This window comes from Hibiscus syriacus, unplaced genomic scaffold (assembly GCF_006381635.1).
Source record: "Hibiscus syriacus cultivar Baekdansim isolate YM2019G1 unplaced genomic scaffold, ASM638163v2 tig00111088_pilon, whole genome shotgun sequence".
Classification (NCBI taxonomy): domain Eukaryota; kingdom Viridiplantae; phylum Streptophyta; class Magnoliopsida; order Malvales; family Malvaceae; genus Hibiscus; species Hibiscus syriacus.
Genome location: NW_024062978.1, coordinates 2,408,086 through 2,552,264, shown reverse-complemented (window position 1 = coordinate 2,552,264; position 144,179 = coordinate 2,408,086). Strand labels below are relative to the sequence as shown.

General features: G+C 35.2%; 11 protein-coding genes, 2 non-coding genes and 3 pseudogenes across 16 annotated transcripts; 6 read left to right on the top strand and 10 right to left on the bottom strand.

Annotated features, from left to right (window-relative positions):
• Positions 1 to 8,475: 8,475 nt before the first annotated feature.
• On the bottom strand, positions 8,476 to 10,333 carry LOC120152395 (annotated as a pseudogene).
• Positions 10,334 to 10,828: 495 nt separating this feature from the next.
• On the bottom strand, positions 10,829 to 12,329 carry LOC120152254 (annotated as a pseudogene).
• Positions 12,330 to 13,501: 1,172 nt separating this feature from the next.
• LOC120152478 lies at positions 13,502 to 13,597 on the bottom strand. Its single transcript, XR_005518675.1, has one exon. It is a non-coding gene; the product is annotated as a small nucleolar RNA snoR8a (small nucleolar RNA).
• Positions 13,598 to 13,658: 61 nt separating this feature from the next.
• Positions 13,659 to 13,777, bottom strand: LOC120152481. The gene has a single exon (XR_005518678.1). It is a non-coding gene; the product is annotated as a small nucleolar RNA snoR126 (small nucleolar RNA).
• A 9,894-nt stretch (positions 13,778 to 23,671) lies between these two features.
• LOC120152194 lies at positions 23,672 to 25,919 on the top strand (annotated as a pseudogene).
• An 18,547-nt stretch (positions 25,920 to 44,466) lies between these two features.
• On the bottom strand, positions 44,467 to 47,608 carry LOC120152394 (VQ motif-containing protein 9-like). Its single transcript, XM_039164616.1, has 2 exons — positions 47,569 to 47,608; positions 44,467 to 45,017 (listed from the first exon to the last, which is right to left on the bottom strand). The coding sequence occupies exons 1-2, from the start codon at positions 47,606 to 47,608 to the stop codon at positions 44,467 to 44,469; spliced, it is 591 nt and encodes a 196-aa protein (XP_039020547.1).
• A 10,366-nt stretch (positions 47,609 to 57,974) lies between these two features.
• On the bottom strand, positions 57,975 to 60,568 carry LOC120152472 (U-box domain-containing protein 30-like). Its single transcript, XM_039164691.1, has 2 exons — positions 60,472 to 60,568; positions 57,975 to 60,179 (listed from the first exon to the last, which is right to left on the bottom strand). Exon 2 carries the CDS (start codon positions 59,759 to 59,761, stop codon positions 58,403 to 58,405), a length of 1,359 nt encoding a protein of 452 aa, XP_039020622.1. The 5' UTR covers positions 59,762 to 60,179; positions 60,472 to 60,568; the 3' UTR covers positions 57,975 to 58,402.
• Positions 60,569 to 72,160: 11,592 nt separating this feature from the next.
• LOC120152393 (serine carboxypeptidase-like 7) lies at positions 72,161 to 74,799 on the top strand. Its single transcript, XM_039164615.1, has 14 exons — positions 72,161 to 72,371; positions 72,529 to 72,665; positions 72,741 to 72,817; positions 72,922 to 73,044; positions 73,162 to 73,264; positions 73,352 to 73,389; positions 73,469 to 73,570; positions 73,643 to 73,723; positions 73,837 to 73,947; positions 74,038 to 74,109; positions 74,190 to 74,308; positions 74,393 to 74,506; positions 74,588 to 74,633; positions 74,716 to 74,799. The coding sequence occupies exons 1-14, from the start codon at positions 72,232 to 72,234 to the stop codon at positions 74,797 to 74,799; spliced, it is 1,347 nt and encodes a 448-aa protein (XP_039020546.1). The 5' UTR covers positions 72,161 to 72,231.
• A 152-nt stretch (positions 74,800 to 74,951) lies between these two features.
• Positions 74,952 to 76,666, bottom strand: LOC120152471 (putative glycosyltransferase 7). 2 transcript variants are annotated; one of them, XM_039164689.1, is made up of 2 exons: positions 75,251 to 76,666; positions 74,952 to 75,163 (listed from the first exon to the last, which is right to left on the bottom strand). In XM_039164689.1, the coding sequence occupies exon 1, from the start codon at positions 76,637 to 76,639 to the stop codon at positions 75,272 to 75,274; it is 1,368 nt and encodes a 455-aa protein (XP_039020620.1). In that variant the 5' UTR covers positions 76,640 to 76,666; the 3' UTR covers positions 74,952 to 75,163; positions 75,251 to 75,271. The 2 variants fall into 2 exon arrangements, with proteins under 2 accessions (XP_039020620.1, XP_039020621.1); XM_039164690.1 differs by having other exon boundaries at positions 74,952 to 75,145; positions 75,252 to 76,666.
• Positions 76,667 to 93,061: 16,395 nt separating this feature from the next.
• LOC120152220 lies at positions 93,062 to 96,567 on the top strand. 3 transcript variants are annotated; one of them, XM_039164488.1, is made up of 10 exons: positions 93,062 to 93,201; positions 93,471 to 93,690; positions 93,834 to 93,991; positions 94,120 to 94,265; positions 94,371 to 94,433; positions 94,522 to 94,614; positions 95,246 to 95,407; positions 95,522 to 95,628; positions 95,773 to 95,942; positions 96,053 to 96,567. In XM_039164488.1, the coding sequence occupies exons 1-10, from the start codon at positions 93,096 to 93,098 to the stop codon at positions 96,316 to 96,318; spliced, it is 1,491 nt and encodes a 496-aa protein (XP_039020419.1). In that variant the 5' UTR covers positions 93,062 to 93,095; the 3' UTR covers positions 96,319 to 96,567. The 3 variants fall into 3 exon arrangements, with proteins under 3 accessions (XP_039020419.1, XP_039020418.1, XP_039020417.1); XM_039164487.1 differs by having other exon boundaries at positions 95,246 to 95,628; positions 95,773 to 95,929; positions 96,043 to 96,567; XM_039164486.1 differs by having other exon boundaries at positions 95,246 to 95,628.
• A 283-nt stretch (positions 96,568 to 96,850) lies between these two features.
• On the top strand, positions 96,851 to 97,774 carry LOC120152251 (cysteine-rich and transmembrane domain-containing protein WIH1-like). The gene is made up of 3 exons (XM_039164513.1): positions 96,851 to 97,139; positions 97,213 to 97,345; positions 97,607 to 97,774. The coding sequence occupies exons 1-3, from the start codon at positions 97,088 to 97,090 to the stop codon at positions 97,650 to 97,652; spliced, it is 231 nt and encodes a 76-aa protein (XP_039020444.1). The 5' UTR covers positions 96,851 to 97,087; the 3' UTR covers positions 97,653 to 97,774.
• Positions 97,775 to 101,130: 3,356 nt separating this feature from the next.
• LOC120152175 lies at positions 101,131 to 105,449 on the top strand. The gene is made up of 3 exons (XM_039164445.1): positions 101,131 to 101,515; positions 102,060 to 102,645; positions 104,391 to 105,449. Exons 2-3 carry the CDS (start codon positions 102,091 to 102,093, stop codon positions 105,234 to 105,236), a joined length of 1,401 nt encoding a protein of 466 aa, XP_039020376.1. The 5' UTR covers positions 101,131 to 101,515; positions 102,060 to 102,090; the 3' UTR covers positions 105,237 to 105,449.
• Positions 105,450 to 108,862: 3,413 nt separating this feature from the next.
• Positions 108,863 to 109,675, bottom strand: LOC120152392 (F-box protein At1g47056-like). The gene has a single exon (XM_039164614.1). It carries the CDS (start codon positions 109,673 to 109,675, stop codon positions 108,863 to 108,865), a length of 813 nt encoding a protein of 270 aa, XP_039020545.1.
• A 7,571-nt stretch (positions 109,676 to 117,246) lies between these two features.
• LOC120152391 lies at positions 117,247 to 117,651 on the top strand. Its single transcript, XM_039164613.1, has one exon. It carries the CDS (start codon positions 117,247 to 117,249, stop codon positions 117,649 to 117,651), a length of 405 nt encoding a protein of 134 aa, XP_039020544.1.
• A 1,369-nt stretch (positions 117,652 to 119,020) lies between these two features.
• LOC120152400 (protein SHORT-ROOT-like) lies at positions 119,021 to 120,588 on the bottom strand. The gene has a single exon (XM_039164620.1). The coding sequence runs from the start codon at positions 120,533 to 120,535 to the stop codon at positions 119,165 to 119,167; it is 1,371 nt and encodes a 456-aa protein (XP_039020551.1). The 5' UTR covers positions 120,536 to 120,588; the 3' UTR covers positions 119,021 to 119,164.
• A 9,929-nt stretch (positions 120,589 to 130,517) lies between these two features.
• On the bottom strand, positions 130,518 to 135,874 carry LOC120152452 (peptidyl-prolyl cis-trans isomerase CYP65). Its single transcript, XM_039164671.1, has 11 exons — positions 135,679 to 135,874; positions 135,512 to 135,574; positions 135,310 to 135,413; positions 133,421 to 133,512; positions 133,253 to 133,342; positions 133,052 to 133,127; positions 132,581 to 132,954; positions 131,912 to 132,168; positions 131,523 to 131,811; positions 130,993 to 131,112; positions 130,518 to 130,882 (listed from the first exon to the last, which is right to left on the bottom strand). Exons 1-11 carry the CDS (start codon positions 135,804 to 135,806, stop codon positions 130,679 to 130,681), a joined length of 1,797 nt encoding a protein of 598 aa, XP_039020602.1. The 5' UTR covers positions 135,807 to 135,874; the 3' UTR covers positions 130,518 to 130,678.
• Between the last annotated feature and the right edge of the window lie 8,305 nt (positions 135,875 to 144,179).

Sequence of the window (144,179 nt, the reverse complement as noted above, 5' to 3'; positions counted from 1 at the left end):
GAACATTTTTTAAGTTGATTCCATAAGTTAAAGTTTGAATAGTACAACAATACTTATTAAAACTAACAATTTTTTTTTTAAAATTTGACTCGATAAAATACTAACACCAAATCATAAATGATAAAAAGAGTTCCAACAATCAAGATATATAGTCTCTTTCCATGTTTGAATTTATTCTCATTTCTTGCCTTAGGTTGTTGTTCTGACATGAACACGTCTCTCCTACAACAAATGATAGATATTAATTACAGATGATATAAATAAGAGAACAGACTCCTGGGCTTTTACCTATTTCGCATGTAAAATGCATAAGATACGATAAAGAAGAAGAAGATTTATCAAAGTTTCATCTACATTAGATTGTTTTTACAATGAGGATGCTGACAATTAGAAGGATCGATGCAAGGAAATAGATAATCAACATACATTGGCTGCTGATGATAATAATCTCCTCCATAGAAATAATACGTTGGCTGCTGATAATAATTGCCTCCGTAGAAATCATACCAAGGCTGGTAGTAGTCAGGCCCGTAGGAAGTATCTGAATATGGCTGAGAATTTATATCATAAATGCTGACAATCTCATAACTTCGAATATTCAAAACTCCATTCCCTTACATCATAAATGTTGAAAATCACATCATTATGATTATGTTTAAATCCACCTGGCTCCGCACTCTTTCGTTGTTTGGGGATAACCTTCTTAACTTCAACCATCTTGCCTTGTAATCGGTGAAATTTATTCTGAAAAACTCGTGTCACCGCTTCCTTTGAATCATAAGTCACGAAGCCGAACCCTTTGTTTACTCCGGTTATATTATTGTACATGTCGCAACCGTCTTTCGGTTGGGCCCCGGAATTGGGCTTCGACTTGGATTAAAACGAATTGGAGTCGCCACCGACCATTTTAAAACGAATTTAGGTAGGTCGGACACCATCTTACCTGATCTGCGTTTTACCAGAAATGTGTCGGGTTCGGGAGTCGGTTATGGTTAAGGAAGGATTAGCACCCTTGAACCGCCCTTTCGGTACCAATTAATTTGTCGGTTGTCTTTAATTGCAAAAATTAAGAATTTAAATTGAAATTTAAAAATTCGATTCGAATTACTTACCTTTGATCGATTGGAATTACCCCTAAAAAGGTCAAAAATGTTAGATTGAAAAATAAATACTAAATAAATCGGAGAGAGAAAAATAAATAAATAGATAAATTGAGAAAATAACAATAAATATATTAAGAAAAAATAAGAAAATATCAAACAATACATATACTAAAAGAGAAAATAACCCCTATTACTATCACAAACCTACAAACCCTTTTAAGGTTTCATTCGCACTCCCACGGCTCTTCAGCAGCCACCCGTAGTCCTCCATCCATGATGAAGGCACATCAGCGCCCAAGCCACCCCCTAACAGTCGAGTCACACGCCGAATGATCCCCAACGCTCATCCACGCCAGCAGCTGCTACCAACAAGCCCCAGAAGCTCCCTTCCACGCGAGCAGTATCTACCAACAAGCCCCAGAAGCTCCCTTCCACGCGAGCAGTAGCCCCAAGCCAAGGTCCTAGCATCTTTAATTTTGTGCTAACAGTCCCAGACACCCTCCTCCACGTCATTTGCCAGCATGGTGGCCCCAAATTCTCCTTGGATTTTTGGTTAAATGGCTTGGTCTTCTCATTTTCCATTTCCCTTTGTCGTTGTGTTAGCTGAGTGCTGCGAGAAAGAAGCAGTGGCACAGGTTCATTCTTGTACAGTCCCTCAGCTCCTTATGCCCGAGTGGAAGAAGAATTTTGGACTTGCAATCTATTTCAAAAATCTGGTGTACCACTTGATCTAGAGGAATACTCGGTTACTAACTTTAGGAACATTGATGACTTATCCTCCAAGAGACGTGCCGGAGTATCAAACTCTGTAACTCGACCATCACTCAACACCAAAACAAGATCATTGTCGATTACGGTGGAATACGATGTGCAATAGTGCAAACAGTGCAATTCATGAACTCTGTTCTGATGATCTTCTGTGTGAGATTATTGGTGGCAGTATCAACCGATGCTTTTGCCTCATCGAGCACGATTATTCTTGCATGTTTGAGTAAAGCCCTGTCGAGGGTAACAAGTTGCCACTGCCCATGAAATCGTGCATGTTCTTGGTCAGTGATGAAGAAGAAGATATGAGAGCGGTGAGAGCCAAATTTTAGGATGGGTTTTGAGGTAAAGCTACTTTGACAAAGTTGAAAAAGAAAGGTATTGGATTCGTTGTCGGCGCCAGTGGTTCTTTTAAAGATAAGCGTCTTTTCCAGTTTGCAGAGGGAAATAATTAATTCCCCCACCAGGTTAGACTTTGGGGAAATGGAAAGAGTGGGGCTGTCCCCAGAAATCCACCCACCTTCTTGTATAGAAAAGTGGTATATAAATGTGTGGAGGTGGAGGAGTTCGCGAAGTGGCAGAGAGTGGTAAGGTAGTGGTGATAGTGGTAGGTTATTAGGTGGGTAGTTTGTTGGTAATATTGGTACCGAGAAATCCGGTGCATGGGTTGTTGGATGCGTGAGAAGCGGTGCTGGTGGAGGGCTGAAACGGTTGTTGACTGGTTCGGGTCCTGGAATCTGTAAAATAAAGAAAAAATATATTATTTAAGTAATATATATATGTGATATATATATGATATTATATATGGATGAAAATTGGTGTCCACAGCTGCCCCTCTTGTCCTTTTTCGTGGAATGAAAATAGGACAAAGACAAAAAGACACAAATTTCGTTCGGTGGAGTTGAAAATTGATTCTAATATTTCAATTAAGAATAACTCCCTGTCGATTTGAGTTGCGGATGACTCCTTAGTTGCGAAGTCAGGTCCATCTTGAAATGAAATTGAAGCCATAATTCTGAATTTGAATCAGAATGTGGCTTATCGTTGTCAAATTGTAGTCAACGTTGGTCTTCTTCTCGGTTTGAAGACTTCGGTGAAAAATTCGACTGGACAATAATTCATTGACTCCACCCTATGGTTGATAGGCCCTCGAGTTGAATGAAATCGAACTCAGAAGGTCTTCGTTGGCAGATAGCCCTTCCCGACTTAAGCTATGCTGCAAATGACATGCCTTGGAGCCGAGCGTGGTCGATCTCAAAGGTCTTTGGTTGGCACGATTCCCTTCACCGTGAAATTGAAACCATGGATGGCCTATCGTTGTGAAGTTGAGCCTCGAATTGGATATCCTTCGTCGTGAAGTTGAAATCCAATGAAAGTTATGTTGTCTCGAGTCCAATATCCTTCGCTGTGAAGTTAAAATTGGCTCTGAAATTGGGAAATTGTTTGTTGACAACCAGTCGTCCCTTCGTTGTGAAGTTGAACTTGTGTTGTCTCGAGTCCAATATCCTTGTTGTGAAGTTGAAATTGGCTCTGAAATTGGGAAATTGTTTGTTGACAACCAGCGGTCCCTTCGTCGTGAAGTTGAACTTGCGTTGTCTTGAGTCCAATATCCTTCGCTGTGAAGTTGAAATTGGCTCTGAAATTGGGAAGTTGTTGTTGACAACCAGTGGTCCCTTCGTCGTGAAGTTGAACTTGCGTTGTCTTGAGTCCAATATCCTTCGCTGTGAAGTTGAAATTGGCTCTGAAATTGAGAAATGTTTGTTGACAACCAGCGGTCCCTTCGTCGTGAAGTTGAACTTGCATTGTCTGGAGTCCAATATCCTTCGTTGTGAAGTTGAAATTGGCTCTGAAATTGAAAAATGTTTGTTGACAACCACGGTCCCTTCGTCGTGAAGTTGAACTTGCGTTGTCTGGAGTCCAATATCCTTCGCTGTGAAGTTGAAATTGGCTCTGAAATTGAGAAATATTTGTTGACAACCAGCGGTCCCTTCGTCGTGAAGTTGAACTTGCGTTGTCTTGAGTCCAATATCCTTTGCTGTGAAGTTGAAATTGGCTCTGAAATTGAGAAATGTTTGTTGACAACCAGCGGTCCCTTCGTCGTGAAGTTGAACTTGCGCTGTCTGGAGTCCAATATCCTTCGTTGTGAAGTTAAAATTGGCTCTGAAATTAGGAAGTTGTTTGTTGACAACCAACGGTCCCTTCGTCGTGAGGTTGAACTTGCGTTGTCTGGAGTCCAATATCCTTCGTTGTGAAGTTGAAATTGGCTCTGAAATTGAAAAGTTGTTTATTGACAACCAGCGGTCCCTTCGTCGTGAAGTTGAACTTGCGTTGTCTGGAGTCCAATATCCTTCGTTGTGAAGTTGAAATTGGCTCTGAAATTGAGAAGTTGTTTGTTGACAACCAGCGGTCCCTTCGTCGTGAAGTTGAACTTGCGTTGTCTGGAGTCCAATATCCTTCGTTGTGAAGTTGAAATTGGCTCTAAAATTGAGAAGTTGTTTGTTGACAACCAGCGGTCCCTTCGTCGTGAAGTTGAACATGCGTTGTCTGGAGTCCAATATCCTTCACTGTGAAGTTGAAATTGGCTCTGAAATTGAGAAGTTGTTTATTGACAACCAACTTTTCTTGACTTAAGCTGTGCTGTAAATTTCCTTTAAATGAATGATGGCCCTTCTCGCCAAATTTTGAGTCGGATATCTTCCGTCGTGGAATTGAAATCTGGCTTGAAAGTTTTAACTGGAAACATGATGCTCATGGATGAGTTTGAGTCGAACTGGATTTGTTTTGAACTGGTTCTCGAACCTATCTGAAATTGGTTCTGAGATATCAAGTCGGTTGAGGTGTAGCTCCTTACTGCCGAGTTAAGCAACCACCATCCTTCTTTGAAGGCACTTGAGAATCGAGTATCCTTCATCCTGAAGTCAAAACTTGACTCTAAAAGCTGCAAAAACGTGTATGTTAAAATGATGAATGTGACGCACCTAAGTATGTCTAAGATGCATGCAACATGAATGAATTATGTGTTATCTCTTCGTGCTTTGTCTGCCAATCTGGTCCATGGAATCGATCGTGCCCCATTTGCTTCTCGAGCTTGGGCTTTACAGACATTTCATATCTGAGATTGTTCTGTTTGAAAATGTTTTTCTCATTTTTCTTGTTTCAGGAGAGAAAACGATAAAAATATTGTACAATATTATTCGCAATTGAATCAAATTATAAACGTGAGTTCAAAGAATATCAAAGGAATCAATAGCTCTTTTAACGTTTTCAGAGTTACAGCTCTTTGACCAGTGTCAAATGGATGGGTTGGCTTTAGCTTGGCCTCCTTTATAAGGTTTTGGAAAAAAAATGTCATTTTTTTTGAAATATCGCAACATGCTTTGGCACTTCAATTGGGTGCGGACAAAATGACACAACTAGCATGATGACTTACTGGACCTTTTATTTCAGTCCTCTGAAATCTTCTATTTGTTCAAGCTTTGTAGGCTCCTCTAACAAAGGCAGTGCAAAAACATCGGTCTAAAAATGAAATTCTTGAGTGCTCGTGTGTAGTTGACTATAACAGGTGTTCCTTAACTCCCTTAGTCCATTTTACCGAAAATTTCTTGCTTAGATAAATTTGATTTAATTTGTCGTTATCTGACTAGCTGAATCCATAAAGCCGGGGTGTTTAACCAATTGCTTTAGAGGGACAGCTTAATATTATAATCACAGTTATCAAGTTAACTGAATGGTTCATCTCATCACAGAGTCTTCAGCCTGACAAGAGCAGTGGAGCAAACACCGAATTGCCAAGTGTCCGAGCAATGTCATGGTTTGAACGTAATCTACTCATAAGGCCAGGGCTTTCAAGTTTCCTCTATAACCAATTGCCTTAGCGGAATAGCTCAGTTTTTACGGATTTAATTTCCTAAGATTGTCAAGAAGAACCTGTTATAGCCTAGGTGTTTTTTGAAAGTCAAGGAATCTCATCTTTAGAGTTCAATTTTCAAGCAACTGACCTAAACTGGATTCACCTACTCGACTCTTTCATTTGTAAAGATCATCATCGTCATTGAACGTCTTAAATAAAAAACTTAGTAATTGTCATATGAAAATGATGCCCCGTGTTGTCCGCACCTTATGAAAGGAAAAGGGTATATTGGTTAATTACAAGAGCAGGGTATGGTGTTTGAGGGTATATTTTGGATAAGGTCAAAGTCCTTTTTTTTAAATCATGTTACTTTGTCAAAGATCCGTAACTTTGAACCATTAACAGAGTTTCTTAATTCAAATGATATTCAAAGAATTGCAAGTTTGCAAATGTGATTTATTGCTCGCCATCATTAAAGCAACATAAATTTATTTAAAAGTCCTTGCAAAAACTTGAGAAAAGAATGAAAAAACAAATCCAAACAGAATGGCTCAAATGATGAGATGATATGCCTCACTTGGATGCCCCCAAGTTGTTGAAGTCGATCCGATTGTTACGTATTTTCTGTATGATTCTCTTGATGGTGGAGTAATTCTCGATAGTGCACCCTGGGACTCCGCTATGATTTTCGCAATGAGCGTTCTCATCATACTACCTGGGGTACGGGTCTTCATGGACACCACGTGTGCATCAAACAACTGTTGGTAAAGCTCCTTATATGTCATAGGATCGGAATGTTCTCATTTTTGATGAGACATGTGAATGTAATGAAAAAAGGGAATCATAATGCGAATGTAAAGAAAAAATAACAAAATGCACAATATGTCTGAATGTATGATGCATGAAATGTTCGAGGCATTGATCCGAAAAATGTGCCTATTATTCTGAATAATCCTTATTGGGGACAAAAATGTTACGTCTGAAGAGACAAAAAACTTTTTTGATGGTATAGATCCTGCACAGCCTCTGGAAAGTTGATTCGTCTTCCGCTTTTTCACCGGTTGAATATCTTGTTGAACCATTCCAGTTCCTTTGGCTAAACTTGTGCGGGTAACGAGTTGCTTACCCCAAAAAAGGTCTCGAATGACTGCATCTCCGGCCTTCACTCTATGCCGAGCTCGTTCCAAACGAAAGTGCCATTGGAGCCCTCAATCCGAAGTTTGTCGACCTGTTCTTGGAATTAACCAATAATGGTCTCCGGCTTAGCTAGGGTTTCACCATCTTGTTCTCGTAATTTTCGAAAGGACTCTGCGGGTCAGTAACCATTTCCTCGTCTTGCCCCTACAACTTTTGCCTCTGAGTATTCTTTGATCACGGTTGGACTTCTGAGCTTTTTATCTCTTTGTATTATAACCCCTTTGTCCATTAATGCAGATTATTTACGTTTAACAAACACATTTTTGGTGGATCAATACCTCGTTTTAATGATGCGAATGATAAAAAAAATGCCAAAGAAAAAAAATGAAAGGAGGAAAAAAAAAGTTAGTGAGATAATGATGATAAAAAAATGATAAAAATGAAAAGCCTTACCCCACATGATATCTACCCCACATGCTTATTATTCCTACCCGGACATGATCTCTATCCCGCAAGTTGATTTTGAACAAGTCCTAACCGCATAAATTTCTAGTTCACATGCTTTGAACAGAAAGTAAAGCAGGAAATAATTCCGGCATCCTAGGGTTTGAAATGAGGTTTTGGGGTGGGCTCTAACTCCTTCAAAGTCTCCAGGTTTAGGTTCTAAAAAACGGTACTCGAGTTCTCCTTGCCGGTGTCCCCTTGGGCTTACCAGACCCTTAGTCCTAAACCCATCACAGGCTTGTGTGGACTAAGTTAAACTCGAGGGGACACATTCCCTTATGCCCGCACGGTGAATAAATTCACACGAAGACATAAGGTATATGAATCCCGAAGGCTACTTGCTAGGCATATGCGGTGAATAAATTCACACGAATGCGTCGCTTTCACCCCCACTTAAAAGGGTTCGGAGCTCGGGTATAGAGCCTGAGATGAAACTTTTCGAAAATCTGAAATCATTGAAAAAAATGTTAGTACAACTAATTACTTGGAAAAATAATCAAAGGTAAATAATTGGAATCGAATAAATAAATTAAAATTTAAATTTACAATCTTCGCATAAAAAGACAACCGAAAATTAATTCTGGCCTGACTCACTTACCTTTCCCCAGCGGAGTCGCCAAGCTGTCGCAACCGTCTTTCGGTTGGGCCCCGGAATTGGGCTTCGACTTGGATTAAACGAATTGGAGTCGCCACCGACCATTTTAAAACGAATTTAGGTAGGTCGGACACCATCTTACCTGATCTGCGTTTTACCAGAAATGTGTCGGGTTCGGGAGTCGGTTATGGTTAAGGAAGGATTAGCACCCTTGAACCGCCCTTTCGGTACCAATTAATTTGTCGGTTGTCTTTAATTGCAAAAATTAAGAATTTAAATTGAAATTTAAAAATTCGATTCGAATTACTTACCTTTGATCGATTGGAATTACCCCTAAAAAGGTCAAAAATGTTAGATTGAAAAATAAATACTAAATAAATCGGAGAGAAAAATAAATAAATAGATAAATTGAGAAAATAACAATAAATATATTAAGAAAAAATAAGAAAATATCAAACAATACATATACTAAAAGAGAAAATAACCCCTATTACTATCACAAACCTACAAACCCTTTTAAGGTTTCATTCGCACTCCCACGGCTCTTCAGCAGCCACCCGTAGTCCTCCATCCATGATGAAGGCACATCAGCGCCCAAGCCACCCCCTAACAGTCGAGTCACACGCCGAATGATCCCCAACGCTCATCCACGCCAGCAGCTGCTACCAACAAGCCCCAGAAGCTCCCTTCCACGCGAGCAGTATCTACCAACAAGCCCCAGAAGCTCCCTTCCACGCGAGCAGTAGCCCCAAGCCAAGGTCCTAGCATCTTTAATTTTGTGCTAACAGTCCCAGACACCCTCCTCCACGTCATTTGCCAGCATGGTGGCCCCAAATTCTCCTTGGATTTTTGGTTAAATGGCTTGGTCTTCTCATTTTCCATTTCCCTTTGTCGTTGTGTTAGCTGAGTGCTGCGAGAAAGAAGCAGTGGCACAGGTTCATTCTTGTACAGTCCCTCAGCTCCTTATGCCCGAGTGGAAGAAGAATTTTGGACTTGCAATCTATTTCAAAAATCTGGTGTACCACTTGATCTAGAGGAATACTCGGTTATTAACTTTAGGAACATTGATGACTTATCCTCCAAGAGACGTGCCGGAGTATCAAACTCTGTAACTCGACCATCACTCAACACCAAAACAAGATCATTGTCGATTACGGTGGAATACGATGTGCAATAGTGTAAACAGTGCAATTCATGAACTCTGTTCTGATGATCTTCTGTGTGAGATTATTGGTGGCAGTATCAACCGATGCTTTTGCCTCATCGAGCACGATTATTCTTGCATGTTTGAGTAAAGCCCTGTCGAGGGTAACAAGTTGCCACTGCCCATGAAATCGTGCGTGTTCTTGGTCAGTGATGAAGAAGAAGATATGAGAGCGGTGAGAGCCAAATTTTAGGATGGGTTTTGAGGTAAAGCTACTTTGACAAAGTTGAAAAAGAAAGGTATTGGATTCGTTGTCGGCGCCAGTGGTTCTTTTAAAGATAAGCGTCTTTTCCAGTTTGCAGAGGGAAATAATTAATTCCCCCACCAGGTTAGACTTTGGGGAAATGGAAAGAGTGGGGCTGTCCCCAGAAATCCACCCACCTTCTTGTATAGAAAAGTGGTATATAAATGTGTGGAGGTGGAGGAGTTCGCGAAGTGGCAGAGAGTGGTAAGGTAGTGGTGATAGTGGTAGGTTATTAGGTGGGTAGTTTGTTGGTAATATTGGTACCGAGAAATCCGGTGCATGGGTTGTTGGATGCGTGAGAAGCGGTGCTGGTGGAGGGCTGAAACGGTTGTTGACTGGTTCGGGTCCTGGAATCTGTAAAATAAAGAAAAAATATATTATTTAAGTAATATATATATGTGATATATATATGATATTATATATGGATGAAAATTGGTGTCCACAGTACATTACGATCGAATCAGTGATGTTACCGTACCCATTGAAATATCGACTAAATTCTTCATCGGTTATTGCACGAGGTAACCTCCTACGAATATTTTCCTATCGTCCGGTGATACTTTTAGTTTTACTGGTTTCACCTCAACCTGATTTAAAAAAATATATTAAATCACATTCTAGATTCTAGAATCAAATATGTTAAACCTTCTAATCATCAATAAAAAAATAATAAGACGTTAAACCCTACAAACTTGATCTTTCTCGATATTTTTATCACTTCTATAGATTCTATACTTTTCTACACACACCAAATTAAACATGTTTCTAGTTTTCCAATGAGAAAACTAATCTTGCTACAATAAATTTACATACCAAATATTAACATGTTCTGTTCTATCAACAAAAAAATATTAATAAGTGTAAAAAAACAAGAGAAACTTACCTTTTGACCAAGAATGACATGTTCTTGTTTAAGAGCATTTTGAGCCATGGAAGGATCAGAAAAAGTAATGAAAGCGATGTTCTTTTGAGCAATGATAAGAATATTTTTAATTTCACCATGTTCATTGAAGTGTTCTTTTAACGTTTTTTTCCTGTAATAACCGAAAAATTTCCCCTGATGAACAGTTTAGGATTATTGGATTCCATGACTAAAATCAATTGAAAAGAACTTGAGACTGTGTAAACAGTTGAAGAGAACTTGAAACTCCCGAAAACAATTATTGAGAGGTTTGATAGCGAAAACTATTTATAAGATAAAAGGAATATTAGTTTTTAAGTTTATGTCTGTAACAAATTAGAGATTTGACTTCAATTGTATCTCTTTTTGTAGTTGTACGATTCCTTACTAATTGCTTAATTAATAATCAATTATTTTTATATTTTGATTTGGCGTTATCTTTTACAAATTAATAATATTGATTTGGCCTTATTCGGTTTCATATTGTTCTAAATACAATAAAACAATAAGCGTGCACACATTATATCGAGAACTTATACAAATATTGACCCTTGTTACCCTTAAAATTTTGAAATTTTGAATTAAGTTTCTGAAACCGGGAGTCCGATATTGTGTAAATTAGCAACACCATAATTTGGTGGTACAGATTGAAAATTCATGGAGCTGGAACTTTGCAACATATGTCAAAAACTTCATGTAGAGGTGCATGATCGCCGGTCCCTTCATCTTTTCGAGCATATAACAGTTGTTTACCTTAGAACACAAACATCCCTCCCTGATACAATACAACCAAAAAGGAAAACTTACAAAGTATGGATTCTTATGTTAAAGCGCCATTGAAGTTTACACAGCTAAAATGAATTTAGTGTCTTAATACAGTTGCAGGACACCACTTGTTTCGTCTGAACTCTGGAGTGGCCTCAATTGTGTAGTTTTTTTACAGCTTTTCGCAAGGATTCAAACCTTGAAAACACCGTAGTCTGCACATCACCCCCTTTCAATTATACACTACCCTACAGATCGTAGACCCAACAACTTGTTGTATGGCAGAGAGTGAAAAAGAGATTTACATTTGCTGGATTGAAGAATGTTGGACCAAAACCATAATACAAGCCCAACATATCATATGCCTGAGAAGGGGGATGTTTAAAAGCTATTAAAGGAGAGAAAAACTAGAGTTCATTAATGGTGTGATATTATTACCTTGCGTTCTGGATCAGCGTAAAGGCAGTCCATTGGAAATGGTAGCTGAATCAATTGCAATCAGTTTAACAGCAGCGGCTTCAAATCTTGCTTTTGCTTCTTTCAATTCTGAAGCAAGTTCCCAGCTTACAATAAATGAAAGAAGAAGAAATGTGTTTAGTAATTAATCATATAAATTTACGCATACAGAAAAAGGTAGATACTAAAAACTCCCAAAGCCGGTGGGTGCTTATGTGTTTACCAACAAGGGCATCCGAAATGACGTAGGAGTGCAACAACTGCAATTCACTGGGGAAAGAAAAACAAAACCAGAAGAAATTAAAGAGTCTGAATTGAGATTGGAGCAAGTTTTTAGCAACAACAATAGAGTAAAGTTTACTTGGTTTTGGTTCCAAAGATCTTTTAGGACAGGCTGACCAGCAGCAGTGAAAATGCTAATATCCCAAGGTTCTCACTCATATCTGCGTTGAATTCAGAGGCAGAGGCTCTTCCCACGAGCCGAGAGTTGCTGATGCCATTGCTGCAGGTGAAAAGCTTGACTGGTTTTAGTTTTATAGGAGAAAAAATGGGGAATTTCAACGAAGAAACTTGAGATTGAAATTTAGGAGAATTCAATGAAGTAAAACATAGGGCCCGCCCAGATTGCAGGTTTAGTGAAGGTAACGTGGCCATTGCACTTTCAACCAATACAGGGAGGGGGAAACTGGAGACTTCCGAGAAAAAAATGGTTGATTGTTGATATCTATGGACCTATTTATTTCATGAAATTTGTGGAGGGTGGAATTTCAAGCTGCTAACTTGGTGGTTGAGAGAACATCAACATTCGGATTGCGTGGGCTATGAATTGTTTACGTTTCTCTTTGCAATCGGCTGGGCTCTACCCCAATTATGATACTAAGCTCTATTTTATTCAATCAAGTGCCTAAACTTGTCCTTCAAATTCAATTTGGTACCTAAATTTTTTTCTAAGTACATACCTGTATCCATATATGTATCTTGTAGGGATGGTGGTACAGAGAATTTCCATTATTTAGTAAAAGTGACTATAAAACCACTTGTACCTTTCCTCTAACCAATTCATGTAAGATGCGAGAATTGCGAAAGCTACCTAATAGGATGCTGAATTTTAGTTAGCCAAACATCTCTGGACTTTGTATTTTCTGTCAGAACTTCAACTCAAATTTCTGAGAGGGGTTGAAACTCACAAATCACTCTCTTGGCTGTATGTAGAAACTTCAGAGCATACTTGTTTTTCCAAACCCTGAATTTAATCTTAGTACTAAAAAGAATATTGTAGGAGAAGAAATAAGAATGACACTAGTGGATCTAAATATCATAACCTAAAAAAATGAGAAAATAATATTAAATTATAAATAAGAATCAAATAAAATTATTCTAAATGTAAATTTAAATAAAGAATAAAATTTAAGTAATAAATATCAATGAATTGTAAAATATAAATTCATTTATATGTATATTTATTTCATGTTGAGTAATTAAAAATTAACATTTATACGTTACAAGTTGTCTAAATTAATATTTAAAATAATTTATGAAATGTTTTTAGCATACGTGGTAAAAAATAACAATTTGATAAATAATCGAATATTAAGCGCTAATATGAAAAACAGCTATTAATTTATTTATGTAAAGTATTAAAACATTCATAACAAGCTTTTAATATATTTATGTATTCCATATTCAATTGAATTATTTACCGAGATTAACAAAATAATGTCAAAACTAATAAATATAGTCAATATAATTATTTAAAAGAGTAATAATATAAAATTATGATGTTAACAGACAAAGTAAACCAGAAAAAGAAAAACGTATTGAAGCAAGAGTTTGGAAGCAGAACCCGAAAATTGAAGTGTAACAAGCAATTAAAATGAACAATCTAAAGCTTGAAGCGATTCTATTAGTAAAAATAAGAAACTAGATTCGGTAAAAAATGATTCTATAAATAAAAAAATGAAGAAAATAAAAGGAGGGGAGAGCTCAGATTCTATGGGTGTAATAAGAAGTCTGTCATGCCCGATTTGAGCAAATATCAGAACGAGGAATTATTTTTATAATCATCGCCATCTCCGTATTCCCCCAGCCTCAGCAAAATGTAAAAAAAAAAAAAAAAGCGAACAAAAAAGAAAGAAAGGCTCAGACACGCACAAACGCTGTCATCAGAGAACTGTTTGGCCCTTAAATTAAAACAAATTTAAGAAATTGAAAATCAATTCAGAATCGAGAAACGTAAATGTGTCATCACTGCCATAACTTAATAAAAAATAAACCAATAACCTAGCAAGTTAAAAAAGAAGAAGACGGAAGGATACGCGGCCGAGAGTTGAAGAGTTTATTTGCATTTTATAGGAGCGAAACCCTAAATCTATGTGCTTTTAGGGTTTTGGTTCAATGACTATCTTGTCCTTCGTCTTAAAGAGTTGGGAAAGGCCCAATATACCTAATCCAGTCTGATTGATCAACGATCCGACTTTATTCAAATGGATTATACGTATTTCCTTTTTCTTATATTAACCCAACTCCCTATTAAGTATTAGCTCAAAAATAAATAAATAAACAATAATTATTTTTTTAAAGGTTAACTATACGAATGATCACGTTGGTAGAGCACAAGATTCTTAACCTTGAGGTCGTGGGATCGAGTCTCATGGAGGGCATTTCATAATTTAGAGGTCTCTTACGGAAGCTGCTCTCAACCTAGTGTTGGGGGCAGCCTACTATCTTACCTCCCCCTTACCCCATTACATATGGGAACAAAGGACAACCATTTTTATACGAATGATCACGTATACTTGTGTTTTGTTCATTTTTTGTCACTGATTTCTAAAAATATAAGATATAATCATTTTCGTTTTTATTTAATTAAGATGTGGTTACCCCGAGTTAATTGTCATTAACAATAGTTAAATATTTTGATATAATCATACATTTGGTTGCTATTATTTATATATTCTTTTAATTTAGTCATATTTTTACAAACTAAAATAAACTTAATCCTCCAATGAGACCACATGTTATGTCATGTGTCACCACTCGATTGGAGGGTTAACTTTATTTTAATTTAATATATTACTTTATTTTAATTTAATATATTTATTTTCACCAATCAAAGAGTGACACGTGTCACCCTCTGGTTGAAAGAAAATAAAGGAAAACAAATTGAGGCAAAGAAATTTCAAACAATTAATTCTAAACTTGATATCCGCCTTCAATATATATATAAGCAACGCCTGCAAATGATTCATTGATCAGTGTTGGATAAAAAAAATGAGTCATAAAAAGGTTCATTCATAAGGAAATGTACCCTTTTCTTGGGAGGACAAACCAGGGGTGTCAAAGTCGCCCAAGGTCATCCACGGTGACAATCACTACTGCCCTATTGATGTAGGGTCGTATGCCCTTACCGGTGCTGCCCCGTCCAAGATTTTGGTTCATGAGAAGAAAGTTCTGCCTCCGCCTCCGTTCCCGAAGAGGAGCACAGTGAAGGGCTTGAGGTGGTGGGTGCAGGATCCTTTCCTTGCTGCTTATAAAGAATGTACCAAAAGTGGGGAAAATGGCAAGCTGTCAAGTGAAGATGGTGGCTCCAAATTTGCAAGGAAGAAGAAGATTGATTTTTCTTGCAAGGAATCATGTGATGTTAGAGATGATAACTTGGTGAGAATATCCAATCTCCCACCTCTTCCAAAAGATGGAATTCGTTTATCCATTGAGCGTCTTGCTGAAATAATAGAGCCTTATTTGATGATAACATGGAAGTATATATGGGTATGTAGATATAGAGGCATTACGTCGACGAATAATTCACAATATATAATCAATGTAAGGATGCTTAAACAGTGTGAAGTTCAGCTTATTTTATTGACTCATTTTTATTGTGCTTAAATAAATTCATAAACTAGTAAGTTTTTAATAATTCGTTAATATAATTGGCCATGCGGCCAATATCTACTTTGGCATAGAAAGCCAACTTATAGGATGTTAATAACTAGCAAGTGAAGAAAGGAATAGACAAGCTTAGGGTTGGACAACTTGATGAATGATGCCCTACACGTGTTTTTTTAACCTTTTCTTATATATTATTAATTCTCAATATTTTCTCTCTCGTTAAATTAAATTATAGCTAAAAGCCTAAAAACTATATAAAAAAAAATAAACAAATAAAACATGTACCTAACATCGGTTATGATATGGCAAAATAACGACCTAATCCATATCGATATACCAAACAAAAGTTAACGACCCCATAGATTCTTTTAAATGCTTTTGATGTCAATAATATTAATTTAAAAAATAATTTTTAACGACGTTTTTTAGTTATATAACGGTATTTTTAAGCGTTGTTAAAAACCCTTGTGGCACATAAACAAACGCAACAAAAGTTTGCGGCGTTTGTGAATGTCAAATGCCTCAAAAGGTTATGCTCTTTAGCAACGATTTTTTTACAAACACGACTAGAGGTTATGATCTTTAGCGGCGTTTAAGAAAACGACGCTTTTATATTTTTTTGGTGGCGTTTGATCCCAAAAATGACGCAAATTTTATGACATATAGTAGTTTTTGTGAATGTAAAATGACACTATCGACTACATATATAGTATCGTTTTCTATATAAGCGCCACAAAATATCTTGAATTTTAGTGGCGTTTGTTTTAGAAACGCCGCTAATTAAAACAAATTTTTATCTTAAAACACCACTAAACTAACCTGATTTGCAAATGTTATTTTATGCTATTTATTACCCAAATTTAATATCATGTAGCAATATCCAATAACAACCACCTTAAAATTTAATTACAACTCGGATTAAGTAAAAATAGCTAACATAAATAAATCAAAGTTTACAAACATTCAAGTGAAATGTAATGTACTTCAACGTCATTAACTAGAAAGTAGTCTGAGAAAATAAAAAAATAATCATATTTACAAGATTAATTGCAGTGCTCTCTTTTCAACTCCTCCTCGATAAAGCTATATCATAGATAATAGTACGCATGAGATCAAAAGTTTCAGGCTGCATCAAAATTTTAGATTTGTATGTTTCACTGCAAGAAATCTTTAGCATCGCCAGGAACTCCAATATCAAGGAAGAATTTAGCTAATCCGAGTATTTTGTCCCCTGGAATCTGCAGATATAAACCAAAAGTTTTAAACCAAAAGAATTTAATTATATAACTCTAATACCATGACAGAAGTTGTAACTCCGGTGAACGGAATAGTAATAATGAGCCATCAAAGATGGAAATAAGGGAGGAAGACGGTTATGGCTAAATATTTTAGTAAATTCATAAAAGAGAGTAAAATTGAAATTCAAGAATCAATTGTATTAATCAGCCATAATTACATAACAATGCCATATTTATAGTCCAACTCAGACTTAGCCCAACAGACTAACAAACCCAACTTACTAATTAACCCAACTTACTAATTAACCCCATGACCGTTAGTTTACATCAACCTTATTATACTCTATTACTCGTTACTCAAATGTCATAACTTGTCAAAAATAGTAGTATATAAGCTGCGTTGCTGTTTTTAATGTTAAATGTAGGAATCGTCTTGATGTGTAGTTTCGATTAGATCCAGCAAATTTACGGTTGATCTGTGGTAGGGGCAGCCATTAATGCTTCATTGCTTCTACTGGTTGTAGAAGCAAACTCAAAGCATTAGTCTTATTGCGAAAGGATCAGCAGTATAGTTAAATGCTGTAGGGCAAGGCTTGAAACGTTCGAATTAGATATTGTCCAAAAGTATGGCATTTGTGTAATATCTCAAACATCGGATCAGTGACTAAAATGTAAGAATTTAAAAGTTAGTGGTTTAAATTTAATAAATTGAAAAGTTCAAGGATTGACTTGAAAATTATTGTTTAGGACTTATTATAAAAAAAGTGAAGAATGGAAGGACATTATGATCTTTTAGTAGGAAAATAATTTAAAATTCATTTTTTTAAAGATATTTAATATGTGAGGAATAGAGAAAGGAAATGAAAAATCTGGAAGCTATTCTCTTCATCTTCTCTTCTTCCTTTCTCCACCGAGACTCTCCATGCTAAGGTAAGAGATTTCAAAGTTGATTGTTTCTTTCATTTCTGATTTGGTCTTGAGTTCTTGGTGATATAGAAGCTTAAGGAAGCTTAAAGATGAGTAAAAACTAAGGGATTAAGGATTTAAGAGTGATTTAGTCAAATAAGGGTCTGTTTGTTTCCCGTAATTGGAATTACGGAATTAGTTTTTTCCCGAATTCCCGTGTTTGTTTCACGTAATTCGTTTTCCGGAAAATGTTTTCCCGTGTTTGTTTCACGTAATTCGTTTTCCGGAAAACGTTTTCCCGTGTTTGTTTCACGTAATTCGTTTTTCGGAATGTAATTCATTTTCTTAGTAACAGAATTTCATTTGTGTTCTCTGTAAAATGACTTACGGATTCATTTTCCGTAAGTCATTTTCCGAACTTTTCACTTCAAAGCAAAAATACTCAAAATAATTTTATTTTATGAATTTAATATTAATAAAATATTTTAATATCATTTTCATCAAAATAATAATTATTAAAATATTTAAAATATATTTATTAATATTTATAATAATATAATATAATATTTTTAATATTATATAAAATAATCAATTATATTATAATAATATAAGATATTATATTTTTATTTTAATAATATATAATAATTTTTTTTATATATTTAATAATGAATAATATTATTTATATATTTCAATAATATTTTAGTAAAGATATTAAAATATACTAATTAATATTTTTAAAATATAATATAGTACTATTACTTTAATAAATAATTAATATAATTTATAAAATTTTATTTCACTAAAATATACCGAAAAAATGTTTAAATAACATCTTCCAAACATCATAAAACGTTTTCCAGATGTTTTCCAGAAATGTAATTCATTTTCTAGAAATGTAATTCATTTTACAGAAATGTAATTCATTTTCCAGAATTCAAATTCCAGTAATTCATTTTCCAGTAATTCAAATTCCAGTAATTCATTTTCTGAAAAACCAATTACAGCTAAACAAACAGACCCTAAGTTTTTAAGAGAATTGATTGAAATTGATTGTATTTGGATTGTTAAAGATATACTTGACTTTTCAGGGGTTAGAAGTGTTAGAAAAGATTGAGAACATGTATGAATATTTGGTATGATTTTTAGTTTTAAGTGTTCCATAGATAATTTGGAAGGTAAAAGGTAATTAAAGGATATAAGTTAGTTGTGATAAATGTTAGTAAGTTTAAGGGTTAGATTGGAGCTAAAAGTATACGATTTAGGTGAAGTGTGGGTAAAATTCGAAGTAAAAGAGGTGAATTCTAGGCAATGGTATAAGTACTAGAAGAATACTGCCAATACTATAAGGTTAAATTGAAGGAAAATAGTATAAATCCGATGAACAATATCGATATTGATTGGAGTAGTATCGATATTGATGTGGAGGTATCGATACCAATAGTAAGGTATCGATGTTGTAATTGAAAAATGAATTCCATAATGCCAAAATGGTAAGTAGGTATCAGTACCATAGAAGAGAAGTATCGGTACTGTGGGTAGAGTACCGATACTATTCAGTCTGAAATGTTAAATTAGGTGTTTCATTTTGTTTATGTAAAGGTTATCTGGTTAGATGTTAATTGAGCTCCGATATTCATATTGGTCATGTTAATGTGTAGATTCAATCGAAAGCAAATGTTGAACGAAGTGATGTATAAAGTTGGGGAGTTAAAGTGAAAAAGAGTTGCTTAGGACTTAAGTGAGGCAAAGGTGAGTGCATTTTTCTATACTTATATATATAATAGGAGGAAGACTCGCGATCAGTCAACCTCGAAGGTTTTGAAATAAAAGGTTTTGAATTTTATTATGAAATATTTTTATCATGTTTTTGTAAATAAATAATTTGGCTTGTGAGGAGACAATTCTTGAAAGCTTGATAATGAAAATGATTTGATTATGTTATGATATTTTCCAAATGGTTTAATAAATATTCGTATTTATGAACTATGAGTATATGATATATGTGATTAAATGAAAATGTTGAATAAGTGCTATGTGAAATGAAATACTATGAGAATACGTTCTATGTGAATAAATGATAAACTTGGATAATGTTACGTGAAATTTGTCTATGTGAATATGTGCTAAGTGACCGTAGTCTATGTGAATAAATGATACTTGAATAATAAATGTGAAATAATTATATAGAATAAGCTCAAAATATATTTTATGAGAATTAGGGGTATAGTTGTCATGCCAAGAGACGAGGGTTCTACGCGGTCCTTCGGGACAAATTCTACGTGGTCCTTCGGGACAAATTCTACGCGGTCCTTTGGGACAAATCTACGTGGCACTTCGGTGCATATTTTACGTGGCACTTCGGTGCATATTCTACGTGGCACTTCGGTGCATATTCTACGTGGCACTTCGGTGCAAATTATATGAGCAGTGGTGACTGCAATTATAGTGCACAAGCTTAATGTACTCACATACCTTGAGTTCTCAGTGATATACGTTGGGCTAATAAAACAAAACAATATAATTTGAACAAAGTGTAACAGTATATGATGTTTGCATGAAGTGTCTATTGGTTTTTATACAAAATGTTTCAAGAAAATGTATAAGCAAGTGTCAAATGAATATAAATTAATCAATGATTTATAGTATATGTTAAAAGTTATGAAGAGTATGGTGTTTTAATATTTAATGATTCTTTTGAAAAAATTATATAAAGGTTTTATCGTTTTATTATACTCATTATGTCTCACTAAGTCATAGACTTAGCTTGTGATTGTTTTCACACGTAGGTTCAAAGAGATTTGAGGAGTAAGTCGAACAAGCAAGGGCAGGACAACATACATGTGAAGATTATGAGATCAATGAAATTTGGATTGTATATGTTTTTGTTATTTGAAATGTTGTTGGTGTGTACTAATAATGCTTTAAATTGTAGATGCTCTTATATGTTATTAAGTATTCGTTTTTCTTTGTCAAATAAAAGTAAAATGTCAAAGTTTTAGCTAGATTTTCAAAGTTTTCAAGTGTTAAAAAGTCAACGTGACATCTCAGATTACGGGTCAGGGTGTTACAATTTGAATGATGAAAACTAAACTGAATATGCTACTAAAATGTTTGTAATAATAAGCACTTTCTAAGAAAAGGTGTGATAACTTTAATTATATTGAAAAAGTGGAATATAAAAATAAATAAAATAAATGCAAAAGAAAGAAAACGTTTCTTTTTCTCTACTAAATCTACTTTATTTATTTTTCGGAGTTTGATGCTCGATTAGAAGCTGGGACCAAAAATGAAAAAAATTGAAACCAAAACGATGAAAAAGTGAAAAAGAAACTACCAATAAAAATTGTAAAAATGAAAAAGTGCTGCAATTACCATTTTATGTATTGAATCATAAGTTCGTTTTAGTTTTGATTTGGGAAATGAAAACAGACAGAATATTTTGAATGTGTAAATATGAAGGATTAGAAATATTATTATCCCAATTAAAATGAAGTTAGCTCTGCTCACTGTTACTTTCAAACCGTTGCGGTAGTGATGTTATTAGTTATATTATCGACAAGTAGGTAATAGGTATTATAATATTTTTTTTAAAATAATTACAAGATAATATTTATTTAAAATATTTCTTAATTATTTACAATGTATACATCATTGTAAACATAACTGCTTTGAAAATGGCGGAACTCTAAGGCCGGGAAAGCGAAGAGTTCAAAGAAGTTGCCATAACTAAAGAGTTCCAAGGCCACTGCCTTTTAAGTTAAGTCATTTCCTAAAACGGCTCCTCTTATTCTACGATAATCCAAGCAGCAGCTCCACGAGTCCGCTCGGAACCAGTCAACTCCTAAGCCATTAGCTCTCCCCTCTCGGTTGGCGTTTGCCAGCCACTAGAGCAAGTAAGAGAACCTACATACAGTGAATGAACTTAAAAAACCGCCGATTTTGGCCGGATTGTACACCTTTGTGTCTGGCTATGTATATGGATGCGCATAAAGAAGGGACGGGACATCTCTCTCCTTTTTTTTTGGGGGGAAGAGAGGGGGAATAAGCTGTAGCGGCACCTCACGAACTTCTTACTGGGGCAGCACAGTAATCCCACCCTTGAGCTAACACTCCTACAGATCCTGCGGTACGGTCACTTTTCCTGACTTAGAATTAGAACGGGATTTCCTTTCGCTAACTACCTCGGGGTTGAGAACACTAACGTTATCTAAAGCATTAATTAAATTACCTACGCGCTCGTTTTCCGATCCCTCTGGTCGAGTGCCTTCGGGACCTCGAGCTAAGGCGAGAGTAAAGGTAAAGGCAGTTTGTTTCCACCCTCGTGCATCCGATGATTCTAAATCTCACGCATCCGTTTAGTCAGCCATAGAGTCTTAGTCTGCCATAGAGTCCGATTGTACGAGGAAACCGAAAAGAGAAAGAACGGAGTGAGGCAACGTGCGAGATACTTCTTTCTAGATGCCAAATGAGAAGGGACCTGCTAAACTCAATTGTTGGTGGGGCATCGTATGAGGAAAGCTCAAGTGCGTCGCCAGCAGGTATGGATTGAATGTCGTCGAACTAAGATTCAGTAAGCGCTCTGTCCGAGTAACGGTTAAGTTGATAGCTAGCGGAAAGCTCAAGGGAGACTGATTTGAGAGGATACGAAGGAACCGCACCCTTACGCTAGGGAGCTCCGAAGGGGCTTGGAGTTGAACTACCTTGGTCCTACGGGTTTGATCCAGGTTCCGTAAGTACTGGTTTGATTAAATAAAACCAGGGAACACAAAAAAAAGATCTCGGAGGATACATGTCCACGTGGAAAGATTTTTCATTTAAAACATCCGATTTATTTATCATTTAAAACATCCGCTGCGGGGCGTAGAGCGAGCTAAAGCGTTCAAGCCGTTCGGAGACAAGCAACAGAAGAGATGGAATCGAGTCCCTATAGCTCGAGGTACGTCATAGCTGGTGCTGAGTCAACCATGTTTGCAAGGGTAGAACGATCCATCGCATTTACCTTCCCTTACCCCATGAATAGAATCAAACCTTATTCCATGGTATTTACATGAGATTCCTCTTTCTTATTCTTAAGCAAGTTCTCGAGAGGGCTTAGTTGATCCATGATTTATGTTTCATCTTTCATTTCCTTTTCATTTGTTTCGAGAAATATATCGATCACTTCCGATTCTTTCTTTTTCTATTGATTCTTTTCCGATCGAGATATATGGATCCATGAATCTATGTGTCTATATCGATCCTGTTCATGGATTAACAAAAATGTGCAAAAACTCTATTTGCCTCTGCCATTCTATGAGTCTCTTCCTTTTTGCGTATGGCAGCGCCACTCCCTTTGGCAGCATCTACTAATTCAAAACTTAATTTGAAAGTCATATTTCGACCCGGACACTTTCGGGATGCCCCTAATAACCAACGAATGGCAAGCGTTTTTCCTTGTGTGGATCCTATTTCAATGGGAACTTGATGAGTCGATTCGCCTACATGTCTTGCTTTTAGTGCTATGGGAGTTACTCCACGTATTGCTTGACGTAAAACAGATAGTGGATTTGTTTATGTCTTTTGCTGAATCTTTTTCAAGGCTCAAAAGATAATTTGATAAGCCAATGATTTTTTTCCGTATTTCAGAATACGGTGAACCAACATGTTAACTAATCGATTACGATAAATTGGATCGGATTTTGCAGTTTACTAAAAAGTCGCACTTTTGGAACCGCATGTGAGAATTTGATTTCTCTCTGTTTCTTTACCTAGATAGAAAGACACACCTTTGGGGTCTTTTTCATGTTTGGTAAAGTTTACTAAGATAAACAGCGTACCTTTTATTTGATATAAGGATTGAATGTAAAGAGATGGAAAAACAAAATATGGGTTCTTAAAGAAAAATACTTTTTCTTGTTTATTGGTTTTATCAAAGATTGGCAGTATGGAAAGGCTAAAATTTGAAATAAATTTAATACTTTTTTGTTGTTCTAATCACGTGATTATTAGAATTATGCCTTTTTTTTATGATTTCATTGCTGCTTTTGATATTCTTACTGATATTTGTTGGTTTTTTAGATTTTGTTTTGAGTAAGTGTGCAACAGGGAAAGTCTTAGATCATTGCATTCCTGGCTTTTTGTTTTTTGACTGTTGCTACTGCTATGGCTGCGGCCAAGATTCGGACGAGTGGCTTCTCTCGAAACATTTCCACTGCATCCCCATCTCTAGGCCCTGGACTTAAGTATGGGCCTAATGGCACGGTCTTTCTATCTTCTGGGATACCTGACCTTGACAGTAATGCATACACATAACTGCCTAACAGTCTCTTATCACTGACTTGAGTTATGTATTCTCTTATTTGATGGTTTTTACTTGTTATGCAGAGGTACTGGGTGGTGGTTTCCCTTTGGGAAGCCTGGTTATGGTGATGGAAGATGCAGAAGCACCTCATCACGTGCTTTTGTTGAGGAATTTCATGGCTCAGGGACTTGTTCACGGTCAACCTCTTCTCTATGCTAGCCCATCCAGAGATCCAAGGGGATTTTTGGGTACTTTGCCCAGTCCTGCTGCATCCAAAGATGACAAATCCCGGGAACCTGATCCAAATCAGGTCCCTTTATCTTTGACTCGTGTTTTCTTTGGTTTTTTAAGTTTGTTTGAATTATCTTGTGTTTAAATGCTCAGATTGTGAATGTTTTATTCAAAAAATTTGCAGGAGAAAGGTCTGAGAATTGCTTGGCAGTATAAGAAGTATTTTGGTGAAAATCAGCTCAATTTTGATGGCCAGAGAGGTAGTTTATCCCTCATCACACTTATCACTTTTCAATTGTAGTTTGAAAGTGTAATGTTCTTAACCAATGTTCATGCTACCGTCACTTTTGTGTTGTTTGTTTGAAACTGCCCCGTTCTTAACCAATTTTCATGCTATCATTACCCTTCAGTTACTTATCTGAAAAATGCCCTGTTCTTATTCACTGCCCATGCTATTTTCTTTTTCAAAGTACAAGCGTATCTCTTTATGTGAACATGGTGCAGATGGAAAACGTGAGTACTCTAATGAATTTGACTTGCGGAAGCCCCTAGAGAGGCACTTAATCAATGTGCATCGCATAGATTGTGTTAGCATCCAAGATTTTTCTGACCCTTCCATTTTTATCTCAGTTCCCACGGTATCTTTCTTTGCCTTCTTGTTCATATATTAATGATGATGGAAATATTTGATCATGCTGCCATATTTTCCAATGTTTGATTTTATTATTACCTGTTATGTCATCTCCCTTATAGCTGCTTGAAGAATCCTGTATGAAGTTCCAAAATCTTAATTTTAGTGTCTTGACTAACTTGCCAGTACCTTTCTTTTCCTTCTTTCCATTTGGTATACTTGTCGGTCATTCCTCTTTTTTGGCAATCTTGTAGAAACGATGGCAGCATTTCTTGTGCTGGTCGTATCGCTATCCAATCATTTTGTGCTCTACAGTGTGCGTATTCCAACATGGTTAGTGGAAGATTCTTTAGATTTATTGAGCTATTATAATTTTTTGTTTCTTTTCCTTTTAAGTGATTAAATTTAAAATGTTTTTGGACCATTCAAATTGTAGAAATCGTAGTTTTAGAACTCACTTTGATGGTATGCCATTTTAAAGGGTCATAATATGAACTATTGCAGGAGCGGGAGATGCTTTCATTTATTAGATCTCTCAAAAGCATGGTACAATCTTCGAATTCAGTCGCCATAATAACCTTTCCTCCTTCCCTGCTTTCATCATCCCTCGGTAAAAGATGGCAGCACATTGCAGACACGTTGCTTTCAGTCAAAGCAATTCAAGGTTTCTTGTCAGTCTACCTCGTGCTCATCGTTTGAACTTATTGATTTCAAGTTTGTACCGACTTATTAATCTCTTGGATTCTTCCTTCAGATGAAGACAAGGAGTTGGCACAACTCCTCACTGGTTACCAGGATATGGTTGGCTTTCTGAATGTGCACAAAGTGTCTCACATCAACGCACAGGTTTGTAGCATTAATCTTCATCCTAGTCTTGTACAGCTAGATCAAATTCCTTGAGAGATACTAACAACGTAACCGTCAGTTTTACTCGTATCTTGCACAATTAACCTTATACCTTATTTTTCCTAAATGTTATCAGGTTCCTGTGATTCTTGAGGCAACAACCTTCTCAATCAAGTGCAGAAGAGTCGGTATTTGGTTTTAGAATGCATAAATCAGGCCCCTGTCGATGGTTCGAGTGGAACTTCGTATGGCACATTAGGTAGTTGCTCTAGTTCCTCCAAAACAGGGAACCTCGATTTTTGACTGCATAGTTCAGAATAATCGAACACACGATAGCAAGAAAAGACAAACAGTCAGAAATCAAGAATACAATTTGTTGCTGCTAAAGATTTTCCAAAAGTAAGCAAGCCCAGGAGCAGTTGAGAACCAAGTCAACCAACCAGCGATGCCAACACAGAACACCACTGAGTATTGCTTAGCTGAACTTGCTGGAATAGTAGATTGACATTTTTCCATACAAGAATTTATGGTCATTTACAACACAACAGCTTAAATGTTTATGCAAAACATGTTTATTAATTAAGGTTTGAGTATTATTGATGCTTTTTTTCATGTGATACGTAGTAGTTTACTACAAATGGACAATATCTCATCTGAGATTTATAATAATATTTTTTTATTAAAAAAAAACTTGCATGAAATTATTCAAGGCTTGTTATACGGGCTAGAAATTCAAATGGAAGAATAGTGAATTGGACATCAATATGGCATGCTGAATCGATTACATACCATATGCATGCATTATTTTATATGAATTAAAATAAAATAGAATTGCAATAACTTTTTAGATGAATACAACTCAGCCCATTTAAGATATTCTTCAAAACAAACTCATCGTAGTAAAGTCTTCCATGTTTGATTTGGTCTTTAGTATAGCTGTTCATTATCTTCCATGTCGGCAGGTGGCAGTGTCTGCTAAACGCCGAGAAAATAATAAGATCAAATCAACCCTGAATTTTCTTTTCTTTATATATTAATCATTTAACTTAGCTTCTGATGGTTGTCGAATCCAACAAATAATAATATTTGCTTTGAGAAATATAAATTGTAGTAGCGATAAGCAATGTCGAATCCACAGGGATTGGGTAGACTTATTTTAATGAAAATTAAAGCAAATAAAGGGGTTTTGAAATTGAGAAAAAAAAGAAGAAAAAAGCAATTATAATCAATCAAGAATTTAGAGAAATCAATATCAAGCAAATATCCAATTAAAGGTATAATTTCAGGATTGGTTCAGAGAATTGATCATAGATGCAATGATAAAATCTTCTACTTTTCACTAAATTGGTTATAGTTATTGAGAAGCTCTAACAACCTGTCTCTCATTAGTTTCTCGATAATCAAGAGAATCTCTTTGATTATTTCCCTAGTTAATGAACAACCCTAGACAAACTCTTAAGATTTAATCCACCAACAGCATTAATCACTAGAGGGATCACCAATTCTAGCCAACGAATGCACAAGCTCGATTCATTTAGACTAGGTTACATACCTTCGTAACATAATCAACCATGTTACTTTACCACTAATATTAGAACGTTTACAATTACGGATTTAAAGTTCTAAATGGCAATTTATCTACCTGATAATTGAACAACAGATCTTTTGCACAATCAATCAAGACAATAATTCTTAATAAAAACAGAAGATATATAAATAGCAAAGAAGTAAAAGAACAATGAAAATTATTTAGATCTCACAATCCTTGAAGAACCAAAACTTTAATTATCCTTCAGTTGGAACAAAGGTATTTAGCCACTCATAATTGAAAGAACCAAAAGAAAATAAAGAAAACTTAATGAAAACTTGGTGTCAAACTTGATGCCCTATCTCCCATTTTATAAGGATTTTCCTACTCTAGATAAGGAAGTTTTACTTAAATAAAATCCCACAAAAATGGGAGTTTTAAATGCCCTCATCCCTTTCTAAAGATAAGAATAATTCAAAAGAGTCTTCCAGCCGTCATTAAACTTTTTTTCCTTGTAAATTTGTAACCTTAATTTAGGGTTGTACGAACTGGTAAGGCGCACCCACGCCTTAACTGAAGACTTCTTTTGCGATAGCTCAAGATGAATAAACCGTGCCCACGCCTTATGCGAAAACCTCTTCTAGTCTTGCCAACTTCTTGAATTCTGATTTTTCTTCCTTAATTTGGGGATTTTGTGGAGATCATGCTAATCATTAGATTTTGAACTTGTTTTATCCAAATCTTCAACCTAATCCATAAAATACGAAATATAATCAAAATCTGTGATTTAAGCAATTTTAGTTATTCAAATATGAGGAAAATATCATAGAATATATATCTAATATGCATCTTATCAAATTCCCCCACACTTAAACCAATGCTTGTCCTCAAGCATACAATAGTTCAAATTCATAACTCTTCTCAACATCAATCCTTCTTCCTCCTTTGCTCATCCCTCTATGATCAAAATAATCATGCCTTAAAGACTCAAATCTAGACACAAGTAAGGAACGAGCAATTCGTAGAAGAAATTATCATAAACCAACACACATGAATAATCACTCCATCAATCTTTTTGAAATCAAAATACTGTGGAATCTTGACAAATGTCGTTTCGATGTCAAAATAATTTCCTTCTTCTCGGATAATAAATAAAGGAAAATTCGTAGCGTAGAGAAGTAGGGTCGAATCCACAGGGACTTGGAAAATTCTTAATTTATGTTTTATTGGTCTATGTCAGGCGTGAAAGATAGTAAAATGGGGGGTTTTGGTAGAATGAGATTTAAGTAGTAATAAAAACGATTAAATAAATAAAAGCAATTAAAGTAAAAAAATAAGAAAATAAAGGTTGTGAATAAATACGGTAAAAATAGCCTCAAGCCTTGCTTTGACTCAATTTCCTTTAGATCATCGAATAAGATTTTCTCTTCGGGATTCACGTCGGTTACTTTGTCTACGAGGGCTATCCCCATGACTCTATCCTGTATACCGAATACCCAAGGCAATCTTTGATTCCGGCTTCGATAATTGATTCTATCAACATCTATTGTCGTATACCAATTACCGTTTAAGTTCGTGGCGACCGACTCGGATTGTTGCTTCTATAACCATCAATTCCGATCTCAAATCCCTCTTGGTGAAGCTATCTCGCCAAATGTGTTCCCAGAAAGTCGAATTGTTTTCTATAAGCCGAATCTTCCTCCCACACATTTAATTGCAACAACCTCTTGACCAAAGTCAATCTTTGATTTTGAAAACTGTTTTGATTTTGAAAAAGAATAAGCACAGAGATTGAGAGAGATTTCTGAAGATATTAGGGACCTGTTTCAATTCTCCCGTTGGAATTGAGTCATCGCGACAACTCTCGGCTTATGAAAAGTTTAGCTAAGCATGACAAAATTCATACTTAGCATATTAAAAACAAGTTTGAAAATAAGGAAAAATAAAAGAACTTGAAAAGGAAAAAGAGAAAACGTTTATAAAAACTAGAGAGAAAATAAGAATGTATTCTGAATTATGAGTTTAGGCTTACCCCAAGTGGGTATTTATAGCCTCTCAAAGCCTAAAGGATAAGCAAAGAAAATAATTAAATAATACAAAAGATAATTGTTTTTAAATTTAAATTCAAACTTAAACTAGTCTCCTAATGCAACTCTACTCGTCAATCTTCCAGAAGGCGTACGAATGAAGTCTTCTAGAAACTGCCGCTGATTGAACCTTCTAGAAACTGCCACGCCAGACCGCGTCGTGCCCATGTCTCCAGCCGTGACCAAATAATAAAAAAAATGCAGAATTCGCTCGTTTTATCACTAATTCTGGAAAGTAAGGACCTGCATGAAAATAGGTATAACACAACCAAATCAGTAGCAATAACTCCACAAAATCGAAGAAATAACGAACAAAGATTAACGATCCTGAACACTCATCAAATTCCCCCTCACTTATCTCATGCTTGTCCTCAAGTATGATTAACCAAATTAGTCAAACACTTCATTAAATGTTCTTTGTCAAGTTTCACATTCAAGGAAGCAAGGTAGAGACCATAATAACTATTCAAGTCAAGAAATCAATCAATTGGAACAAGTCAAGTGCAATTATAATATCCATTCAATCATTAATCTAAATGCTCATAACTCAACACCTTACCGGGATTCACTCAAATCACTCAATGTGTTTGAGGTAAAGAAACGCTCAATATCAGAATTTACACGGTATTACCATAATCCTGCAAGTAAATCAAATCTCCACTACTAATAAGAACAAGATGCATAAATCAAAGATTCTTTTATTGGTTGTAACGGGGCTTAGGTAAAGGTAGGGAAAAGGCTAAATAAAAGGCAAAAAATTCAAGGCAAGTAACTAACAAATAATAATTTCAACTCCATCAAAACAAATATTAAGCACAACAAGATAAAAAGACTACATATATCAAACAACAAAATGCATTTTTTTGTTTCGTTTTTCATTTCACATCTTTTTTTTTCGAACAACCTTTTTTTCGTCCGAACTGCTATTTTTTCGCATTCAACCCTTTTTTTTCGATGGAGCATACAATGGTAAAATTATTCACTTGCCCTGAAGAAGCTAGAAAAGAGGGATAAAATAAAAAGGCTCGGGTTTATAAATATGGTGAAAACAAAGAAACGAGAAAAGGCTCAAAAGTGTTTAACTAAGGGGAAAATGCATGAGTATGCTATTTAGTGGGGAAACAAAATGATTAATCCTAAGGTGCCCAAATCATCTTTAAGCATCACGTTCATGTGTAATCTCGATAGTATTTAACATGCAGGTTCTAGAATACCAATGTCAAATTCGACACACTCAATCAAACAAAATGAGAGCAAAAATGATATGCTCTTAAAGGCTTAAATCTCACCAAATTGTTTCATGCATTGAGCTAATCACATTTCAACCAACAAAGTCATGGAATATCACAAAAACACCAACTTATCACAATTCATGCTATTCGATATCAAGAACATCCTAACCTAAACAATTATGTGTTCCCAAACAAGCATAGCATTCCAAAAAAAAATTCAACAAGACAAATAAATTCAGTGAAGTTTCCGCAAATTCAACCAACACATACTTGAATCGAAACATAAAGATAAGCAAAGGGAAATTCAATCCTACACTCTACTCTACTCCCCCTCACTTAAAGCGTTTTACCTCAAAACGAAAAAATTAAAGTACAAGAGAAGGAACAGAGTACTCCCCGGATTTAATGTCGATCACGGCCACGTCCTCGGCCACGATGAGAGGCGCTAGGACGTAGGTAGGAGAGGATCTCTGTGATGTTCGTCTCGATGGAGTGGAGGCGGTTGTGGACATCATCCATTTGGGATTTCATATCCGGGTGGGGTGCCGCAGGAGGTGGCACAGGTGCGTTTCGACGAGTGAAGACTCGCTCGCTACGAGGAGTAAGGACACCTGGTGGAATGAAGTAAGGTGCGCACGGGGTTTCGGTAAGTAGGCCCATTGAATCCAAACATCGCTCATCTAAAGCATCAGTTTGTCATTGGAGAATTGTAAATAACCGTGCATCGTTTGGTCTCTCTGACATGGGGTAGTATAGTTGGAAGGGAATGGGAATTTTGTTTTATTGTGTAGATAAATATGAGTTTAATATTGAGAAGTGGATGGATAAAGGGTGGGGTTTTGTTATTATAATAGAAAAGGTGTTTGAAAATTGAGAAAGGGAGATGAAAAGTGATAGGTGGGGTTCACGAAATATCAAAGGAGGGAAGGGGATAAGATGGGCGGCTGAAGAAAAAGAAAGGGAAGAAAAAAAAATTATTTTTGGGGTTTGTTAACGTACGCCGACTCCTCATGGGTTTTGCTAACGTGCGCAGTTAATGAAACAACGAGCACAACTGGAATTGTTTTTTGCTATGTTCGATCGTGTACTGCTCTGTTCGAAATTTCTGTAATTTTTCGTCATTTAAGTTCAAAGAAAAATATTCAGTCCCTGCAAAATAAGAATAAAAATTAAATATGCTTGACCGAATAAAAATAAAAAGTAAAAATAAAATATAACGAAATTGAAAACAATATGTTGCCTCCCATGAAGCGCTTTTGTTTAATGTAGTTAGCACGACGACCTGACTCAGACTATATGTTCTTCTAAGTCGAGATCTTCAACTAAGAAAACTCCACTATTCACATAATACGGTTTAATCATGTGTCTATTTACTTTAAATCAAGTGCCCGAATTGTCCTTAATTTCAACTGTGCCGTGAGAGAATATTTCAGTTACCGTATAAGGTTCGTTCCACTTTGATCGAAGTTTACCTGCAAAAAGTTTTAATTTTGAGTTAAAAAGAAGAACTTTTTGTCCGATAGAAAAAGATTTAGAAACAATTTTTCGATCATGGAATTCTTTTGTATGCAGTCCGATAAGCCCACAAAGCGTCAATTAATTTCAAGCTCAAATCCTTGAGATTTGGCTTAACTATTTTCTCAAGAATCATCTTTATTTCTCGGTTTGAAATTTTTGCTTGTTTGTTTGTTTGTGGATGATAAGCCGTGGCAATTCTGTGATTCACTCCATATTTTTTCATAAGAACATCAATTACTCGATTGATGAAGTGTGTGCCGCGGTCGCTTATTATTGCTCTCGGTGTACCAAACCTGTAAAAAATACAATTATTTAGAAATTGAACAGTAGTTTTAGCATCGTTGTTTCGAGTGGCTATAGCCTCTACCCACTTCGATACATAATCAACCACAAGAATTATATAACAATTGCCAAAAGAAGAAACAAATGGACCCATATAGTCATGTCCCCAAATATCAAATATTTCACATATATGTATAGGATTAAGGGGCATTTCGTTTCTTTGACTCAAATTACCTGCACGTTGACAATTTTCACACAACTTGCAAAACAAGTAAGCATCACGAAAAATATGAGGCCAAAAAAATCCGCATTCCAAAATTTTATGAGCAGTTCGCTTCGGTCCAAAGTGTCCGCCACACAAATAGGAATGACAAAATTTTAAAATTGAGCTTACCTCGCTTTCAGGAACACACCGTCGAATTACCTGGTCTAAACAATGCTTCCAGAGATATGGATCATCCCAAATGAAGAAACGAGATTATCTCTTGATGCGGTTTACTTCAGCTCTCGTTAAATCAGATGGCAATTTACCTGTAGCTACATAATTAACTATATCTGCGAACCAAGGTGTTGACTTCTACGCCATCATCAAGCTTTCCTCCGAGAATTCTTTACGAATGGGAGGATCAACTGTAGTGATTGGAAGCCGGCTTAAGTGATCGACCACTAAGTTCTCACATCCTTTATTGTCCTTGATTTCCAAATCAAACTCTTGGAGGAGTAAGATCCAAAGGATTAGTTGGGGTTTCACATCTTTTTTGCTGAGCAAGTACTTCAAGGATGCATGATCAGAGAAAACAATAACTTTAGTGCCAAGAAGATATGATCTAAATTTATCTAATGCAAAAATAATAGCAAATAATTCTTTTTCGGTTGTTAAATAATTCCGTTGTGCGGAATCCAAGGTACGAGATGCATAAGCGATAACGTGAGGTTCTTTCCCGATCTTTTGTCCGAGTACAACCCCAACAGTTCCATCTGAAGCATCACACATAACTTCGAAGGGAAAGTCCCAATTTGGCGGTTGGACTATGGGTGCCGAAACTAACTTTTCCTTCAATACGTCAAATGATTGTTGGCATTTTTGGTCAAAATCGAAGATTTTATCCTTCTGTAATAGCTCGCACAATGGTTGCACCACTTTAGAGAAGTCTTTAATGAATCTACGGTAAAAGCCTGCATGACCAAGGAAAGAATGAATTTCCCTCACCGAAGTGGGGTAAGGAAGTGAACGTATTATATCAGTTTTCGCCTTATCTACCGTAATTCCTTTAGATGAAACAATATGTCCTATAATCAAACCTTTATCAACCATAAAGTGACACTTTTCATAATTCAAAACAATGTTAAATTCTAGGCACCGACGTAATACATTTTCAAATTTAATAGACATTCCTTGAATGAATTACCGTAAACAGTGAAGTCGTCCATGAAGACTTCAATACCTTTCTCAATAAAATCAGAAAAAATACTAATCATACACCTTTGGAATGTGGCAGGTGCATTGAAAAGTCTGAAAGGCATACGTCGGTAAGCGAAGGTGCCAAAGGGGCATTTGAATATCATATTTTCTTGATCTTCAGGTGCTACTGGAATCTGGAAGAAACCTGAAAATCCATCAAGACAACAATTGTGAGATTTGACGGCTAATCGTTCTATCATCTGATCTATGAATGAAAGAGGAAAATGGTCTTTTCGAGTTAAAGAATTTAACTTCCTGTAATCGATGCAGACTCTTCATCCATTCTGAACTCGTGTTGGTACAAGTTCCCCTTCAGAATTTTCGATCACAATAACTCCTGTTTTTTTAGGAACTACATGTATCGGACTTACCCATTTGCTATCCGAAATTGGATATATAATATCTGCATCTAGGAGTTTTTGTATCTCCTTTTTTACCACTTCCATCATTGGTGGATTTAGCCGGCGTTGACCCTCACGTGTTGGTTTTGCGCCTTTTTCGTTTTAATTTTATGCATACAAGTAGATGGACTCAATCCTTTTCTGTCAGCGATGGTCCATCCTATAGCCTTCTTGTATTGGAGCAAAACCGAGATCAAGTCTTTTTCCTCCTCCTCGGATAACCCTTTTGATATGATTACTAGCATAGTGTTGTTTGATCTGAGGAAGGCGTATTTCAAGTGATCAAGCAGCTGTTTAAGTTTAACTTCGGGTGCCTGCAGAATAGAAGGTAAGACTTTAGTCTTAGAAGAAATCAAATTCAATTCTGTATGATCATAATTCACGTTTTCATCATGACCCTCCAGCTTCCTGCATATATCAAAGGAAAAATTTGTCTTTAAAAATTCATCACCCAAAGGATCAATTAAATCGATAGAATTTAAACTTTCCATTTTATCAGGATATCTCATTGCCTTATATACGTCAAATTTAACGATCTCACCGTCGAATTCCATAGTTAAAATTTCGCTCCTCACGTCAATTTTTGAGTGTGCAGTGCTCAGAAAAGGGCGCCCCAAAAGAATATCAGACAATGTGCTCGTGCGATCATTATCCATGTCGATTATATAAAAATCGACGGGAAATATCAAGTTGTTTACCTCCACCAATACATTCTCTAAGAGTCATTCAGGATAGATCACTGACCTGTCGGCAAGCTGTATCGAAATCTTTGTGTCCTTCAAAGGATCGTTAGTGACCATTTTATAGACAGATAGAGGCATTACATTAATTGATGCACCAAGATCACACATAGCTCGTTTAATCTCAACCTTACTAATTTTACAAGGGATTGCGAACATACCTTGGTCCTTCAGTTTAGGTGGTAACTTTCGTTGGAAAACGGCTGAGACTTTGCTCCTAGGCTTACTTTCTCGACTCCAGTAAGCTTTCTTTTTGTTGTACAGAGATCCTTTAAAAACCGAGCATACCTTGGAACCTTCCAGATAACCTCGAGGAGAGATATGTTAACTTTCACCTTCCGAAGCACGTCTAATATTTCCTTTTCCTTAGTTTTTTTTATCCTTTTTAACTAACCTTGATGGAAAAGGCGGTGGCACGTCGTAGGGAGATGGTGTCGGATTGTCCATTTGTTCTTCATCATTCTTTTTCTGGGGTCCTGCGTCATTGATCTCCTTCTCTTTTTGGACTGCCTGCTCTGATGGGACAGGTGAAGCCACTACTGTACTACTCCGAAGAGTGCTGGCATTGACGTTTTCCCTCGGGTTTACTTCAGTTTGAGATGGAAGTTTATCTTGTGATTCCATGCAGCTTACGGTTTGAGCTAGTTGGCTCATCTGCTTGTCTAACTCTTGTAAGTGGGCTTCGGTGTGATTCTGAAATTTTTCCTGGGAAAGTGCTAACCTCTCGACAATCGATTCTAGTGATGTCTTCTGCGGTTGTTGTTGTGGTGGAGGTGGTCTTGATTGATAGCTTTGATTTGGTCTTGGGTTCTGAGCATAGCTGAAATTTGGATGATATCTCTATCCTGGGTTGTATGTATTGCCGTAGGGATTATAAACTCTTTAGGGAGGTCCCGGGAAATTCCCTATTGTGTTGAGTTGAGCTGCTGCGTCGTCTTGAATCAGTGGACAACTGTCTGTTGGATGATCAGGTAATGCACATATTCCACATAATCGGTTTTGTCCTATCTTTCCTGTAACAAGAGAGTTTATGACTTCAGTTAACTTGCCAATTTTATTTTCTAAGGAAAATGAACTTATCTCATGAACCCTTCAAGAAGGTTCATTGTTTGTGCGAAATTGTTGGGAATTTGCGGCCATCGTGGATATTAAGTCCCTAGCTTCTGTAGGAGTCATATTCACCAAGGCTCAACCGCTGGCTGCATCGATCATCTTTATTTCCAGGAGAGATAGTCCTTCGTAAAAGTATTGAAAGAGTGTTTGTTCGGTTAACCCATGTTGCGGGCAACTAGAACATAACTTCTTAAACCGCTCCCAGTAGTCGTAAAGTGACTCTCCATCAAGTTGTTTGATTCCGAGTATTCTTCTTTATAGTTCACTTACTTTTGCTGCAGGAAAAAACCTGTCAAGAAAAAGACGAGTCATTTAAGCTCACGTAGTAATAGAATTAGGAGGAAGATAAAATAACCACTCCTTAGCCGATCGGCTAAGGAAAAAAGAAAAGCTCTAAGTTTGATTTGGTCATCGGTTACTCTCTGTGGTGTCATGCTGGAGCAGACCATATGAAATTCCTTGAGATGTTTGTGTGGATCCTCGTTCGGCAATCCGCGGAATGTAGGGAGGAGATGAATAAGACCGGTCTTCAACTGGTATGGAGTTTCACCTTGGGGAAAATCAATGCACATAGGTCCTTCTTCAGTGGGTGTCGCGGCTAACTCCCGAATAGTAGGTTCGGCCATCGGAATTGTATTAGCAAATTCACCTGAGTTTGATTCTTCTTCTGGATTTGTTTGTTGTCTCATTCTTTCCCGAAGTGTCTGTGTGTAGAGTCTCCTAGCTTTAGCTTCTATCTCCGGGTCGTACTCCACTAATGCTCCCGAATTAGACCTGGTTATAAATAAAAAACAAACAAAAATTAGTAACTTTGAGGAAGTCCCCGACAACGATGCCAATTTGACAACTGTCGTTTCGATGTCAAAATAATTTCCTTCTTCTCGGATAATAAATAAAGGAAAATTCGTAGCGTAGAGAAGTAGGGTCGAATCCACAGGGACTTGGAAAATTCTTAATTTATGTTTGATTGGTCTATGTCAGGCGTGAAAGATAGTAAAATGGGGGGTTTTGTAGAATGATATTTAAGTAGTAATAAAAACGATTAAATAAATAAAAGCAATTAAAGTAAAAAAAATAAGAGAATAAAGGTTGTGAATAAATACGGTAAAATAGCCTCAAGCCTTGCTTTGACTCAATTTCCTTTAGATCATCGAATAAGATTTTCTTTTCGGGATTCACGTCGGTTACTTTGTCTACGAGGGCTATCCCAGTGACTCTATCTTGTATACCAAATACCCAATGCAATCTTTGATTCTGGCTTCGGGAATTGATTCCGGCTTCGGGAATTGATTCCGGCTTCGGGAATTGATTCCGGCTTCGGGAATTGATTCTATCAACATCTATTGTCGTAGACCAATTATTGTTTAAGTTCGTGGAGACCGACTCGGATTGTTGCTTCTATAACCGTCAATTCCGATCTCAAATCCCTCTTGGCAAAGCTATCTCGCCAAGTGTGTTCCCAGGAAGTCGAATTACTTTCTATAAGCCGAATCTTCCTCCCACACGTTTAATTGCAACAACCTCTTGACCAAAGTCAATCTTTGATTTTGAAAACTGTTTGATTTTGAAAAAGAATAAGCACAGAGATTGAGAGATATTTTCGAAGATATTAGGGACCTGTTTCAATTATCCCGTTGGAATTGAGTCATCGCGACAGCTCTCGACTTATGAAAAGTTTAGCTAAGCATGACAAAAGTCATACTTAGCATATTAAAAACAAGTTTGAAAATAAAGAAAAATAAAAGAACTTGAAAAGGAAAAAGAGAAAACTTTTATAAAAACTAGAGAGAAAAGAAGAATGTATTCCGAATGATGAGTTTAGGCTTACCCCAAGTGGGTATTTATAGCCTCTCAAAGCCTAAAGGATAAGTAAAGAAAATAATTAAATAATACAAAAGATAATTGTTTTTAAATTTAAATTCAAACTTAAACTAGTCTCCTAATGCAACTCTACTCGTCAATCTTCCAGAAGGCGTACGGATGAAGTCTTCTAGAAACTGTCGCTGACTAGACCTTCTAGAAACTGCCACGTCAGACCGCGTCATGCCCAGAGTCGTGCCCATGTCTCCAGCCGTGACCAAATAATAAAAAAATACAGAATTCGCCCTTTTTATCACTAATTCTGGAAAGTAAGGACCTGCATGAAAATAGGCATAACACAACCAAATCAGCAGCAATAACTCCACAAAATCAAAGAAATAACGAACAAAGATTAACGATTCTGAACACTCATCAGATCTAATACCCTCACATTGGATTCACTCAATACACTCGAAGTGTTTACGGTATTAATAAGCTCTCAAGCCAAAACATAGAAAATTTTTACCATAAGCTTGCTAACCTATTACATCCCCACCACTAATGAATGAATTGAATGCATAAAAACCTCAGGGTATTAAGCATGGTGTAATAGGGCTTAGGTGAGGTTTGGTAGGAAATGAATTTGAGCTATTTTATTGAAGGAGTCAAACAAACTTATCCACATGGAACTCAATCTCAAATGTTCTCTTCAAGCCACATAACATTTTTTTCTTTTCTTTTGCACAATATCTTTTTATTTCTTTCCATTGCACGATTGTTTTCTTTTTTTTTTGTTTTTTTTATGAATGAGATTGCAACTCGAATCACTGTATTCCAACATCTTCCGATCTTCTCAAGATAATTTAAATTCTCATATGAAGAAGCTCATTCAATCCTCCAATTCAAGGTTTAAAAGAGGGGAAATTAACAAAAAAGATTTGATATTTTCTTGTACCATGGTTAATTTCAAACGATAAGGCTCAGGCTCAAAATTGGATTTCTAAGGATGATAATCAGGGTAGGCTCTTTACGAAAGCTAAAAGTGGTTTCACCTAAATGCCCTTATCGTTCTTGATGCATCCAACTCTAAAATATGGTCTTCGACATATATAGCAAAGCAAGTTCTAGAAAAAATAACTATGCATGGTAATCACTCAATAAAGAAATAGAGCATGCTGAAAAATGAGTTCTCATTGACCCAAAAGCTCGTAAAAAAGAGTAAACATATATCAAATCCCACACATTTTTCATTCAATCAGTTATCAAGAGTAATCAACCAATGTGTAGCAAATAAGAATTCAACTACTCAAGCTAATCCCCTATTATGCTTTAACTTAATTCGATAATTCACAACAATCCAAATCATGTAAGGACAAACATCGAAAGAATCTGGAATTTCGAAGAGAAAAATCACAAACAAGAACTAAAACATAATTGTTTTTTTTTTATTTTTTTCCAAAAAATATTGAAGCAAAATTATGTTCAAAGCAAAACCATGTATGAAATACTCTCCCCCACACTTAATTCATACATTGTCCTCAATGTATCAAAAGTAGATGCTCAAAAACCATAAAAAAATAAGAGTATAAAACTCCCCTGAAAATGTTGAGCATCAACCGTAATATATGTCACGGGTTGGGGGTAAAGCTGATGTGGTCGGCTAGGTTGATTCTCGGATTGAGTGGAGACGTGGGTCGGGTAGAGCAGAGAGGACGACTGGTGGCGCATATTCTTCTGAAAGAGCACAAAAAATAAAGAAAAGATAAGACACATTTATATTTAAAAATTTTATTTGAATCTTGTTTCCTGAACCAGAAGTGGTGTTGAGTTTAAACGTGTACACGTCTTATACAAAAACATCTTCTGGATAGTGAGAGACTTTAGGAATAATTCTTCTTTTGTAAGGCGTGCCCACGGGTTACAAAAATTCATCTTCTGACCTAAAGAGGAAAACAAGATTAATTGCACTCCGAAAAATTAAGGAAAAAATAAAAATAAAAATAAAAAAGAACGAAAGTAGAAATTGAGAAAAGAAAAATTGGATTGTTTCCCAAGAGCGTTTTTCTTTAACGTCTTTGGCTAGACGTTGTAGCTTCTCAATCATCCTAAGTTGGGTACTCCAAAATGGTTTAACCAACAGTATGCACCTGAGAACCTTCATAAAAAGGTTTCAAACGATGATCATTGACCTTAAATATTTGACCTGTATCCAAACTTTGTGTTTCAACAATAGAGAAATTTTTTTCTCCACCCAATAGCTTTCTTGTACTCTCTAAGCATTCGAATCAACTTTTCTTCTTTTAAGCGAGAGAGTTTGTTAGGAATGATCACTGGAATAATTTTCTCTTCTCCTAAATTTACATGCTTCAGATGATTTGGCAAAGGCTTCATTTCCAATTTTGGTGTATGCACAAGAGAAGGAAGAAGCTTGGTGTGAGAAAGAGGTGACTCAATATAAGATACATCATCCCTCATGAGTTTGAGTGATTCTAGTTCTTGGATTATATCTTGCAAATCAAGATCCAACATATATATTTTTTCATGATTCCCTGCAATCCTTCAGAAGTGAAATTCATGTTGAGTGTATCTTTCAACTTGTCATCTTCATTTTGATCAAAAGTTTCCTGTGCTAAAGGGTCAATAACATCCATGAAAAAAATAGAGGACACATCACTAGGACATCTCATGGCATCATAAATATTGAATTTAATAATATCACCATCAAATTCCATGGTAAGTGTACCATCATCTACATCAATTTTTGTTCTAGATGTTTTCAAAAATGGTCTTCCTAACAAAATTGATGTTGATTTAGAATAATCATCTTCTTGCATATCAAGCACATAAAAATCTGCAGGAAAAAACAATTCATTAACTTGCACCAAAACATCCTCTAAAACTCCCTCAGGATATACATTAGATCTATCAGCAAGTTGAATAATCACTCATGTTTCTTTCAAATGACCAACATTCAGAGATGAGTAAATAGAAAGAGGCATGATATTTATTGAGGCTCCTAGATCTAACATTGCTCTCTCAATCCTAACATTATCGAGTTTACAAGGGATAGTAAACATATCTGGATCTTTGCACTTGGGGGGTAGTTTTTTCTGGAGGACAGCTGAAACAATCTCCCCCATGCTTACCTTTTCATTACCTTTGAGCTTTATCTTATTGGTGCACAATTCTTTAAGAACTTTAGCATATCGAGGTACTTGTTTAATTGCATCAAGTAAAGAAATATTTACCTCGATCTTGCGAAATGTCTCCAGAATTTCTTTCTCTTCTGCTTCTTTCTTGGACTTAGAGAATCTAGAGGGAAAAGGAGGATTTATGACAAATTCCTTCGATTTTTCGCTTTTGAGTCCTTTGGGTTGGTATTTCTGAGTTTGGGGAGCAACAACTTCCTTTTCAGTTTCTTCCTCTAAGGCTCTCCCATGTGCCAATGGACTAGGTTCCTTCAACTCCTTCTCACTTCTCAATGTGATTGCACTAGCATTTTGCTTTAGATTAACAATGGTTTGTGAAGGTAACTTACCTTGGGATTCTAACCGACTCATGAAGGATGCCAATTCACTCACTTGATTCTCCAAAGTTTGTATGCTTGTTCTTGTCTCTTGCTGAAATTGTTGTGTATTAGTTGTAAGTGATTTGACAATTTCTTCTAGAGACATACTTGGCTTTGAAGAAGACTACTCAGGTGGAAAACGTTGGAACTGCGATGGTCTTGGTCCATAGCTAAGGTTAGGATGATCCCTCCATCATGGGTTATAGGTATTTGAGTAAGGATCATACTTCCTTTGTGGCTGATCAGGAAACCTTCCAAGTGCATTGGAATACTCATGAGAATCATCTTGAAATGTAAGGCACTTGTCAGTTGGGTGACCGATCGCAGCACATATCCCACAAGCTTTTACTTGCTGCGTTTTTCCTACTACTAGTTGTTGAACAAGGGAGGTGAGATGCAATAATTGATGTCCAATGGAGGACGAACTTACCTCATTCACCCTTCTTGAAGATGTGTCTTGCCTAAAGCCAAATTGTTATGAATTAGCGGCCATGATGAAGATCAATTCCCTAGCATCGCGAGGAGTCTTATTCACTATGGCACCTCCACTAGCTGCATTCATTATCTTCCTTTCCATGGATAGAAGTCCCTCATAAAAATATTGGATGAGAAGTTGCTTAGAAATCCCATATTGAGGGCAACTGGCACACAGTCGTTTGAATCGTTCCCAATACTCATGAAGGGTCTCAGTATCTTTTTGTTTTATTCCACATATCTCCCTTCGAATGCCAGCGGCTCTTGAAGCAGGGAAAACTTTATCAAGAATCATCCTCACCATCTCGGCCCAAGTAGTTACAGAACCAGAGGGTAAATAGAAGAGCCAATCTTTAGCTCTATTGGTTAGCGAGAATGGAAAAACACGTAATTTGATCTATTCTTCAGTCACTCCTTATGGTCTCATACTTGAACATACCACATGTAATTCCTTCAAATGCTTACGAGGATCTTCATTATCAAGTCCATGAAAAGTAGGCAACATTTGAATCAAACCAAATTTTAATTCAAAAGCTACCTCTAAAGCTGGGTAGTTAATGCAGAGCGGTTGTTGATTCTCATTTGGTGCATCCAATTCTCTTAGAGTTCTTTCTTCATTGGCCATTGTTCCTTCTATTTCAAAATTGTTGGATGAATCAACCAAGTTGAGTGCAGATTCTGATTCAGTGGATGAAGAATAAGAAGCTTGTTTGTTGTGCAAGTTAGTTTCTTTTCTTAACCTGCGAGCGGTTTTCTCGATTTCAGGATCGTATTGGAGTTCACTTGCACAAGAAGAACGGAGCATCAAAATACGTCTAAATGACACCAATCCCCGGCAACGGCGCCAAAACTTTGATGGGTGTCGAATCCAACAAATAATAATACTTGTTTTGAGAAATATAAATTGTAGTAGTGATAAGCAAGGTCGAATCCACAGGGATTGGGTAGACTTATTTTAATGAAAATTAAAGCAAATAAAGGGGGTTTTGAAATTGAGAAAAAGAAGAAAAGAAATTATAATCAACTAAGAATTTAGAGAAATCAATATCAAGCAAATATTAAACTAAAGGTATAATTTCAGGATTGGTTCAGAGAATTGATCATAGATGCAATGATAAAATCTTTTACTTTTCGCTAAATTAGCTATGGTTATTGAGAAGCTCTAACAACCTGTCTCTCCTTAGTTTCTCGATAATCAAGAGAAGCTCTTTGATTATTTCCCTAGTTAATGAACAACCCTAGACAAGCTCTTAAGATTTAATCCACCAACAACATTAATCACTAGAGGGACCACCAATTCTACCCAACGAATACACAAGCTCGATTCATTTAGACTAGGTTACATACCTTCGTAACATAATCAACCATGTTACTTTACCACTAATATTAGAACATTTAAACAATTACAGATTTAAAGTTCTAAATGACAATTTATCAACCTGATAAATGAACAACGGATCCTTTGCGCAATCAATCAAGACAATAATTCTTAATAAAAACAGAAGATATATAAATAGCAAAGAAGTAAAAGAACAATGAAAATTATTTATATCTCACAATCCTTAAAGAACCAAAACTTCAATTATCCTTCAGTTGGAACAAAAGTATTTAGCCACTCATAATTGAAAGAAAACCAAAAGAAAATAATGAAAACTTGATGTCAAACTTAATGCCCTAGCTCCCCTTTTATAAGGATTTGTCTACTCTAGATAAGGAAGTTTCACTTAAAGAAAATCCCACAAAAATAGGAGTTTTAAATGCCCTCATCATTTTCTAAAGATAAGAATAATTCAAAAGAGTCTTCCAGTCGTCATTAAACTCTTTTTTCCTTGTAAATTTGTAACCCTAATTTAGGGTTGTACGGACTGGTAAGGCGCGCCCACGCCTTAACCGAAGACTTCTTCTGCGATAGCTCAAGATGAATAAGCCGTGCCCACACCTTATGCGAAAACCTCTTCTGGTCTTGCCAACTTCTTGAATTCCGATTTTTCTTCCTTAATTTGGGGATTTTGTGAAGATCATGCTAACCATTAGATTTTGAACTTGTTTTATCCAAATCTTCAACCTAATCCACAAAATATGAAATATAATCAAAATCCGTGATTTAAGCAATTTTAATTATTCAAATATGAGGAAAATATCATAGAATATATGTCTAATATGCATCTTATCAGCTTCCTTCACTTACACTGTAAAATTAATAAATTTTATATCTATTTATAGTCATTAACAGCAGTTAGATGGATTGTCAACATAAAAATAGAAAATGTTGCATTTTGCACCATATTTCCCATGTGCAGCCTGCACGTTGTTGAGGAGAAAATGCATGCAGGATTGCACTTTTACACCATATAATTTCCCACCCGAATGACCCCAGAAATTCTTCGATGTTCACAATATATTTGGTGTTAACAACGTTAGCAAACTGATTAACGAAGTAGCACACCATCAAAGACAAGATGCGATAAACTATATTCTTGGGAGACTGTTTTTGAAGGCAATATAAGCAAGTATATAGCTTTATTTATCACGATCAAGAGATGATGACTTTTTCTACGACATATACGTAAACCACAATAACAAGACAATGTAGTTCTAATCTTACAGGCATTCAGCATTCTCTTTAAGCATGAATTAAACTATCAGCATATATATATATATATATATATATAATAAAGTAATCAAGTGTTTATGCTAGCTAGCTTCATGTATATAATCTAAGGAACAGTGCTTTGTTCCAAGCTGGCCAGTGTACCGGGACTGAGAATGGGGAAAGTGAACCAATTATAAGAAGATGGCGACAAGTTTAATCCAAGACCGAGTGAATTTGATGTAAAGGTGTTCATCGAACTATTGGAGTAATTGTGGTTGCTGTGATCTAATCCCGAGAACATATTCAATGGTGCAGAAACTTCAGCTCTGGACAACGGCGGTGCTGCAACGTGAAGAGGGGGAGGTGCCACTCTTTGGAGACGCTGATGATGAGGCACCTCAAACTGAGTTGTGGACGTTGGGTTATGAGATGGGGACATGAACTCAGGTGAACCGGTTAGCCTTTGAACCAAGTCCCGGAAGTTTAAAGAGTCGACCGTGTAGACCTTAGGTGGAGTTGGAGGAAATGGTGCAATTGGCTTCTTCCAGGGCTTTGACAATGGCTTACGCACGGAATGGAGTGATCCAGCCTGAGGTGCCTTCAACCCTCTTGCTTCTTCCAAACCCGAAACAGAAGCAGCAGTAGAAGAAGAGTAAACTTCCAAAGCGATAGTTTCTTAATAGAAAAAACTACGGAGTGCAAATTGCAGAGCTTTCTGAATAACGCTGATGATATAATAGAGCTGAAATGTTAGAACGTGGAGACACGGATATATATAGAAAAATGATATTATTAGTAATGGGGACAAGAAATAAATGAAGGAATTAAAAGCAAACAAAGGTGAGATGAATCCACTGGGGGCTGAGCTGATGATAAGAGAAATTCAAACGGTGTTTTGTCAACTGTCGACTAATGCTTCCATATTACAGAGGCTGCCTGGTCAAACTGCCTGACTTTAGACCAAAGTTCTCTTCATTTTAAAAAGGAAATGAGTTTTAAATAATCCTCTGTTTCGGGTCCATTCGTGCGTGCATTATTGTCCCTTTGAAAAGGAAGACAAGCTTTGAAAATGATAAACATGCAATAGTACAAATGAAGTCTCAGATTAATTAAAAAAAGTAATAATTTCATAAATCTCTCATTCTTTTCATTTTTGCAATATTAATTACTTTTCATTTAAATAAGCATTATTCCTTATTTTAAATCAATAGACAGTAAAGTTTGATTATCTTGCTACTTTTTACACATATATTTATGTATCTTTTAATTAATTCAAACATTTATTAGGGTTTAAGTTTAAATAACATCATACGTGAGATTTATTCCTATTTATTCAGTCGCTTCCTTTGATAAACAGGTGGTAATATCAATCTTAATGTTTTTATTAATTATCTGTAATTATTATTATTTTTATTTTTTATATCAGATCACATCCTTGCTTTTCTTTTATTTTTTTTTATTAATTTTATTTTTATGGTATATATTTCTCTACCTTTGGTACGTTATTGGTCGTTTGATTGTTATTTTATTAATATTTTTTGCAAGATTGGATTTTATGTCAATGTCGCTTATTTGTTATTTTGTTGATTTCCCTATTTTGGACCCATAGATAAGATTATGATATGCAGTTTACGTTTTTTAATAGTTTTTTTACGTTAGTCGACATTTATATGTTCGTATATATCTTTTGTTCGAGTTTTTTTATTTAATTTTTAAGCTTTTTCTTGTATAGTCCTTGTATAATCTCAAGTGACTAATTTCTTGTATCAATAATTATAAAAAATATCCTAATTATGTATTTAATTTATAATTATAATTGTAAACTTTAATAATAATTCTAAATGTTTTTTTAATAAAACTAGCGGCTTCTATCGATATATATATATATATATATATATATAATGATTAATTATTAACTTAATCTTACCTTTATATGTATAAAGATTAATTGTATGTTAAGCCTTTTCTTATAAGTTTTGAAAATTATATGTTTGAATTTATTTTAATATAATTATATTTTATTTTAAAAAAATTAAATTATAAATAATTTAGATATAATATATACAGAGTATTTTAAATTTATTTCTATTGTAATTATCCTTAAATTATAAAGATTTAATTTAAAAACATTATTCAATATTATTGGTATGAGAAATGGAGATGTTATGGTCTATAGTAGTTCACTCCTAGTTTGGATGAAGAGTCGTAGGCAATTACTCTATAGATGTTAATAGGAGAATAAAGAATCTGAAAAAGATGATGAACAGTTGTCTGAGAGAAGAGAGTAAAAAAAAGGTCTTTTTTTTAACTTTATGCGGTGATTTATATACAAACTCTTAATATTAATACCAAAGTTAGAATGATAATATATTATAATTTAAAATTTATTTATATCTAAATCTATGTGACCATTCGATAGAATATGTAAAATTATTAATGCGACTGTGAGAGTTTAATCATTGATAATTCAACAATAAAAATAAAAGTTTCTCTGCATAAAAAAATATAAGGGAATAATTTTTTATTTAGTAGTGAAAAATAAAATAATTTTATAAAAATGAAGATACTGTAGGGTGTTATTAGGAATTTGTGATAACTTGCGAAATGTATAGCCAACCGGGAGAAGGAATCGAAGTAAATAATGAGAGGAGGTGTTATCTCGTTCAGGTGGAGCAGCCGCCTCTTGTTTGACTTATTTACATCGCACTATCATCCGAACCTATCACACGTGAGACCTCGACTTCTCCTTTTATCTTTTTTTCTTCTTCTTTAGATTTATTATTTAGTTCATAATAAATAATTAGTTATATAGTATTTAAAATTTCAAAAGATTGTTATTTTCGAGCAAATAAACCCATCTATTACATTAATTTTATTTTTTTATGTATGAATCAACTTACTTAAATAGTTAAAAGAATCGTTGTTACTTAAGTGGCTAAAAGAAAAAAAGGTGAAATAAAGAAGGTTGATTATAGCACTAGTTTAATAATGTTAACTAATATGTCAGTTAGTTAAATCGGTTAGTTTGTTATTCAAGATCAGTACAATTCATTCACATTACTTCACCTTTTCTTCTTGGTTCAAGCTCCACGCAAGGGTTTTCTTGCTGTTATATGGTATCAGAAGATTTTTTGTTCAACTTCCAACTTTGTCATGCATGATTCTTTGAATGATCGCCACGACAATGGGGGTAATTCGTCCTATTTGCATCAATCGGATAACCCACGATTCTTGTCACGCAACCACTTTCCAACGACAATTTTCATAGTTGGAAACGCTCCATGATGCTTGCGTTGTTTGCCAGAAACAAACTCGGCTTTGTTGATGGTTTCATTCCTGCACCTGATTCATCCTTGATAGAGTCTAATGCATGGACGAGAGCTAATAATCTTGTGTATTCTTGGATCTTGAATTCTGTCTCCAAGGATATAGCTACGAGTCTCTTGTATCATTCTACTACAGCTGATATTTATCGAGATCTGTGTGATCATTTTCAGCAATCAAATGGACCTCGAGTGTTTTAGTTGAAGAAAAAGTTGAATGACTTGGTGCAAGGCCATATGAACATAAGCGCCTATTATACTCAACTCAAGATTCTTTGGGATGAGCTCTTCTCCACTAAGCAGGTGTGTACCTGTATAGGTTGCAATTGTGGAGTAGTAAAATGAATAATGGATGAGAAAAAACAAGAAAAGGCTATACAATTTTTGATGGGATTGAATGAACCTTATGCTCACATCAAAGGTCAAATTCTTTTGATGGATCCTTTGCCCTTGATAGTTAAGGTTTTTTCCTTGCTTATTCAAGAAGAAAATCAGCGTAGCGTTAAAATGGCTAATCTTGTTGCTGAAACTTCTTTTGCTGTCAAAACCAGCCATGACAATCGCAAGAATAGATTCAGTGCAGCCATTGTAACGTTCTTGGGCACACAAAGGACATGTTTTACGAATTACATTGATATCCTCTGGGTTACTCTTCCAAGAATTGGTCTTGGAACTCCAAGAACTCTCAATCAGTTCATACAAATTCGGTAACCATTTCTCAGTCATCGAGTGGTGTTTCCTCACAGGGATCTCCTTCTCAGTCTGTTAATGAAGCATTGACTCCTCAGAAGTGTCATCAACTGATTGTAATGCTTACTTCTCAGCAGCAGCATCAACTTCAGAGAATTTGTCAAATTCCGTTAATGCCTCCATGTAAGGAGAGATTTTATCGCACATCAATAACTTTTCCCTTATCGAAGTGCTGGATTCTTGATTAGGGTGCTTCCAGACACGTTTGTTTCTCAAAAGGTTTATTTGATTCTTTGTATCTTATTACTGTTAGTAACATCGTTCTACCAGAAAAATCTGTTATTTTATTTACTTTTGCTGCTAATGTTCAGTTGTCTTCAAAACTTATTCTGCGAGATGTGTTGTATGTTCTTAAGTTCAGGTTTAATCTGCTGTCAGTTGGATGTTTGACGAATGATGCTAATCTGAATGTGTTGTTTTGTAAATCAAAATGTTTGATTTAGGACTTATGTCAAGTGATTGTGAAGGGTAAGTTGCTTCAAGGCTTATATCTACTATAGATGCCATTTGCTGAAAATTTAGTTGACAACAATTATGGTTCTTGTAAAGATTTTAGTAACAGTTCTTTTGTTTCTTGGCATGAAAAGCTTGGTAATCCTAGTAGTAGTATTTTACATTTGTTAAAAGGATGTTCTACCTGTTAAGGGCTTCGCCATAGCACACCTCTAAAGGACTCTAACCCTAATGACTATAACTATTGCGTATTATCTAAATGCGATACTGACACTCATGTGCACTATCTAAATGCAACACTAATACTACTATGCAACACACAATAAAAAACACACAAGTTGAGGTAGGTATCATGGTACGGCTGAGGGTTCTGCATCTCGGAGCTTACAAACCCCTCTAGCCTACCTAAGATACCCTTGGGTATTTGGGGTGAGATCCGAAGCTGCATAAAAAATGGAGTCTTGGGGCATCTGAAGTGCCTTGGCACTGACTGGTATATACCTGGACAAACTAACAAACAAGACAATCGTCATACTGCTAAAGTAACTGGAGGTGTCTTGACTTTTTTCCGAGTGTCACACAAAGGCTAGTTTTATGATACTGATCTCTTTAAAGATTTAAGTTGTTATTGATCTTGTTTACTGTTCTCCCTAGCAATTGTCTCACTCGTTATTTCATCTAAAATGTTATACGAAGGTTTATTAGTCTAATACTACTGATAGTCTATTATAATCTGGTTGTTCGCTATTTAAAGGTATTTTAGTCATTTTCTATCTCTAGAGAAGTCTCTACGTTTTGTGAATTCATGACGATTATTGTATTTGCTATTTATTGGATGTGACACTAGTTAGCCTGATACCTGACTTGGGTTCATTAGTAGGTAGTGACACTCTATTTGTTTTTACTATGCTTTCCTTCAATTCACTCTTGAATTGGAGGGACGATTGTACGTCTATCACTCTCTGCCATTCTTGCAGTATCTGATTCTGTTGTTTTATAATCTGACTATTTGGTTATACCTTTTTTCGGTACACCCTCTACAATGATCCCTCACTCTTAGATATCCGCTATGTGTTCAACTAAAGATACTTGGACACGTTACACCTCCTATGGTTACTCTGGTTGTATCTCACTCCTACGACTGTCTTTTGGCCCCTTTGGTCATTTACATCCCATACGAACTACATTCTACCATTATGAATCATCCTTAACTCTTATGAACCTTAATCGGGTCGAAACTGATCATCCAAGATTGGTAGTATCGATACCCTAGGGTTCAAGTATCGTTTCTCCTATGAGTATCGGTACCAAAAATACATTTTGCTACTGAAATTTAGGCATGGTCTCGGTACCAAGTCTCGAGACTAAAGGGGTAGTATCAATAGTCTCCTAGCATTATCGATACTCCCTGCTTGAAATCCCTAGATTTCGCCCCAATTCATCTAATATCGATACTCGAACCTAGAAATGGTTTATTTAGGCTTGGGAAAACACCTAAAATCACTCTAAAGGCCGCAATTTGTTTTTTTAATCATGTCTTAAAGTTGTATAGAGTTATTTAGGGTCTTAAAGTGTCATAAAAACATATTCTTTACATCTAAAACACCATCTATGACATGAATCAAGTTTGAACCCTAAAATGCTCAACTACACAAATCTTAGCAATTCACCATATTTATGAAAGCCTTAACACTCTAAAGAATTAGAAATACAATACCTTGATGTTTGAATCCTGAAATGAAGCTCATTTCTTAGCCACGCGCTCTTCCTCTATGACTTGGTTGATTTCTCACTCCTTCTCTAGCCAACAAGAAAATACCAAGCTTTGAATCATAAAATGATGTTTCTGGAGAGATTGAGGACGAAAATAAAACTTAAAAAAGGTAAGAAATAGCTCAAATGACTTACCTTTGATTTAGGGAGCTTGGAGAGGAAAGAGATGGAAAATGTGAAAGAAAATAGAATGAAGAGAATATGAAGATGAAGAGATAAAAAGTCTCTATCTTTCTAAAAAGATAGAAATTATGCTTTTGGTCTCTTCTCATCTTTTCACCTTTCAAAAATCTCCTTTCTATAGCTAATGAGGCCAAATTCCAACCCAATTAAGGCCAACGGCTTAAATTATAAAATCTACGATGCTCACATGTCTCTCGGGAAAATCCAAACTACTAGCTTAGAATTTGGGGTGTTTCATAAACAACACTTTTTTAATGACGTTCTTCAAGAAGAAGTCTATATGAAGTTACGTTTTGGTTACAAATCTTCTTCTAAATCGAATTTGGTTTGTAAACTTAACAAATCAATATACGGACTCAAACATACATCCATACAATGGTTCACTGCTTTTTCCATGGTTGTCCTTCAACTTAGTTTCACTCAGTCTCTTGTTGAACATTCTCTATTTACAAAAGGTTAGGGTGATCATTTTATGTCTCTTTTGGTCTATGTGGATGACATTGTGTTAGCTGGAAAGAATATGGTTATTTTGGATGAGGTTCGATGTCATCTTTAACGGTATTTCAAACTAAAGGTTTTGGGTCCTCTACGTTATTTCCTTGGTTTTGAAATTGCTCATGGTAATTCTGGAATTTTGTTATCTCAATGAAAGTTTGCTTTTGAGTTATTAACGGATACAAGTTGTCTTGGAAAGAAACTTGTGAAATGTCTTATGGTGTCTACTGTAAAGCTAAATGCCACTGATGGACAACTTGTGCCTGATCCTCGGCTCTATAGAAGATTGGTGGGTCGTTTGTTGTATCTTACGCATACTAGACCAGATATTGCTCACACGGTTCATGTGTTGAGTCAGTTTGTTTCTTCCCCTCGTGTTCCTCATATGTAGGCGTTGAAACATCTGTTAGCTTACATCAAGTAGCCTCCTGGTCTTGGTCTTTTCTTTTCATAAAAATCCAACATGCAACTACATGGTTTTGTGGATTCCGATTATGGTTCTTGTCCAGATACCAGAAGGTCCACTTATGGTTATTACATATTCTTTGGTGACGACCTTATTTCATGGAAAGCAAATAAACAAGTTGCTATCAGCGAGCCATCTTGTGAGGCAGAGTATCGTGCTATGGCGTATACGACATGTGAGTTAATTTGGCTGGCTGCTTTGCTTTCATCATTCAACATTCCAGTCGAGACTGCATCCTTGTATTGTGGTAACCAGGCTGCCATACACTTGACTATCAACCAGGTTTTTCATGAACGTACCAAGCACATTGAAGTAGACTGTCATTTTGTTCAACAAAAGGTTACCTCTGGTCTTTTGAAGCTTCTTCATGTTCATTCCTCTCATCAGCTAGCTGACATCTTCACTAAGACTTTACGATCTTCGGCTTATAAATCGTTTATCAGCAAGTTGGGTCTTATTGACGCAGCTCCAGCTTGAAATGGGTATGGTAGTAGCTTAATAATGTTAACTAAGAAGTCAGTTAGATCGGTTAGTTTGTTATTCTTATTTGTATATAAACAATATGTAATTGTGTTATTCAAGATCAATACAATTCATTCACATTACTTCATTTTTTTCTTCCTGGTTCAAGCTCCACGCAAAGGTTTTCTTGCTGTTATATTGATGGTAATATGACAATGACAATCTATTAGAATTCTTGTCCAAAAATTTAAGAGAAAAATGTCATTAATTTAGAATTTTAACTCATATTTTTATTTAACATAATGACAAAATTATTCTTTAATGTTTGTGTAAATGGTTGTTTTGGTTTCTATTTTTTGAAACATTTTAATTCTCAATGTTTTAATTTTTGATCAAAATATTTATATTTGAAAGAAATTGTTAATTGACTAACGGTTAACACATATTGCTGACATGACATTTTACATGTGCTTAATTGTTGACTTGACACATATCACACCATCACTTTGAGTGATATGTCTTATGTCACGTCATCATTTTAGTAACATGACACATATCACATAAACAATTAAGCACGTTTGAAAATGTCATGTGTTGACTATTAGTCAACTAATGGTTTCCTTTTAATATGAAGTATTTTAACTAAAATTAAATTGTTGGAACTAAAATACTCGAAGAAAAAAAATATGGACCAAAAATACTATTTATACAAACAATAGGGGTAATTTTATCATTTTAGCTTCTTAATTTATTAAGTTATCTTTCGTTTCTATTGATTGGTCATATTTTACCTCGTTGATTTGATATTGATACTTAATATATTTAAGGGTAAAGTATAGTAATAGTCATTGAATTTTTCTAAAGTTTTTATTTAGGTCCTCCAACTTTTAAAACTTGCAATACAGTCCTCCAACATTTAGTCCATTTGTAATATGGTCCCCAACATTTAGTCTGTTTGTAATATAGTCCTCGATTGTTTGACGTTGTTACACTGCCGTTAGTATGTTTGCAATATGGTCACTTAACTTTTCAGGCGCTTGCATTTAGGTCCCCCAACTTTTAAAAACTTGCAACATAATCCTAAATTTCATTCTAAACCCCAAATTCCTTTTTCGATCTCGAATTTCCTTTTTCGCTTCTCTCTTCTCATTTCCAGCGTAACTTTTCAATCGGGAATGCATAAGAAATTCTAATCTAACTTTGAATTATGTGGAGGTGTTGACTTGAATAAGGGTCCATTGAGAGAAGACCCGACCGAGGGACTATCGAGACCATCAACGATTCAAGGTGTAATGTTATATACATATAATCTCAGGTGAAGCATAGATGTTCGATGAAATGCTTGTGAGAAAAAATAGGGTTACAAATGCAGAGTTGACAAATACTACTAAAATGAACTAAGTATCATTGTTGAAAGTCACCAACAAAGCTGGAATTATTTTGTATAAATGGCATATAATAATTTCTTCGTTTAATCCTTGTGCTTAAAGATTTTCCAACAAATGATCAAATATAATGAAATCTAAAACAACGCATTCACTTCTCGTTTGATTTTTGTTCTTCAATTTTCCGTCATGTAAAATTGTAAACCCAAGCAATGCTCTGTCTTTCAGCTTTTTATTTACAAAGAAAAAAAATGGAGGAAGAATTGTTGGAACGCAATATTGATTGCTTTTATTTCTTAGCCTCTCCCCTCACTTGCAAGAAGGTATTTATTTTCTCTTTTGGGCTATCCGGAAGTAAGCTTTTTCTCTTTCGTACTTTCCCATTTTCAGCTCGCATTGTGTATTTTTTTTTTAAATTTTTATGTTTCTGGAACTGCATGTCAATGATCTGGATATTCAGTGTTAGTTTTGAACCAAAACCATCTAATTTTCTTAATCAAAACTTTTAATACTCCTTATGAAATATATTTAGTGCATCAAAATAGAAGTGAAATAGGGTCCTAGGCTAATTTTTTTGATCATCTTGTTTGGTTTTTCTTTAAATTAGGGAATTGGTTTCGAGTATCGACATAGTGAAATCGTCAGGCTCAATCCGATATATTATAAACGAATTAATTTTTTTACATGTTTTGAAAATTTTATAGTTGAATTGTATTGAATTATAGCTTTAGAATACAATTATGCATGCACGCAACTCGAAAGGTATCATGACAGGGTAGTATATTTGGTCCAACTACTTGACCCTGTCATGATGCCTTTCGAGTTGCAAAAGAGACTGAGAGGTGAATGCGCTGTTTGAGATTTCATTATATTTGATCATCTGTTGGAAAATCTTTAAGCACAAGGATTAAACGAAGAAATTATTATATGTCATTTATACAAAATAATTCTAGCTTTGTTGGTGACTTTCAACAACTATACTTAGTTCATCTTAGTAGTATTTGTTAACTCTTCATTTCTAACCCCATTTTTTTCTCACAAGCATTTCATCGAACATCTATACTTCACCTGAGATGACATGTATCTAACATTACACCTTGAATCGTTGATGGTCCTGATAGTCACTTGGTCGGTTATTCTCTCAATGAACCCTTATTCAAGGCAACACCTCCACATAATTCAAAGTTAGATTGGAATTTCTCATGCATCCTCGACTGAAAAGTTACGCTGGAAATGAGAAGAGAGAAGCGAAAAAGGAAATTCGAGATCGAAAAGAAATTTGGGATTTATAATGAAATTTAGGACTGTGTTGCAAGTTTTAAAAGTTGGTGGACCTAAATGCAAGCGCCTGAAAAGTTCAGTGACCATATTACAAATTTACTAACGGTAGTGTAACGTCGCCAAACAACCGGGGACCATATTGCAAATAGAATAAATGTTAGGGGACCATATTACAAATAAACTAAATGTTGGAGGACTATATTGTAAGTTTTAAAAGTTAGAAGATCTAAATGAAAGCTTTAGAAAAGTTCAGTGACCATTACTATACCCTATATTTAATTAATTTACCTCTGATTATATTTAATGATTTTAAATGATTTAGTTTATTTTGAGATAAATATACAATTAATCGATTTAAATATTTTTAATGTAATCATTTTATATATAGAATTTTATTCTAACGATCAAAGATAGAATGGGAAAATAGGGATGGGTTGAAGGAAAAAGGTGGGGCTAAAATTTTAAGATTTGTATATATTTTAGATATTTTCTATTAAAACTTGTTTTTGTCCTCATAATATTTTAAAATTAATCTTATTCTTAAAATTTTATAAATCCGCTTCCTCTAATATAAAATTCTGTTTTTGTCCATGCGAAAAGATATTAGAAGAGAAACATATTTTTAATTTTTTTAATTTAAATAATTTATATATTTTTATTCATAATTTAATTTGTATCTTTGAAATTATGAATAGAATTTGATAATGTGAATATAATAAGATGACGTTACGAATAAAATAAGTTGTGTTAAAAGGGTTATTATGATTAGAGACTTAAATAGCGGAAAACCACACATAATAGCGCTTGTTATATAGTGGTAGAGGTGTCGTCTGTTATAGTTATTGTATGACCGTGATACTTGCAATATTTAATAGGGCTCACTATCTCTGCAACCGCGATAAACGCAATGCAATCGAAAATGCGACCGTAACTGCAATTTAAATCTTTGATTATAGTAATCTTTTGTAATGTATAAACTAAATTAATCAATTAATGAATTAGATATCGATAAGTGTACTGAAAAATATATATTTGAGTTTGATTGTTTATCCCCGTTAAGAGGAAAAGTTGGGAATCAGACAGAAAACAATTCAAATGGGATAAAAAGTTTTCTTTTGCTTCTTGATATGCAGTGAAGAGCAGCTGTTGTATGATGTACGTGTTTGTTGAAATGAATCGTCTATAATCCTTGCTCACGCTTAAATATAAGATAGCCGGCCAACACAAGGTGTGGATGAATGGATGGATGAATAGCATTTTTTCTCGCAACGAATTTAAATGCTTATTGAAGGCGGCCTTGCAGTGCGGTACCATGGGCGGTGCCTCAACTTTTTGACCAAGTCAAACTGCTCTACAAGCATAGCTTCAAAGTAAAATCATAATCCTTGACACTGGGCCACTTAGATCTTATAAGTTCAGATGACTAACCTGAAATTTAACAATGAATGTCCACCAATGCATGCATGGTGGCGACTCTGATGCTTTTCCAGCTTTTCACTACCCAAGTCTCATTCAAACTGATGCAAAACCTTGTTATCAATCAAAACCAGGGTAAGTAATCAATGGCAAATTATGTGTTTGACAATATCACATTTCTTAATCATTATCAATCGTAATCGTTTGGTAATTTCAAAATGCATGATTGTTCGCTATCTGGAATGAATGCATCTTCTAATAATGGTGCTACCAAGAGCCCCACAGGCCACACATTTGACGGCTAAATTAGCCCGCTGTTACTGTTAGATAAAAATATTATAACTACGTGCAAACAGACAAAGGGAAAAGCTCCAAATGTTGATTGGCTCACCAGTAGGCTCAACTTGATAACATAACAGATGGATGAACATTGTTAGCTCTTAGACACTGATTTGAACATCGGAAGTTATTCAAAGATGCCATAGCCAATGGGGCCCTTAATTTGCAGAGGTTCCTTTTGAAGGAAAGATGGATAAGGTAAATGAGAAACCTTTCCCTTGCTTTCACGTTAGAATCAAACCCAGATAGAGAAAACCCTTGGAGAAATGATGGGAAAATGGCTTTTCTTTTTCTCAAAACTGTGAACAGATAAATGCATTGTAAAGACTTGAGGGGGGGGGGGGGGGGAACACTGTAATTGACATAGAAATTTCACTTTTTTTTTTACTGATTCCAAATAGGAGATTTAATAACAATTGGAGCAGGAAAACATTTCATTACAACAGTGATTGAAAGAGAGGTAACAATGGGTGTTGTCCTCAATTTCCCCCACAAAGGGAGATGTAGACTACATGAAAATGGACCCAGGCGTTCCACTATGACAGCGATCCGCCCCGAATAGTAACAGTTCAACGCATAACACCCTCTCTTTTACCTTTCCTTTTTTTCTAACGTCCGACTTACCATGATTAGGGATGTCAAAAAAACTCGAACCGACGGGAAAAATCAAAAATCGAATTAAACGGGTCGGGATCGGGGATGATAAACGGGGACGGGACGGGAACGGGTTTGATAATCCCTGCCCCGATTACCCGATTACCCGCCCCGATACTCGACCCGATAAATATTAAAAATAATTATATATATATATATATATATAATATTAATAAATTTAATTTAAATAAAATATATATATTTAATTTAAATATATATATATATATACCCGGCCCGATTCCCGGCCCAATACCGACCCAATACCCGACCCAATACCCGTTTAAATAACTGTTTATGCTAAACGGGGATACCCGTTTCCCCGCGGTTTTCCCCGATTACCCGACGGGGATCCCCGTTTAAATCCCCGCAGTTTTTTAAACGGGGACGGGTACCGGTTTTTTAAACGAGGACAGAGACGGGAGACTAATACCCGGCCCGAACCCGGCCCGTTGCCATCCCTAACCACGACCTTAACATAAGTAGCTTTTTCGATTATGCAACCTTAGTTGTAAAAAGAGAGCTTGTTCCATTTATAAATCAAATAACTGTGTAAAGTATGTATTCATTATCAATTAATTAAAAAAATTAAACAAATATTATCTTATGATCACCTCATATTAATCAAAATTAACATAAGAAGTTTCGCATTTAAACACAATACATTTTCCCCTATCTTTAGCTTTTAATTTCTCCCCACACAAAGGAGCAAAAGCAATTCTTTGTCCATTACAATTTTGATTGCAAGCTCCAAAGTCTAGCACAAACAGAACAATTCCATCCTACAACATACCCCACCAACTATAATCCATTCCATATGAAACTTTTTTTCAACATCATTTATCCTTTTGGGGTTCATTTCAAGGCATCGGAAAAGAGAGCGATATAATCAGCATGAATGTGCTTTCTTTTCCTTGTCCACATTATGAGTGTTCTTTTAAGTAAACTTTGAATCAAATTGCTCGAATTGAAGTGCTTAAAATATGTACACCAGAGCTAATTCATACCTCAAAGCCCTTATATGAATCATTGTTCATTCTTGGAAGGTTTCAAGAACCAATTATGGCAGGACCTTTTAACTTGTCATTGGATTGTCCTTGTGAGCTTGCACTTTGAAATAAAGATGGTGTCTGTATAATTTAGACTACATAGCTTCAAGAGCTCCGAAGACTTTTGCTTCAGGACGGGATTGCAACCGCTCTGAATCATTAGAAGCAGCTTTGCTGCTAAACCGGCTTCTACTGCAACTGAGGAGCATTCCTCAGGGGCAAGTTTACATACAGACCACAGAATTGACAATGCGTATTGAGTACAGCTTTCTGAAACCCTCATCAAAAGTCTCACCATGTTCGGAATTGAGTTCCCGCAATCCTTCAATGCCTCTTTGCCTTCCGGAAGAGAAGATAATGCGTCCAATATGAAAAGGGCTAATTCCAAGCAATCAGGCTCCAAAGTAGGCAACAATTCAACCAATTGAGGAACGGCTCCAATACTCACAATCAAACTCATGACTTGTTTATGTAAGCATATAGATCTGAGCAAGCTAAGTCCGGGCAAGATTCCATTCGAGTGCTTCTTATCCTTCACTAAGCGCATTAGACCGACCAATAGCCGATGGCTGGATATGCTCTCCGAGCGAAATTCCTTCTCCTCCATTAGCTTCTCTATTAATCGAGTACAATTGATCTTAGTCTCCACTGACCCTTCATTCAGCATATCTACCATCAATGAAATCTTTGTTGGCTGCATCAAATTGGTTTTGGACTCTGAATCAAGCTCCAAATTGACAAGAATGGCAATTGCTTCGGAACCAACAGCATGGGACGTAAATGGACCTAACAATGATGAAATTAGAGCAACTCCACCTTCATCAACCACCGTCTTGATTGCAGTAGCATGCACTGCCACAACTTGCTTCAACTCCTTCAAGGCTTGAATCCTGGCTTGACCCTTAGCCTTCTTCAATGTCTGAAGAAGCTCACATACTCTTTCTTGTACATCCTCGGATTTCTTCTTCATACGCGAGTACTTCTGCGAAAACCAAGTGCAAATCAAATGGTAAAGGGTTCTATTTGGAGTTATAGAATCATCCCAAAGTTCTTGCATTGTAGTGGGGCAAGTATAATGCCCCAAATTGAACCATTTGAGAATGTTGGACCTCTCATAGGTTTGGCCAGTGCAAAGAGTAACAGGGTCTTGCATTGGCTCAAGAGAGATTGGACAAATAAACACAGAAGGTATCTCAGGTAAATCAAGCTCCTCAATCATTTTCTTCAGATCCAATTTCTCACCAACGGCAGCACCAATGACTCCACCGCCAACACCACCACCCAAAACCCCATCTTTAACAGCAGTGTCCAGATCTAGAACTTGCCCATCACCACTACCATCAAATCCAGCAACAACAACCCCGTCCCTCTTTGAGGGTTGAAACATAGGCATCTTTGAAACCCACCCTTTTTTTCTTCAAAATATTAAAAACACTAAAGCAACACTGATTCTCAAGGGACCAAAAAAGAAAGATTTTTTTAAAACCCCTCCACCACTACCCCAAAAGAAGCTCTAAATTCACTTCGCTTGCAAGCAGCCTTCAACCTACATTACGAAAAAGGAGCGAAACTTGGTGTCTTTCCACTCAACTCTTCTCTCATTGACAAATCATAAAGCAAAAAAAAAAAAACCTCTTTTTTTTATTCTTCACCCCCTACAAGCTCACACATACGTATGCCCCTTTCCCTTTGCTTTATCCTGATCTCTTTTCTATGGTCAAAAGTTCCTCATTTTACACTCATCATAATGACAATAATATCACTAATAAACACACAACAACCAAGCTCCCATCTTCCACTTATTCTACAAGCTTCAGGAAAGAGAAAAAAAAGGTTTGCTGGAAATCATCAAGTCCCCAAAACAGCAAAAATAAGTAAGGCAAGAAAAGAAAGATACTACTTAAGAAAGCAGTCAAAGATCAACAGTTAAAAATAGTAAAAAAGCTAATCAAATAGCCTCTTTTCCCCTAAACCCAACCAAATATGGTACAGAAATTTAGGGAAAATGAAAAGAAAAAACACTCAGATAGAAAAACACGAAAATATTTCACTATTCAGTGAAGATTATTAAGAAAATGAAGCTATTGTCAAAAGATGCCTTACCAGAAAATAGAGAGAAAAAGAAGAGAGATGTAGAATAACAGAGAAAAGCCATGCCCTGCAAAGGCTTCCCCTACTGCTCTTCTTTTGGGGCAGTAGTTTGATTGATAAAAAATTAAATTTTAAAAAATTAAGAAAATTTATTAAAATTAATTATAAACGGGATTATTTTAAAAATCAATGCATTATTTTCATTTTCTTTGGATGAAGGAAATGGATATCCCCCCTAAATCTTTTACCATAGTAAAAAAAATTACCAAGTTAGCGGTAATTAAGCCACCCGACCCGCAAACCACACGTGCAGTCATATCTGTTTTTTTGCCGTAATCTTCCCGCTTTACCTTTAAGTACTTTTTTAATTTAACAGTTAATAAAGGTGTTAATTTCCCTGAGAAAATTTTCCCAATTTCTAATATTTGCAAAAGATTTTTGAAAAACCGGAAAATGGATGAAATATAATGCTTGTTCTTTTATCTAAAAGCGAATTTTTAAACTAACTATAGTTCAAATTAACCAATAATACACTGATTTACATTATTCGTTACAATTTGTTTTTATTTAAATAATTATAAGCAAAATAAAAAATGTTTAAATACATAAAATCTAAGTGCTTAGTTTTGGTATTTTCAGCTAAAGAACTTTGGCCTCGTGGGGGCCATTATGGCCAACTTGCCAACTTTTTTATTAGTGTTTTGTATTGTTATGTGTTTATTTTAGGTAAAGTGCCAGCAAAGCGTTTGACCGTGACAGTGTTTGCTTTGACTGCACGCCTCGGTCTTTTCGTTGACTGTTCTTGCCCCACTTCCAGATCTAACCAATAACACCCTGCCACGTACATTACGGGAGCCCTGTCCTCCAGCTCCCTTCTCCGTTTTATGTAATTTTAAATCTTTAATATTGGTTAATTAAATTTATATAAATATTTAGGTTTGTATTATTTCGAGTTATAAAAAAATCAATTATTCGAGAATTTATTTAATGTATGAATTACTTTGAATCATATATCACAAAATTCAAAGTTTTTATATTTTTAGTGATATATTTATAATTTAATCATTAAAATTATTATAATTGAATTATTTTATGATTTAACATGTAAATAAATATTTGAGTAAACTACGCCATTGGTCACTCATGTTTGGAGTAGTTTTTTTTTCACCACTAATGTTTAAAAAGATACAAATCGATCACTAACGTTATCGTTTGTTACAAAATGGTCACTCGACGTTAACAGCCGTTAATAGGCGTGACGGAAAACACAGCTGGACCGTTATATGCTGACATGGATTGTTGACCGCCACAGCTAGACCATTTTGACCGACTCTTCTTCTTCTTCAACCTAACCCTATCTTCTTCCTCAACCCAACCCCATCTTCTTCCTTAACACCATCAGACACACTCCCTTTTATCCCCCAAAAATAACCCTTTCCCTCTCTTGCTTCACCACCACCACCATGATTTCCCTGCTTGATTAGGTTACTCCTGATAAGAAAAGAATCTGATTAACAGGAAAAAGAAAAAGAAAGAATATTAGTCAAACGTATGAAAATACAAGTTATACAAAGTGGACACAAGGTAATAGAAGTTATGCAAAAATAAATACTTTCATATATCACCAGAAAAACCATCAACTTACATGGCCAAATCACCATTAAATTACCCAGTTTCTTTAAAAGCATTATCCCCTTCTTCTGTGACCTTCCATGGATGCTCAAAGGCTTCAATTTTTAGCTCTAACTTTCCTTTCACTCCTTTACTTAACTAAATCTTTCGTCCCTAAAAATAACTTCCTCCTCAACTGTGGATCAAATGCCAATGCTTCCCTTTATAATCGTGTCTTCATATCTGATTCAGTGAAACCCAGTTCAGTTTCCCTCTCGGCTGAGCGATCCGTTTCACTCACTGACAGAAACCCATCTTCGAGTTCACCCATTTTATATCGCACGGCCCGGGTTTCACCTCCGAGTCGAGCTACGAGTTCGACATCAAGCAGAACGGGAATGGGACTCACTTGGTACGCCCCCATTTCTCTCCATTTATAGCTCAAAATTTCAACTTGGCTTCTGCGAAATTCGATGTTTTGGCTAATGCCTTCTTGTTACTGCGTGGTTTTAGTGCTTACAATATTGTGCTAAAAGAGTTTTTGCTGAGAATTGATGGTGAAGTTCTTGAAATCATGTTTAGTCCTCTGGGTGATTCTAGGTTTGCATTTCTGGGTTATTCGTGTGAGTGTTGGACCTTCAGATTTGAGCACTCCTTCGAAAATTAATGCGATTCTAAATGGGGCTTAGATCATGAAGTTGGTGAATCCTATAGGTTTGCAAGCTAAGTCTAATAAGAAAAACATTTGGATTTTGGTGGGTTTTATTGTTGGTGGCTTTGTTATCTGTTGTTTGGATGTGGTTGCAGTTCTGCTAATGTTTAAGTGCAAGAAGAAGAAATCGAAATCGTCAAGACGTGTAGAAAGTGCTGGTTGGACACTGCTACGTATTTATGGGGGCAGTTCGTATAGTAGAATGTCTAAAGGGACTGTTATTTTATCTCAAGGTCCCAACAGTAAAATGTCTAAAGTTATGCAAAGCAGGGAAATCATGATGGTGGTGTTGAGGCAAGGGAGGGAAATGGTTGTTTTTGGGGGATAAAAGGGAGTGTGTCTTGCAAGGTGTGTGCGCAAAATGGTGTTAAGGAAGAAGACGAGGTTGGGTTGAGGAAGAAGATGGGGTTTAGGAAGAAGATGGGGTTGGGTTGAAGAAGAAGAAGAGTCGGTCAAAATGGTCTAGTTGTGGCGGTCAACAATCCATGTCAGTATATAACGGTCCAGCTATGTTTTTCGTCACGCTTATTAACGACTGTTAACATCAGGTGACCATTTTGTAACAAACGATAACGTTAGTGATCGATTTGTAAATTTTTAAACATAAGTGGTGAAAACGAAAACTACTCCAAACATGAGTGACCACTGGCGTAGTTGACCCTAAATATTTTATGTAAATTAACTATCTCATTATAATATAATAGTAAAAGAAAATAATTATAAATAATCTAAGTTTAACAAATTGAAGAGCAAGTATATATGTTCGGTTTACTCATATTTATTCTCTCATATTCGTCTAGGTCATAGACTTTATACCCATTAAGATTATTCTCATTCCATCCCTTTAAATCTCTCTTTCCTTTCCCTTCTAAGTAAGATTAGATTTAATTTTTTTGAAAAATAATAATAATAACCAACTGAATCGATGCATATAATCAAATTCAAATTGATTAAACCTTTAACCTTAAATCCTAATATCCATATACTTACTTCCTTTAACCAAAATTTTGACTAGACTTATATACAACAATATCAACTTGCTCTACTCTTAAAACCTTCAAGTTGAAAATGAATGTTGTAGGTTAAATAGAAAATTATAATTATAATTTACAAGTTATAAATTTAATTATATTTTAAAATTTTATATCTAATTTAACATCAAATTATTTTTTAATTATTTATTTGAGTCAATTCTAGGTTAGGTTAATTTTACGATTAAATTATATGAGTTGAAACTATTAACTTATTGTGATTAAATCAAATATGATTAAGTTTGATTTAAGTCAATCAAATCAAATGTTCATATACCTATCAAAGTTTATAAATAAATGTATACTATCATATCATATATGGTGTGTAATTAGGGTTTGAAAATCGGGTAGTGTTTAGCCAGGATTTCAAAGAGTTAGTTGGTAGTGGGTGCTGAAAATTATTTTTTTAAAGGAATATAATGGATTTAGGTTTACATTGAATTATAATAAAGATGTATTAAAAGATTTGAGTTGTTTCAAAACTTGAAGGATGAGGTTGAAATTAATTAGATTAATTGCTTATTAAGGATGGACAGGTATTTTGATTTGGATTCATATGCTTTGTGGTTGTATATTAAAGATGGAGGGTGAGAAATCCCAGATTTAATTCAATGACTTTATCCGACAAATAATCAAGTGGGGTGAAATCAAGAAAGGGGTTTAAACTGAGTTTTAAATATAAGTTTTCATGAACCTAAAAACATTAGAGAATCACATGAGCATATGCTACCTATATAGACTGTCACATGACCCCAAAAAATGTTTTTTTCCCCAGCAGTAATCAGCTTTATATATATAATATTAATGTATGTATGTGAAGTGTATTAATTAAAATCAAATCATAATCATAACTTTTTAGGAGCTATTTGTTTTCCTATTGCCAAAATGAAGACAGAAGCCCATACAATTATGGGTAATGCCCATACACACTTGAAACCAGAAGTTTATATTAAGACAAGCCTGGTGAGTTTGAAGAAAATGACCTGGAGGTTATGACTAATGCTATCCCAAGAAGCAGGAGCCATGCTCTTACAAACATAAAAGGTGCTTTAAATTTGTGAGGAAAAAGGTACCGAAGAGGCTTCTGGATATTGTGGGTGAACCCTAAATATTTTATTTTATAAAAAAATATTAGTGTTTTGGTATGTGAAATCAGAAATCAGGTTTAGGAGTTAGTTACGCGTAAGGAATGATTAATACCCACAACATCCAAAAATTGATACTTACTCGATTACTCTATGTTTTAAAATTGGAAATTTTGAGTTTGACATTTTATTTAATTTAAAATTTACTATGTATGCAAATTTTAAAGGATGTCAATTTATCAGGACCATTAATGAATACCCAGAGCACAAGCAAAAGTTTTGATAAAATAAAATATTGATTTACTTCGGAAATCAACATTATCCACCCCTGGATATAATGCAGATGATACACTATTAGTCTCATGATACCTTTTTTTTTTTTTTTTTGAAAGATTCATGGATTTCATTCATTCAAATACCAATAGCATCCAAATACAAGATTCTTAATACATCAGGTTCAACGAAAAAGAACCATAATTGGTTTAGCATCGATATAGCCCTAGAAGCTAGCATGTGTGCCACTCTGTTAGCATTGCGAGGACTATAGCAAAACTTGAAATTTGGATGTGTTGCCAACCTTCGTGAACCTCATTTAGAAGCATGCCAACCACCGAAATGTCTTCTCTGCGATTATTCAAACGGTTAACTATCTCGATTGCGTCTCCTTAGATGGTGACTTAATCCCATTCGTTTTCGATTGCAAATCTAACGGCATGGACGAAGGCTACCGCTTCAGCTGATTCGGCTGTTTGGGGAGCGTCCAGTTTACGAGCATGTCTTTCAATCACCATTCTGTGGTAGTCTCGAGCAACAAAGCCTAGCGTTGCCACTCTTGTGTTGTCAAAGAAAGCTCCATCCACGTTAATTTTGACCTTGCCTATCTCTGGGTGACACCACTGAGCGTTAATAGGTGGTAGATGATTCAGATTATAGTGGTTTGAAAACTTTGTCACTGTTGTGATGCTTGCTACCATCTCCTACGTTTTGCACACAACTTCACGATCGACTTGGAGTTCTTCATCATGGACCCAAATATTCCTCCTATTCCAAAGGTTCCAAAGAAGAATGACCATCCGAGCAAATCCCACTCTGTCCAGCAAGTTGCTTGCGTGTTCGAGTCATTCTTTGCAGGAATCTGTTTGCATGCTAACAATCGAATGGTTAAACCCAGAAAGGGTGAGGATAGACCTTGATTTGGGGTAGTTTTTGAGGACATGGATTGTTGTTTCATCTTCCAATTGGCACATGGGACAAGTGGCTATTCCAATGGAAGAAGCAACGAGTTTTTTCCCATAGGCAGTGCATCATAGCACGTTCTCCACCAGAAAATCTTCACTTTAGGAGAGATGGGAAGCTTGGCAAGCGTTCTCCAGATTTTGGATCTATCCCTACTCGTGCCTGCTTTCATAAGGAGCCAACTATACCCAAATTTTGCTGTGTAGCAGCCGGTGTTATGGTGCTCCCAAATAATACAGTCCTTAGTTGGAGAGATGAGAGTTCCAAGGATAGCTCGGGCGTCATCCCGAGAGAAAACATGCAAAACTTTAGCAGTGTCCCAACGTAGAAATCCTGGAATCATGAAATCCCTACATTTGTATGGGGAGATTGGGTTGTCAAAGTAATCTGTTACAAGTGATGTAGGTTTAGAACTCCCCCTTATCATAAAAAACTTTTGCCTCACTTTCAAATCCAATTCTCTTAAATAAACCTTTTTGAGAGCTTCTTTGGCCTTGAAGATACTTGACCACGTAAAAGAAGGGTTATATCCAATTGTTGCATCCAAGAACTCCGAATTGGGGAAGTATTTGGCTTTAACTCGAAAGGTAAGAGATTCAGGTTTGTGGATGAACCGCCAAATTTGGTTCCCCAGCAGCGCAATATTGAATTTCTTGGGGTCCCTAAATCCCATACCGCCATCTCTTTTGGCTTTGCAAAGCTTTTCCCAAGCAATTAACATTGCCTTATTTCTAAATCGTAATATGCAATCAGACAACCGATTATTAAACCTAATTACACTAGGTGAATTAATTAAGGCTTCTTTCTAACAAAAGTGTCAAATTATGATTTTTAAAGAATCTAAATGATCAAACCTTAAAATATAGGCTCTAATATTAATTTTAATAAATTTTAGCAAATTATTGGTTCGAATAACTAAAATGGAGGCATAAATATGAGGGTTAAATCAGAAATTCTCTTAAATTAAAGGACTATATTAAAATTAAACCTAAAATGAAGGCTCTAATATTAATCCTAGTCAAATTTAGCAATTTATTGGATCGAATAACCAAAATGAAACATCGTATTGTAAAACCCTACAATGAAGGAATTGAGACCCCCAAAAGTTCTAACTCTTCTGACCCGTTCGACTTCTCGACATCTCCACTTTCGGTGAGGATCTCAAGTGACGACTAAGGTAACAAACACTCTCCCTTTCTTCTTATTCTCTGTTTCGCTTTGAAAATCAAAAGAAAGGGTTAATAGAAAATTGAAATAAACCTTAAAAATGTTTGAGTTTATTGCTTATGTTTTTTTCTTTGTTTATACTTCTTTTTGGTTTCTTACGAATGGGAAAGACCCCTTTACAAATACTCTTTTGGGGTTTATAAACACTCCAGATTGCATTTACAAAATAATAAAAAATCATTTTTACAACTTGAATTTTTGTCTTATTTGTGCTTGTGTGCTTGAATTTTTACAACTTGGGACCATTGTTGGGTTCTCACGAGTGATCTACTGGCGTGTTGTCTGGCAGCTGTAATACGAGGAGTTATAGTCGAAGGTGGCGGTTGTAGCAAAGAAAATCTTAGGGTTTCTGATAATTTTCTTTAGGGTTTGGGGACTTGGACTGTCGATCATTTGAGTTTTGGGTAGTTGTAAATGGATTAAGGTATTGGGTTTGATTTGTAAAAGGGCTTTTGTTTGCCTTTGTACTTGGTTTGTGTTTGAATTGTTCTTGTAATTAACTTTAATTTGACATTTAAATTTGGGTATGAGCATATATATATTTTTAATTTTAGTCACATAATTTTTAGGATTCACATGTGCATGTATATTTTATTTTAAACGTACTTTTAACTTCCAATCATTTAACCACCCCTTCAAAATTTAATTTTATACGTATCTTCCATTGAAAGCAGTCCATTCGCATCCTCCATGGAACACTTGATGAGCCCTTGAAATTCTTTAATCCAACTTAACTTAATAATGAACCCAACTTTTGAATATTAATGAGCTTGAACAATGATTTAATCTATTCGTGCGATCCGAATTATTCTAACTGCTTCGTTTAGAGATTTTTGGACAAAATTAGGATATTACAATTATCTCTCTATTCATTATTGTAGAAACAAGATCACGACAAAGACTAATAATGACTTAATTTTGTTTGATTTGATTGTAACTCCATTTTATAGCACCAATGTCCCTATTCAATTTTCTATTGATTTATCCCTCCATCTTTCGACTGAATTATATGCCCCATCTGTGCTTGAAACAATGGTTGTCCCTTGTTCCCATATGTAATGGGGTAAGGGGAGGTAAGATAGTAGGTTGCCCCCAACACTAGGTTGAGAGTAGCTTCCGTAGGAGACCTCCAAATTATGAAACTCCCTCCATAGGACTCGATCTCACGACCTCAAGATTAAGAACCTTGTGCTTGAAAATATTCTCATTTTGTTTGCCTCAATCCCATATTTTTTGTTCTACTAAAAGGCACAATTATCATTAATTAGTACCTTTGAGAATTTATTTTTATTTATTATTTTTTTAGAAATGATGTTGTCTCATGTGTGACTGAAAATGATATTTTTATCTCAAAGGATATGAAATTCGACTTTCAAAGGAAGCGATTTTAAGGAAAGTCCCAAAAAATTGTTCTGAATGAGGAAAAAATTTGTTTTAAGAGAAACAATCTCAAGCGAGATAAAATTTTCTTTTTTGAATGAAATGATCTTGAAGTTTATGTTTCTAGGGAAACTATCTTGAGTGAGATAAAATTTTGTTTCAAGAGAAAAAATCTCATGTGAGATAATTTTTTTTAAGTGGAATGATCTTAAAGTTTATGTTCTGAGGGGAACTATCTCGAGCTAGATAAAATTTTGTTTCAAGGGGAATGATCTCAAGTGAGATAAAATTTATTTTAAGAAAAACAATCTCAAGTGGGATAAGATTTCTTTTGAGTGAAATGATCTTAAAGTTTGTGTTTCAAGGGTAACTGTCTCAAGTGAGATGAAATTTTGTTTCAAATAAAAACAATCTCAAACATGATAATATTTTCTTTTTTTAAGTAAAATGATCTTGAAGTTTGAGTTTCGAGGGAAACTATCTCGAGTGAGATAAAATTTTGTTTCAGGTAAAACAATCTCAAGTGAGATGAAATTTGTTTTAAGAAAAAAAAATTTAAGCAAGATAATTTTTTTGAGTGAAACGATCTTAAAATTTGTGTTTAAAGGGAAACTGTCTCAAGTGAGATGGAATTTTGTTTTAAAAAAACTAATATCATGTGAGATAAGATTTCTTTTGAGTGAAATGATATTAAAGTTTGTGTTTCAAGGGAAACTGTCTCGAGTGAGACGTAATTTGTTTCAAGGGAAACTATCTCAAAGGAAATAAAATATTTATTTCGAATAAAACAATCTCAAAGTTAAACAAATGATTTGTTATTCTACTTGAAGATGTCGAATTTAAAGATGACATTGTTCCTTCTTATTGAAAATATCTAGTTATCCTTGAATGATTTACTCATTATGTTCTTTCTTGATTGCGCTCCTATATCTTTAAAGTCTCATCATTCTGATTAAATAGCTATAGTAAACTTGTACATGTGTGAATGCAATTATCTTGAATGTTTTTATGAATGTCAAGATGAAATTAATCTTTCGTTTTTAACCCTTTAATAAATTTTTTTTTTGAATTTATCCTCATGAGAGGAGAAAATATTCTTAAGAAAGTCAGGATTTCACAAGAAATTCTAAATTCATCCTCACATAAGGGGAATTCAAAGATCTTATGTTACACATGATGATGGATGTTTAATGAAAAGATGCAAAATCATGTATGTGCATGTTGATGCATGTTTTTTTTATTAATGGTGATGAAAAGATACATCAACAGTCTTGATTCTCTTCTTGATTTATTTGTCTTCATTACTTGATCACACCAAGGTGTACCCCTATAATTATTTGCAACTAAATGTTCCTTTTACCCCGTAAGCATTGCTCCTAACACTCAACTTTTTTCCTCAATTTCTGATTTTGGGCTTTTAAGTCTGACAGACCTCTATTAAATTTCTAACGTACATTTTCAGGGAAATTATTTTGTTTGAAAGTATTTTTCTTCATTTAAAAATTTGTTGAATAAACAAAATAATGCCCCTTTTTAGATTCACAATTGAAGCAAATCACAAAACATGAGTTCACGGAATATCAAAAGAATCAAATGCTCTTTTAATTTTTCAAAGTAATAACTCTTTGACAAGTTTTAGGATTGATGGGCTGATTTTGGGTTAGCTCCCTAAATTTTTTATGGGTTCGTTCATTGAGTTATCCTTCTTCTTGGTCTTTGTGACTATGGCATGCCCCTCATTCTCGACTTTGCCTTCTAATCGGATGTGAAAAAATTGACACAACTAGAATAATCAATTAGTAGGCATTTTAGAATATTTCTATTTCAATTCTCTAAAATCGTCCATTTGTTCAAGCTTCATAAACTCCTTTAGTAGAGGCAATGCAGAAATATTGATCTAAAAATAGAATTCCTTAGTGCTTGTATGAAGTTGACTTCAATAGTGTTTCTCAACTCCCTTAGTTCATTTTCACCAAAACTCCTTATTAATTCAAACTTTAAACTTTGTTGTTTCCTTGGATTTTATTAAATTTAATTCCATTTGTCTTTATTTGGCATAGCTGAAGGATTCATGTCATCACAAAATCTTCGACTTGACAACCATGATAGAGCAAACACTGAATTATCAAGTGTCTGATTAATGTCATGGTTTGAATATAACATATTCATAAAACCAGGGTTTTTGAGTTACCTTTATAACTAATTGCTTTAGCAAAATAGCTCAATTTTATTACACTTACCTTAGGATGACACTACATTAATTTCCTAGGTATTCAGATTTAAGATTTTTTAAGATCATTAAGAAAAACCTGTTATAGTTTGGGTGTCACCAAAAATTAGAAAATTTCATCTTTAGAGTTCAATTCCCAGGCAACTGACTTAGATTGAATTCATCTACTAAACTATTTCATCTGTGAAGATTATGATCATCTTTAAACGTCCTCAATAGAAGCATAATCTAACCAGATTTGCCATATCATACAAAAGAGATGTCATACAAAACAAATTTAATAAAAATACTAAAAACATCTTTCGTATGTTTTCGTATTTTTACTTATTTTTGTTAATTTTTTCTTGAATTCATTTTCTAATTTTACAATCAAATATATTTTCTTTGAAGTTTTCTATTTTCTAATAAAATAAAAATGAAAATAACTTATATTTTATAAAACCAAACTACCTTAATTTTTTTATGGATTTGATTTTGAATGCTAGATAGAGAAGATGATCCATAATTAAACATTATTAGAAATGAGTTGGATTAAAAAGAAAGAAAGAGATATATAAGGAAATAATTAAACCTTTTGATAAACAAAGACTCGGAGATCATGGTAAGAAATTCATAGTAACCAGTCGTAACATTTTATCTGTTTTCTTTGTATTCTACTCTAGCTGTCCAACAGTTATGGTAATAAAGAAATGCATAGGCAAGAATGGAAGCTTGAGTTGTGCCTGTCTGTAACTGTAGTTATGAAGTTTCCTTATACCATGGATTATTATTATTGCATTAATGATATACACCTTGCCACATACTTTTTTTTCTATAGTTAGACTTGGCAAATAGAGGTAAATAAATACAGAAATCCATTTTGACAGGAAATGGAAAATTTTGAATGCATCCTAATCTTCAACTTTGAAAATTGATTGTTTTTTACAAGTGAATGCTACCGTGTGTAATTTATTTTAAATAAAATCTTTAAATTTATCAAAATACAACACGTCTTAGTTAATAAGTTTTTTTAACGGTCGTTACACTTGGACACTAAAAATAGTAATATTTGTAACATTAGACACATGGATTAGAAAAATCAATTTAAACACTTAAATAGGAAGGATTGTAAAGTTTGAGCACTTATTTTTTTTATATTAAACCTTATTTATATGAATAGAAAAATTAGGTAATAAGTTCAGAATTAAGACTTCAGATTTAGCTTTGTTCTTTTGTTTGAAAAAAGGTTTATCTTTGTTGTTAAGCTGAGGAGGTGCAAAGATGTTGATAAAATATTTGAAGGTTGCATGCTTCTATTGCATGGCGTTTGTAATGATTTGGTGTGGTGCTGCAGTTTCATTTTCAGTGGTCAATTCTCTTCCTGGATTTAATGCAGCACTTCCTTTCAGGCTTGAAACCGGGTAAACTTCTCTGACTCTTCTGCTAATCTTTTCCTTTAATCATTGTACCTCACACATTCTCCGATATGAATATTTTAAATCTGATTCGTAACAGAGATTTCATTTCTTAATCTCATAGCACTGGTCATAACGAGTTAGTTAATTTAATGTGTATCAGATACATGGGGGTGGATGATGTGGAGTTTTTCTACTATTTTATTGAATCTGAAAGCAACCCAGCTGAGGATCCTCTCTTGCTGTGGATCACTGGAGGCCCTGGCTGCTCTAGTCTTTCTGGATTTTTCTTTGAAACAGGTAATCTGTTTGTTCATTTCCTGCCTAGGACATCCTGCAATAAGCGCACTAATATGTGCTACGGTGCTAATTTAGGCCCCTTGCGTTTTAACATGGTGGAGTACAATGGCAGCTTACCTACTTTCTTCCAGAACCAGTATGCATGGACCAAGGTGAAATCTTTTAGGTCTAATTGCTATAAACCATATAGTAATACTCTGCCTCCTATTTCCATTTGCTGATATTTGTTTTGTGAACATCATTGACAACTTTGTAGGTTTCAAGTATAATCTTCTTAGATGCTCCGGTTGGTACCGGATTCTCTTATTCAAGGACGCCGCATGGTTTCAAGACCGGGGATATGAAACATGCTATTAGTTGTTTTAATTTTCTGAGGAAGGTATTTACAGATCTCAGCTGCTAAAATCTTGCAAAATGATCAATAAAATTTTCAAGTTAAGAAAGAATTGTTCCCAAGAACTCCTTGTATAACCAAACATATCATTTTTTTGTTCAGTGGTTGCAGAGTCATCCCAAGTTCATCACTAATCCACTTTATATAGGCGGTGGCTCATACTCCGGCATGATTGTACCTATCATTGCTCTAGCAATATCAGATGGTAGCTACATGTTTGTCTCCTTAAGACTTGTATTTTATATATTGTTAATCGGTTGGGGCAATAACCAGGTTATTCATTCTGCTTCAGATAATGAAGACAAAGGCATACCAGTAGTAAATCTCAAAGTAAATGCTCTTCTATCAAATTTCATTTTACAAATGTGGGTTTCTGGATTCCGGAATGCTACAACAATTCCTGTTTCAGGGTTATTTTCTTGGGAATCCATTTGCAGATGGGAAGTTTGAAGGCAACTCAAAGATTCCATATTACAATCGAATGGCACTCATCTCTGATGAACTTTACGAGGTTATTCCCTTCTTCTAATGCTTCTGATATGGAAACCGTGTATATGATCATGAGAATTCTTTCATCTTGCAGTCAGCCAACAGGAATTGTCAAGGAGAATATGTACAAGTTGGCAACGAAAGGTGTGCAAATGATCTTCAGGCTATCTCAGAGGTAGATAAGCAAATGAACCTGTTTCTTGTAGGATAAATTTTTGGTAATTCCTAACTTCTTTCTCTCTGTTATCCAGAATAGACTAACAACAGTTTTCGCTTTTGCTTTTCTAGTGCACCGCAAGCATAAACGAGGTGCATATCTCGGAGCCTAAATGCCCTTCCGAATTTTCAGAAATGGGTATCTTGCGTATGTCAACTGGATACCCTCAATTTGGATGTCGAGTAAATTTTCTTGCACTTGCTATGTCACTCCAAAAATGTACGAACTTTGTCATGATAATTGAACTGTTGATTGATTAAGACATATTACAGAACTATTATTGTTACCTTATGAAAATTTGGGCAAGTGATGTCAACGTCCAGAAAGCACTCCACATCAGAAAGGTAAGAATTAAAGCTTTACACCAACAGCAAAAACAACATAGCTGAGTTAAAATTAGTGTAATGTTGATGTTGAATACCAGGGAACAATCAATGAATGGGTAAGATGTAACCTGAGCATGGACTATGACTATGATGTTCCGAGTGCTATAAGCTATCATCTACGTCTCAATTCAAGAGGTTATCGAGCTCTAATATTCAGGTTATATTTTTGTTTGCTTACTGCTCTAGCCATTCTGTTTCTTCTGTGTACGTTAGCTGGTGCTGAATCTTAATTTCATTCCAGTGGTGATCATGACAAAGTTGTTCCATACGTGGGAACAGAATCATGGATTAAGTCCCTGAATCTCTCCATCGTCTCTGATTGGAGGCCATGGTTTGTTGATGGTCAAGTTGGAGGGTAAGCCTATAATTATTACTGGATTCTGTTTTGCGTATGTATAAGAACTTATTTGTTTTCTTGATGCTTTGGTTCTTACAGATACTCGAGAGAATACGCTAATGGCTTTACATTTGCAACTGTAAAGGCAAGATTCCAAATAGTTTGCGAATGAAAAATGTTATTTAATTGGCACACATTTTGAAGAAAACGAGTTTGGGATTTTGCAGGGTGCAGGTCATACGCCTCCAGAGTACAATCCCCAGGAATGTTTTGCCATGTTTAATAGATGGATTTCTCAACAACCTCTGTGATAAAGAAGTCCACATCATTCATGCATGTGATGAAGGTTTCATGCTACAAAATCATAATAAATATGCTGTTATTCGACCAATTTATATCGTTACAATGAAGATGCTTATATATTATATTACTCAAAACCAATACATAGCACGCCCAGTAGCAAAATTAACAATCACATCCAAAGCAGAAGTTAGGAAGGTCCAAATATATAATGACAGATGGACCAACTTCGGCTTGATGGTGCCTCTAGTTTAAGGACAATATTTGTTTGCGGCTATATATTATCGATTCCCTTCTAAACCAGAAAGGATGATCGTTGTCCTGCCATGAATGCTGCATAATTCACGCCTTAGTTCACTGCGGTTATTCTCTTCTCTGCTTAACAAAAGAAACCTTTACATGGTAAAGAAGTAAAAGCAAACAAGCACTTTTTGCATGGTTATAAATAATGAAAAGCCATAACTTTTGATGTCCTGTTTTGCTTTACCATGGACCTTCATCAACGGGGTAATCAAAGGGGACTTCAGTGACAGTGGAGGAATCATATAGATCAGGGTGCATGAACCCATACTTGCGCAACACCTGATTATCAGCAAAGTTCAAAGCTTTGACCATCCCTTTCCAACAAGACTCACCGCCATACATCTGGTTATGGTCGCCGCTACAAGGCTGACAACCGGTGAAATGAGTGATCAACGGTCTCCTCCAACTCCCTCTTCCGTTCCCAGCTTCCTTCAGGAACTCTTCCCTAAACGCAGCGTATTGCTCACTCACTTTCTCAGCATGTCTCCTCCTTAACTTTGGCGCCCCTCTCTCGATTTCCAAATACTTCTCCGTTGTGTTTTCGTACCCTCCAATAATCTCAACCCAATACCCTTCCAAATAGAACTCTCCTTCTAAATAAATATGGTCATAATATTTCTCTTTTTCTGTGTAAAGCAAATAAATCAGAGCTGATTGATCATCTGAGTCTGGGAAAAGCTTATCTTTGAACGTTGATCGTTGAATCTGACCCCACTTTTCAATATCCTTACTAATTGGACCCATGCTAGACCAAGTTTTAATCAAATCCATAGACCACTGGCAATTCCTAATCAGAAAAACCCCAGCATTTAAACTGGTCCAACTTTTACTGTCGTAAATCAACTTAGGCCAACCATGAACAACCAAGTTGTGGTTTTTGTACCTTTCTAAAGGTAACATGTACTCCATGTCTGTAAACAATGCGTCCGAGTCAACCCACCAGATCCACTCAGCTTCAGGGTGAGCCAACATGGTTGCTTTAACGACCGGTAACTTTGCCCAAAAGGAGCCCATTTTTTGGTGTAATAACAAGTTGTTGTAAAAAATGTCGTAGCCATGAATTCTACAGTAATCAACCTTGTTCTTGAAGAAACGCAAGAGTAAATGATCTCCAGTGGGATTCTTACATGGCTTTGGCTGCGACCCAGTCACAAGAACGATTCTTTCACGTGCTCCGGCGGCGAACGAAGGGTGATGCTTCAACCACTCTTGGCGTTTTTCGTCCCAATCTTTCACCGACTTTTCAATGGAGTAACTCATATCCGGATCGTCGTAAAAGGTCGGATCTTTGGGGTCGGATTTTAAGTTGACTCCGAACCCACTGTCCGAGCAGTCCATTGAGCTCTTCAACTTGGACGATGGATGGATTATGTGGGATTCAAAGTTTGGTGTTGGAGTGAAGAACGACCAAAACGACCCTACTAACAGAAGAGCAAGAAAAACACTACCAAAGACAAGAAAGCCGTCGGAAAGACACCAAAACGATCGGTTCCGAGGCTTGGCCATGGGAGAAGAAGAATGAGGATGAGAAAACTCAGGAGACACCATTTCTCAAAAATTTAGAATTTAAGAGAACCGGGTCTTGAGGATTTGTTTGGTCGGTCGGTAGCTCAGGACATCTGTTTCAAAGAAAAATAAAAAAGTGATGCCCTCCAAATATGGTTGGGTCATTAAAGAAGAAACAGAAAATGGGGACACTGTTTTAAAGTGTGTTTGGTTTTCGCATTACAAGTGAAGGGCGTCGGTTTGGGTGCGCCATGGATGCTAAATTGCGCGGGCTAGAACAGAGATGACTAACATTTAAACTACACGTTCGAGTTTGGCATGTGAAACCAGAGCCGACAGTTTAGAGTGAACTATGAATCCACACAAATATAAACCTATCAAATCTAAATTTATATTAAAGTTTTAAAATTATTACTGAATAAATATTTTATAAACTTTTAAATTTGAAAGATAATCATTAAGATTAGGATCTATTAACATTTAGTTAAAAAATCAATTTTATATATATATAAAATTATTAGATGAGTAAAATTACACTATCATAATTTTTTTTATCTTTTTATTTATTATTGTTAGTTTTAGCAGTTTATTTTTATTAATTCAATAATTAGATAACAAAATAAAAAATAAAAAATAAAAATAATTCAGCTATTAAAATAAAAGGTAAAAATAACTAAAGCATCAGATAGATGATTTAGCTTATTTGAAAACCAGTTGCAATTGTATTTTAGATATATGCAATTGTTATATTTCTCGTCTCTGTTTAAAACTTTATTATAAACAAAAATGGGAGACGAGATGGGCATGAACGTGCTGTGAGGAAGCATTGTTTTGCATCTTCTCTCTCTAAAGATCTGATTGAAAGAAAATGGAATGGACACAAAATCAAACAAATAAAAAGATAAAATAAAGTGTCACTTGTTTGGAGCTTGTGGAGGTTTGAGGCTTAGGTTACTGCAACGCATAAATGGAAAATGGAACGTGAAAGTGAAGGTGACAAGTGGTACCCAAGTCTGCAGTGAGGATGACATTTGGAAGGGGTAACTGCTGACACGGTGACGATTCAAGCATTGCTATGTACCTCCATCATGTGATTCTCTGACAGTATTTGTAATTGGAGCTCCATCTTTTAAATTTTTCCAAGATTTTCTACCCCCACGATTCGTTTTAGTAAGGTTGAGTTCTTGAATCTGGCTCTCAACCAAAGTGTTTTCGTCTTCGTTTTTTTCTTTTTGTCGTGCTGTTCATATACCAAGGAGATGAACATGTTCATCACAGCATTGGGATATTAGTGTGTAAATATATGTATTAATGAACTTGGGATCTTAAAAAGTGTTTTAATACAGAAGGCTGCTCTCAAAACATCATTCCAAGCACACGACAAACCATCAAATATTCCTCGTAGTTCCGCCTAAGTAACCAATCAGACATCTCCCTGAGCTCGTTTTAACTGCACTATCTGATTTTATTTCACCCTAGGTTAAAATTTTCACCATATTTACATTAGTTTTTGTGACAACATCGAGGCCTGATTCGAAAAGAAAAGACTGATTATGTCCCATAAATTCCCAAAACTAAGTCACCCATTGCTTATTGTAGGTTCCCATTTCACCAAACCGCAAGCATTTGAAGATCCCTAATCAAAGTTTCTTGCTCTCTTCTCAATGGTTACGCAAATGAAATTTACCCGGATTACTACTCTACCAAATACATGCTTCTAAGATTACATATTTCTTCTTCCTTAGAGCTTTTCCTCATTGTAACACCATTTGTTGGTAAAATAAACTACTGCAAAACGAAGCATTAGCATTGACTGGAAAAATATATATTGAAATATATAAACAAAGAACCAATTAACCGTGTCGTGGTATTAACCACTGCCTTAGAAACGAATTCGCCCCGATGTGTGTAATCGCTGCAGTAGGCAGACCGTCCCCCGAGGTTAACACGGTCGCTCCGAATTTCGTACACCCAAAACCGGAGTGGACTGCTGGTGGTATTGCACTTCTGATCGGAAAGTACGGAGAAAACAACTTTAGAAAACACTTGGATAGTGAATTCTAATTGTAAAGAGTGTGAGTTGAGAAGCTGAATTTAGCTCTCTATTTATAGGCTAAAAGTAAGGGTAAATCCGTCCAACAAGAAAATCAAATTAAATTTGATTTTAATTCTGAATTTAAACCCTTTTTGTAACTCCTCTTGACGATTCTGGCTAAAAAAAGAGTCAATGTTCATTGCATAAAAATTAAACAGTTATAACTCCTGAAATTAAATCAGATAACTCATGTAACTCCTGATATTAACAGCTTCTCTCACATGAACAAAGCTTGAAATCAGTCCAGATACATCTTAAATTCTGATTTAATTTAGGAAAATAATAGTTTAATTTATTTAATTTCAGACAACTAATAATCAGTTATTATCATTTGAAATATTCAAACTTTAACAGTCTCAGTAGCCTATAAATATCAGATGAATCTTTCACATTTTTCATTTAATCTTTCGGAGAAAAATTCCTTATGAATTTTCTCTAAAAAGATAGTATTCGTGAGGATGTGTCAAAGACACATATTACCATGCCTTGTTCTCTATCACTCAACAAGGAAATGGAGAATGTGAACCTTAAATACCATTCCCACTAGTATTTCCAACTATATGTGGGATTGAGCATTACCAACATTCCCCCACTAATGCGAAAGAATTCTTCTGAAACTCGAAAACAATCTTTCCAGAAGAGCAATAGCGAGATTAGTTGCTTAAGCACTAGTGAACGTATCTGGAACTAGTACATAGTGATGATAAGCAATCCTTCTCTTAGATAAGTGAAAGTAGTCTGGAACTTTCTAAGATGGGGGTAAACTCATAACACACAACTGACCCCTTCATCCACCTGAGTCCTCGATGTGTAAGATATATATATACAAAATTATATATTTGGCTATCTTACCTCAGGATTTTAGTAAGTGTGCTAGAAAAATGGCCCAATCATTTTTCATAGAAGGTGGCTAACCCTTCTCACTTACATAGGTTATTTCATCAAGTTTATCTCGATATAAACCACCCTTAACAGGGATATGAAATAATTAAGAGCTTTTATAAAAGCTCAACCTCACAAAAGGTATGGTGACTTTCTTCAAGTTCATTATTAATGAACCACCCAAACTCTGGGCTAAGAAATCATTAAGAATAAATATTCAACCTCATAATTTGGTGAATTCAATATGTCCTTCTCACTAGGAACTCCCATTCAATATGTCCTTCTCACTAGGAACTCCCAAACTCTTGGGTTTGAATTCATTAAGAGTTTAATAAAACTCATCCTCTCAAGCGGTAAGTTTATCTAGTCCTTCGCGATTAGAACTACCCACTCAACTCTGGGTTATGAACTTATTAAGAATAGATATTCAACCAAAATCGGTAAATTCATCAAGTCTTTCTCACTAAGACCACCCAAAGCATGGGCTATGAATTTATTAAGAGCAATTAAGTTCATCCTGGGCATTGCCATTATTCATCATAGGGATAGGCAATAGGAATGTGCACTATGAGTCTTTCCATGGTTTCGTTTGACCACATGGAACTTAGATAACTAAGTTGTGTATCCACCATGAATTCCTCAACCAATGGGCTTTAGGCCCATCCCCCTCGACGAATCTAGGACCAAGGATCTGCTAGGTTCCTTTCCGACTTCACATACTCTAAAGAAAGCACTTCGTTCTTTATTAAGTGTCTAACTGAGTCATGCCTTATGCGAATGTGTTTTTTCTTACCATTATAAGCTTGTTTTTTAGCCACACATATCGCAACTTGTGAATCACACAATAAAGAAATCTGAGTAGTCGGTCTTCCCCACAACAGAATATCTGCTAACAAGCTTCTGAGCCACTCGGCTTCTTGCCCAGCTAGGTCAAGAGCTATAAACTCTGACTTCATGGTAGAACGAGCAATACAAGTCTGCTTTGATGATTTCCACGAGATTGTTGCTCCACCTAAAGTAAAATATATTCACTCGTAAAGCTTACCTCATCATTATCAGAAACCCAGTTGGCATCACAATATCCTTCCAGTACCGCAGGAAAGCCAACAAACTCAAGTTTCCAATCCAAAGTACCCTTAAGATACTTCAGTAAGTGTTTAAGAGCAATCCAGTGTTCACCACTCGGATTATGAGTATATCTATTTAGTCTACTCACAGCATAAGCAATATCAGGCCGAGTATAGTTCTTTAAGAACATTAAAATTCCGATTAATTTAGCATATTCTGTTTGGGAAACGCTACTTCCTTTATTCTTAAAGAGATATATGCTAGTGTCACAAGAGTTCGAACAGGGACGACATCAAAACTGTCAAATTTATTTAACACTTTCTCAAGATAGTGTGCTTGACATAAAGAAAATCCCTTTCCAGTAATTTTGACTCCTAAGATTACATCAACTTCTCCCAGATCCATCATCTCAAATTAAGTGGACAATAAACTGTTTGTTTTGTTAATGGACTCAATGTTAGAACTGAAAATCAACATACAAAACTTATGATGATGCAATCAGTATCAAACATCCTCGAATACACGCAAGCATCCGAACCATTCACAACAAAACCAAAACTAAGTATAGTTTTATGAAATTTCTTGTACCATTGTTCTCATATAGATCTCCTCATCTAGACCTCCTTTCAAAAATGTAGTCTTAACATCTATTTGATGTACTCGCAACTTATGAATGGAGACTAGTGCAAATAATGCACGGATCATTGAGATGTTCATAACGGGAGAGTAAGGATCAAAGTAGTCTAAAACAAACTTTTGAGTAAACCCTTTGACAACTAGCCTTGCCTTATACCACTGGATCAAACCATCTGGTCTCATTTTCTTCCGGAAGATTCATTTGTTACAGATTGGTTTAAATCCTCTAGGCAAGTAAACTAATTCTCAAGTATGATTAGACATTATCGATTCTAGTTCATCATTAATAGCGCTTTTCTAGAACTAGTATCGATAGATCTTATAGCCTTTTAGGATCCTCTTATAATATTTAAGCTATATGATCAGAAAGAGAGTCTAAATCATTTATCTCATAAATAAAGGAAGTGATAAAATTTGGTCCAAATAGCCTTTTACTTATTCTAGTCTCGAAATCAATTTCTTGAGAAGACCTAGCAGGAATACTAGAAGAAGTTGATAGAATATTTTCTATTTAAGTTTATGCATTTAATCTACATTTTAAGACACCCCCACATTTCTAAAATTTTAGGATATCCATAAGTGTCTTGTAAAACATGTAAACAAATACTCAATCATACTAGAGTAAAGTTTGTTATGAGTTTTAGCCATAAAACTATATTTTAACAAACTCAAGTTTTGTTTACACATAATTCTCAAAGTTTTGAGAAGTTACAAATCATTAAGATTAAAATGCATAAACCATTATGAAATAGATAATCTCTTTTCTTTCCTTTACTTAGGAAAATCACTTAGAGATTTAATAGCTACAACACACTTTTAGTAGCAATAGAGTCTATCATATACTCATTCATGATATTCAACATATTAGCCTTAAAGAGATCATCATATATTTTATTTACTATGACTAAATTTGGTATTCCACTCAACCAAATTAATCTCTACTCTTTTAACTTCCGCACTAAATTTTAAGAGTTTTTATCTTGTCATAGTATTGGAATAGTGAGCTTAGTAATGAACAATGCACCAGGTAGGTTTCTATGAAAGAGAGGTGGTGCACTTGGCACGCTTAAGTACCAAGTCTTCATAGAACCAATCCTAGACATGCACTTTCATACTCATCACACTTCTTTCCAATAAATCATTTTTGAATTTTCTCTTTCTTTAAATAAGATCTCTTTAAAGAATTATGCTTTGATAATTTTACTCACAATAGTATCTTATTAAGCACATATATTTCGGGCTTGCACTAATACATTATCCTTAGTAGCACTACCTTAGTCTTTACTAGTGGTTTTATCTCATCTCATAGTATTTCCACTAAGTTTTAAAGACTAACTCAAAGGCACATCTATACTAATTCATGCATCATTATAAGCATAAATTAATAAGTAACAAGTCGAAATAGTTTGACCTCGCAGGTATAATCATAATTTCCAAATAGACTTGTTCATCCTCACCATACATGCTACTTCATTCTTTGCATCATGATTTTTAATTAGCATGACCCCAAAATCTATTGTGACCATCACTTCATATGAACCAGCATCTCTTTTGTATCTTCTGAAGTCAAATGAAGAATATACATGGTTAGTCACGAAATTAATTTACTAACAATAATTTGATAATTTATTGACAGTGACAAGATCCTTATCTTTAGGATTTTGACATCTTATCTTCAAGAGATTGTGGAAATCAAAATCCAATTTAACAACTATTCAATTTGAAGAATATTCTCGTTCAACATCATCATCTTCATGATTCTCCAAAATTTCAACTGTTCTGTTATCACTTTATAAATTTCTCAAAAGAAATTATTAGTACGGTAAAAATATTTATAATTATTTTCACCTTAGTTTTCAAGAACTATATTACTCCCCACATGGGAATAAGTTATTTTATATCTCCGCATGAATCAAATATCACACATGTATTATCTCTCGTACCCATATATTAACTATCATCAATTCATAATTTGATGATGTATTAATTTAATAATAATCTTTCAAACCACATGATTAATATATTATTGTGCATTTATAAATGCAAACATTAAAAAAAATATTTATTCACATAAGTTATAAATTTTATAACTTATGTGCATTCATTCTTTAATGCATTGAATATACCACTAATATTCAATTATGGTACATGCGTAACATTAGCAATCTAATATATATATATATATATATATATATATAAAGACATAAACATGATTTTACACCTTTAATAATAAACCAATCGTTTCAATGATTAAAGCATATCAATATTGTCATAATGATTATAACATATTCATGCTTACCAATAAATATCATTTGTTAAAAACAATATTTAATGACTTTAATTGCTAACGTGCATATGTTTTAAACATCATTATTATGCATTATTATAATAAAACGTATGCATTATTATAATAAAACGTATGCATTATGGAAATGTAACATACTTCCTAGCATCTTTATGGGAAGAACCCTTCATCCCAAATACCTCCGAACATCGTTATACTCGCTGCAAGACCTCATCCAACATAGCTTGATTTCTGGTATCTATCAAGAATTCAAAGATACACAATACGGAACATGATTGAAAAGTATAAATCCAGAAATACCTCCAACACCACTACGCTCACTGCTGTGACCCACAAACACCTTGATTTACAGTTTCTATGAAAAAGAAGAGAGAAGCAACATGATGGAATAATGTAAATACAGAAATACCTCCCAACATCTTTACGTTTACTGCCGTAACTAATCCATACTCAACAAACACTTCATCCCACATGCCTTGATTGCCAGTTTCTCGTAAAAGATTAGACATGTAACATTTAACATGACAGATCAAACCTGAACTCGGATTAAAGATCCTTGTAACGATGATCAATTAAGACAAGTATTCTTTTAACAGCAGTATAATAATTCGTTTCTAAATTGTTGGTAAAATAGACTGCTGCAAAACGAGGCATTAGCATTGACTGGAAAAATATATATTGAAATATATAAACAAAGAACCAATTAACTGTGTCGTGGTATTAACCACTGCCTTAGAAACGAATTCGCCCCGATGTGTGTAATCGTTGCAGTAGGCGGACCGTCCCCCGAGGTTAACACGGTCGCTCCGAATTTCGTACACCCAAAACCGAAGTAGACTGCTGGTGGTATTGCACTTCTGATCGGAAAGCACGGAGAGAACAACTTTAGAAAACACTTGGAGAGTGAATTATAATTGTAAAGAGTGTGAGTTGAGAAGTTGAATTTAGCTCTCTATTTATAGGCTAGAAGTAAGGGTAAATCCATCCAACAAGAAAATCAAATTAAATTTGATTTTAATTCTGAATTTAAACCCTTTTTGTAACTCCTCTTGATGAATCTGGCTCAAAAAAGAGTCTATGTTCATTGCATAAAAATTAAACAGTTATAACTCCTGAAATTAAATCAGATAACTCCTGTAACTTCTGATATTAACAGCTTGTCTCTCCCATGAACAAAGCTTGAAATCAGTCCAGATACATCTTAAATTCTGATTTAATTTAGGAAAATAACAGTTTAATTTATTTAATTTCAGACAACTAATAATCAGTTATTATCATCTGAAATATTCGAACTTTAACAATCTCAGTAGCCTATAAATATCAGATGAATCTTTCACATTTTTCATTTAATCTTTCGGAGAGAAATTCCTTATGAATTTTCTCTAAAAAGATAGTATTCGTGAGGATGTGTCAAAGACACATATTACCATGCCTTGTTCTCTATCAATCAACAAGGAAATAGAGAATGTGAACCTTAAATACCATTCCCACTCGTATTTCCAACTATATGTGGGATTGAACATTACCAACACCATTTGCCCTCAGAAAATCAAAGGCCCTCAATTCTATTTCTATCATCTCGAAGTCGATGTCCAACCTGATTTAAGATTATTAGGATTGCAAAGAATTATTATTAAATATAATATATATACTACAAACCTCTGACCTATAACAATAATAATAAATTGTAATTTGATCTAATAAGAAAAATAGATAAAAATAATGTATAAAATCTTTACGAATATATAAATACAAAGACAATAAAGTGTTACATACGGAGAGAAAGAGAGTTGATGTTATTACAAAGAAAAAGTAAACCTATATAATTTTTTGTTATTTATTATAATATCATAATATGAAAATGATGATAAATCTTAATGTGTGAACGCCTAATTTTCACTCTTCTTAAGATAATGACGACGACGATGAATTAGATCCGAACTCATAGTTTTTAAAGGTTTAATATGTTGTGGAATTGAGTTAATTTCCACCAATAATAACAAATTCACTTTGAAAACTATTATCTAGGTGACTAGTGTGAAAACGATTGTACTAAAAATCACCCCAAGGTAGATTCCCAAGAAAGAGTAGAGGAGTCACAATGGTCTCTCTTAAAATCCACTCTCATTAGACAGAACTACCAAGACAAGTAATTTTAATAGGACAATAATTAACAACAACTATACCCGACAATAGTTATTAAATAGACATAAAGAGAACACCAAAATTTAATGAGGTTAGGCCAAAATTATGCATACGTCATCGAACACGACTAAAATAATATTTCACTAATAGAGGAAATATTATAAGGAGAGAGAAAGAGTACAAATAGCCTTTAATATAAAAGAAGACTTATATTTGTGGAATGCTAAACTAAGGAGGAGGAGGGCTCTATTTATAACAAAAGAATTTCCCCTTCTCCTTATACAAAACCAATGTGGGATTCAAAATTTGTCAAAAAACCAACAAATCTCCACCTTGGCAAATTCCACACACATCTCTCAAAAATCTAATCTTCAGTAGTGTCTGCAAATTCATCTTTTAATTTGTAACAATATTGACCAAGTCTAAACAATGTTTAAACTTGACCGCAGTTACCACTTTTGTCAACATATCAGCAGAATTCTCAGTGGTCCGAATCTTCTGGATTATGACTTCACCTTCTTCTAGAATCTCTCGTACAAAGTGATATCGAACATCGATGTGCTTCGTCCTTGCATGGTAAACCTGGTTCTTTGCTAAATGAATAGCACTCTGACTGTCACATTGCACTTTGCTATGCTTCTGTTTCATTCCCAATTCACCAAGAAACCCTTGAAGCCAAATTTCCTCCTTCACAACCTCTGTAACTGCCATATACTCTACCTCTGTAGTAGACAAAGCCACTGTTGACTGTCAGGTGGACTTCCAACTGACTGGTGCTTTTGCAAATGTAAACACATAACCAGTAGTTGATTGACGCTTGTCCAAATCACCTGCATAGTCTGAATCACAATACCCAACTACACACTGATCATCTTGTTTGTCATGCTGAAAGACCAAACCAACATCTACGGTGTTCAAAATATACCGCAGAATCCATTTCACAGCTTGCCAATGCTCCTTTCCAGGATCATGCATATACTTGTTCACAACCCCAACTGTCTGTGAAATATCAGGTCTCGTACACACCATTGCATACATCAAGCTACCAACAACACTTGCATACAGAACCTTTGACATGTATTCCCGTTTTGTATCATCCTTAGGTAACATGGATGCACCGAGCTTGAAATGAAGAGCAAGAGGTGTACTAACTGGTTTTGACTTCTCATTCATGCCAAAACATTTTAGTACCTTCCTCAGATATTCTTTCTGAGACAAACAAAGCCTCTTCAATTTCTTATCCCTTGATATCTTCATGCCTAGAATCTTCTTCGCTTCACCAAGATCCTTTATCTCAAACTCACTATTCAATTGAGCCTTTAGTTTCATAATTTCTATCTGACTCCTAGAAGCTATCATCAACATAAAGAAGAAAATATATATATGATCCGTCTTGTAGCTTGCGTAAATACACACAATGATCATATTTGCTTCTTGTGTACTTCTGCCCTATCATAAACTTGTCAAATCGCTTGTACCACTGCCTTGGAGATTGCTTCAATCCGTACAATGATTTTTCTAATTTGCACACCATCTCTTCTTTTTCAGCAACTTTGAATCCATCTGGCTGAGTCATGTAGATTTCCTCATCCAAGTCTCCATGTAAAAATGCAGTTTTTACATCCATCTGAACTATTTCCAAATCCAACTGCGCTACCAAAGCCAGCAAAATTCTGATGGAGGAATGTTTTACAACTGGAGAAAATACTTCATTATAATCAACTCCCTTCGTTTGAGCGTAGCCTTTAGCCACCAATCTTGCTTTGTAACGGATGTTATTCTTGTCAGGAAATCCATATTTCTTTACATATACCCACTTGCACCCAATTGCCTTATTTCCCTTCGGAATACTAGTTAGTTTCCACGTCTGATTCTTTTGAAGGGATTGCATTTCTTCATTCATGGCGATCCTCCACTTTTTATGTTCTGAACTTTGGACTGCTTCATTAAAAGTGGCAGGAACGTCATCAATTGCAATTGGTGATGCAAAAAAGACCATATCAGCATAACGAGCAGGTTGTCTAATAGTCCTCTTTCCCTTTCTGAGTGTAATTAATTCATGTTGTTGTGGAAGTTTTTGGGTCTGAACCTCTTCTTCATCTGACTCTTCTTCTACCAGAGGAGAGTCAACATCAGTTTCTTTACTGGCTAGGATAATTCTGCTTCCTTCAAACTCCACCTATTTGGGAGTTCCATCTGTCTGCTCCAATTATTCTGAACTTATATTTCTCAACATGGTAGATTCATCAAAGGTAACATCCCTGCTGAAGATTATTTTATTTGTTTCTGGACACCAAAGACGATAGTCTTTCATACTAGAGGTGATCCCCATAAATATCACCTTTTTTTCTCTTGGATCTAGCTTTGACTCCTTAACATGATAGTATGCAGTAAAACCAAACACATGTAAGGAATCATAATCTGTAGCAAGTTCTCCAAACCATTTCTCTAATGGTGTTTTACCACCAATAGCAGTCGATGGTAAGCGGTTGACAAGGTGACAAGCATAGACCAAAGCCTCAGCCCAAAATTCTTTGTCTAACCCAGCATTAGACAATATACACCGAACCTTCTCCACTAATGTCCGATTCATACACTCTGCCACCCCATTCTGTTGTGGTGTATATCTGACAGTGAAGTGCTTGACAATACCTTCTTCTTCATAGACTTTCAGAAATGGATCATTTTTGTACTCTCCACCATTATCTGTACGGAGACGTTTGATTTTTCTGCCTGTTTGAGTCTCCACAATCTTTTTCCATTTAAGGAAAAATCCTAGCACCTCATCATTTATCTTCATTGTATACACCCAAACTCTTCGGGAAAAAACATTAACAAATGTGACATAATAGTGTGTTCATCCCAATGAAGTTGTCTTGGAAGGCCCTCATACATCTGAATGAACATAATCCAAAATATATTTAGTATCATAGATTGTTGTTCTAAATTTCACCCTCGTCTTCTTCCCTTTGATGCAATGCTCACAAAAAGCTAATTTGCATGCCCGAGCACCCTTCAATAATCCTTGATCTATCAGTAATTTCAAAGATTTTTCACCAACATGCCCCAAGCGCATATGTCATAACCTGGTTGCTTCTGATTCCTGTTCATTAGTAGAAGCTGCCACTGTTGTGTCCAAACAATTGTACTACCCAGAAAGTAATACACATTGTTTATTTTTCGGATTCCCTTCATTATCACTAGTACACCTGAGATAATCCTCATAATCCCATCTTTTGCCCTCATTTCTAAACCTTTTGACTCTAAGGTTCCCACATAGATGAGATTTCTCATTAAATTTGGTACATAATGGACACTTGTTAAGGTTCTGATTGATCCATCCTAATTCCTCAAGTGAATTGAACCAATCCCAAGTGTGTCAAGAGGAGAATTATTTGTTGTATACACAATTCCATCTTTTAGTTCTTTAAAATCAAAGAACCATTCTCTGTTGGGGGTCATATGGTGGCTACAAGCTGAATCTAACAGCCATGAACTGGAACAGTTGGTTGATGGAGTAGCATCGAATGCGAAATCTGACTCTGCATCATCATACTCGACCATATTTGATTCTGAGACAGCCTTTCCCCTTTCAGGTTTGCCTTTATTCTTTAGCCTGGTTGGGACATTCTTTCTTCCAGTGCTCTTTTTCTCGACAAAAGGCACATTCATCTTTGCTCAATCTGGACTTTGACTTCGATCTCCATGTTCTTCTTTTATTCTGACTCTTCGAACGACCTCTAACAACAAGAGCTTCTGCTTCGACACTTGTGTTTTCTTGTTTGTCTTTCTTTCTCAATTCATAACTATATAAGGTAGATGTTACTTCACTGATAGACACATCAACCTTCCCATTAAGTAGATTAGTTTCAAGATACTCAAACTCATCAGAAAGTGATCCCATCAACATCAGAGCCAGATCTTCGTCTTCAAAAGTCACGTCCATATTTATCAGATCAGTCACTAGCTGATTAAAGCTAGTAATGTGATCATTCATAGTGGTACCTGGTACATAGTTGAAGCGGAACAATCTCTTTTTTATGTAGAGCTTGTTCTGACCGCTTTTCTTCAAAAATTTCTCCTCCAATACCTTCCACAATTTACTTGCAGAAGTTTCCTTAGAAAATGCATACTTCTGCTCTTTAGAAAGACACGATCGAATAGTACCATATGCCAATCTATTGATCCTCTTCCATTCTTTCTCCTCAACATCATCTGGTTTCTCTCCTTCAATAGCAATGTGTAGACCCTACTGAAATAAGGCATCTAGAACCTCACTTTGCCATATGCCTAAATGACTAGTGTCATAAAAAATCTCCAATGCAAATCTAACATTTGTCACAACATTTCTTGCCAAAATTGAAGATGAAGAAGTTGTTGACGACGATGTGGATGTTTTTGTTTCGTCTTCCATTTATGCTACAAATTATATTTAATAGCTGTCAATGCGGAATGTCAATTAGCTCAAGGAAATTTTTTTCTGATGTGGAAGATCAGCATAAGCCGCAACCACAGAGCATACTAAAATAAACCAAGAGCTCTGATGCCAATTATTGTGGAATTCTGGTTAATTTCCAACAATAATAACAAATTCACCTTGAAAACTATTATCTAAGTGACTCGTGTGAAAACGATTGTACTAAAAATCACCCCAAGGTAGATTCCCAAGAAAGAGTGGAGGGGTCACAATGGCCCCTCTTAAAACCTACTCTCCTTAGACAGAACTACCAATACAAGTAATTTTAATAGGACAATAATTAATAACAACTATACCCGACAATAGCTATTAAATAGACATAAAGAGAACACCAAAATTTAACGAGGTTAGGCCAAAATTATGCATACGTCCTCGAACACTACTAAAATAATATTTCACTAATAGAGGAAATATTACAAAGAGAGAGAAAGAGTACAAATAGCCTTTAATATAGAAGAATGCTTATATTTGTGGGATGCTAAACTAAGGAGGAGGAGTGCTCTATTTATAACAAAAGAATTTCCCCTCCTCCTTATACAAAACCAATGTGGGATTCAAAATTTACCAAAAACTAACATAATAATCAAAGTTTCATTTTAATTTCATCTCGGTCATGTGCATTATGGTTTTTTTTCTCGTAAGGTGTGAATTAAAAGTTCAAAAATCATTTTTTATAGAATTAAGATTCATCTCAAATGATTTTGATTTTAGCTATTAAAGGAAGTGTTATTTTTTTTATATAAAAGTTTTGAGTTGAGATAAACACAGGACGATTTTGAGTAAGAACAAGCACGGGATTTAAATTTTGTAGGTTTCGACTTGATCCTATTAGGTTTTTTTTTTAATTTCAAGTTCAAGTTAGATCCGGTATTTTAAAAGTTATGTCTGGTCAAATTTGAGTTTATGGTGAAAAATACTTGACCCGACTAGACTAAAAAACATATAATTTTATCTTATATATTTAGGAATAATTACAATAATACTCTTTTATATTTTTTTTCAATTAAATCCCTACTTTTTATTGAATAAAATCAATATTTTTATATGTTTCTAGTTGGTCAGATCGAGTTTAAGTTTTATCTCAAAAAGGTATGACGAGTGGAGAGTGTATATTTTTCAGGTTGGGTTTGGTGTATAATTTATGACTCGGGTCGTGTTGACCAAAAATCCAGTTCATACTCATCTCTACTCTTGAGTTCAAATAATTGTGTCTACGAGTGTATGCGTTATCAATGATTAAAATAAATAAATAAATATTATTGTATAATCTATTTTAAAAAAATATGAAATATTAAATTTAATGGGTGGTTCTTAATCCGTTTAAAAGTTAGGGTCTATTTGTTTGGGGGAAACCAATTACGAAATTGGTTTTCCCACAAATCCCGTGTTTGTTTCACGTAAAACGTTTTTCGAAAAATATTTTTCAGTTTTGGTTAGAGGAAAACATGTCAACGGAATTTCCTTTGTGTTTTCTGGAAAATGATTTACGGTCTGATTTTCCGTAAGTCATTTTCCAAACTTTTCACTTCAAAGAATAAATACTCAAAATAATTTTATTTTATGAATTTAATATTAATGAAATATTTTAATATCATTTTAATCAAAATATTAATTATTAAAATATTTAAAATATATTTATTAATATTTCTAATAATATAATTATTTTTTTTAATATTATAATAAAATAATCAATTATATAATAATATAAGATATTATATTTTTATTTTAATAATATATAATAAATTATTAATAAAATTTATATTATTTATTAATTTCATAAAATAATATTATTAAATTATTTAATGAATAATATTTATATATTTAATATTAATATAATAATCTAAAAATATTTTAATAAAGATATTTAAAATATACTAATTAATATTTTTAAAATATAATATAACACTATTACTTTAATAAATAATTAATATAATTTATAATATTTTTATTTTAATAAAATATACCAATATTAATATTTTATTAATAAAATTATAAAAATAATATTTAATAAAAAATAAATTATTTTAATATTTTAAAAATAATTATATTAAGTTTTATGATAAATAATATTATTTATTTTATTTAATGTTTGTAATAAATAATTTTTAAAAAAACTCATCAAATAGTGGAAAAAGGTTTAAACAACATCTTCAAAATAGCGTAAAACGTTTTCCAGAAATGTAATTCATTTTCCAGAAAACCAATTACAACCAAACAAACAGACCCTTATTTATTGATTTCTGGCAATCAAGAATATCTCTCGTTCTAAACTATAAAACAGTATTCATTTCCATCTTTTAATATGAAAATCAAAATTCTCATTTGCAATAAAAATCCATTTGTTTAGTTTTAAAATCAAAATAATCACTAAAAGAATCATCTGTAAATAATTAATGTAAATTTATTGAATGATTTTAATGATAAAAATATTATTATTTTTAAAAATTTTCTAAATTTGAATACCTACATCTACAATTAAGGAAAACTCATTTCCAACATCTAGGCAATTTATAATGATATTAAGATTATTAGACTTTCAACTAATTGAAACTTGTGTCATCAAGTATTGCTTAATTATTAAACATGTCATCATTAATGTTATTGAAATTCTAATTTCTAAGAAACTTTAAGTACAAAATTAAATAAATTATAATTTAGGAGGCAATTTGTTAATAAAGCCTACTAGAAACACCTTGATTAATTTATATTTGTTGGGATCTAATTTAATTTACCCTTTTCGTTTTGTGGTTGAAGATTGGGCGTATGGGCTGATGGTGAGTCCAGCCTAAGCCCAACTTTTTGCCGCCATTAGAAGACGGGTTGATCTTCTTCCACCAGCGATGGGTTTTCTTCAAATTTGTGCCTCAGGCTCTCAACTCCCGGCTCAACAATGGGTACCGGGAAACGGGACCGAAGCTCCCCTTTTCTTCTCTACATTCTCTTCGTCGTTGTTCCAAGTTTCTCCACCCTTGCGTCTGCCGGCAAGCCTTCTTTGGGTGCTCTCTCTCTCTCTCTTTTCTTTTTTGTATTTTATGTTAACGTTCTAAATTCTATGAATTAGGGTTTTCTTTTACCTTTTAGTGGTTAAATAATAATAATTTGTTCAAATTAAAGGAAGAAAGAATAAAAAGTTTAAATTTCTCGTCAGTTTAGCTAGTTGGGTTTCTATGATTTTCATATTTTATTGAAATTGCTCGTAAAAATGTCTTAATAGCGGAAATTTCTTAAATTTTGATTTTTTTTTGTTGTTCGTTTATTTTTGCAGCTGTTGGGGAGTTTAATAAGACATTGCGGTTAACCCCTGGCGTACAAGTGGAAAAGTCCCCTGGTTTAAAGCCTGGAACTAAAGTTGTTTGTGAAAGAATTTACATTGATGGTTTGTCTAGGTTTAGGAATCTCAGGAAATTTTCTCATTCAATCAAGGTGAAGGTTTCACAAGGGAATTCTACCCTACGCAGACCTAGTGTTGAAGTTTGCTTCCATAGGTACGCGGTTTCACATAAATACTTTGTTGAATTCAGAAATAAACTCATTAAAAAAATGGCTTTCTTTTGGTGGAATACTAACAAAAACTTTATTTCCAATTGTAAAGCAATTTTGGCTTAAAACTGATATCTTAGTTTTGTAGGAATGCTTCTCTTGGGATAGGGATGTGCCCTCAAGGCAAGTGGGAGAAGGTTTCAAACGGTTTATGGGCTAAACCAATGTCTCCTTTCGATCACAAGCTCTTAGATATAAGGATGACCAGTTCATCAACACAAACCCTTGAGGTGTCTATTGAAGAAGGTATGTTTGTGATCCTTCTGCCCTTGTTGCTTTATGTATTGACAAGTGGAACTTGTTTATCTACCCTGTTCCTTTGTTCATTTACATTTTCTTTTTTTTTTTCTTTTTTTTTCTTTTTTTTTTGGCAGAATTTTTCCCATATCGTATTGTCTTTTTCATTACGGGCATTGTGTTGTGGAGTGTGGCATATACCCTAAGCAAGTCTTTAGTATTTTACTACAGCAGCGCTATGGCGATTGGGGTCATCCTTGTGGTATTGATAGTCCTGTTTCAGGTAAATAATTTGGATGATGAATACCTGAAAGTTCCTCAATTTACACTCACTGTTGTCTGTTGAGCTATCAATATCTGATATGATTAATATTCTTATGTTTGATAGGGAATGAAGCTTCTCCCAACTGGTCGGAAGAACTCACTGGCTATTGTTATATATTCATCTATGGTGGGTATATTTCCATACGCTTGCATCGATGTGTATGCCTATGTTCTCTTTTAATTCTTCTCACATATGGTTTTTCTCATTGTTTTAGCTTGGTTTGGGATCTTTTCTTCTCCGCTATATACCACGATTGCTGCAGTCAGTACTTTTAGAATGGGGAATCACTGAAGACATGTATAATCCTGTATGTAAGTTTTCTACAAATATTGTTGTTAACTTTCTCCATATGTCTCTATGATGCAGAGCATAACCCCTAGTATGCTTCAGCTATTAATTATTATTGTTATCAAACACTTTGTTCATGTTGGATGAGACAATGTAAATTTGATTGGGTAAACAAGTGAACCATGAATGATAGAACTTGGTAGCTGACTTAGCAGATCTATCGATTTTAGCTGTCAAATTGAATTCATATTTTATTGTTATGTGAAATGAAATGGCAAATCAAAAGTAGCAAAACAATCCATTTTTTATTTTTAACTCCAAAAAATGCAACAAAAAAAAGTCAGAAGTAATACTTGATTTGCAAAAAGCCTCAGATTTGTAACTTTATTTTGCAGTTTTCCGATTTCACATTTAGACTAGAGTTTATGTTTATTCTTCTCTTGGTTCAATGTTTGAATGAAATTATTATTATTATTATGCTTTACTTCAACTTATAAATTATAATTAGTTGGAGCTAAATTTTACGTGTCTGACATGTAGTATTTATGGTTCAGTGATTATACTTGTATCATTGGATGCGATAGCTGGTGATATGCTTTGCAAATATTTCCTGATAATATACCAAACTGCCTTTTATGCTCAAATTTCAGTTGGCTATATTTCTTTTGGGTTTTCTTGTTCTGGCTGGAGCTTGGTTGGGTTTCTGGGTTGTACGCAAACTTGTCCTGACAGAAGATGGATCAATTGACATAAGCACATCTTACTTCATTGCTTGTTCCATCCGAATAGTGGCTGCTATCATGATGCTTCAGGTTGTACCGCTTATTGTATATCTGTACTTTTCTCGAATTCAATTGAAGTATCCCCAACCAGTGGTTAATTATAGTTCCATTATTTGTTGGACTTGTAATTTACTCTGTTTGCAGAGTTCTATAGATCCTCTCCTTGCTGCAGAGGCATTTTTATCTGGGTTAATTCTCTCATCCATATTGCGTAAAGTCACTCGGTTGAAATTCCTCCATCGTGTGTGCAAGTATGTTTTTCTTTTCTTGTGTTAACAGGGCCAGCTCTGTCACTCCACCAGAAGAAGCTTCCGCTTCTGGTTCATCCTCTATTTTGTTCCTTTTTTGTTGCTGTTAGATCTCAGTGCATAACATTATGTGGATTACTTCTGCAGGAAGTTGTTCAAGCTAGCCAAAGCCATTGGAAGAAACACTCAAATTCCTGATTTATCACCTAATCAATATTCTCATGATGAATATAAGTATTTGAGCCCTGAATACTCTAATTTCCTTGAGCAACGATCTAACCAGTTTCACCTGGCTTCATGCAATACTTCTCTACAAGGTTTGCTTGATAATTTTGATCCTTTTATATATATACAACCTAAAAAAAGTTCAGTGTTTTGTGGGTTGACCACGTAAGAAAACATATGTTTTTCATGTCCACTCCTTCAGGTACTACCAAGACATCTTCAAGTCGGCTGTCGGATAAGGACTCTTTCCCCTCCATCATTCACAACACTCCAGAGAGGAGAAAATTTTCTAAAGGTGAGTGGGAGAAGTTCACCAGGGACTCCACAAAAAGGGCCGTTGAAGAACTTGTTTCTTCGCCCGATTTCAGTAAATGGGCAGCCGCCAATGCTGAGAGGATCACTGTGACACCCAGAAGTAGCTCGGGCAGTACTTCTGTGAGACCTCGTCGTTGGTTTCTTTGGTCGTAGAAAAGTAGTTAATTGTTGTTTGTAGATTGAAGGGATTACAGTTGAAAGATGATGGGAAATTCAATACTAACACTACATTCGCCATTTTGTTGTTTGATTGGCGAGGGTTTGGGATGACTGACAATGGTGCCAATGTTGTCTCTGAATTCATTAGATAGGGAAGCCTTTTTACTATTATTGTTTCCTGAACTTGTATATTTTGATATTTACAACTTTAGAACTTAAAACGCGTCTGGTTTTCCATATCTATACTTATCGTTATCTACATTTCTATTCTTTTCTGTGAATCTTTGAAAAAGGTACATTTTCACATCAAATAATGCAATATATCTGCTGATGTGAAGTGCATATTATTCGGGCAGTAATCAATAATGCATTTTGATTAACTGAATGGAAAGGCACTGCTATGCTGTACTGCAAAAGAATATGGAATAAAACTTTGTAGGTGAAACTGGAATCTACACCTTCATCCACACGTTAAACTTTTATTACATTCCAATTCTCTGCACTCTACTCGGTGGTTTATCTTTAAAATCTGGGAATTTTGAAGAGTGGCGTGTCGGTTTAGCACCCAATGAACCTTCTTCCAAGCTTCCTTAGCCTTTACCCTGTTTTTACCGACTTGTTTTGTTACCTATATATATCCATCCTCTGATTCTCAGGAAACCCATAGTTTGTTTTCTTGTTTTGATCAATATATTCTTCTTCTTCAAGCCCCATAAATCTGTTTGAAAAACGAAAGGCCTTTTAAGGACACGAAAGTAAAAAGATGAGTTATTACAGTCACCAGCAGCCTCCTGTTGGTGCTCCTCCTCCTCAAGGTATTTGTTTTTAACTCTTGATTTTGATTTTATGGGATTCTTTTTGTTAATGATCTAATATGTGTTTATGCAGGGTATCCTCCAAAAGATGCATATCCACCGCCGGCGCCAGGGTATCCGGTTGAACCTTACCCCCACCCGCCAGCACAATACACAACAGATTCGCCAAGACAGCAGAAGAAGGAAACCGGCTTCCTTGAAGGATGGTAAAACTTCTCTTTCTCTCTTATTGATTATATGTTTGTGAAGGTTGAGTTTGTCTATGATGAAACAAATCCTTCGTTTAGTTGATGGGAAACTCTTTTCTTCCTTCAGTAATGTATTGACACTGTCATTTTTATGCATGGTTGGAAGTCTCTAACCTTTTAACCAGCCTGATAATTTACAGCATTGATTAGTTTCATGTAAGAAGTCATTTATTATTTGTTGGAAATGCGTAATTCACATGAATATTGTTTGACCTGCAGCTTAGCAGCCCTCTGCTGTTGTTGCCTTTTGGATGCATGCTTTTGAGAAGAAGTGATCAGCATTTGGTGTATTGTTATAATGAAGGGAATTTAATTAGTTTTTCTGTTTATTCGTCCAATGTACAACGATGGAGATTTATCGTATATCCTTCACAGGATTTAGTTGCAGCCATTCTTGTTTTATACGCTTTGTTCATCATGAGGATTGAACGTTTGAGGTCTTGTTGTTAAGCAATCAGTATGGCCAACATATCAGATTCCCAGTTTACAAACTTATTCCGTTTTAATTAAAATCCTTTTTGGTATGGATATTAGATAGATAATATCAATATCTCATGAATGAATATCAATATTTTTTTAGGATTTCTTTTAAAATTTTAGATATTACTTTAATAGTATTGAATCATAACTCATGAAATTTAATTTACCTTAAAAAATCATTTTAAATTAATTTTTTTATTGATTTAATATACTTACAAGTGGTAATATTTGTTTTAAAACATTTTTACATCTAAAATATAAATATCTAAGTTCAAATAATTGTATCATTAGAGTATGTTGTCAATAATTTTAAAAAGATTATAAACATATAATACATTATAGTTAGTTTAATTATTAAAAGGCAAAAGGGTCACTTTTACCGTTGTAGTAGACTCAATTGATCGCTTTTGCCCTTATTGTATTTTCGCATCAATTTAGTCCTCAAAGTTGTTCAATTGCATCATTATGTACTCTATTCCTAACTTAAAACCTTTAAGTATAAACCCTAAATGTTAAACCACAACTCTATAACCTCTAAATTCTAAACCTTAATTTAGGGTTTTAAGTTAGAGTTAGAGTATAGAATAATACAATTAAATAAATTTGAGGGTTAAATTGATGCGAAAATACGATATGAGAAAAAAATGATAAAATGGGTCTAGTACAAGAATAAAGGTGACCCTTAATCCTTATTAAAAAAAAAGAACTTTACAATATAAAATTCAAAACTATAACCTTAAAACTCTAACCTTTAGACCTAAACTATAAATTATATTCCTTAAATCTTACATGACATATAACACTAAAATATACATACTTGTATAATCTAAAATTTATATAATCAATACATGGAATATTCTTACTTAATTATTAATTTTTTTTCACAAGTATTGATTGCTTATAACACCATATTACAAAGAAAAATATAAATAAAAGAATACATGTTAAGAACATAAATTTATGAAATAAATTATTCAAAAGTAATTAAATTAAGGGTTGAGATTGGTGTAGTAATAAAGCCAATGGTTTGCTGCCAAAATTTGGTAAACTGAAGTACAAATGGCATATTTTGGGGTGGTTTAGGGTGTCGAGTGCCAAGTGGTGTCTATATTTGGACCTACCACTCATATCATTTAATTTTATTTTCAAAGGTAGCTTAATGCTGTCACCCCGTGGCGGTGGCGGTGGCTGTTGTTAGACACACACCTCTGTTTCATCAATGTCTTCAACTGTTGAAATCCCATTCAATGCTTGCCATCTTAACAATTATTTATCAATAAATCCTATTGCCAACTTTTATATTATCACATTTTAGAAATTATGAATTTAAATATATTAATGTTTAATTAAAGGGTTATAATTGATTTTTAACATTATATTAAAAATTAATTACAAAGACTGCATAAATATAATACCATTGTTACGGACCACAACCTTAAAGGCGAGTCCAACATCCTTCAATTCACATCCTAGTACACCAAGGCACTCCGAGGCTCCGATGCATCAGGTGACGAACCAAGTCTGCCCCAAAACACGCCAAGGAAAGTGTCAAGCTCGTGCCAGAATTGGATAAGGCCGAACATGATATGATTCGGGTCCTCTCCAAGCCAAAATCGACCCACTCAAAGAAAAGGGATAAAGCCATCATCTTTGTTCAAGTAGGACCTTTAAACTTTTAACTAAAGTAGGGAATTACTTTTAGTTAAAGTAGGAGTAGAATTAGTCATTAACTCTTAGGGATTCTCATTATAAAAGGAGTATTCCCACACTCATTATATTTATTCATTCTTTTCTATTTGAAATAAGACTAACCCGATTTCAAAGTCAAATACTCTCATGCATCTCTTATTTCCGTTCATACTCTTTTTGTTCTTACCTTTATGACAAGTTAAATAACCAAACTCAAGTTTCAAGGTTATCTTAGCGCCCAGTAACCGAACAAAACGACTAAGGACCGCACGGACCAGCTAGCCAACAATCTAGCTAACCAACAGTCTAATCTGGTGTCACCATATATTGATTTAATCAAATCGTGTACATTTTGAGTTTTATTGGATATAAATAAGTTTTAAGGACGCTATTTGGTCCCGTGACAACTAAGAATTCAGAGTTTGGTGCTTGCCTATATCTTATTTCAACTCAAATTATTTATCCTTCAATCAATAATTTGTTAATAATTATAAATCATTTATAAGATGTTATATTCATTTGAACAAACATATTTAATTAGTTGATTAAATTGATTATATTAACTTTTTTATATTTTTTAAAATCTCGAGTTTTAAATTTATTATAAATATTCTCTTTTTCTCTCTAGAATCAGTATTCTCCTCTAAATAGCATTAAAATCAAATTTAAAATTCACTAAAAGATATTATATTAAATTATTATTTGACACGTTATCAATGGTAAAAATACTTTTACATATAACTTTCAAATAAAATATTTTACTATTTATTTTTAAATTTTATATACACTTAAAAATACATTTATGAAAATTATTTGTGAAATTATTTTTTTATTAGCATGTATTAAACTATATTCATATCATATTTATTTATTTAATTTTAAAATTCAATGTCATGCTTATTTATGAAAACTATCAAACGAAGCTTTTATTGTAGAAATATACTTTTATTGTATCAAAATATCTTTTTATTATATTTGACGAATATAAAAAATTATTTCAGTAATAAAATAATTAATATTTTTTATTAATCTAAAGTTAATTATAAGATCATATTTATTTGTAAAATTTTCTATTCATTTGATGATCAATACTTTAATACATTTGACATATAATATATTTAAATTCATAAAATAACATTCAAATCTATCTTCAAAAAGATTGTAATGAGTCTCTCATTTTTTTCGATGATAAAGAAATTAAAGTTTATTTAAAAACTTTCAATGATGATAAATTAATTGAGGCATTAAGTAAAATTATTCCATCAGATGGTTGTAGAACAAACAAATAAAATTTAATTTCTATATTTTATAACAATTGATATTATTTTCACATTAGCAGAACTGTTCTTATATTATATAAATAAATGAATTTTTTTAGTTAAAAATTTTAAAAAATAATAATTATTCATTTAATTATAAGATAAACAAACCTAAGATTACATAAACATTTCATCGTTAAAGAAAATTATAACATATGATCTGAATGCTGTAGAAGCAAAGACACGGGGGTGGGGGGGAATAGTAGACAAATCACAGACCATTTTGCATTATAAGTCCATTTTCCAAAACTCAGCGGTAAAGGGATATGAACAAAAGAACAAGAGATTTCTAAAACAGAGATAGAGCTGATTGACAGAAAAATAGAAGGAAAAAAAAAAAGAGGAAAAAGGGAAAACAAATCTTTGTTCAAAAGTCGCAGTCATCTTCTTCAAAGAAACCTTCTTTAGATCTTATTTTAAACAAACCAGACGTCAACTACCCAACTTCTCCACACTTTGTCTTGTTCTTCTTGTCAAATTTTACTCCTTTTACACTTTTCCATCTCTCTGAGTCTTTAGTAAGATTGTTGGATACTGTTCCACTTTGGGTTTTTTTCTGTTTTTTTTTTTGTTTGGAACTTTAAAGAAAGGGTAAAGCAGAGATGCACCCGGACTCTGAATTTTCTTAGAGTTTTCTCAGGTTAGCTTATTTCCCCCCTTTCTGGGTATTAAGTCTTTTCTGCTAAGTTCATTTTTGTTGTATGCTCTGTGGATCTGCTATATGGGAAACTTTTATAATGTAAAGTTGATAACTTGAAAGTTTGATGATTTCTGAGGCGATAATAACGATGTAAATAGGTTTGTATGCATTGATAGTGAACTTCTATTTGTTGTTCGTGTATACTTGATTTGATTACGGAAAGGTTGCGTTGAATTTAATGTATAAGTACACATTAAACTTGAGTCAATTATACATATTGTTCTTCCAAGATGGTCCCTTTTTCTGATTTGTAGTTGATAATTGCCTATGGTAATCATGAAAATCTGCATTTTGACTATGTTCTGGACTTGGTTTCTATTAATTCTCAATCTAAGTCTAACAGGTCAATAGTCCTGGTGGATGGAATTTGTTGTAGTGTTTAACTTATAATGAAATTGAGAGATGGAGTAGATTAGCATGATTGCGGCTCATAACTTGTCCGATTTTTATTGGATCCTTATAGGTTTCATTTTCTTAATTGCAGAATTATCTTGGACATAGAGAAGGAAGAGAATATGAGGGTGAGGAACAAATACAGGAAACCTACAGCTTTCCCTTGTAATGTAGGGTGCAGATGTTCAATTTCTGCTGTTGTGTGGAGCTTGGTTGGGTTTCTTCTTATGCTTCAACTATACTCTCTTGTTAGCCGCAGAAATGAAGTCAATGGAGACATTAAATTGCGTACGAGTCGTCATCCACTAGTGCGGGAACTTGAACAGGTGGAGGAGGAGAATATTCAAATTCCCCCTCCTAGGGGAAAACGATCCCCACGTGCTGCTAAACGGAGACCCAAGCGAACAACCACTCTGGTTGATGAATTTCTTGACGAGAATTCCCAGATTCGGCATGTATTCTTTCCAGATATGAAAACCGCTATTAATCCACTAAAGGATGCAGGAAACAATAGCAACTACTTTTTTCCAGGGAGAATTTGGTTGGATACTGATGGAAATCCTATTCAAGCTCATGGAGGTGGCATGTTATACGATGAAAGATCCAGTACATACTATTGGTATGGAGAGTACAAAGATGGACCAACCTACCACGCTCATAAAAAGGGTGCAGCAAGAGTAAGTTTATGAATTTAAATACATAATTTAATTAGAACTACAGCTTTGCGAATATGGCATTAGTCCTTATCGTTCATTGACTGAGTAGCCAATATCCTTGAACAACCTGAATTTTCCTGAGCTAAGGTTATTGCTAAAACTACCGCAGTACTATTCTTTGCTTAATTTGGTACATTAAAACTGAGGAGCTAATGCTGGCTTGTTATTAATCTGACGTTGGAAAGATTCGAGAAATGCGACTTGTGGCTTTTATGAGTTAAAGTTTTAATACATTTGGGGTTTAAATGTATATATTTTGTTTGTCTGGAGAAGAGGGCTTTCGGGTTTAGGATGTAAGAAGTGGAAAATCTGTAGGTTTATGGCTTCTGGATTTGCTGTCACTGAGGAAATATGTTGCTTGCATTCTGTCACCGGAGCAAGTCTGCAGAACATAGAGAAACAAGATGTAGGATTTGTTTTGTGAGGAAAAGGTTTTGAGGATTTAAGGGTATTAGTATTTGAGGACTAAGGGTTTTAAGGGTTAGAGAAAAATGAGAAAGATCTAGTTGAAGAACTCCAAAACTAGGGTTGAGGATCACATACATAGAAAGAAGAATAAATAATGATACGGAGATACAAGCATGAAATGAGGATCCTAGGCATCCATGCCTCATTGCTAAAATTTACAAATCCACTAATACGGTCCTTCTAAAGTGTGAAGTGTGTCTTGGCCTGGTAGTGACTTATATAAAGTCAGTCTAAGAAGCACTAAAATCCTATACGAGGGACTTCCTTATTGCCAGTGAAGTTTGAACTCTGTTTTCTATGAATGATATGCCTTACTATTATTGTATTTCGGATACTGTTTCATGCTTGCAGGTATCTAAAATAGACATCCCATATTTTCTGTATAGAATGAAAGAAACTAAATGCAAAAACGATGGACTCTAAGGAGACATTTTGTGGGTACTTTGCCAATTCCTTCATTTGAAACTTCATGTTCTAATCCTTGTGTTATCCCCACTTTCGTGTTATGGAATGCAACAATGATTTGGATATAGAGAAGCTTATTTTCACCTCAAAGATTTACTTGTTTAGAAATGGAGAAGCTCACTTCTGAGGCTAATAGAAGATGCCTGTATAATAGAAGATCGTTACACAATTATTAGTTCAACTTAGTTGGGAGTTTAGGTTGCCCTGGTTAGTTTGGCTTGTGGAAAGTTAAATATCTTTGTAAGTTGTGAGCTAATGGAAGCTGTCATCTCTATCACTCTCTTTGAGAGTTGCATGATGCTTGAGATCCTAGAACACCCCCATCATGTAATTTCTGAATTCTTAAGGTTTGAGTGTATGGAAAAATATAGTTACAAAGGTGTAATAATCATGTGGATATTAATGCTTCTATCCTAATGAAATACTTGATAGCATGTTCTTCTATCCTTCCTATTTACCTTGGAAGCAATGAAGCTCCTTCCTTGTGTCTGTGCACTTGTTTAACTTATGCTACCACTTAAAAGTGCAATACCTTTGATGACTTGTTACCAAAATACATAAAAGTTTAATGCTCATTTAAGATTAGAATTTGTGATTGACACTAGAGAGATTATATTACATATCATATTTTGCCTAGCTACCCTGTAGAATCTTCTCCCAGTCTGAACTTCTTCTAATTGAATGCACAGCAGATGACTTACGGCACCTATATTTTGCATATATATTTTCTTAGTTAAATTTTTTATGGATTTTTTTTGTTACCCTGTAATCAGGTTGACATCATAGGAGTTGGTTGCTATTCTTCCAAGGATTTGTGGACATGGAAAAATGAGGGCATTGTGTTGACTGCAGAAGAGACAAATGAAACCCATGATCTACACAAATCCAATGTATTGGAGCGGCCAAAAGTTATTTACAATGACTACACGGGAAAGTATGTAATGTGGATGCATATTGACGATGTCAACTATACTAAAGCTGCTGTTGGTGTTTCTGTTAGCGATAACCCGACAGGTCCTTTTGATTATCTCGGTAGCCAAAGACCACATGGATACGAGAGCAGGGACATGACCATCTTCAAAGATGATGATGGAGTAGCATATCTAGTTTATTCATCCGAGGACAACAGTGAGCTTCACATTGGACTACTAACCAAAGATTATCTAAATGTGAAGCCTGAAATGCAAAGGATTCTGGTCGGACAGCACCGGGAAGCCCCTGCTCTGTTCAAGTACAGGGGGACTTATTACATGATCACCTCTGGTTGCACTGGATGGGCACCGAATGAAGCACTCGCTCATGCAGCTGACTCGCTCATGGGACCATGGGAGACAATGGGAAACCCATGCATTGGAGGGAACAAAGTGTTTCGACTTGCAACATTTTTCGCTCAGAGTACATTTGTGATTCCTTTGCCCGGGATTCCAGGTTCATATATTTTCATGGCAGACCGGTGGAATCCAGCCGACTTAGGTGACTCAAGATATGTATGGCTACCCTTAATAGTTGGTGGCCCTGCCGATCGACCTTTTGAGTTCACTTTTGGATTTCCACTGTGGCCGCGGGTGTCCATATATTGGCATCGGAAGTGGAGACTTCCCTCGAGTTGGAGTGTGTAGAAATGATCTCATTTTTCTTCTTCCCAAATATATGGTATTAGTGTATTATATATTAAGGCTGTTCGTCTATTCTTTCACCACATCACATGGTTATCTCTACGATTTCCCCACTTCACACACTGCAATAATTTGATGTACATGTTTGATCTCCTGCACTGTCATTGAACTTACCAAGTTCATGTACTTTAGTAAGATCAGCTTTTGAGGATTGTAGATTTTGACACATAAATTTACTTTTCTGGTTGAAGCCTTTTCCTAAAAATTTCGCTCACTCAGATTTTATATTGTATGAAGGATGAAAATATTATTAACCAAATAGTTCAAATTCATAATTTTTATTTTATTTTGAATGTTAACTCTTTGATTAATAACATTTTTACTCTTCCTCGTTTCCGTAAGTTGTAGTGCCATGACCTATTTTTCGTCATTGATTGATGTAAAAGTGTAATGGTTTGGGCTACGCCTATGATTTCTTTGAAAAATCCATATCCGGCTCAAGTTGGGTCCAACCTAACTCGAATGTCCATTTTACTATTAAAAAATAATATAAAATTAATATTTATATTATTGTTGTGAGTGTGAATAGTATATTGTTATATTGTGAGTGTTATACCTTATTATATTATATCAAAAGTATTGTTAAATCTGAACTCATTAAGTTGACTCAGTGGAGGGGAAAATCAATTCAATCTCAAGGAGATAAATCCGGAGAATATCATGAAGTTTCCCATTCTAAGATTTTTTCCAACAATAGAGTTGAACTTGTAATCTAGGTCAAATCTGTAAAACTACCTGGCTTAAACACTGCCACAACTATCAATGCCGCGAATCTGGGTAATGTAGCAGCGGGTCAGAATATTAAAGAGGCTTCCCACGTGTCTGCTCTTGGAGATGACGTGGCGAGAGTTCAGACAGCTACCACTGCCCCGTGACCACTAGCCTTCACGTGACGTCCACTCTGCATGAGAATAACGTTAACAAAGCCATACACCATTCCAAAACTTCTCCACCTCTTAATTCCTCAAACCCTACTCTGTGGTTTTAATTCAATATCCTTTTCAGGTCCTAAGCTAGATGGGATAGTTAACCTGAATGGATAAAATTTTAACTCAAGCACTAACCCAATCTTTGAAAATTCTATAGGTGCAGGTGCAAGAGTATCGACCACATCCTTGAATCTGGAATTTCACAAAGCGATCTCCTTTAACGTGGAAGGTAATACATCAGCATCAGAACAGTGAAACTCCTCCTTTATTCCCATCTCTCGTCGAAGTGTTGGTTCAAAATATAGAGCAACACCCCAGGCTATTCGTACCAATTTAGTCAAACATAACTCACTCTTGTCCCCCAGTTAAAGAGGCAATGGAACAATTAATAACTTCGTAAAAATATTATATTTGGGGCTTTTTATATAAGTTGTTGATTGTCTTAAAGGTTCATATAAATTCATTTAGATGTATTTAGTAGCATGTGGTTGCAATTTGTAGATTTATTTTATCTTGACATTTTATTTTGTGAATGGTGTTATTTTATAGGGAATGTTTGGTTTGAATGTTGATGTGCAGGTTATAAGGACAAGGGTGTGTGAGGAGAATTGTGAGGAGAATTGCTATGGTAAACTTGGATGCTGAAGCAGAATGTCACGCTATTTTTGGACGTAAAAGAAGATAAAGGAGTTGGAGATATTGAAGATGAACACAAAAACAACTGTCAATTTATAGGAGGGGTCCACTGTCACCTAGTTTACTACCATTAAGGGGAATGTATTTTAGGGTATCATTGTAATTTTGACAAAAAATCTCAAGTATATTCCTTTATTATATATATATATATATATATATTATGACTGTTGTTTGTTCCCCTTCTCAAATTCTTTAGAATGGTACCATGTTCGATGAATTCAAACCGTTCAGAGGTATAAGACAATTCTACCCTCTCTCCCCGTATCTTTTTGTCCTCTACATGGACGCCTTCAGCAAATCGTACATTGCGCCCTAGATATTGGTCTTTGGGAACCTATCATCATTTCCCGTATAAGCCTCGCCTCTATCCCACCTCTTCTTCGTGGATGATCTCGTTCTTCTCTGCAAGGCCACTCACAATCAATCTAATCTGGTGAGGACGATCCTTGGCTAGTTCAGCTGCTTTTCGGGTCACAAGGTAAACTCGAGTAAAACTAAGATGTTCTTCTCTGTAATCATCGATGATAGCACTGCTAATGGTTTATGCTCAACCTTAGGCTTCCAGTGTTGTACTGATCTTGGGAAGTATCGTGGCATGTCTTTATTCCATAAGATGGTAATCAAGAGCACTTTCGAGTTCATTATCGATAAGGTTTGGGCTAAGTTCAATGAGTGGATTGCTGCTAAATTATCCCTTATTGGTCGTACGACTCTTGCCAAAGCCACTCTTCTGGCTATCCTGAATTATTTTATGTAAACGATGTCTATTTCGAAAGGTGTTTGGGATCAAATCGAAACAATAACCCGTCGCTTCATTTGGGGGGTGGTTCCACAGCCAAGCCACAAACTGCCATAGTCAACTTGCTGTCAGCCCCAAGCCAATGGTGGCCTCAGCATTCATCCTCTAAGACCACAAAATGTTGCGTTCCTGACCTAGCTGGGTTTCAATTTCCTAACACATCCTGATGCCCTTTGGGTTCAGATCCTCAAATCCAAATATAAAGTTTACGAACCCATGCCTAACCACATTCCTATATGCAATAGCTCTTTTATTTGGAAGTCACTCTCACGTGCGTGGGAGTACATTCATAGCAATGCTGGTTGCTCTATTAGCAATGGCAGAAGAACCAAGTTTTGGACTGACGCCTAGATTCCCAACTCGGGACCTCTTACTGACTCTAACCCAGCCGATCGATTTTCGAACACCCATGTTGTAGTGCGAGATTATGATACTAATGATCGTAAATGGAATCTTTTGATCTTACAGAGCCTCCTTGATATTGAGACGGTTAGCCGTATCATAGCCACTCCCCCTCCATTTGATAGCATTAGCGATGACTTACCCTTTCGGCGTTGGGATAACATTGGTCTTTATTGGAAAACTAGATTGAGCTTTAATGTTGAACAAACATAGAATGTTTTCTCTGTTAATTCTAGTGATGGTGTACATGATTTTATAATAGCTAACAGAAGCTTGGCACAATTCTAGAAGCTCTGTAACTGCCTCAACTGAACACTAACTGCTCTTAATTAACTCTAGTTATTTAGTTCTAATATTCCCTCTACTTTCTCCTCCTCCTTCAACAAGGTAACATACACATCTTAGCCCTGAACAATTGAAAAGATGAACAATTGAATTGAAAGTGTTGATGCTTCCTTCCGTTCACTTGAATCGAAAGTGCCGATGCTTCCTTTCGTTCTTCTTGAATCAAAAGTGCCGATGTTTCCTTCCGTTCACTTTGAATCGAAAGTGTTGATGTTTCCTTTCGTTCTTCTTATTCACCTTCATTTCTTTCTTCTTCACCCTTTTTTACAAGGTTCCTTGACACATTTTTTATGGACTCTTGGTTCTGAAGCTTTCAAGTCCCATAACACTTTGAGATAGAAACAACAAAATGAATACAAAATTAAACTTCTATTTACACACACAAAAGGATTATACTACTATGCATAAATAGCTGCAGTGTGGTACTCTCCACATGACACCTGGGTAATTTTCACAAGCTCAGGAGCCTCATCAAGGAATTTTGCACATGTATTTATCACACGAGCCCCCTGTAATCCTTCGGAAATGACGCCTCTGCCTAGCTGACCATACTCATTATAGCACCCCACGTGAATAATGACCCATCTGAGGCCACCACCGCAAGCAGTATCCAACCAGTGGGGATTTGTCCCCGCCGGACACCCAAAAAACTTCTCCAAGAACCCAACGGAATTTGCTGGACAGTGGTCGAGCACGGCGTTCATGCCTTTAGCTACGAAAGTGAAAGATCTACACGAAAGCTTCTTTAAGCCCCTACAGTTCTTAGAGAAAGCCGATATTCCGGCATCGGTCAAGTCACGGCAAGTTCGGAGCTTAAGGCGAGTCAAGTTCCGGTAGCGCTCCGAGATTAGAACAAGCGCTTCATCCCCGATGCTAATAGAAATACGGTCACATTTCAGGGCCAGTTTCGTGACAGTATCAAAGCGAGAGAAGATGGAAGGAATCAAATGTTGCAGATCTGACTGGGCGTTGAGGGAAAGTCGATGACGGCTCTGTCCTTCAGTCCTCAACCACCGCCGGCAAATAAGAGAGCAGTGTTTCCGGTCATAGGGGCTAAGAAACTGGAAAATGCAAGCCAAACACTCGTCGGGCAGAACTGAGATGAAATCAGATAATCCATCCATACTACTTCGGTCAAGCTTTTCAGCTTCCTGAGATTGCATCGGAGAGAAAACAACAACAACAAACGCAAGCGGAAAAGATGGCCGCATGATCATCAGCGAATGATACCATATTGGAAAACTAGATTGAGCTTTAATGTTGAACAAACATAGAATGCTTTCTCTGTTAATTCTAGTGATGGTGTACATAATTTTATAATAGCTAACAAAAGCTTGGCACAATTCTAGAAGCTCTGTAACTGCCTCAACTGAACACTAACTGCTCTTAACTAACTCTAGTTATTTAGTTCTAATAGTCTTTGTACGGTCAAATCGACCTTCCGTGAAATCCAAAGGAACTTTTGTTCTAATCAGAATAATATTTAGAACACGGTTTAGGGCTTCGATGGACCTCAACGCATTAGACAATTCCTTTGGTTGGTGCTTCGAAATCGGTTCATGACCAACCTCGAACCTGCTAGGCGTGGAATCACGACCGGCCCTCTTTGTTCAGTTTGTAAATTTGATGGGGAATCCATTTCCTATGTCCTTGCATATTGTAGTTGCTCAAATGGTGTGGTTACTATTAGAGGTGTTCAAAAATACCCGATATGATTGACCTGACCCATCGACCCACGGACCTATTCGAATATTGTCATATATTTATATTGAAAATATCTAAATGTTTGGGTCGAATACCCGACCCGCTATTTTCTCGGGTTTTCGAATCAGATCTAAGTTACAAAATATTACTTACCCGGGTACGCGTCGACCCGGTACCTGTTAGATATGAAACAAATAAAATGACACTTTTTACTTATTTGGAGAGGTCTTTTGTTCATTTGTTGTACTAGAGATTTACTCAACCTTCTATTTTCAAGTTCAAATGTGTAGTAATTATTATTGTTTAAATACAATAAATAACCAATTGATGCATAAGTAAAACAATTAATGCATGAAACATGCATAAATTTTTTAGTGCAGAATGTTTTAGTGTTGAATGCAGAAAAATTAGTGCAGAATTTGAAAAAAAAAGGGGATCCTAATACCCGAACCAACAGTCGGGTACCCTGATATTACGGGTCGAATCATGGGCTGATTTTTAGTACCCGAACAACCCGTGTAGCCGGTACTTCGTGTACCTAAAAAACGCGGGTACCCTGTTTTGAACACCCTTATTTGCAGCTTATCCCTACGCCCAAACTTTCTTCTCGTTCACTTTCGTAGAATGGTTGACAAGCAATCTCTGTGGAAATTCTGGTCTTGACAGCCCCAACTACCATTGAAGGCATTTGTTTGATATTATTGTTTGGAGAATGTGTGAACAATTTAACTCTTTTATTTTTGATGGACAGATTTGGTCTTCTAACCATTCGTTTTGCTATGAGGTGGGTTTGTACAATTCGGAGCAACACCCTTAACTCTCACAGGCGCCGTAGAAGAGAAGACAGAACCGACAAATGGATTCCTCCTAAATAGGGTGTGTTGAAACTCAACAATGATGGTGAAGTTAACCCGATAACCTCGGAAGCCATCTATGGCAGAGTGTTTCGGGATAACAATAGACGTTGGATCGTCGGGTTGGAAACTGCTCGCCTCTCCATGTTGAGTTTCATGCAATTCTGGATACACTTTTAATTGCTTGGAACCATGGTGCTCGCCAGGTTGAAGTCAATACCGATAATAGCCAAGCAGGGGCGGATGCATATGGCCATATATGTTAGAAAAGTTAAAATTGGGGAATAAGGAAAATCAATTAAGGGATGATCGATTCAAAAAGGGTGGACATCGAATTCGGTGCCCAATTTTTATTAAAAATAAAAATGAAAAATTATATTTTAGTCCCTGTATACTTTAGGGTATTTACAAGATTAGTCCTTAAGCTTCAACTATAAATACCTTAACTCATTTAACTTCAAAATCATCCTAAATTATTTTCTTTCTCCCAATATTAGAAAGTTTTCTTATGAGTGTTTTGTAAACATCTGTAAATTTTCTCTCTTTAGTAAAAGATCAGCAGCAGTACGGAGACGTATGCAAAATTGACTAAACTCCGTTATCAATTTCGGGTATTATTTTTTCGTTTTTATTTCGCATTTTCACTAATCTGATTATAGGAAAATTACTCGTTTATTTCCCAACAACTAGTAGCAGAGCTTTTGGTGGTTAATTTTGTCGGTTTTTCTGTGAGGTTACTATTCACATAAATAGTGAATTCGTGAATAGTAAAATTTGGTCGGTGATACGAATTTGTCGACAGAGGCGTTCTAATACACGGTGGTTCACAAGAATTGTAAAAAACGATCCAAAAGAAACCAGATCCGAGTAAGAGCGATGGCTGCAGACGAATGGAATGTCAAAATTGAGATGTTCGATGGTGCGGACTTTGGCTTTTGGAAGATGCAGATTGAAGATTTTTTGTACCAAAAAAAATCTATATAAACCTCTCTCAGGAAAGCAACCAGAGGACATGGAGAATGAAGACGAGGTTTTTCTCGACAGACAAGCCCTCAGAGTTATCTGACTGATGTTATCCCGAAATGTTGCTTTCAACATAGCAAATAAAAAGACCACGATGAGTCTTATAGCGACTCTCTCCAATATGTATGAGAAGCCATCGGCCTCAAACAAAGTTCACTTGAAAAATGTTAGTTTCAAAGTTTGATAAATGTTTCTTTGAAAAATGTTTTTCAAAGTTTGGTAGATGTTTGTTGAAAATAGGAATGAGTAAATTCACTTTAGTCATTGCACTTTAGGGTATTTTCAAAGATTAGTCCCTAAGTTTCAACTATAAATACCCTAACTCATTTAGCTTCAAAATCATCCTAAAAATCATTTCTTTCTCCCAATACTAGAAAGTTTTCTTGTGAGTAGTGAGTGTTTTGTAAACACCTGTAAATTTTCTCTCTTAGTAAAAGATCTGTAGCAGTCCGGAGACGTAAGTAAATTGGTTGAACTCCGTTATCAATTTTGGGTATTATTTTTCCGTTTTTATAGGGAAATTACTCGTACTCTGTTTAATTCCCAACAACTGGTATCAGAGCTTTTGGTGGTGAATTTTGTCAATTTTTGCGAGATTATTATTCATTACTATTCATACTATTCACATGAATAGTGAATTTCGTGAATAGTAAAAATTTTATCAGCGATACGAGTTTGTCGATAGAGGTGTTATAATACACGGTGGTTCGCACAAATTATCAGAAACGATCCGAAGAAGCCAGCTTCGAGTTGGAGCAATGACTGCAGACGAAGGGAAGGTGAAAATTGAAAAGTTCGATGGTGCGGACTTTGGCTTTTGGAAGATGCAGATTGAAGATTTTATGTACCAGAAAAATCTATATCAACCTCTATCAGGAAAACAACCAGAAGGCATGAAGAATGAAGACTGGGCTCTTCTTGACAGACAAGCCCTCGGAGTTATCCGACTGTCGTTGTTCCGAAATATTGCTTTTAACATAGCAAAGGAAAAGACCACGACGGGCCTTATGGCGGCTCTCTCCAGTATATATGAGAAGCCATCGGCCTCAAACAAAGTTCATTTGATGAGGCGATTATTCAATTTGTGGATGGCGGAAGGGGCATCAGTGGCTCAACACCTAAATGAACTCAACACAATCATAACGCAGTTGAGTTCAGTGGAAATTGAATTCGATGATGAAGTTCGAGCTTTAATTCTCTTATCATCTCTACCAGACAGTTGGAATGCTACTGTTACAGTAGTCAACAGCTCGTCGAGAAACAGTAAATTAAAATTCGACGATGTTCGGGATCTGGTATTGAGTGAAGAAATTCGACGGAGAGAATCGGGTGAAGCATCAAGCTCCTCAGCCTTGCACACGGAGTCTAAAGGGAGAACTTCATAAAGGAATTCAAATCGTGGCAGATCGAAATCCAGAAGGGGAAAATCAAGAACAGGAAATAAAGATTTTACCTGTTATAATTGCGGCAATAAGGGTCACTTCAAAAGAGATTGTCGAGCACCGAAGAAAAATAACGGCGCACAGAAATCTACCAATATGACGGAGGAGACAGGTAATGCCATGATTCTAAGCGTCAACAGTCCGATTGAATCATGGATCTTGGATTTAGGGGCATCTTTCTACTCCACCCCATGCTAAGAAATCATGGAGAACTATGTCAGTGGTGATTTTGGGAAGGTTCATTTAGCTGATGATGAAACCTTGAAGATCGTCGAAAGAGGAGACATCCGACTAAAGTTGCCAAACTAGACCACCTGGACGCTGAAGGGAGTGAGACATATTCCTGGCCTCAAAACAAATTTGATTTCTATAGGACAACTTGATGGAGAAGGATATAGCACAACCTTTTCAGACTGTGAATGGAAGATTACCAAATGAGCACTCGTCATTGCTCATGGTAAGAAGACCAATACTCTCTATGTAACATCAAATTTAGAGAATATCATTGTTGCAGCAGATGCTGATGGAAAATCAAACTTATGGCCCCAAAGGCTTGGTCATATGAGCGAGAAAGGGATGAAGACACTTTTGTCAAAAGGGAAGCTGCCGGATCTAAAGAATATAGATGTCGGACTATGCGAGGATTGCATCTTTGGCAAACAAAAGAAAGTCAGTTTTACAAAGATTGTCAAGACACCCAAGGCAGAAAAGTTAGAGTTGGTTCATACTGATGTATGGGGACCATCTCCAGTTCCATCTCTTGCAGGCTCACTATATTATGTCACCTTCATCGATGATTCTACAAGGAAGGTGTGGGTTTATTTTCTGAAGAAGAAATCATAAGTCTTTGATACCTTCAGAAAATGGAAGGCCATGGTGGAAAATGAGACTAGTTTGAAAGTCAAGCGGCTGAGGTCTGATAATGGAGGAGAGTACATAAACAACAGATTCAGAGAATTTTGCGTAAGCAATGGGATCAAGATGGAGACAACAGTTCCCATGACACCACATCAAAATGGCGTAGCAGAGCGTATGAACATAACTCTGAATAAACGTGCCAGAAGCATGAGGATACATGTCGGATTACCCAAATTTATATGGGCTGAAGCTATCAACACTGCAGCTTACATGATCAACCGTGGGCCTTCAGTTCCTTTGGATGGCAGAATACCTGAGGAAGTTTGGAGCAAGAAAGAAATAAACCTTTCACACTTAAAAGTGTTTGGTTTTATTTCTTATGTACACATAGATTCTACTGAAAGAAGTAAACTTAATGCCAAGTCCAACAAATGTGCCTTTGTTGGTTATGGCGGTGATGAGTTCGGTTACCAGTTTTGGGACTATGAAAATCGGAAGATCATCAGAAGCAGAGACGTCATTTTCAATGAGAATGTGATGTACAAAGACAGGTCAACCATAGAATCAAGTAGCTCCAATATCGAAGCTGAAATAAAGGAATTTGCTGAGTTCGAGGAGATTTCTGGAAATGATGTTCAGATCAATCCTGAAGCAGTTCAAGAAGAACCACGTACACCAAAACTGAGACGTTCCTCCAGAATTCCTAAACCAACCCAACAGTATTCGCCTTCTTTGTACTATTTGTTGCTGACTGACAATGGTAAACCAGAGTACTATGATGAATCAATGTAGGTGGAGGATTCAGTCAAGTGGGAGTCTTTAATGAAAGATGAGATGGACTCGCTTATGTCAAATCAGACATAGGAATTAGCTGAATTACCACCAGGCAAGAGAGCGCTCCATAACAAGTGGATTTACAGGATCAAAGAAGAGCACGATGGGAGAAAACGCTATAAAGCAAGATTGGTTGTCAAAGGTTTTCAAAAAAAAAAGGTATTGACTACAATGAAATTTTCTCTCCAGTCGTGAAGCTGTCTACAATCAGACTGATATTGAAAATTATAGCTGTAGAGAATTTACATCTTGAGCAGTTAGATGTAAAGACAACTTTCCTTCATGGTGATTTGGAGGAAGAAATCTATATGAGGCAGCCAGAAGGCTTCATAGAGGCAGGCAAGAAAAAACTGGTATGCATGTTGAAGAAGAGCTTATATGGTTTAAAACAAGCTTCTAGACAATGGTACAAGAAGTTCGATAGCTTCATGGGTAGCAGTGGTTTTACCAGATGCCAAGCAGATCATTGTTGCTACATCAAGAGGTTCGACAATAGCTTTATTATTTTATTGTTGTACGTTGATGACATGCTATGAAGGATCTGGGCGCTGCAAAGCAGATTCTTGGGATGAGGATCAAGAGAGACACAAAGTCGGGGACTTTGATGTTATCACAGGCTGAGTACATCAACAAAGTACTCTTCAGGTTCAACATGCAAGATGTTAAACCAGTAAGTACACCTTTAGGTGTTCATTTTAGACTCTCCAAAGAACAGTCACCAAAGACGGAGGAAGAACCTGCACACATGGTGAAGGTGACGTATGCCTCAACAATTGGAAGTCTAATGTATGCCATGGTTTGTACCAGACTAGATATTGCTCAAGCAATGAGAGTTGTTAGCAGGTACATGAATAATCTGGGCAAGGTACACTGGGAAGCAGTCAAATGGATCCTCAGATATCTGCGGGGTACTACAAACAAAGCACTTTGTTTCAAAGGTGGAGATACGATACTGACAGGCTATGTAGATGTTTACTTAGCCGGAAATATTGACATCAGAAGGAGCACTACAGGGTATGTATATACTCTAGGAGGAACTGCAGTGAGTTGGGTTTCTCAACTACAGAAGATAGTTGCTCTCTCCACAACTGAAGCAGAATATGTCGCTGTTACGGAAGCCAGCAAGGAGATGGTTTGGCTCCAAAGCTTATTGAAAGAGTTAGCCAAGAAACAAGAAAACAATGTCTTGTATTGCGACAGTCAAAGTACTATCCATCTAGCAAAGAATCCGTCTTTTCATTACAGGATGAAGCACATACAATTGAGATATCATTTTATCCGATCTCTTCTGGAAGATGGGATTTTGAAACTTGAAAAGATTAGTGGAGCTCAAAATCCGGCAGACATGTTGACAAAGACGATGACTACGGACAAACTGAAGTTTTGTTCAGCTTCAGTTGGCATGCTAGAATAACAAGACCAGAAATATTGCTGCATTGATCAAGGTGTGAAAACATATTAAAATCAGTCTTAAAGTTGGAGATTGTTAAAAGTTAGTTTCAAAGTTTGGCAACCAACTTTGAAAAATGTTTTTCAAAGTTTGGTAAATGTTTCTTTGAAAATTGTTTTTCAAAGTTTGGTAAAGTTTGGTAGATGTTTGTTGAAAATAGGAATGGGTAAATTCACTTTAGTTATTGCACTTTAGGGTATTTTCAAAGATTAGTCCCTAAGTTTCAACTATAAATACCCTAGCTCATTTAGCTTCAAAATCATCCCAAAAATCATTTCTTTCTCCCAATACTAGAGAGTTTTCTTGAAAGTAGTGAGTGTTTTGTAAACACCTGTAAATTTTCTCTCTTAGTAAAAGATCTGCAGCAGTCCGGAAACGTAAGCAAATTGGCTGAACTCCGTTATCAATTTCGGGTATTATTTTTCTGCTTTTATTTTGTATTCTCACTAATCTGATTATAGGAAAATTAATCGTACTCTGTTTAATTCCCAAAACCCTTAACTCTCATAGGCGCCGTAGAAGAGAAGACAGAACCGACAAATGGATTCCTCTTAAATAGGGTGTGTTGAAACTCAACACTGATGGTGTAGTTAACCCGAGAACCTCGGAAGCCACCTATGGCAGTGTTTGGGGATAACAATGGACGTTGGATTGTCGGCTTTCACCGTCGCATTGGAAACTACTCGCCTCTCCATGTTGAGTTTCATGCAATTCTGGATGGACTTTTAACTGCTTGGAACCATGATGCTCGCCAGGTTGAAGTCAATACCGATAATAGCCAAGTGGCTGGAGTCCTAAATTCTAAGTCGCATGGTCAAGAAGTAGCCATTCTTAGAAGAATTCGACACATCCTCCAGTTTCAATGGTCTGTTGAGTTTACTCATTCTTGCAGGGAATTAAATACCGTTGTTGATGCTCTTGCTCACCTCGGCTACACCGAAAATCTGGATTTTACTGTCCTTCACCATCCTCCTGATGGGTTTCATAAACTCCTCTCCAGAGATATGGCTGAGGCTTGCTGAATAGTCTTACTGCTGTGCAGTCCTCTCTCTATTGTGTTATAAAAAAATATTATTTTCTTTAAAGTTCTTAACAATTAGATACATAGTTATTATATTAAAAATATTAAAAATATATAATATTTTATAATTAATTTAGATTATTTTAAAATATAGATAAATATATTTATGATGTGCTTAAAGTGAGGAGCGAAGTAGTTTAAGATGTAAACCCCTAAAAAGTAACCATTATACAAATTTAAATTGTTTACTTTTCTTTCCTTTTGTATGCGGGCCAAAAAGGAATGAAATCATATTTTTTTGTCAAGGGCAGAACGAAACCTTCTCCCTTCGGGGAAAAAAAGAGAGAGATATTAAAAGTTAAAGTAATATTTGTATCAATACATTAAAAATTTATCAATATTTATTTTAAGATAAAGTATATGAATGATATTCGATTGTAAGACACTGTTTTGTTAGGTCTTTGATTATTAAAAGTTACAAAATAATATTCTGATTGTAGTACATTTTGTTGAGTCTATTGACTATTAAAAGTTACAAAATACTCACCCGACTATTTATATATTCAAAATTGGTCTTTTTCTGTTAAAAGATTGACAATCGTCTAAGTTAGATGTTAACATGCTGACTGAAATATGATAGTAGTTTGAAATTTTAGGATTAAATTTTATCACATTCCACTAAGAAATTTAATATATGGCTCAGACAATTGTCATTTTTTTTGACCAAAAAAGACGAGTTTGGAATATATAAATAGTCAAATGACTCTTTTGTAACTGTTAATAGTTATGGAACTCAACAAAGTAGCATCCTATAGTCAATAATCATTTTATAACTTTTAATAGTAAGATGACATGAACCAAAATACTTCAGTAGTTAAATAAATTGTTGTTATTCCTAGAGATCCTAAATTCGAGCACCTTCGATTGTAGCGTGAACAATTAAGCGTTTATTGTCAAATGATTGAAAGTATTTATTTTATAATCTATCTTAATTTAATAAAAATAATAATAATTAGATGACTCAGAGAAATAATATGGTATAATCGGGTGATTATTTGTGTCTTTACCCTTATTTTAATATTATTAAAATTTTAAAGAAGTTCTATTATATAATTTACAATTAATATATACGTTAAATCTGGGAGTGCCAATTATATTCTAACACATGTAAGTATATTGTCTAATTTCCTTAATAATTAATTTCCCTAAGCTGATATCACCTTTTTACACCAAATTCCAACTCCATTTTACTTTTGGATCAACATTTATTTAAAGTACCAGTTAGTAGTTAGTATTGATATTTATTAAAATTCTGAAAATAGGATTTTTCAAATATAATAATTTAACTCGAAAATATAATTTTCATTCGGCTAACTGAACCACTAACCCTTTCAGAATGTTTGCCCAGTTCAATTTATAAAAATAAAAATATACAAATCGATTTTGCTAATTCAGTTGTCAATTTTTATATCATTCCGTGCAAAAAAAGAAAAAAAGAAGCCTACCGCCGTGGTCTAAGGCCGCCATGCACTGGCCCAAACCACCGGCTGATCTTTCCAAGACAAAAATATTCCGGCGTCGGAACACTGTGCCATTGACCAACCTTCCTTGTACCTTCTCAATAAGGCGGGTACATCATCACACACTTCATCGCTCAAAACACCTGGGCCAAACCCACTTCCACGGAAGCGTCTTGACCACCGCGCCGCAGGCTCGCGTCTCTCTATGGACTGGGACGGCGAGCAAGCCACCAATTCAACTGTGGCTCGCCCAGCGGCTCGTTCCAGCATCAACCTTTCATTGCTTGTTTTAGGAAAGCTGTCGTCCAATGCTTCGAAATAAACCCTAAACCACCTTAAACACTCTTGGAAACCCTTAACGAACTCCAAACCATCAACCCCAACATCGAGATCAGCTTCTTCTTCGACGACGGTGATTATTCTCGGCTGCAGTTTCTTGAAATTAGATATCATCATATCTCTACGATTATCAACGGTTCCGATCGAATGCAACGTCCCAACACAGTTGATGGCCAAGGCTTCATCTTCTTTGACACCGAGTTTTGATAAATCTAAGTCACATGTATCACCGGCATGGTGTATTACATTGAATTTAAAGGGAACACCCATAAGCCTAGCGAACTTTTCTATTCGGCTTCCGATTTCTTTCATTATATCATCGACTGCAGCTAAGCTTCCTCCTGCTCCTGAAGAACCTGAAACGCCGCCGTTTCTGCTCGCAACAATCGTGGTTAGCCTCAACTGTGGGGTTTCATTTGTGCGGGTGGCTAGGGCTTCAAGCAAAGTAGGCCATTGGGTGCAATAAGTGTTGCTTATATCAATTATATGTAATTTGCTTTCACTTTCGAAAGCTTCCATGATTGCACCATTACAAGCAACGTGACCAAAAGTAGTCCAGGGACTTACCTCTTGGAACTTCAATACCATCTTCCTCGTTGACTCGAATGAACATGATTTCTCAGACGCCGAGGCTAACGTTCGATAGAAACGCTCACCGGAGTCGGTCATGCGGCTAAACAAAGCTTGAAGGAAGTAATAACCAAGCTTTTGGTCGGTGTCACCGTAAGGTGAGCTAAGCTCGTTGATCATCCACATGAGTTGTTGGAAACGTCCGCTGTTCCGACAAGCGATAGCGGTTGCTGTTTCCAGGAGGATATCGGTAGCCCACTTGTCGGAGAAATCGAAGTTATTCAGGTCACGAGCAGGGGAGAAAGTAGAGAATTCAGAAGTTTCAAAGGCATGGTGTCTACCAGTGGGAGTTGTGGTGGTGCCAGCGGCGTCGGTGGTTGTGGAGGTGGCAGAAGGATGGGAATGATAAGGATAGTAGTGTCTAGAAGAAGACGAAGGGAAATCATCTTTATCCATGAAAAAGTTGAAGCATTCTTCGTATGGTTAGAGACCCGAAAATTCGGAACCATCTAATACCAAATAACAAGACACCAATAGTAAACACAAACAAACAAAATTTTGCATGAACCAAACGAGTTAGTGGTTAATAAATGTATTATTATTAGTTGAAATTTTAAATTTTAACAACATGTATGTAAAAGATTAAATGTTTAATTATTGAATGTATTTGAATTTATATTATCTTGTATTAGTTTTAAATTTATAAAATTAAAAATAATTTATTAAAAAAAGTAAAAAACTATTTGGAGTTAAATAATATTTTTTTTAGTTTACTAGAAATGTAATTATCTTTTTTGAAAAGAGGAAATGTAAATTAGTAATCTCTAAAATAGGTAAATAATATTTTTGGTATAAATGCATATGATCAATTTATTTATGATTAATTAATTTAGATGCCTATTATTAAAATGATGAAATAATCTTTTTAATTTACTTCACGTACAAGATCAAAAATTATTTTTCTTTAAAATAATTTAATATTATCTCACTATTCCAATCAAAAGTCGATAAAATAAAATGCTTTTGAATTCTTTTTTTTTTTAAAGAAAGATTCACTTCAATTATGGTGACCACTTGTTCTTGAGTTGGATAAGTTTAGGCACATAATTTAGGGTTCTTTCAAGGATTGGGATTTAGCAAAAAATCGGAAGGCGGTTCAAATATTAATGATTGGATAAGGGATTTCATTTATTTGACAAAAAATATCATCTAACTGTGAGTAAGAAAAGAAAAGTAAGACTTGTCTCATTTTAAGTGGACGAAAGGTTTAGTCCACTACGACTAGATTTCATTTCAATAAGCTTTGGATGGATTGTGGGTATGGGGGAATGTTTAAAGAGAGACAAAAGGAAGAATAAAGAAAAGAAAAAGGTTTCTTTTTGGGTAATCGATGTATTAGGTGGCCGCTGCTTTAAGAATGGAATTTGTGTCTGACAAAAGATGAAAGAGATTCCAAAATTTTGATGGGGAATGTGATACCATACCATACCACAGTTAATTAGTATAAAAAATGAAAGACATAAAAGATGATTAGTGTAGCATATGAATTCATAGGTATAGGTGGTAGGGGGAGCAGGCGTCGGGAACGGGTTTATGATTGTGAGGCTTAGATAATTGGAGACTAAAGCTGCTGCCGTCTATCATCACACCCACATGTAGGGGGTGTAAACGAGCCGAATCTAATTCGAATATTATTGAGCTCGATTTGACTCAAAAATTCAATAACTTAAAATTTTTAAGCTCGACTTGAATTCGAAATTTTGAACTGAAGCTCGTGAGCAGCTTGAAATGAAAAAAAAAAACTTAATTCGATTGAAACCTCAAACTTAAACTTAAACATGAACTTTAAATACATGAAAATTTTATTATGTTTTTAAAAAAAATTCAACACATAAATGTTAATATTATTAATAGTTTATTTTAAAAAAATAAAATTTTAATATATTATATTTTCGATTTGCTTATGAGCTTTTCGAGTTAAGTATCAAAGTAACTCGTTTCGGCTCGTTAAGAACTCGAGTTGAGTTCGAGCTCGAGTCGAGTCTATTCGACCCAAATATTTATCGAGCATTAAACTAATCGATCTCGAGTACCTAACAATATGTCTCATCTCATTTTCATTCCTACCCACTACCATCACCTTCAATGAATCTTGGGAAGATCAATTGGATTACATTATTCATATATTTAACAAGTTATTTCAAATTTTATTTTTTTATTAATATTAAAACAATACAAATATATTTTTAAAAATATTTCATTTAAACTCATTTATTTATATACATTTTAATAATTTTAGTTATTTTTCCTTTTTTACGTAATTTTTTAATTTTATTTAATGTATGTTATATTTATCTTTCATCATCATAAATAGGCAATTTTTTCGATATATCACCGGTGACTGGTAATATTATCGATCTAACACCGGTCATACTATATTTCTCGATCTAACACCCTTAGCAGTAAAGTGCCCCCTGCACCGCGCTATACGATGATTTGGCGCCACGTGGGGTATAGCACCCCCTATACCGCGCTATACGGTGAGCTGGCGTCACGTGGATATAGCGCGGCCCCTGCAGCGCGCTATACGTCACGTAGGGGTATAGCACGGATCAAGTACCGCGCTATACCTTTACTCCTAATAATTTTATATCGTGCGGGGCATGTACCGCGACATACCTTTACTCCATAATTTTATATAGCGCGGGACAAGTACCGCATTTTGTATAACTTTCCTCGCTATAAATACCATTCTCCGTCGGTTAATTTCTCACATCTCTCCTCTCAACTTATAAATTAATACAACAATTCCGTCAACGAGTCAATAATTCTGGCAATCTTCTCATATTTTATTTAGAAGTTCGTGCGATTTTTCGTTATAAGGTAATTTTGTTATAATTTTTTTTATATTTATTGTTTATTATGATTATTTGAAAAAATATTATACTAATTATTTTCAATTAATTTTTGTGTTTGTAAAATTGAAAAGCGGGAGCATACGTCGAAATAGTTTTGCGGTGCAGGTAATAATATTAAATTATATTATTTAATTTATTTACGTTGGTGTGTAAAAATTTTATTGTGTTATATGTTCGTTCATATATAATTTATTAAATCAGGTTTGTTTCATTTAATTTTTTTCAGATATAATAGTGCCACACTTTTAAACTCAAATAATGACGCGACTTTCAGCTATTGTTTATTATGATGGTGAAATTTGAGAAGATGAAACCGGCGTTGTTTTCGTATCAAATGAGCGTGTTAAAATATCATTCAAGAGAAACATAACTCTTGAGGAGATTATAACGAAGATTTCGAGGAAGATTTATGTTGGAAGTAGTAGAAGAGTGTCGTCGTTGCAGTATAGATTTTCAATATCATTGTTGCCATTAACTTATACAACGTTCGAACTTTCGAACAATGATGATGTTGAAATGATGGTTGAAGCTCAAAGTAATTATTCAGACGCCGCTATTGAGATGTATGCACATTTTGTTCAAGTGCGTGTTATTCGGGGTCAATCATTAAGCTCCCACTATGGGCTGACTGAACAAGTTGATCAAGTTGACAGCCCAACGACAGTAATGTGTAATGATTTTAATGCCATAATGGGGAGACATTCATCCGCAACTCCTTACGATATGTACCGAGGTAGGTCGATGAACAATCCGTATGGAAACATCGCGTCCAGTTCAAGGGGAAGGCATTCATCTGCAAATCCCTTTGACCTTAATATGGAGATGCCATCGACGCAACCATCTGTGCAGTTTCCATTTGACGCGATGGCTTCAAGCTCTAGGGGGAGGCATTCGACTGCGAGCTTTTTCGATCTCAATGTCGATATGCCTTCCAGTTCAAGGGGAAGGCGTGCAAGTAGTAGGTTCTTCGACCTAAATGTGGAGAGCATGGAGGAACCATCATCTCCCCTAGAAGAACCTCTTCGTGAGCCTGGTACGGATGGTGCTGAGACTGGACTGTTCATTGACCCAGAATCACCGCAATTCAACTCCGATGATGATGAAGTTCCAGGAAATGTGGCACAAACTGACCCTCCTACACACATGTATGAAGCTGATTATGGTGCAATGTACGGGCCAGAATTTACGGATATGCCTCATCTCGGTGACTATGGGTATTACTCATCAATAAATAATGGTGAGTTATCTTTAGGCATGAAGTTTTCAAGCAAAGAAGAAGCGATGATGGCTATCAAAAATTACAATATTCGTAATTCTGTTCAGTCTAGAGTAGACCACTCCACGACTGAAAAATATGTATGCTACTGTGCCCAGCGCGAAAACGGATGCAGTTGGATAGTTCACGTATCGAAGAGGAAGAGGAAAAACAACAGATGTGAACTAACAGTATACAACGGTCCTCACACATGTTATGCTGGAGGGGTCAACCAAGATCATCCCAACTTAGACTCTGAAGTGATATGCCAAGCCATCATGATCATGGTCAAAGATAACTTAGCAATTAATTATGCGCATGGGTAAGTGAAACTACCATGGAAGGTACAAGAAGAATGATGAGCATCTATTAATTGTGCGCATGGGTAAGTGAAACTTAGCAAGTTTGTTATCTTTCGATCGTTTTAATTTTGCAAAGACAACAAGTTAGTAAGTTATATATTTTTTGATCAGGTTACGAACTACTTCCTCGAACGTTTGAATCAATGTTTCAAGAGTTGCGGGTGAAGAATGAGGAAGGATATGATTACATCAGCCTCATCGATAAAGAAATGTGGACGAACGCATATGATGGTAGATATCGATATGGACACATGACGACCAACTTGGCAGAGGCAATCAATTCAACCTTAAAGGGTGCACATCACTTACCTGTAGCAGCTTTGGTAAAGACTATATATTTTCGTTTGGGGGCGCTTTTTGCAAAACTCGGGGGACAAGCTCAAACCTGGATGCAAGGCGGTCATGTCTATCACCCTAGATTAGGCGACTGCGGGTTTTTTCAAGCTCTGAAGTATCCATGCTCTCATGTGATAGCAGTTTTCTCGCATATATGTCAAGACTATAACCATTTGTTGGATCCCGTATACCTACTATCTGAAGTTTTTAAGGTATACGAATTTAAGTTTCCCCTCATAGGTAATGACAAAGACCCTGATGAGGTTCAAGATTGGCTTCCGATTGTACCAAATCCGAGTTTATTGAGGGAGCGTGGTCGTCCAAAATCCAATCGAATTCATTGCGATATGGATATTAGAGAAAGATCTAGACAAGACAGAAGATGTGGGCATTGTAGAAAACTAGGACACACTAGAAAAACATGTCCACTTCCGTTGTCATCAAGTAACAATTGATGAGGAAATGATGTATTTTATTATCAAATAATAATTCTTCTACTTTAATTTGCATTTACTTCAAGTTAATGTCATTTGATAATCACCGATGAAGATTAAAAAAACAAACACAATCATTAAATTTTAACAAACTAATAACAATAAGTATTAAATGGTAAATGATAACCAAATTATAATAACTGATATTAAATGGTAATAAAAAAGCGAACTGAAATACATTAAAAAACAAAATAAAGTAAGTATTAAATGAGAAATAATAAAAAAAATTATAATTTAACAAAATAAAGTAAATACAAATATAATAAAAAACAAAATCTACCGATGCCTGCGACGCGAATGTGTTCCGCAGGGCGGTGGCTGTCGGTCTCGAGGAGGATTTCTTCGTATCACTGGTTCTGACTCCTCACTGTCATCATCATCACTATTGTCGTCGTCGTCGTCTTGCATAGGTACATGAGGAGCTGATGACGATGAAGCACCTCCGTAGAATAAGGTCCCTGGAGGTGTATGACTGACTATCCCACCGGCCTGCGAAAACTGGAAAAAGTCATAAAACCCAGACATCTGAGTGTGAAAACTGTACAGGAGGCGGTGTCTGTGCTACGGCCATGGGTGATGAGGCTGAACCTGCCAAATATCCAGCATATGAACCCCAAGTCGGGTCTACAAACATAGACCCATAATAGCCTCCAGGAGGGGTCATCTGTGACGGTGGCAGTAGCAGGGTCATAAAACCGGGTAAAGGTGGCGGTGGCATCTGGTAATGGAAAGGCGATGACGGCATCATATATGGCTGCGGCATCATATATGGCTGCGGTGGCTGCTGGAAAGGTCCTGCTGGTGCAGCTGAGGATGAACCGGAAGCACATGCTCTCCGTCCACGAGTCAGGGGACGATGGTGCTGTATCGGTGAATGTCTCTGTCGACGTCGTGGAAAGGTCTGCCCTCGTGCATCATCAGGAAGTAGAAACGGTTTCCCGTTACTGTTGAACCACTCAAAATAATCCTCAGCATACATCAAGAAGCCAGTAAAAATGGGCTCTCTACGTGGAAGGCACCGATGTCGATCCTCCCACAACACGACCCACTCATGATGCCTCACCTGCCAATCTGTATCTATCTTGCCACGTCTATCTAAGCTATGCAACTCATCCATATTGCGAGGTGCTTCCGAAATTGGTTGAAAACAACCAAACTGCCGGAGAACGCGATCAGTGAAGTGCCACTCGACGGTCGCATAACAGATCAGAGGGACCATCGCCATCCAAACATCTAATGGACCCCTCAACTCAGGTGGGATCATCGCCCTCACATCATCAGTAGAATATGGCACCCATTCAAACTAAAACAAATAATATATAATTTTTATCAAAATAATAATCTAATTATATAACTATAATCTAAAATCGATTTTTAAACATTAAAATTCATACCTGTGTGTCAGCCTTCTGATCGATTAGCACCCTAATCTTTTCTAAATCATTAGGTAGCTCCTGATGATTTTTCCTATCAGTAGACCACCTATTCGAGGAAAAATATTTGTTATACGCTGTATAAAATTATTAATATACAAAATCAGTTTTATAATTACCTCAAAAGTAGTGGAAATACGAATGGGTTCTTCATAACGGGACATAAAAAGGGCAATTGATACCACGCCCAAGACTACAGCAGCAGGAGACATCGTCCGATAGCATTACGCCTGTAGTCAGTGGCTCCACACATCTCCCTGTATAGCAAAGCCAAAACTGCCGAGCCCCAACTGAATGATCCGGCGAGACGAAAGTCGCTAAGATATCGCAACCACATGTAGTGAAATAGGTTGCGCGATTTGTCTGGCATCAGCAACCCTCCTATCAGCTGCAGTATGCATGCCCGTGCATACATCTTAACCTCATCCTCAGAGGCGTCTGCGCTCAACTCCCGAAAATTGGCATCTAACCAATTTAACGGTATCCTACCTCCGATAAAATTTTCCAGGACACGTCCTAGACTATCCCGACACAAAGCAGTCCAAGAACCGGAAGCTATCCTCGATATCACATCTCCATCCACCAGAAGCCCCAGGTGCATAGAAACATCCTCAAGCGTGATCGTGCACTCTCCGCACGGAAGATGGAATGTGTGGGTCTCCGGCCTCCACCGCTCTACTAAGGCAGAAATCAGGTCTGGCTCTATCTTACAGTGACCCTGATATCTACCTATGTAACCGAATCCAGCCTCTACTAAATACAACAAGACACAGCTACGTATCACTAACTTAAGATTCCTAATAAAAGGATCTAATACAAGTCCTTCTCCTAAAAATAAATAATTACAAAAATTAATTCTTAATTTAATAATCGTGCATTAAATGAATCAACTAATTATTAATAATAATTTAAATTAAAACGTTAAAATGTTACCGTATCAGCAAAGTGTCGAGATATTTAATTATTAATATAGTAATCATGCATTAAATAAATAACTAAATATTACTAATAATTTAAATTAAATTAAAACGTTAAAATGTTACCGTATCAGCAAAGTGTAGAGATATATGATTTCCATCCGAGCGAAGTTGACTGCCTTCGATTATATATCTACAAAAGAATTATATTAGTAAAATATTAAATAAAGTAAAAATATAATAGTAAAAATATTATAAAATATACCTTAAAAAGAGAGTATTTGAGAGAAATGTAGAGAATTTGAGAGAATTTGGTGTGATAAAATTGATTAAGAATAGGGGTATTTATAGGGAGGAGGGGTCGGTAGTTAGGGGTATAGCGCTCCCCCTGCATCGTGCTATACCCCATGTGTCAGATATACAGGTATAACGCGCTGCAGGGGCCGCACTATACCCACGTGGCACCAGCTCACCGTATAGCGCAGTGCAGGGGGCGCACTTTACTGCTAAGGGTGTTAGATCGGGAAATATAATTTGATCGGTGTTAGATCGATAATATTACCGGTCACCGGTGATATATCGGGAAAATCGCCTCATAAATAATAGTGTTTGCTTGTATTTATTATTTTATGAGTTATTTGATTAATTTTTATCTTTTAATAATTAGTTTATATACTTTAATAATTTAAAAAATATTCTAATTTTATAAATTAATATAATTTTACTATAGTCCCCTATTATTAGTTAACAAACACGATTCATGCTTATCTCTTTCTTTTCTTTTATTTTTCCTAATCAAGCTCATCAGATCATCAAACAGTTTATAAACATGATAAGGTAATATTCAGTCTCTATATTTTTTATTTTTTTCTCATATTAGTCTGAAAATTGACAAAAAAATTTAATTTAATCATTAAATTTAAATTTTTTAATGTTTTATGATGTAATATTTTAAGATTATAGTGTTATTATTGAACGACTTTAAAAGAATATATTTTTAAGTGATAGCTTGATATGATATTCGAATATAACATCATATAAAATTCTGAAAGTTTAATTTGATCAATTAAATTAATTTTTTTTATCAAATTTCATGTCTAATATATACTAAAATAAGTTTAAAGATCTAATTAGGAAAATATACTGAAGTCTTATCTCGGTTTGTATAATGTTATTGTAATATTTATGAGGACGTGTTATATCAAGAAAAATATAAGAGGATGTGAGTTTATGTATTATCCTTTAATTTATAGGTGAGATGAGATCTAAATAATTTCGATTATTTAATTTTAAAAATTAAAAAAAATGCAAAATCTAAAGACAAAAGACTAGTGCTCCATCTTCGTTATATCATGTCTTGAATATCAGCGTCCAAAAAATCTTAAAAGTTAACGTTTGGAACTTTGTCTGCATTATCTTCAATGAATCGAAGGGTTGCTACTGATCAAGCATTTGTATATGCTGTAGAACATTCTCATGAGTTGTGTTTTCCCTCGATTTTCTTCAATAATCATTAGGAGATGTCAGGCCAGCGTCCCACTCTTTTGCACCTAATCAAATAATCGGGTTGTCTCAGGAAAGACGAACTAATATACGATTAATATATGGCGTTACCGGAAACTAGTGGCTGTTTGATGGATTTGTGGGTCCAAATTTGTTCACATATGTTTGGTTTGAAACTTCTGTAAGGGAATGTAGATGAAATGCCATAATATGATTGAATCTTAAATGTTGACCACAAAATGCTATGCTTCTAAGTTTCTCTTTCAGTTTCTCCCAGACATCTCCCTAAAATTTCATTCCAAATCTCAGAAATCGAAAGCTTTATATTTAAAAAATGAAGCATAGATTCAGCAAGAGCCCGTTGAGGAAACTTACGAATAATGAGGTATTACGCTTTAAGGAAAATAAAAAGCATAGGTGTTTCTCACTTTTACTTGTGGGATTCAACTCAAAGTGTGTTCTATTCCATCGTTCTTTTTCCTGCATATAGAATTAATCAAGTTGTGAAGCAAAAGTGATTCGATGGAGAAAACGACATCAAGGTTTAAAAGGTTGGCCAAACTCACCAACACTCGGGTGGTGGTGGTGGTAGGTGGGTAGGTGAGTTCGATTGTTGTTTAAACCCCACTCTACTTGCAACCTTTCACCGAAAGTTGATTTATTCCCAAAAATAGAAAGCTCTGAAACATCACACCAAGTTGTAGTGTAGAGAATGTTTAAGAATTTGATTTCCAAGTTAGAAATGCACATTGGGTAAGTGGTCCATAATGGCTAGTTTTAGCTTCCATGCGACATGGAAAAAGCCATTAATTCTCTAGAGTGTTTTTTAGCTTTTAAGAGCATAGAACTAATGCTGAGGAAGATAAGGTCAGCTGGAACATCCAAAAATATCGCCAAACTAAATGAATCATCAGACGCGCCTGTTTTGTCCTGAATTTAACAGATGATGGGCCACCATATCCTGTCCAGCTGTCATCATATAATCATATTGTCTTCACTTGTTCGTCGTGCTCGACTGTGAGAAAAGACCATGGAGAAAATTTGGGGTGATATGGAATTGCAATACTGAATTGTATATCATATGGAACTTGGTTAATGGAAATTACAAAGCTCACAACAATATTTTACAGTGGATAAAAATTACAAAAGTATGAAAGCTGGTATTCCATTCTTCTTTTCACCACCTTGAAAATTTAATTTCACTACATCCACCAGAATTGAATCTGAATTTTCTGTCATTGAATATCTCGTTCCCGCAGTTTTGGTCAGAGCAGTGTTGAAATGCAAATTCTAAATTTGAGCACCTCTTGCTTCCAAGCTCTAGATCACATTTTGTATCGTTTAAAAGGGCAACGGTGGTGCATTAAAGAGCCTCACCGGTTTACCAAGCAGAAAAATCTTTAAATTCTCCGGGAGCGATTTTCCTTTTCTTTGTTACAGAAATTGATGTTATATTGGTATCAACAGCAGCAGACTCACTCTGGGAGTTCCTAGCCTTTAAGTACTTTCCAACACCACCACCGCCAATTGCTCCAGCTTCTGCCATTCCTGTACCTGGATTGCTATACCAAGACCCAATCTTATCCTGGAAACTCAAAGGAAATGGCCCAAAACAATCAGTCATAAAGAAGAAAATATAAATAGAATAAAAAACTAAAATTCAGAATCTTGGAATCCAGGGGACCCAAAACTAACATTATCTTCATCCTCAGTAGCCTTTTCACCATTGCTCTTTTCTTTCTCTTCCTCTTCCTCTTCATCAGGTTCTGAGTACGGGTTTACAAATACTGTAACACTAATTATTTTAATCTCCTCCTGCACAAGCAACACAGGAAAACACAAATTATTCTTGGAACATAAACTATCCTAGAAGCCAATCCTTTGAACAATATCAATGCTTAAATACAAGTTCAACATTCAGGATTTTTCCTATCAAACAGTTTTTCAGCAGTAATCATACACGATGAAAAGGGATGCAGCAGCAAACACCACACAAATAGATATTCAAGATTTATTGTAAACAGAAACTGGTTTTGACCTCAATATTATTTCTTTACGCAAAAGAAATATAAAATGCAAGATTATCTAGTTAAATGGCTAACGATTTATAAAAGGAGAAAAGGAGATCTTGCATTTGTATAATGAAGCAATCAACCAAGTTGATGAATAACATAAAAACTAGAGAATCACTAATTATGGAAATAATCTTCAACATCAAAACTCACCAGAGGTTTGTCATTGTCATCCACAGGAACCTTCTCCATAGCTGATAGTGACGTCAAACCACCAACAACTCCACCAAAGACAGTATGTTTGAAGTTTAAATGATTTGCAGATTTATATAGGATGAAAAACTGCGAACCATTTGTGTGAGGGCCACTGTTAGCCATACTAACAACACCTCTTCCTGAGTGAAGCAACTTAGAGTTAAGTTCATCATTAAAAGGCTTTCCCCATATAGATTCACCTCCTCTCCCAGTACCAGTTGGATCACCACCTTGAATCATAAAATTCCTAGACACCAGAGTACGACTTCATCAGCATGAGTAAAAATTATCAAGCCGAGTGATGAAAAACAGTAGACAGAATTTGAACTGAGCAATTAGCACTATACCGAATGTTTCTATGGAAAGCCACACCATTGTAATAGCCACGTTCACAAAGAGTGATGAAATTCTCACTCGTCCTCGGAGTAATATCACAGTGCAGCTCAATGTTCAAATCACCATGTGTTGTATGCAGCTGAACATAACCTTTCTTTTTAGGGTTTTTTTCAACTTTAACATACTCAAATTCATTTTTGGTGACTGGATCATAATTGGTAGAAGTAAAGGATCGTGAAGCAGCACCAGTTGTAAAACGACTCTTCACCTGATAAAAAAATCCAATGTTAAAACCGACCAAGATCCAATTTGCATAGACATATCTTGAGGCATTTTCTACAAAGTTTAAACCCATCATTGATCTGAAATGATGAATAAGAATATCCACAAATATCTTCATCAACAAATTATCATTTTCCAATTTTCTAGATAATCAATATGCAAATTCTCACATAAGCTTGCCACTATCAATTGATTCACAATAGAATCATAAGTATCACATATCACTATTATCAAATGTCTAATCCACAAATTGACACCAAAAAAGGTTTCTAAAGAGTACCAACACACAATGAAATAAAAACTCAAACAATGATAATCATGGCACTGGTTTAGGATGAAATGAAGTTCCATGATAAGTGGTTATGCCCAAAAGAAAAGAAAAGAAACAAGGAATTTACCATCTTAGCATTCACTGGTGCCCTCTCTCCAGCCATGTGCGTAGCGATCCGAGCAGCCGTTTTATCACTTGATGCAGCTTTTGCTGCCGCAGCACTTCTTCCATGTACTGAAGCAGATGCAGCATCCACAATACTAAATGCAGGTTGACTTTTACTCTCTCCGTTTGCATCTGCCTTAGAATCCTCTTTGATGCGAGATCTGGCAGCTAAAATGGCAGCAAGAGCAGAAGCTCTCTCATTTTGAGCCTTACTCCCACCACCTCCAAGTAGAGCAGTTTGCTTCGCTTTGTCTGTTCCAAGCTCTGCTAGCATCTGCTTGATATCTCCAGCAACATTTATGTTATAAGTTGGATCTGAACTCATTTTTCTTAGTTCTGCAAAGATTAAGAAAAATCAATAACATGAAACAGGAGGGGCAGACATCGCAAATCGTACCAGTAACTACAGCTAAAACAGCAACAAATACAATACCTTCATCATCAACCTTCAAACTATTTTTGACATGATCAAAATCCAAGGTAACCTTACTTTCTAGTGCATTAGGATTCTGCAGAACATAAGCAGCAAAACAAGAAACATCTTATAATCATGAATCATGATGTGCAGCTGGCAAAACAAATAATAACATGTTCAGAAAAGATAAACAGATTATAAATTAAATTTACTGTTTACCTGAATTGTAATTATATCTTCCCTAGTGAAAGGTTCATCTGTAAGAAGCTCTTTCCAGTTCTTAGTCTTGATATTTAATTCTTTAATTGCCTGCAAAAGGAACAACACTATAGTGCTTTAACACACCGAACATATGACGAAAATCTTGAAATAAGCAATAAAATATACCTCATAACAGAACACGTTTCCTGTAGTCTTCACAGCAACTATGTGTGTGTACTCAGTAAAAACTTTGTTCAGAACAGGGCAATGATACTCTCCTGCATTGAGTAACACATTTTAATATCCTCAAGACATGCAAAGTAAATCAATCATGCAAAGACTAAAGACATCCAAATAAAGTTAATTCTAAAAAAAATGTAAAATCTAAAAGAAAAGCAATCAGGATATCAACACAACCACAGAAAAAACAAAAAAGAACAATGTTTTTGCACAGAATTTTACCAAAATGCAATGATATAATCAACATGACAACAGTTGTAAGAAGACCCAGATTGTTATAGAAAGGTTTAGATATTACACAAGACTGAATAACCTTTATTTACATTATCACCAAAAAGAATTTCAATCATTTATTCCATTTCTCAGTTAGTTAAAGTTGATCTCACAAAGGTATGGCTTCAAAGTATAACAAACAGGATTTATTACTATTTGCACTTCCCCCTATTACCCTTCTTTGCCAACTTCATGATAAGTGGAGAAGGTTGTCTTGACATAACCAACAAATAGTATACTGGGACACTGAAGAACAAGGCCATTAACTAGCAAAATCTAATTCCAACTTCCTGATTTTCAGCTTAAAATTTAAACAAAGAGGAAGTGTAATCTAGTCTGAAATGTGGATGGGGCAGTGAGAAGTGATTGGAAAAGCAGTGGAATTGGTGGAATTCTTAGAAATGAAGAGAGCAAGCTGCTGGGTTCCTTCTCGGCATCTACTGGTCCAGGTCCGCCTATTTTAGCTGAGTTGAAGGTCATTCAAGCTGGTTTAGCTATGTTTGTAGAGTCAGATTGGTGTGGAAAGGGTTGGTTAATTATAGAGACTGATTCTGCAATTGCAGTGAAGTGGATTAAGACTCCAGAAGTGTGCCCTGCCGTGTTTTTACAGCTATTTAAGGAAATTGTCAGTGTTGTATTGGAGCATAGTGTTATTATTAGGTTTGTAAAAAGGGTTGTGAATTGGGAGGCTGATAGTTTGGCTAAGCCAGGTATAGGGTAATTTTTTTGTAACTTTTTGTTTGGATGATGTGTTTGTATAGAGGATTGAGGTTAAGTTGGTGTGTGATGTTTGTAATACCCTGCTGTTGTACGAGGTGTAATTTCTTTTTGGCAATAAAATTTGTGGCACTCTTTTCCTCCTTCCAATGTCTGCTGAGGTACTTATGTACCGCGGCGGTTATGAAGGGGTTTTTTAACGAGGCCTCGTTTCTTATCAAAAGTCTGGCAGAACACTAACATATTTAAACCAATAAAAGAACAGGAAATAACTCAAAACGCGGAAGAAGTTGCATTCGTCACAATTTATAGAGAATGAGAATAACCTAAATATAACATACAACAACCATCTCATAGCTTCGTTTATACAATTCAAACCCAAAGTAACTGTATAAAATCTAAGATTCACATGCCATGTATAAAAGAAGAGACAAGCACTCAAGTTCTACCTTGTTGAGAAAGTTAAAGAGAGTCAAGTAAAGGATACAGATGACTAAAATTTTGTTTTTCATAACATTACTGTAGCATGTGGAGATTATAAATCAATCATTAGTCCCATCCCATGCACCAAATAAAAGAATCTAGAAAACAATTAATGCAATCTAAGAAAAAAATAAACAGTTCAAACAAGGAACAACTTTTTATTAATTATTACACTATATTTTGTAGGAACGATATTTCAAATAAGTATGACCTTTTCAATTTGAACATGACAAATTTTACTTCTACACCCACAACAAGCTTCACTGGCACATCACAGTGCCAATATATCATATGACTGCACAAGTACTACAATTGGTTCATCTTGTTAAAAATAAGAACTAGTTTAAAAAAATATTTCTAACCTTCAGAATTCTTATGGAAAGTTAGATTGATAAGATCCTCTTGCTTCAATGGAGCCCCAGTAACAGGATGCTTCCCATACTTCCTAATATAAGGAACTATATTCCTGCACCAGAAAACAATAAATAAACCCTTAATTACACTTACATATACATACATATCAAAGTTTAAAATAGGTCAAATTGAAAATAAGAAGATACCAACATTAAATCGAAGACGCTTCCATCCTTCGTGCATACAGGCAACTCAAAGGGTGTGAATGTAAGACTGAATGAGGAAACCAAAAAAAAATTAAAATTAAAATTTTGCAATTAAATAAGCGTGACTTTAGTAAAGATACAAGCAAATACGGGAACGAAAGAGAGGCATACGCGCAGCAATAGAAGGGAAGGCGTTTGAAAGGGGTACGATTCTCTTTGGATTTAGCGCCGCCCCACTCGGTAGCCCATTCCGTCTTCGTTATGAACATTCGATCTTTGCTGTGCTGTTTCTTCCCCATCTTCGCGACCTCCTCTGTGACGATTCAATTGCTTTGGGTGCTAGGGTTCTGTGATTTGGGGTAACGGGAATTGGATCTTTTTTCTGATTAGGGCATTTGGAGGGAGGTTTTGACTTTTGACCGCTTTAACACGAGGAGTTCTGCCGACTGCCTGCTCCGATAATTTAAGGTTGGGTAAAATACACTATAAGTCACTCAATTATTAGAAATATTACAAATGAAGTTACAAATGGATCACCCAATTGATCATTGATCATTGTTGTAACTTATAACCGCTCAGTCAGTCTTTAAGTATGCAATATGCGTTAATTTTTGTAGTTATAATTGGTGGTCTAATAGTAACAATTGATAAATTAAATTAATTAATTATTATAATTGATAAATTAAATTAATTAATTATTATAATCAATAAATTAAATGATTTAATTGTAATTAAAAAATTGATTTACAAATTCGCATTGCGATAGTCCAAGTTCGCATTGCGATTTACATATTCGCATTGCGATAGTCCAAGTTCGCATTGCGATAGTCGACTATCGCATTGCGATTTACATATTCGCATTGCGATAGTCCAAGTTCGCATTGCGATAGTCGAAGTTCGCGTTGCGAATCTGGAAACTGATTTGCGATACCGGAGATCGCGTTGCGAATTATCGATCGCATTGCGATTTAGTTTGTCATTTTGGCAAATCCAAAAAAAGTTGGTTAAAATCGTATATTATAAGGCATTTTTGGTCAATGCGGTTATTTTCTCTATAGTTTAAGGTTATTTAGATTGCACTGGAAATCCCCAAAACTTATATCCGAAAAATTCTTAAGTTTCATTTACTTCAAGCATTCGACCTCAATGTTTTTCATCGACGATCAATCCTCTCTCGATGGTCGTGCCTTGCACTGTCTACATCGTCGTAACCGTCGTTCACTCACGACCAAAACCCGACCAACCACACTCCAAGAAACGCCATCGTTTATCGTGAAAGAAGCTTTGAAGGTTCACTAGAAAATAAGACTCTCCCTTTCGGTTTTTCATCGATTCATCACCATCTGATCGTTTGTGGACGATATTGCCTGCACCATCGCATTCCTCGTTATTTTTTGAGTCTATCGGTATCCTCATAAGGGTTATCGTCACCGCCATTGATGAGGGTGGAGTGCAAAAAGTTTTGGTTAACTCCGATATTGTCTCTCTGTCGTTCACCATCATAAAACAACACATGATTGAGACTCTCGAGCTGTCGATCTGCAAATATGGAAAATTTGGAGTCGTTCTAATGACTGAAGCCACCGCACGCACCCCACGCGCCACCTCTTGTGCGTGGGGTCCCCGTCTATTATAAGGGTTTTGAAAAATGTGTTGAACCGCCTGAACCGTTGACTGAGCTCAATTGAGTCGCATTGATCGAGTTACTTTAACTGTTGATCGAGTCATGTTGATCGTTAATCGAGCGTTGAATTTTTTCGAGGCCACTAATCCTGATTTTTTTGACGTCTTGAGTCCATTTTTAGGGTTTATTTAGCCAAATTTGAACCTAGTAAGTTATTTTATAGCTTTTTATCTCTTAATTCAATTCGATTTTCATGTTTAAGATCTGTTTTTTTATGAAATTTGTTTTCTATGTATTCGAGATATTTTGGGATGTCGAATTCAAGTACAAGGGTGATCGAATAGAGTTTAAATGGTTGATCGATGTTGCTCGAAAATCGAGATAATACTTTATTACCTTTTGCATGCTTTATGAAATATGTTGGTATTGGATAATGCATGGATAAATATGATTGGTCATTTATGCATATCTAATTATGGATGGACTCGAACTGAATGCGGTAAAAAGTAGTAAACTGATTAAGACTCGATTGTATTGTACAAGGAAATTGGAAGACCGATAAAAAAATTCAAGGTTAGTGATTAATCAGCAAAGGAAGTAGCCTCAGGATCCTTAAATTCAAAATATTATCATTAGAAATTTTAATGTCATAAATGCTCGGATAGGAAAATTATGAAAATACCCTTAAGATACAAATATGACATGATTTACCACTGATAGTGGAAATGACATGGAAATTAATATTGGACCTAATAAAAGCCCATAATCATCTGTTTAAGTTCTTGATCTGTTTGATAAAGGATTAGTATAACTCATATAAGAGACTAGAAGACTGATAAGAAATAATTCAAGTTCAGTGGTTCTTTAATAAAGCAATTAACCTCAGAATTCTTAGATTCTGATATTTCTCATAAAATAGTTTTAATGTCGGAAATACGAGGATAAGAAATTATAAAATTACCCTTGTGAGATAAAAATGACCTGAATTGACCCTAAGAGTTTAAATAATCCTAAAAAACCATCCTTGATTCGAAAAACTACTGATTCACGTGTTCAATACTCGATTTGTTCAAAAAAAATCTTGATAATCGATTTTTAATCTCTAAGATGGCAAATGACTTCAATTTTTTTTTATATTTTGGAGTAAGCATCCGATGACTAAATTATTGAAAATGATGCATAAGGGTAAATCAAAGAAAATGATCGAAATACCATTGAACTTTGAAATGACCAAAATTCCCTTGAACCCTAAGAATGCCAAAATACCTTGAACTCTAATTTGACCGAAGTAACCTAAAGTATTGAAATGACATGAATATCCTCATAAATTGAAACAAGTAAATGTCTCAGATAGACTATGGGAATACTGATAAACTTGAATGTGGTATCATCTCTAAATGTTAGGGAGCACTAATCGAAATTGTTGGCATTCTCTAACACCGTTGCAATACTAAAATAAATAAATATCACATGAATACATGTGTCTTCTCAAGACTTGCTCAATGATGATTTTTTATGGTGATCTGAGCAGCTATAATATGCAGTTGGTACTATGAAATGAGCATCAATAAGGTATCTTTATTCGAATATTTGGTGATTATTGCATTTTTTAGATTTGTTAGTTTGACTGAACTGAAGGATGGATAAGTCGTTAGAAGTCTGAAATACTATAAATCAACGTTTTACCTTTCTTTGGTTGATTTTACCAAATTTTCTTTGAGAATCAACATAACTAAAATGTCCATACTAGCCTAAATAATGGAATCACTCCTGATATATTTGAATCTTAAATAGTCATGAGGTATCAAACTCTAAATATCTGATTACATCTGTTACTAATTGAACCCTTTTAATAGGGATCTCATTCTTGAAATCTGATCAACTTACATAAGTTTCATGTTTTTAATTCCTGATAACTACCAAGTGCCTCCAAAAAAATATATGAATTCTCCAGTGTGTTCCTTGTGTGGTATATGATTGTTTTATCTGTTCTGAAATGTGTTTAGTTATCTGGTTGATTTACGAATATTTTAACTGATCAATATTCTGATTTACTGGTTTACCGTATATGAACTATGATTGTCTGATATATGCACTCTGGTTACCTTTTTCTACTAGAAAATATAAATATGTTTGATTTATGGATCATGAAACTACTGTTTACTATATGAAATATTTTATTTAGATAATAATTGGATAGGATTTTAGAGTATGGAGGTTCAACACTGATCAAGCTTGTAATTCCTTACAGCCTTAAGGTGACACTTGGGTAGGCTATTAGGCCCTAAGGTACTCCCTTGTGTAGGCCCTAAGGTACTCTTTTAGGTTAGCTCTTATACTTATTGGGTATAGCGTAAGTCCTTATGGTTGCAGCTCTGGGAGACTATATTTTGGTGTACGGGTGGAGGGCAGTTATGTGATTTAAATAAATTTTATTGTCATGTTTACAATATTCTACTGGATCATGGTTATGATATTATGATTTATTGTTCAATCTGATTTTTAATGGGGTGCTGCCTGGGTAGGATACTAGAGTTACGGAGGTTCAGCTTTGATCAAGCTAGTAATTCCTTATAGACCTAAAGTGACCCATAAGTAGGCCCACAAGCTCCAATGTACTCCCTTAAGTTAACTTATATGCCCAATGAGCTTAGGGTAAGTCCTTATAGATGTAGTTCTGGAGAACTATATAATGGTGTTTTGGTGGAGGGTATTACAATAATTTTAAAATTTTGTTTTATTGAAATAGATTACTACTACTGTTTTTAAACTATGTTTACATTTATTTTTTGTTTCGTGAGAATACACTAGCACATATTTTCAATCTTCTGGATATGTCCCTCTGAACGCTCCATCTGAACCATGGATTTCATGACCGTTACCTGAAGATTTAAATAATGGATCTCAACTCACCCCTAGAATATATATAATTCTGGATCAACAAGAAAGCTTTATGTTTTTCATATATCTACTTGTCTTTTAGCATCATCTGGTAGTTTTGTATTACTGAGCTTCCAAAGCTCACTCTGTTACTAGAGTTGTGTATACGGGCTACCCGCCCGTTTAGCCCGCGGGTTTTGACGGTGCGGGCTTAAACGGAGCGGTTTAAAAAGCCCGCATTCATAAACGGTTTTGAATTTTAAGGCCCGTAGCCCGTCCATTTAACCCGTGGGCTAAACGGGCTTACCCGCGGCCCGTTAAATAACAATAATTTTAAACGCTTTAAATGCAATAAAAAATAACGTTCTAACTTGCTACACCTTTAAAAATGATCCAACAACTTGAAAAGGAAGGTAGCACTGTCAAAATAATAAATAATATTTAAATTTTATTTTAAATAGCCGGAAATGATTATAATATAATATTTTTTTAATATTTTTAATCATTAATATATATATATATATATAACGATGTAATTACTTAAACTCAAATTAAAAAAAACAATATTCACTTATATCACCAAATTGAAAAACAAATAAAACAATAACCACATTATACTTTTATAAAACACGATTATTCAAGGCTATAATATGAAGACATAGAAGTGTCTGCAAGCAGAAATTCAAACATAAAAATTCAACAAAGTCAAACATTATACAAATCTAACAAGAAAGTTGTCAAGTGGTCATAATAATTGTATTTAATGAATACTTTAGAGAAAGACTAAAACATAATATGAAAATATAAAATAAAATACTTACAGTATAGGAGTAAATTTGAAAGATACGATTATATTAAAATTGATAAATATAAGTCATTAATTTGTTAAAATATATTTATTTTCTAAAAGCCTTTAAAAGTCTTTAAAAGTTGAAAAGTATATTTTCAATTTTTTCTTTTACTTTTCTTTCTTATTTTTAATCTAAATATTATGTGTCATGTGATATATTATTAGAATATCATGTGACTTTTTATAATTAAAGAACGAAATGGATAACATACTTCATGAAAAAAATAAAGGTCAAAATTAAATAAAAAAATATTTAAATATCAAAGTGATAATGATATAAATTTTATAAGACTAAAATACTATATAAATCTTTTAATTTTTATTTTTTAAAATGAAGAATAATTTGATACATTGTAAATGAAAAAAATATTAAGCAGCAGTAGAATTATGACAAACGCCCTAATAAATTTAAGAACTACAATGGTTATAAGTAACATCATATTTATAGGTAATTTATTTTCTTTTTCTATAAAATTCTTTAAGTTTATTTTCTCTAAAATTTTATAAATTTTAAATTAAACGGGCTATAGCGGGTTTCGCGGGCTACCTGTGGTTATACCCATTAAACCCACGGTTTAATTGTCCGGGCTAAAAAGTCCGCAATTTAAACGAGCTTTAGTTTTTGAGGCCTGAAGCCCGCACGGGCCGCGGGTTAAATGGGTAGCCCGCGGGCCTTAGCCCATATACCATGCTCTATTTGTTTCTCATCTTTTCAGGTTAAAGGATTTGATCATGTGCAATATCGACATCGGAGTGGGAGTTCCTTCGGCATTGCTTGCAAAGTACGGTACCCATATAATTAGGGGGCATGTAGGTCACATTTGGTTTTATATTGAGTTTGAAACTTTTATGATGTGATGTATGATCAAATTCTTTTTTTTAATATATAACTAATTTTTCTGAAATTGTATACTTATTTATAATTTATTTTACGATTTTTAAATGGTTTAAGAAAATTTTTAAATGATTTTTAAATGGTCCTAATGTGACACTTCTGATTTGATCGAGTCACTCGTATTAGTATGAGGGTGTTACATCTTTATTGACAGTTTTAGCCATAACATAGGATGATGATTCAAGCTTCTATATTTATAGGCTATATTGGAGCTCATAATAAAGAAATCCACGTGATTGAAAATACAGTGGATCATTTACCTTGAGAGCATTGTCATCATTCATGCTGCATTACAAAGAAAATAATACAAGAAAATAAATGATCATCCCTATACAAGAAATTTGGCTTTAAAATGAGGGTAGGAAGCAATAATAGGGCCCTTGATGAACCAACAATAATTACAAACGAAACAAATGGCGTCGAATAGGACAAAGAAAAGGAAGCTGCTCAGTTTGTTATTGTATCTGCTTATTCCAATGATGGGGTTGAATTGATGTATATGTTATATTTTTTATTTTGATATATTTAATTCACAGAAAATTCTCAAACTATGTTACCCATTTTTGAAGGAAATAATATAGTTCTAGAAGTATGTTCATTTTGTGTGTCAGTAAAATATTTCTAAATCGTTAGCCTTTAACTTTCCGAGTATTTTTTTCATCTTTTGTGTATTTTAAACTTAAAACACATAAAACCAAAATTAATCTAATTGATTACACTTTTTTATTAAAAGAAGAAGTTAAAGATAGCATTGTTGAAAGCAAATTTTACCCTTTTTGTCATTAAATAACAAAAGAGATGAAACCTAAAGAGGTAGACATACAAATTCATTAACTTAGTTAAGCAAAATTGGTTGTAACAAAGGTATTATTGAATCTATTAACCCTCTGCTTCCAAATTGCATACTTTTGTAATCACTTGATTTCACAATTAGTAAAAAGAGCAATGAGGAAGCAACGCGGAAGCATCGGGGGCCTTAGCTCTTTGAAACTATACAATGATGAAGCTACCCTTATTTTATAACGAGCAAACCAGGAAAAAAAAGGGACGGCAGTCTCGACGACTCAACCTCTTTTCCTTCACTTGCAATCCACACTTCCGAGTCCCATTTTCTTTTTAAAGCCGAAAGAGAGTTTGTGAATTCTGATCAGATATATTTTCTTTTAGTGTCTTTGGTTTCGGTTTTGAATATGGCAGTGGTTCTGGCACTGGTGGTTGATGGCTTAGGATTACTGGTGGATGCTCTTTGGGGCATGCAAGAGAGACGGTTCCCTGCAACTTTTAATGTTGTGAGTTCAGCTGCTGTTTCCATTACAATGGCATTTGTTGTCTGCCTCTTGTCCATTCATAGGCATGAAAGACCAGAGATTGGTCTTGCCTTCATTTGATCAGCGTTTCCTTCTCTCTCTTTTTTTCTTCCTTCATTGAAATTTCAATAGTGCCCGTGTTGTTTTGTAGTACTGTTTATTGCTGCAGTTCAAGCTTTTCTTACTGATCAACAAGACTATATGTATATGTATTTTATATCAGCATTTTGTAACTTTGGCAAATAATTTGGTAGCCATTAGCAGAAGTTGATGGATTCATGTATTTTTCCAAATTCAAGTATGGTTGTTAGGATAAAACAGCAGACCACTAGTCTATGCTGTCTGCAGAATCAATATCAAAAGGGGATAAATTTGCAGAACAATTGATCTGTAGTTGACGCTGTTTTGCATATGGTTAGACTGGTAGTTAGGCAGATAGACACGTTTTTAGTTATTTTATCAGGTTAGAAATCTAGAAACCTGCGTGTTTGGATTCAAAGCAACCTATCAAGTCTATTGCTTTGTGTGAAAAAAGAATGGTGCTGAATTTAACCAAGTTTTCGTGGTGGGGGGGACATAGGCAAGTTTCATCGGATAATAGAATTTTTATCAAAAGAAGAACATCTTCAGAGCTGGGTTTAAATAGTGAAATCCCTGTGGACCTAATAGGTAAGCCAATCAACGTAACTCAACTCTATCTTAAAATTTAACACAGCTATCTAAAATTTTCTATTTCAATTTTGTCTCTGGGCTAGCAGTTTTGACATATGATTAGGGATCACTAGGTTAAATGCTTTGTAAAATCCTGAATTTTTTTACAATAATTGGTATCAAACTCATTAATTGACTTGTTCGAATCGAGTACTGTAGAGACTTATTATTGGGGTGGCATTCTAAATTCAATTTCTTTCATTCATACCGTTGGGATACAAATCCCTAACCTTACTCAAGGACCTAATGTCTCATCCTAGTAGATTATTAATATAACATTTGTGAACTAAAAGTGCAAGGAAGGAATCAACAAAAGGTTAACTTCGAGTGAAAACTTGAGATAGCATTTTATTCAAAAGCAATCACAACAAAGCTATAAAATAAAAATCCATACACCAATGTAAC

Excerpts from the sequence above, each read along its gene's own strand:
- LOC120152394 (XM_039164616.1), bottom strand. The coding sequence starts at position 47,608 with ATGAAAATTGTCGTTGGAAAGTGGTTGCGTGACAAGAATC. Across the intron at positions 45,018-47,568 it reads GTGGTTGCGTGACAAGAATC|AAACTATCGCTTTGGAAGTT; the intron begins GTGGGTTATCCG and ends TTTTCTATTAAG.
- LOC120152472 (XM_039164691.1), bottom strand. The coding sequence starts at position 59,761 with ATGCCTATGTTTCAACCCTCAAAGAGGGACGGGGTTGTTGTTGCTGGA.
- LOC120152393 (XM_039164615.1), top strand. The coding sequence starts at position 72,232 with ATGTTGATAAAATATTTGAAGGTTGCATGCTTCTATTGCATGGCGTTT. Across the intron at positions 74,309-74,392 it reads TATCGAGCTCTAATATTCAG|TGGTGATCATGACAAAGTTG; the intron begins GTTATATTTTTG and ends ATTTCATTCCAG. Across the intron at positions 74,507-74,587 it reads GTTGATGGTCAAGTTGGAGG|ATACTCGAGAGAATACGCTA; the intron begins GTAAGCCTATAA and ends TGGTTCTTACAG.
- LOC120152471 (XM_039164689.1), bottom strand. The coding sequence starts at position 76,639 with ATGGTGTCTCCTGAGTTTTCTCATCCTCATTCTTCTTCTCCCATGGCC.
- LOC120152220 (XM_039164486.1), top strand. The coding sequence starts at position 93,096 with ATGGGTACCGGGAAACGGGACCGAAGCTCCCCTTTTCTTCTCTACATT. Across the intron at positions 93,992-94,119 it reads TGAGGTGTCTATTGAAGAAG|AATTTTTCCCATATCGTATT; the intron begins GTATGTTTGTGA and ends TTTTTTTGGCAG. Across the intron at positions 95,943-96,052 it reads ATGCAATACTTCTCTACAAG|GTACTACCAAGACATCTTCA; the intron begins GTTTGCTTGATA and ends CCACTCCTTCAG.
- LOC120152251 (XM_039164513.1), top strand. The coding sequence starts at position 97,088 with ATGAGTTATTACAGTCACCAGCAGCCTCCTGTTGGTGCTCCTCCTCCT. Across the intron at positions 97,140-97,212 it reads TGGTGCTCCTCCTCCTCAAG|GGTATCCTCCAAAAGATGCA; the intron begins GTATTTGTTTTT and ends GTGTTTATGCAG. Across the intron at positions 97,346-97,606 it reads ACCGGCTTCCTTGAAGGATG|CTTAGCAGCCCTCTGCTGTT; the intron begins GTAAAACTTCTC and ends TTTGACCTGCAG.
- LOC120152175 (XM_039164445.1), top strand. The coding sequence starts at position 102,091 with ATGAGGGTGAGGAACAAATACAGGAAACCTACAGCTTTCCCTTGTAAT. Across the intron at positions 102,646-104,390 it reads ATAAAAAGGGTGCAGCAAGA|GTTGACATCATAGGAGTTGG; the intron begins GTAAGTTTATGA and ends CCCTGTAATCAG.
- LOC120152392 (XM_039164614.1), bottom strand. The coding sequence starts at position 109,675 with ATGCGGCCATCTTTTCCGCTTGCGTTTGTTGTTGTTGTTTTCTCTCCG.
- LOC120152391 (XM_039164613.1), top strand. The coding sequence starts at position 117,247 with ATGGCAGTGTTTGGGGATAACAATGGACGTTGGATTGTCGGCTTTCAC.
- LOC120152400 (XM_039164620.1), bottom strand. The coding sequence starts at position 120,535 with ATGGATAAAGATGATTTCCCTTCGTCTTCTTCTAGACACTACTATCCT.
- LOC120152452 (XM_039164671.1), bottom strand. The coding sequence starts at position 135,806 with ATGGGGAAGAAACAGCACAGCAAAGATCGAATGTTCATAACGAAGACG. Across the intron at positions 135,414-135,511 it reads GGAAGCGTCTTCGATTTAAT|GAATATAGTTCCTTATATTA; the intron begins GTTGGTATCTTC and ends TTTCTGGTGCAG. Across the intron at positions 131,812-131,911 it reads GCTTTCCATAGAAACATTCG|GAATTTTATGATTCAAGGTG; the intron begins GTATAGTGCTAA and ends TCTGGTGTCTAG.